Raw genomic sequence first — 140,774 nt, 5'->3', positions numbered from 1 at the left:
GGTGGCCTCTTGCAATGCTAATTCAGATTCAACAGAAGGCAGCCCATTTCGGTGAAGGGTCAACAAGTACATCATCTCATATGAACCAAGCAGTGGAACAAAAAAATAAAGATCAGAACATGCATGTCACAGAACCTGAGCCGTAAGGTATGGCTGATCAGGTAGGAGAAAAAGAAGATCAGAACGTGCATGTCATTCAACCTGAGCCTCAAGGTTTAGCTGATGAGGGGGAGCGGATACCTGGAATAGTGGAAGCTGTACAGAATGAAGACCAAGAAACTCGAATGATGGAAAAATGTGGGGACTCATCAGAAGATGAGGAGTACCAGTTGCTAGGTGAATGGCGAGACAAGGGTTTTGGAAATCCAGTGATAATGGATATTAGGAGTAATGAGTACGAATACAGAGAGAATGAGGTTGTGCAGGGGGTAAAGTATCCTAGCATTGAAGCTGTGAAAGATGCTGTGAAGCTTTGGGCTATATCGTTGAGGAAGGAATTCAGAGTTGTGAAGTCTAGCAGCAAAGAATATGAGGTGAAGTGTGTCAATGGCGATTGTACATGGCGAGTACATGCCTACAAGGGCAAGTACAAGACACACTGGGAGTGTTCAATTGTTACACCACATATATATTGATTAACTGCTGTTACGCAAACTCACCGTAACATCACATCCACTTTCGTGGCCAAGAAGATGTATGGGGTGATTCTGGACAAAATTGATTATGAGCCAAAATTGATAATTAGAGACATCGACGACCGTTTTCAATACAAAATCAGCTATGTAAAGGCTTGGCGGGCAAAACAAAAGGTGTTTGAGATGAGATTCGGCACATATGAGGCATCATATGATAACCTGCCTCACATGCTGTCAGCAATTGTGCAGAGAAATCCTGGAGGCGTGACTGATACCTACATTGTACCGAGTTTATGTGGGGGACCTGGGTTTCTGCTTCGTACTTTCTTCAGCCTTGGTGCATGTGTGAGGACATTTATGTATTGTCTTCCTGTTCTATGTATTGACGGCACATTCTTGACAGGAAGATATAAGGGGACAATACTGACAGCGATTGGAGTTGATTGCAACAAGTGGTTCCCATCGCCTTTACTTTTGTTGAGAATGAGAACACAGAGAGCTGGTACTGGTTCCTTGAAAGTGTGAAGATTCACATTGTTGCTGAAAGGCCTGATGTTTGCCTCATCAGGGACAGACATGCAGGTCTTCTAGCAGCAACAAGACAACTACATGAAGGAAGTCGAGTACAACTTCCTCTATGGCCAGATGTTGTGAGTAGGTGGTGCATAAGGCATATGGGTGCAAACTTTTATGAGCGCTTCAAAAATAAGAAACTTATGAATTTGTTCAAGAGGTTGTGCACTCAGAATCAGCAGCGGAAGTTTGATACATTATGGCAGGTGCTAGATAACATGTGCGCCGAGCTGCTAAAGGAACAGTCCTCAACCTCCAGCCGGAGATGTTTCGGCGGCGGACCTTTCACACAGTGGATTAAGAATGCACCTAAGGAGAAGTGGTCAATTCTATACGACACTGGTGGTCGTCGATATGGGATCGAGACAACCAACCACGCAGAGTGTTACAATATGGTAATGCGTCATGTTCGTGGATTTCCTTTTGTTGGCATAGTTGAGTTCATCATGTACGGATGCACAAGTTACTTCAGATAGCGGTACCAGGCAGCTGTTGTCTTACTTAATGATCCAGGAGTGATTTTTTGTAATAGAATCACTAACTACATGAAAGAAAAGATTGAAAAGCCTCAATATCACAGAGTGGTCTCCATGGGCACAAAGAATCAAAGGTTTGAGGTTTCATGCAAGGACAGAGCAGGGCAGGGTGTCCGCAGACAAAGGGTCGTTCAGGATTGCTTGATAACGCCGGAAGGCAAGGTTTTTTGCAGATGCAAGAAGCCACAGCTTCTTCACTTACCATGCTCCCATGTCATTGCGGCATGTTCAGAATCTGGGTTGGATCCTGGGGTTTTTGTTTCAGAATATTACAGAAAAGAAACCGCTATGCACACTTGGGGCCATGAGATATATGGCATAGGCAGTCTGGGATCATTCACTACACTAAATATCTCTCCAATGTACATTCCCAATCCAGATGCTAGGAGAGGGGTAGGTCGACGGCAGACATTTCGTATCCGTAACGGAATGGATGAGTCTGAGGCAGGAAAGAAGAAAAAACGATGCAACTTGTGTGGAGCAGATGGTCGCACTTACAAGAAGTGCCCTAAAATACAAGAAGATAATGCTGGTGCTGAGGTTGGACCTTCTGGAAATCCCACCGATGGATTGCCACCGAATTTTGGAGCCCGTCGCGTCTAGATTTCGTTATGTGTGCATATGTATTTGAACCGGATGTATGGATATGTATTCCAACCTGTATGTGATAATTACATTTCGTTATGTATGGATATGTATTTGCACCAGATTGTAGCATGTAATATTACGAAAGTATTTATGTAGTAAGATTTTTTGGTTGCAGTTCTAAATGTGTAGGTTGGTTCAATTAGATTGCTCACTGAATGTAGTGTACTGAAAATAGAATGGTAGTTACGAATCATAAATTTTCGGTTTGCAATACAGTTTTGTAAACAATGCTACGATTACAAAGCAGAGGCCTAAGGCGTTCGTACTACTAGGTACTTGAACAATGAAAAACATGGCATGTGCAACACGATAACCTCGTGTTGTGAGTAAACCTAACATGCCTTAGCAAATGTAAAATGCCGGGATTACATGGTGGTGCTTTACTGAGTGCACCGGGGATATTTTCTCTTCCTAATAGCTTCAGACCCTGATTCCTTAGCACGGCGGGCCCTCTCTCGCTTCCTCTCCCTATCAGGTTCACGTTCCTCTGCCTTCTGACGTTCCACTTCTGCAATCCTCTTCTGAATCTCTTTCTGGTTTTTCTTGCGCTTCTCCTCCATCTGTTCTTCATGCAGCATTCGTTGCCACCTTTGTGCAGCCCACCTTGCTTGACGCTCCACGTGGTCCTTATCTTGCTGAGATTGATCGGTGTCTAACCACTGCACGAAATCACATAGAGGCGGTGGAGTCTTTCCCCAAATCATGTTAGAAGTCATTACTAGATCTGAAAGTGACAAACTCTGATAGTGTTTTGTAGTACCTTTGCTCGGTCCTTGCCGTAATGCTTGGGCGGGTCGTACTCGTAATTCTCGCACATGAAGAACCTCTTGCCAAAGTCGTCCCCCAAAATCCTTGATTTCATTAGTTTGCACAAGGATCCGCAAAAACACATAGCCACCTGGACTCCTTGGGGGACTGTTTCCGTTACCTTACTCCATGGAATGTATGTGGATCCTGAGGATGTCATGGTGTTGAGCCCTGACAATCACAAGTGAGCAATCAGATTGCTAATATACTATATCAACGCTAATCATTATCAGTAACTACACCTAAATGTACCACTAATCACTCGTAATAATAATTAAACTGATTGCTAAACTACTGTTTCAACAAAATACTTTCTACAATTTTCTAATATTTTCTAAATTTTTTTAATATTATCTTCCAATTTTTAAGACTTTCTAATACTTCTATAACAATTTGCTAGTACTTTCTAATACTTAATCTAACATTAAATGTACTGTATCAACGCTAATCATTACAAGTTACTGCACCTAAATGTACCTCTAATCACTCCTAACAATAATTAAATTGATTGCTAATCTTCTGTTTCAACAAAAATAATTACAACATAATCTATTTGTAAAGCGTAGAAGAATTTTGGTTACCTGCAGTCGCCGGCTCGAAAATCCGGCAGGGCTTCGCCTCTCTCCCTCCCTCCCTCTTTTTTCTTGGTTTCAGAAATTTTAGTGATGTAAATGAGGGGTGGGGGGACCAGCCAATCCTTATATAAGGGTGGGAGAGCCGGTCGCCCAGCAGCCGGGCGCCCAGGGCCGGCCGTCCCGCTGCCGGGCAATAGGTCCCCAGGGACCTGTGTGCAATTTTCTTTGCGAAATTTTTTTCACAAAAGCCCCTGCCGCCCCAGTGCCGGGCGGCCTGGTCCCGGCCGCCCGGCAGCCAGGCGACCGGGGTATATTCCTGTAAATTTCCAAATCGAAAATATATTTTTTGTAAAAAACAAAAATAAAAAATAAAAAAACCCGCCCGCTGCTAGCGGCCACCTGGGCCGCGCAGCTTGCGGTGCCAATTTTATATATCTTCCGGAAAAAATTTCCCCCCACCTTCCGGCGTTTGAAATTCGTGTAAATAATCACAACTCTTGGATCCACCTCTAACCTTAGTTTGCTCTCTGTCCTCTACCTCTCTCCACAACACTCTCTCCCCCGCCGCCGCCGGCCGCCCGCACTAGGCTGCCCTGCGCATGCGCCCGCGCTGCTCCGCCGCTGCCGCCTACTCCGCGCCCGCACCGCCACCTGCTCCGCTGCCGCTGCCTGCTGTCGGCGCCGAAGAAGGTGAGGCAAAAATATTGGTTTAACATTTTCGAAATGCTGATTCAACATTTTTGAATTGTTGAATCAATAATTTTGAAATTTTAGTTCAATATTTCCGAGATATTGGTTCAACATTTTTCAATAAATAAAATTTTGTGAGCTTTATAAATAAATTGATTAACCATTTTACACAGGACGAGCCCCCCCCCCCCCCCGACCGCGGCTGCTACTGGCCGCTGCTGTGCTGCCCTGCTGCACAGCGCCACCGCCACTTGTCGCGGGCCACGTGCCGCGTTGCCGCAGGAGCGCCTGCTCACACTATTGGCCACGCACGTCTGCTGCTAGGCGCGCGCCTTCGCATGCTGCACACCCAGCGTGCCGAGGAGCTCCCCCACATGAACACAAGGAAGAAAGGTGGAAAACAAGAGGCACCAAACTTCAAATCCAAATTACTCTCTCTAATCTACAATCTACTATCTACTATATTACTTAAAGAGTAAAATGCACTGTAGGTCCTTAAATTAGTTGAGCTGTTCTGTTCAGGTCCATGAACTTTGAAAATGCATTTTTAGGTCCAGAATCTATTTGAGTGAGTCACTTGAGGTTCAAAACTTGCCACGCCATCACCCGCATCCGACGTGGACGTGCCACGGTGGCACCTGGTTCGGTGAGCGCGAGCGCGCCGGGCAGAGCTTGCCTTTGCCTGCACCTGCGGCGGCGGGGGCGCAGCTGCCCTCCACGCGCACCCATGGTGGCTAGGGCGGAGCTCCACCGGAGTGCGCTCGCGCCGGCCGGGCGGAGCTTGCCTGCGCCCACGGCAGACGTGGCGGAGCTCCTCGGCACGCACGCTCGCGGCTGCCGGGCAGAGCTCGTCTGCGCCCGAGCTCGCGGCGGCCGGCCGGAGCTCCCCCGCGCGCACCGGCGGCCGAGCCGAGCTCCCCCACGCCGGCATAATCCAGCCACTCCGTTCACCCTCCATCCAAATAGGCTGTGTCAATGTGTTCGCCTCATCCTTGTGCACCTCTTGCACCGCTCAATTGCACCCCGCAGTACCGGAGCCGCTCACCGGCCCCGTTCTTCCTCGCGGCCGACCGGCGCACTGCCGCGGACCGCCTTGCCGTGGCCAGCTTTCTCCGGCCGCGTTCTCTTCCTCCTTGCTTTTGTCTCATGCTCGCCTTGATGCCGTAGTGCTCTCTGGCTTGACCGTTGGTCGATTTGTGCAGCAGGTTGGCCGGAACACGAAGCTCATCGACGTTCAGCTTTCCGCCCCCGCCTCCGTCGTGGTCGACCGTGCTCCAGTCGATTTGGGGCCCTGCTGTCATGCTGTGCAGCTTTGGGGTGAGCCTCTGAGCATGCACGTGGCGTTTGCGTGGTCAATTTGAGGCCGGCGGGTCCTTGGCGCCGTATGGAGGGGGAGCCGGCGAGGTGCTCGGAGCAGAGCGTCCTCTGTCCCGCCGCACACCAACATGGCTCGCCGGCGCGTGAGCTGGAGCTCCGCCGCCGCAGTCGGAGCCGAGCCGGGGCCGCTGCGAGGGAGGAGGAAGGGGCGGCGCAACGGCCGGAGACGAGCCGGGGCAGCTGCAAGGGAGGAGGAAGGGGGCAGCGCGCGGTCTTCCAGGAGCTCTGTTCCGCCGCGAGGCCCCAGCTCCGCTGCGCTTGGGATCGAACGACCTTGAATTTAGCTGCACGGTGCCTTGCTCGGCTCGCTCGCGGCCGCCCCTGCTCCTTCTCCACCTCCTCCCACTCGCACGCGCGCCGCCGCCACCGCCCGGATGCTGCAGGCCGCGCCACCGCCCACCGCGGAACGACGGAGCCCCGCATGGCGTGGAGCCCGGCTTGCCCCTTACCGTGTGCGCCGCTCCGCCCGTCCCGCCCACGACCGCCGCGCAGCAAGGGAAGGGGGCGAAGGGCGCAGGCAAGCTCTGCCCGGCGGCACGCTCGCATACGCCACGCTCGCGCTCACTGTGCCAGGTGCCAGGTTGACGCACGCCTCGCGTGGACCAGCGAGGGCGCCCTCTAGCTGCCACCGTGGCACGTCCACGTCGGATGCGGGCGATGGCGTGGCAAGTTTTGGGCCTTAAATGACTTACTGAACCTAAAAATATATTTTCAAAGTTCATGGGTCTGCATTTTGCTCTTACTTAAAAGAACGAACCCTTCCATGAGTCTCCGATCCTCCCCCGACACCACGACCTTGAGGCGACGAGGCCGACGGTTCCTCCGCCCCCGCGCGGCCGCGCACTCCAGCCCAGCGACCTCCTCCGCCCCCGCGCGGCCGCGCACTCCAGCCGCCCCCTGATCCCTGACCCTCGCGCCGGCACTCTCGCCTCCCCCGCTCTCTCTCGCCCGCGCGGGAGCTGCTGCCGCCGCTCCGCATCCGTCTCACGCGAGCCGTCGCCGCGACTCCGCGCCGCCATCGGCTCCCTCTCTCGCTTGCCCCCGTCGCCGCGCCACTCCTCCTCCGCCGTTGCGCCAAGAACTGCTCCGCCCGAACCTGCCACTCCTCCGATCCGCCACCTTGCGCGCCCATGCCTCCCCTGCCGCAGCGCCACTCCCCCGCTGCGACGAACTGCTCCGCCCCGATCTCGCTCGCCCGAACTGCTTCGCCCTGATCTGCCCCTGCCCCGATCTGCTCCGTGAAGGAAGGCGACGTCTTCGTGGTGCTGGCCGGGAGACCGGGGTGGTCACCTACCTGGCCAACACCGACGGCCGGAGGAAGCACTGACCTTCGTGCTCCAGTGGCGCGGTGGCGACGTCGACCCGACCGCGCGCTGGCCCCCCACACGCCTTCCCCAGCATGGCCGAGCCCGCCCGCCCGCCCCTCCCTCCCATCGTCCGACTGCAGCGACCGCCCCCCGCGGCGCCACGCCGTCTCTGCGGCGTCACCCCAAGCGCTGCCGCGGTGCCACCATCGTGCCGGCCACCTCCATCCAGACACCTGGCCGTCACTCCCTTGGTGATCGGTCGTCGGTGTAGTTGGGCACAGGGGTTCCAGGCATGCTGCTCCATTCAAGAGGGCTCACGCCCATTATCTATTCAACATATGGCTTCAATCGTGCTCTTGAGCTCCTGGTTAGATGCAGTCGACAGTTCCTTGCTACGAAATGCACCTGCCAAGTACGCTGCTCACCAGATGTTTGATGGAATGCCACACTTCCATTGTTCGAGGGAAGATCAGTCCTGGGAAGATCAATTTGGCAAGGTACATACACAGTCCAGCACCATTGTTTTGTTTCTTTACCTCAGGAAGCATTTTGATGGATATTTCAGTACACTATTTAACTAAATCGCATATTGTTCAGCTTTCAAAATTAACCATTGCTGGTATATGTCTAGGACAATGTAGCTGTCACTTGCCTCAAAAGGTACTGATTTGTCATTTGTTTTCTCCAGAGGTGCTGGGGATAGAGAACTGAGAGCAAATCAAATTTTCTGAATAAACAAAAGCAGAATTGCACTGCATATGGTATGCTCCTCTGTACTTGTTTATGTGTTCCAGAACTGTTGAGTTCTTTATTTGAGTGGGCAAGAACAGATGTACCTATATTCATGGGCGGGGTTAATAATTTTCTATATGCAGACTGCCTTAGTTTAAGTCAGCAGTCAGCAACATGTTTAGTTGCACAGGAGATGCGCCTGGCATGTTAATCTCCTTCCTTGAATATTGGGGTCTCTATCCTTTTGATTGTAACCGTATATGACAAAAACTAATGCTAAAGCTACCACATATTTAATTTTTACTGCATCTGGACGTTCCGAGTATTTTCTAATAGTATGTGAGTCGAGAACTTGCTACGGCACTATCTCAAACTGTCTCAACTAGATTTTTTTTTTATTTGCAGGTCATTCAATAGCAACCATTTGGCTTGACAGATAGCAGATATTTTGCAGCACTCATTGGACTTGCATATTTGTAAGAGCACTTTGACATGTCTAAACAATGTTATCCTGGACTACCATTAACTGATAATTTCAGAACTTGCTATGATAGTATCTAAAACTGTTTCAACTAGATTCTTTTATCTCCATAGCCAATCATGAGTGATTGGTTGTATGAGTTTTCACCATTTATTTAATACTTACTGCCTTACAAGTTTTGTTTTTTAGCTGGCTAGAAGGTTTTTTAATATCAGCTTGCCATGTTTGAGATGAGAGATAGTGAGGTAGAACTTATATACCTCCATGCTCCGATGGCTAATTGGAGAGGTAGTTTTCAAAGTTTTCTTATTTGTTTTCCACATTTTATCCTGTGAACCGAAATTCATTTTCTTTATTTTTCCAAGTTCTCTAACAAATTGCTGCTGTGTTTTTTTTTGTTACCGTGCATAATGTTAAGAACTCAGAACATAACTTTAATCTCATCTGATGGCCTGCTCTTAAGATTTAGTAGTGATATGGTTCTATGCTACCACTTAAGAAAGAATATGGTTGCTTGATTTATTTGTATTATTCAATCTGATTTATTTTTCTTAAGCTCTTATCTCCCGTAGCAACGCACGGGCATTCAACTAGTAAACAATTCAAAATGGAACTCGAGCCATAGATACGCATCCTTAAGAATTAAATAAAACTTGAGCCATAGATGAGCATCCTTAAGAACTAAATGAAACTTATGCCATAGATGCGCAACCTTAAGAACTAACATATAAAAAAGAAGTTTGTGAAAAGATCGAGTATAGTTCGAGAATTGAAAATCGTAGTAAAAGAAAAATGCTCAGGAGCACAAGATTGAACACGAATTTGATCTTTCGATTACTCCAAGAGGTCCGGTTACCTGCCATTCTTTAGCACACACAAAGCTAAGATGGCAACAAAATCTCTCTCCCTCTCAAACTATAACCCAAACTCTCGCAAACCAAATGAGAGGACCTCCACCAAGGGGATGCAAAGAAGTATGCTCGGAGGTGGGCCGCCCCCACAACCACTCCGCATGTATATGGGCACATGGCGAATGATCAAAATACCCTTACATGAAGCACACAACTCAAATACCCTTTACGGATAAAATCATCCAACTTTTTATCGGACTAGACGGACATGCCGTCTTCACGATTTCGCTTCGTCTCGACACAAACTTCGCGATGACGCCACGTGCCCTCCACAACCGCAATCCGGCCGCACAGGACGCGCCCCTAGTTTTGAGACCAAAACCGGTAAACCTGCCTACGCCTAGTTTTGAGGCCCAAACCGGAAAAACTGCCACCTCCGATGTCGACACATGTCTGAACTCCCGCCAAGTGCCACGACGCCTTCAAGATCTTTCGCGCTCCCGTCACACAGACAGCCTGCTCAAACTCGCCATCGCCTTCCTCCTTGACTTGGCCGACATCGTCTTTATTATGTCCATATGCTCTTGCTCTTCTGTGCACCACGTGGACTGCCATGACTCCCCCTGGACTCCTCGAGACCCTCAGTCCAAGCCTATTCGTGTTTACCCTTCATCGTCCTTGGTCCATTGGCATGAACCTTTCGCTTGACCTTCACCACATGCCGTCGACCGTCACGTCACATCCTACGTCTACATATCACGAGCTAAGACAAATCCACTCAACGTTGTCAATCACTCATTATCTAAGTGTGACCAATCTAACTCTTGTTGCAGTCATTTGTTTGAATCATCACCATCAGCAATGGTGTTTGAGATGTTGACATTATGATGAAGGGCACGTTGAGGCTTCATATAGACGATATGGTTGTGTCACTACTTAGTACCGATACATGCTGACTTATCTATGATATTTATTCTTCAATTATTTGTTAGTAGTGATTTATATTTTATTTCATATGCTTTTATTTTCAACTAGAGTTGTTTGATGTTACATATGTTGGTGAATGTCAGATCTTTGGCTTGCTGCTTCCAGTCCACATGTTGGGCATCCCTATCTGGTATTGTAAAGATGACACCTTTTATGATATGTAGTTGCAATTTTTCACGGCACCACACAACTGCTGAAGCAATACCTACTTATATGGTTAACTGGATATGAAAGCGGCAAAAGAAGGTGCACCAGTAGTGGCTATGCCTGAAGATGTTGAAGTGCCAGTAGGGTGAGGTGGGTGCCCTATTCTTTAAGCCCTGCTTATGCCATTGTCATATCTCTCTATCTTGCTATTTTGCTGGATCGCCGGTACCACCGTATCCTAGACCCATATTACTCCTTTCGTTCCAATTATAGGTACTTATTTTGTCGGTAATTCTATAAAACTAGATAGGGACATACAAATTACATATAACAACATTTGGTCGGTAAAAAAAAACTGTTAAGAAACACTGAATGTGGTATGACATATGGTACAAGAAATATACTGAACCTTTCCCTAAAAATAAGAAATAATGCATGGATTCGCAAGCTTCAGGGGAAATAAAATAACAGATGCCACACAACTTGAGGAGTTCACCTCCCTATGGATACGCATCCAAGATGTCCAACTGCAACCACAGATGCAAAGACTCCAACAGATGGCGATGGAGGCTGGACACAAACCCGCGAGTACTACTCCATAAAGTCGGCTTGGAAAACAACTTATTCTGGAAAGCAATAAGTCTGAGAAGGTAACAACTTGATTTGGAAAAGCAAAGGCTGAGAAGGTAACAAGTGCAGCTTTTTTTTGCTTGGACTCTAGTCCAAGACGAAATTCCAACAGCTGACAACCTTGCTAATCAAGAATGGCCGCACCAAACGTCTTGCGCGCTGTGTTATGGGCCACACAAGAAACCTGGTTGCTATTATATATAAAAAAAAAACTGGATGCACCTTTGCCTGCAAAGGCCCTTTCCCTTTCTCCAACACAGTCTGGATGCTTGTCCTTGGCTGGGAACATTTCACCATCTATCCCATTCCCCACAAATCCACACAACTACTCAAGGTAGCTTTCAGTCCGGAGGACCACCACCGGGCTTTCTACGCTGTTTGCATCTGGATCATGCGGAATCTTTAAAAGGAACAATAGCTAGGATGAGTTTTCAGAACGATTCTCAGCCACCACTCCATGCTGCCCCCAGCGTGCCAAGGAAGATCTGCTAGAAGCCTAGAACTGAGAAAGAGAGCTTAGAGAGCAGATCTCCTATAAGTTTTAGGGTGCCATGAATTCCTTTGTGTTTGTCTTGTCTTTCTTCACAAAAGATTCAGCTATTGGGGTTAAGTTTTTTTTTTTGAGCAGGCTATTGGGGTTAAGTTAACCCCTTTGTTTTCTCTGTACATAAACCTTCTCTCCTCCTATAAATGAAAGGCAGAGCTCCTGCCAGTTTGCCAAACAAAAAAAGAGGATCTAATTCTCGCAAGATCCTGGAGCAGGAACTAGGGTTCGTGCCCAAAGAGTTTCTAGCATGCCAATGCTAGTGACGATGCAGCCGATCAGAGCCAAGGCCGCCGCTATGCCATCAAGCTCAGGCACAGCCACCGGTGACGCCAGGACCGGCAAGGTGAGCGGCGAGGCCGGTGGAGGCGGCGCTGTCGCCGACCTCCCTTTCCACCTCACCGAGAAGATCATCTACAGCATCAGCCCGCTCGCGTCGGCGCGCCTCGCCACCGTCTGCAAGTCCTGGGCGGCCGCCGTCACCGAGCGGCTCGCGAGGCCTGTCCCCCACCTGTTCGTGTACCTGCCGCCGGACAACAAGTCCGACCGCCGCGGGGTCGTCGTCTCCGTCCCGATCGACTCCGGCGGTCCGCCGGCGGAAGTGATCCCGAACCGCGTGCGCTTGGCGGACACGAACGGCCTCCGGTGCGTCGGCGCCACGCCGAGTGGCTGCCTGGCCTTCGCCAACTGGTGCTGGTGGGACACGGGCGTGCTCCTCGTCAACCCGATCACCGGCGCGCGGCAGAGACTCGACGGCGAAAGGCTATGCCGGGACCCGGTTATTGCCTCCGGCGGTGCTGCTGACTCCTTCATCTCCATTGGCACCGATAAGCTCGTGCTCTGGTGGCGGGCCGCTGGCGGCGGCGAGGAGTGGTCGAAGTGGACCGTGGCGGCGCCGGTGGCCGCGCGTCGGACCGACGGCATCATGTCAGTGGTCAACTGTAACGGCCGCTTCTACATATTGGACAGGGACGGGCAGGTGTCCTTGATCGACGCCACTGCGCCGCCGCCGCTTCTCATAGAGAACCTCCCGGTGGTGGGCCTGTGTGAGCAGTTCCCCACTCTCGCGACGGCGACGGCGACGGGCCACTTGCTCGAGTCCGACGGGGAGGTCCTCTTCGTCCGGCGAGTGCTCGCCTCCGTGGAACACACCGGGGTCCCGTTCTGCCATCACGAAATCACTGATGAGAACCTCTCCATCGTTGGCTTCGAGGTGTACCGGCTGGACGTGGAGGGCCGGCGCTGGACGGAGGTGAAGAAGCTGGCTGGCGACCGGGCGCTCTTCGTGAGCCCCGTGTCGTCGTTCTCGGTGCGCTCGTCGGAGACGGAGGGCTGCAGGAGCAACTGCATCTACTTCGTCGACAAGAAGCGGTACTGTTCCTCGTGCCTCCGGGACGACGGCAACACCTGGGGCATGTACTCCATGGAAGACCGGGAGGTCTTGTTTAGGCACACTGTCACAGGACCGGGGCCATGCTCTTCGGCGACGTGGTTCTTACCTAGGGTAGTATGAGACTCTGGGTTATTTTGATCCCTTTTCCGTAAGCCTAAGGTTTAGGATGTGCCTAAACCATGAAAATAATGATTTCTTTAATATAAGGTATGGTTATGCCGATTATCGCACCGGCCAGTTGAATTTATAGTTCAGAAAACACATAGGCCTTTGCAGGAAAGAAACAAAAATTTTATAGGTGAACTATCGGGGTGTTTAGATCTAAGTGAGCATCAACAAAAGTCTAGTCAAATCTCACTCTATATTCACACTTAGCTAAGATTCCCTCTCTACATTGGGCTACACTCCAACAGACTGGTCAAATCACACTCTTCATATCCAACTCTCCTCTTTGCTCTCATCTCCCCAACTCACTGACCCATGGACCCTACCACATCATCCTCTCCCCTCCTCCTCCTGCTCCCCGTTCTATGGCGGCAGCAGCACCTAGCCGCCACCGAGGGGTGCTGCCGAGGGCCGCTGCAACAGTCGAGCAGCAGCTTGCACCATCTCCAGATCCAGCGGCAACGCGGCCACCAAGATCCACTACTGGAAACACGAAATTCGCCGTGTGCCAAAGTTTTCGCCGTGAGCGAAAACACGGACACATAGCGAAACATGTGTCTACTGTGTGTCGCCCCAACAACACACATCGCATAATAGCCACACGGCGAAAGATGGATTTGCCGTGAGCCGCCCCGAGGGCACACGGCAAAATCCATCTTTGCCGTGCGCAACAAGCAGTCTCACGTCGATGTTGGCGCCACGTGCGCCATCCGGCCACGGACGTTAACGGCCGCACGACGCCGTCATCTCTTTGCCGTGTCGCCTTGACCAGGCACACGGTGAACACGTGTTCGCCGTGAGCCTTAGATCTGGCACACGGCGAACTGCGGATAGGGTTTAGGGCTAAACCCCACGCCATGCCACCCCACCACCGACACGCGCCACCCACACCCACACGCCCACCACCGCCCCCGTCCCCGGCGTTCGCCTCGCCCGCCGTACCACTACCCCATGCCGCCACCCCCACGCCACGCCATGCCGCCACCTGCCGTGCTCCACCCCAAGCCACCCCGCCACCCCGCGCGCGCCTCCACCCCGCGCGCGCCGCCACCCGCCGTGCTCCACCCAAGCCGCCCCGCATCCCCGCACGCCGCCACCGCAAGCCGGCATCCCGCGCGCGCTGTCACCCCACGCCGCCACCTCACTACGCCGCGCTGCCGCACCCACGCCGCGGCCACCCACCTCGCCGCATGTTGTCCCCGCCACCGGATCCGCCCCGCCAGGGACTCCGCCGGCCCCGGCGCTCTACCTCGCCGCTTGCCCTCCGCTGCCATGCGACCCCTCCTGGCTACCAACACTGTGCCGCCACGCCGCGCCGCCACCCCACCCCTAGGTGAGCAACCGATGGCGCATTTCCACCATGAGCACATAACAATAATTAACGAACGAGAAGTCAGGTACTATAGTGATCACTTTGCCGGCCTGTTAGTACTTGCCAACATAGCTCCATCTCCTGCAATTCCTGCAGATGCCCCCATTGACATTGATATTGGTGAACTACATGATGCCCTACTAAACAGCACTGGGGTTAACCTTCCGATACACAATATCGCACGTTTTCTTCATAGTTATGTGCTTGTAGCCCATACAAAAGAAGAAGGCACGACCATCTTGGATGTACCACTCATCCATGTTGGGGACTATGACCTTGCGATCACCCCATGGACGTCCACTTATGGTTCCCACAGAATGGACGTGGATGACATTTTACCACCCCTGCCCCTGACACCAACTAGACACCCACGTTCACCAGAAAATCTCCAAGCACTCGGTCTTGTCATATCTGGAACGCCACCGCATCTTTTTGCCATGTACTGGATGTTATTACCTAGAATCTTCACGAACATATGTCAATTTCACGACGTCTATGAGGACAGAAGTGATTACTCACTCAGGGCGAACACATTCGCTCCACCGGGTGCTATACCAAGGGTTGCATATGTGGCCATCCGCAAACAAGTGGCAGGTCGTAACGTATTGTATATGTGGGCACTTTGGATTCAAGTAATTCCATATCCACCGAGTCACCCAGTTGCATTCCAATACAACGAGGACGGTAAACACAATTACAACAGAATCTTGCTCTGTTTATGTTACACTATTCCATCTAACAATTGTCACTCTTACTACAGTGCCGAGTGTCTGATACACAGTATACCCACGACCCCGAGCACGCCGGGCTACGGGGCCTTCTGGACATGGAGGTGGACAAGGAGGACGTCGTCTGCAATTATGTAAGGTTCAACTTGTCGATACATCACCCCTAACTACATACTTGAGCACTAAAACAATCCATAAATTGTAATACCTCATGGGGATTCTCATGCAGGTCTCTTGAATGAATCATCCGACGATTCGGAACAAGGTTCGCCTCGAGTCGAACGGGAAATGATATCCACCACTCCATCGGAGTCAACATTGGATGAAACCCTAGGTGTTTCCACATCCGACGACGACGAAGAAGTTTCCAGCGACTACAAAGGTTCCACCCCAATAGATTCCACAGAAGGGTACATTTAGCTGAACTCCAATCCTTATATATTCAATTATCCAACTAAAACAAAAGAAGTTGTCCAGCCGTCTGTTTGCTAACAAAACTCCTTTACATGCATGATGAATAAGGATTCCACGACTACGTGCCCATCCTCAGTCTTGCCCAACGGAGCCTCGACGTACAACGCCCTGCGTACCTATCCATTCAGCCCATCGGAGCATCCCCGTCGCCGCCGTTAGTTGCTCATTGCACTATGTGTGTTTCTATCATTTCCCTTGTGTTCTGTATGGACTTGTGGTAATTTGAACTAGTAGCTAGTTGTATGGATTGCACATGTGTGCTTCTATCATTTCCCTTGCGTGATGTATGGACTTGTGGTAATATGGACTACTAGCTAGTTGTATGGAATGCATGTGATGTTTATTGGAATGTATGGACTTGTATCATTTCTCTTGTGTTTTGTATGGACTTGCATTCTAAATCATGAAATGGTAGTAATGTTTAATGCGTTTGTTGGCAGTTAAGCCATATCATGTCATATACACTTGCTACTCTCAAATGGATGAAATCTTCAAGTTTATCACAAAAACTTGATCTAGATCTTCATCGCATGGCTCAAAACGATTTCTCTTCTTCTCTTGGGTAGCCTTAGGCTTTCAGAGTGTCAAAGGCAGTCTATGTTGATGCTCACTAACGATCATTTCCAGGCGTCAACTTGATCAGAAAATCATGAGAGTTTGCATTTCTTACACGCATCTTTATCCAATAAAGTCCCTAAACCACATTTCGTCTTCTAGAAAATGCAAGTTATGTTTTTGAGCTAAAATGCAGGTTGCAAGCACACTTTGGCCCGACATAAAATCACAAAAAATATCAGAGCGATGATTCAAGCTCAATTGGACCAAGTGTAGCCCAAGAACCACACAAAATCCACTCAAGTCAGGCCAGGACCAATGTGGACCAGACAAGGCAGCCCAGGACAACCCACCAGAGGAGATTAGGGACGGTTGGCGCCACTGGCAGGCCAGCCGACTAGCCTGGTCGGCCGACCGGCCCATGGGCCCCACCGCCTTAAGCTTGCTACGTGGCGACGTCTCATTGGCTCACAACGTCGGTTTGCTGAGGATTGGCAGCTTCTCACCCGTGGCTCCCTGCTATAAATACAAGGGGGGTAGAGAATGAGAACACACACACACACCACACTTCCTCTCCTCTCTTGCACTTCTTGCATAGTCTTTAGGCTTAGTGCAGTTTAGGAGAATTCTAGGAGTCTTCGAGTCGCCGGATCTGTTCGAGAGTCTGGTATGGGTTCATCTCTAGCTCTCTCTTGTAATATTCGGTTGTTTGTAATAGAATTAGACTATGGTTACCAATATCTGCTCAAAGTATGTTCTGAGTTATCGGGTATATACTTCTTGTCATGGTTGTGTTATTATTCAATGCTTGCATTGCATGATCGCCCTGTGCTTGAGATGGTTATCGTATCGTTCTTAGAACTCTATCAACTACTCCAGTATTCGTATGTTTGCTCTAGTGTGATGTCTGTCCATCCGGAGGGTGGGGGCTCCGCGCGAGACAATAGAGTATCCCTTACTAGTATAGACATGGTGTCTAGATTAGCTAAGAGTTGCTGGATGTCAACTATACCCACGGTTTGTAGAGGTAGCCGGCAGGTGGTGACAGCCCTGTCCGAGCCTGAGTAATCCTCCACATTCGGTATGGGGGGTAGGAGGTACATAAAGTTGCCGGGGTGTAAGGGCTCCTCCCGTTGCTTCGATTGCGATCTCCCTGTTGTGTAGTTTAATCTCTGATGATCTAACCAATGAGATAATATAGATATAGCTAGCCTAGCATAGTTGACTCGAGCTCTAACTTCTGTCTTGCTCCCGGCCTAGAGCATCTTTTATCTTTCTTTTATTTATTTATTTATTTATTTATCCAGAGGTTAGTTTGTGTGTGTGTCACACTACCTCCTACCAGGTTATATCTTACCCATGTTTATGCATGAGAATATCCAATCTAGTTAAAGTTCATCAACAAGTCTATATCTCTTCACCCACCGCCTTCCCTGCGAAAATATAAGCGGTATTCCGTGTGCTTGCGGATTTATTCGTGGTTCATGAAATACCTGCCACCCCAATTGGCGTCTGCGGGCGTCGTCGCTGTTTCCCGGTGGTGACGCTGGTAGGCGCCAATAGTCTAAATGTGCCAGGTGGTCAATTTATATAGAGTGGAAAAGCTCCTATAGCCGTTGCAACCTCACTATATAGAGTGGAAAAGCTCCTATAGCCAGGTGGTCAACTTTAGGTAAGTAGCTTGACCAAAATTCATATGAAATGCGACAAATGTTGCACACTCGCTCAAACTCAGTCCAAAACAGCTCAAAGAAGTCAAAACAACACTTGGAAGTAGAAACAATCGAAGAAAGAAACAACTCCACGTCAATTCTGTAGAAAAACACAAAACAAGCAGCACAGGTTTAACCGGTGGCTTGGGTGAGAGGCATCAGTGTATTCACCGTATCATTACTCAGAGACGATGTTTTGGTGGAAGCAAAATGTCATAGATCAAAGGTTTAACCGATGCTATGCTTCTTTAGAGCATCGGTTGAACCGGTGCTGAACTCGTGTGCAGCAGCTCCTGCAGCATCTCTGGGGATTGGTACGGCCTATACACCGATGACCCGTCGGTGCATCCGCTGGTTGGCGGATGAACCGATGCTCGCCAAAAGTTTCTTCCGGTGCTGCTGCGAGCAAACTGGGGGTGAACATCATCTCTGGGCAATACACCGGTGATTGAACCGATGAAAAACTCTTCACCGATGCCCTGGTGAAGTTCAACCGATGACCTTTTATTGACCGAGTTTGACACGTTCAGATCTGGTAACCGTAGCTCCATCGCATTGAACTGATGCCTGTTTTTCTCAAGCATCGGTCGTTCCTGTACTTGTAGGGTTTGCGGGCCCTCACATTCAGACTCTCTTAAACACTCTACGGGCCCCGCGCATCAGCCTCTTCTCCTCACAACTGCGCCGCCGCCCGTACACCACGCCTCCACCTGCCGTTGTGCGCGCGCGTCTTGCCGCCGTCGTGCTGCTCCGCCAGCGAGCCGCCGCCGTGTCCTATGCCGTGTGCCACTCGCCCTAGCCCTGCACCACCGCAACCCAAGTGCCGCCCTCGCCGCGGCTCGCCCTAGCCCTCCACCGCTCGCCCTAGCCCTGTGCCACCGCTCGCCGTTGCTCTGCACCGCCACAGCCTTCTCCATGCGCATCCGAGCCCGAGCTCTACTCTTCCCAGCTCTTGCCCTGGTGCCCTGCAGGTGTTGGACAGATTGCCCCCAAGGCGATTTTTGTTGATTTCTTCTCGAACCTCTCGCTAATCTTCCAGGGTATGATCATGGCACTCTTTCGCATGTGTTGTACTGTCAATTCATTATCTTCATCACACATGCACTCACACTTGTATCTTGGACTCACTCTTGCACCTCTCACACACTTGCACCTCATATCACTCAATGCTTTGCGTAGGATCTTATTTCCTCTAGTACATAATCTCATATATTCTTAATTCCCTGTGTTAATTCTATTATCTTCCACCAAATCTTTATGGCAGATGGCAGGTGACAAAAAGGGGAAGGGCAAGCAAGTTGTGCAGAAAAAGAAGAGGTGTCGAGACGACCAAGAATGGGAGCGTGCTTTAGCGGCCGCAGACGCTGCTGATATGGCCCTGCACTCAGTTCGGATCAGAGGAGATGGTGAGGGGGAACCAGATTCAGAACAATCGCTACGCCGCTCAGGGCGTATGCATCAGACAGAGGTAGCACAACCGCCACAAACTACTCATTCTGGTCCACGGACCCGAGGTGGTGGCACACAGAGAGCGGAAAGTCGTGCTCACCAGCGACGGTAGTCTGACAGTGACACCGAGACAGGGGCTCAGCCCAGAGGTGGCGCACCTTCAGTTCCTCCGACTGTAGAGCTATTCGATCTCAGGGGACTGAAAGGACCTAGGGTCAAGTAGCTACGGTATGTGACTGAGGAGACTTGGTTTCTTGAGCGGAGGGATGAAAGGGCCGACCGTCGCTTCTACACTATAATGCAGGAGTCCTTTTATCATGCCTACAACCAAATGTATGTCCCAATCAGCGAGCACCGCACGCTGCACTGGAACGCTCTTCGTATTGCAGCAGGGGGAGTTTCTATAGTTATATACTTCGAGAGGTACCCCGGATTGGTTGCTGTGCTCAGCAAGAGGGATTGGTATATCCGCGAGTGGGTCCAGGTGTTCTATGCCACTCTGTTTGTCGAGCAGGACCGGCAGTACATTGGGTTTATGTTCCAGGAGAGGAGTTGGAGACTGGATCGACAGAGCTTGGCTCGGTACTAAGGTGTGAGGATATCTGAGGAGCCACGCTATCTCCACCACTTGGCGTATGGTTACACCGAGCCTCCTCCTCACCCCTGCGACACACACTTTTCGTCCGACCAGGAGGTTAGTGTTCTGTTTCAGCAGCCCTTTCTACCAGGAACACCGAGGACACCAGACATGCTCACTCCTGTGGCACACACTGTACACCTTGCTTATAGGAGGAGTCTGCTCTACCGCCAGGGATACAATGAGGGGATTACGGCCTTGCAGCAGTGGATGCTACTTCATATCATGACATGCCAGGATTTCGACATAGTTGATCTATTCATTTGCGAGATTGAGGATGTGATCCTTTAGGGCATGCACCGAAAGCAGCCATTTGCTCACTGGATCAGCTGGATCCTTGCTCAGCTCGCACAGGGGTCATGTATGAGTCAGCTGGAGCAGTCGAGGACAAGATTCAAGGTGTATTCACCTACTGATCCTCGCGATGGTCGACGTGGGCCGAGAGGCCAGCGCAGAGCTCAGCAGATTCTTGATGAGAGAGCTTTGGCAGAGTTTAGAGTGGCAGATGATACTAAGGCAGTCGAGGATGCTTCACTTGCAGCAGCAGAGGCTCAGTTCCCTCACTACTTGACCACAGACTCTGAGGACTCGGAGGACGATGACAACTTCATTCCGACCATTCCTGTCCACTGAGCCGCTAATGACGATGAGACGGGATCGCAGGCACAGCCGCTAGAGCTCCACCTCCACCTGCCACAGCTGCATAGGTCACCCAGCCCGATAGACTTGCTGCTATTCTTGAGAGACTCACAAACCAACATAATTCTTACGCTGAGGAGCAACGACAGCACCGTGAGACTCAGAATAGATTGATGATTGCACAGCAATGACAGGATGAAGCCCAGAGGTTCATGTTTCAGGAGATGAGGCAGCACCAAGAGGTCGTGAGGCAGCAGATGCTCCAGCAGTGTCAAATACAGCAGCAGATGTTCACCTATTTATCTGGCTGCATTGGGACACTCTACCGTCACTCTGGACTGCCTGAGCCTGAGTTACCTACCACTCAGCAGCTCCAGTACGACCCTTCTGCTCCTCCTCCACCTATTGGCGGCTACGTACGGACACCTTTGGCCTCATTCCCGATGTCTCCACTTCTTCAGACCAGGGTGTTTGCAGCTGCTGCTCCTGATCGAGTTCCTGATCAAGCTCAGCAGCAGAGTGTAATGACTGAGGATCAGCGTGCCCTATTCCTTGGACAACAGGACATTCTTCAGGAGCTGCAGCAGCAGTCTCTACCGGTCACCACGGTTATGTTGGATCTGATCCACCAGTTGGTCATTCGTCCTTACTCGTCCGTGCTCATTACTTCTGCACCTCTGACATTGTCCGCGAGCGTTGTTTCAGAGCTAGTCGCGTCTTCAGTGCCTGCTACCTCCACCGCTCCGATGACGTCTCTCGTCAATCCCGCTACTACAACCGACGACAGTTCCGACGACGATGACGACATCGACCGCTTCACCACCGCTTCTTATTCTACAGAACTGGTTCCAGGTAATGGTTTCTGGTTCTTTGTTGAGTTGTTTTTTTCTGTATGAAAAAGATCTCAATTTAGATACAATGATGCTTACGAGACCTTGATGACAATGATAATTGTGTGCCAGGTGCTGCATCACCGAGACACTTGCTTAGAGCATTGCAGAAGAAGAAGCTTCATATATTAGATCTTAATGGTGTGCTTGCGGATATTACCAATGTTAAAAAAACTAGTATCAGGGCTGATGGCCACGTTCGAGGGAAGTCAAGTAAATAAATTGTATTACCCATCGCTACTATTTGCATGGATGCTCATGTATATGGCCTATAATGAAAGGTGTTAATATACATTGATGCACCTTTTACCAGTGTTTTGAAGGCCTTACTGTGATGAGTTTCTCAACTTCTGCGCCTAGAATTTTGAGGTAGCTATATGGTCCTCAAGAAACAAGTACGATCTCTTAACTGTTGTGGGCTTACAGTCTCGATGTTTCCAATTTTGTTTTACGCTGTTCTAATTGTGCCTTTCTAATTTGTCCAGAGATAATGTGGAATTGGTGGTTGATATCGTTATGAAAGATTTCAAACCGCGCCTGTAATTTTGTTGGGTTAGTCAATTGTACACACGTATATTCCAATTTCTGAGCATATTAATACTAATATCACGGTTGTAATATTTGCAGGACATGTCTAAATGCACAGATACTGGGCATAAAACACTGGAGAATAGTGACAAACCTTTAGTGCTGAAGGAGTTGAAAAAACTGTGGCAGAAGGAAGACCCTGATCTTCCATGGGAAGAGGGGGATTACTCGCCTTCAAATACATTGCTTGTGGATGACTCTCCTTACAAAGCTCTTCGCAATCCTGTATTTGTCTAAACACCTCCCTATGTCGATCTTTATAAAATGATCACGTATACTGAAATGACACACTGTTTTCATCTTGTGCAGCCACACACTGGAATTTTTGCTCACCCCTACAGTTATCAGGATCATTCAGATGATTCATTGGGTATGTGTCTAGACACATTAATGTTCTGTACAATTATCTAGCTTATTAATACAACCAATTTTATTCCTAACAAGCAGGGCCCGGTGGAGACCTTCGCGTCTATCTGCAGAAACTAGCTGATGCGGATGATGTTCAAACTTATGTTCGCAATAATCCATTCGGTCAACCCTTCATTACTGATAGTGATCCACATTGGGACTTCTATTCACAAATTGTTGTTTAAGGGAGCGCTCCCTTGACGTTGGGGGAGTAGAGATAGGGGGAGCTTGGTGGTTTGTGGCATGTTTTGGATTTTCATGGATTTGTGTACCGACATGTCTTTTGGATATACCAAATGCTTTGTGTTGACAAGTCTGTACATGTGCTTTATCTTCACTAATGCTTGCTTGTTTAGTGCTTTCTTTTTGTTGATAAGTCATTGTATCTCTACTTTGTGTTGTCAACAATCACCGAAAAGGGGGAGATTGAAGCGCTTCTAGTCCGATAGATGAATATGGTAAGTTTCGGTGATAAACAACAACCGTATGCGAGTAACGTGCGTTTTGAAGGAAAAATCATAGATTAGTTTAGTCTCATTTGAAATGTCAAAAGACATTGAGTTTAGGTTAGTAGCTTGAGCAAAATTCATATGAAATGCGACAAATCTTGCACACTCGCTCAAACTCAGTCCAAAACAGCTCAAAGAAGTTAAAACAACACTTGGAAGAAGAAATAATCGAAGAAAGAAACAACTCCAAGTCAATTCTGCAGAAAAACAAAAAAAACCAGCAACACCAGATTAACCGGTTGCCTCGGTGAGAGGCATCGGTGCATTGTCCGTACCATTACTCAGAGACGATGTTTGTAGAAGCAAAACGCCCCGAACCACCGGTTTAAGTGATGGTCAAGAATCTAGGGCATCGGTTCAACCTGTGCTGTGTTGCAGCTGGTGTGGGGGTTGGTACAGTGGATACACCGATGACCCATCGGCCCAAGCGATGGTTGGCGGATGAAATGATGGATTAGCATTGTTTCTTCTGGTGCTGCTGCGAGGAAACTGGTGTTAGGCATCGTCTCTGGGCAATACACCTATGATTGAGCCGATGCAAACGTTTACACCGATGATCATGTGTGGTTCAACTGATGACTGTGCCTTGACCGAGCGTGAATCTAGTGAACATTGCCCCTACCGGTTGAACCGATGCCATTGTTTCTGGATCATTGGTCTTTCCGGTGCTTCTAGGTTTTGTGCTTTAATGCTCCGCCTCTTGATTTTTTGGCGCAAGGTTGCTTACTGCCGGAGGGATTCAGGGTGGCTGTTGGTCTTCTTGGTGCATTGGCGTTAATGTTCCATCTCTTGATTTTCGTGCCTTCTTTCCCCTCTTTCACCGCCCTCTCTTTATTTCTAGCGGCTTCTCCTCTTCTTCTTTCATTCTCTCATTTCTTTCTTTCTTTTCTTGGAGCTATCGACAAGCACAAGAACATAGTGACAAGGGGTTTACGACGAGTAGATCTTATCCTAGAAAAGAAGTCATTGACTAGGTATTTCTTCTCACCCTTTGTGCTTGGTTAGTTTGATTTTGCATTTCTTATCAATTCTTCTTGTATATGAACTTCTCCTCTTGTCTGTGTCTTTCTTACTTTTCTTTCTTTCTTTCTTTCTTTCTGAAAGGTTCGGGTGTTCTAGCCTAAGAGGGGGAGGGGGTGAATTAGGCACTAATATAAACTTAGACCTATGGCTCCAACTAGTTTGCACAAAACTTAAACTAAAACATGCTATCTAGATGTGCAACTAGGTTATTCTAGTGTGAAAACCCTATCCCAAAAGAGTTTAGCAACCTATAGCCTTTCCTATCAATAAACTATTCTATGAAAGTAAAGGCACACAAATTGCTAGTATGAAATGCGGAAGCTTAATGAGCGGGATAGGAGATAGCAAACTCTTGACGCGGGTGTTTATCCCGTGGTTCGGTTAGCCACAAAGGCACCCCTACATCCACGTTGTTGTAGCACTCACTAAGAGTATTGCTACTCGGCCACCAAGTCTCTTCCGTGAACACAATCAAGGTCACCTTGGCCCCGGGTTCCACTAAGGAGCTTCTCCACAAAGGATGGGGGTCTCCACGTCCCCCGCACAAAGTGTCGTCGCCGCTCCACACCAAGTCGGAGGGTCGATGACGTTGCCGGCGAGCTTCCCGCTCCAAGGTGCCGGTGCACCAAGCTCTTGTTTTGGTTCGCTAATGAACCACAGCACAAAGGCTCAAGGCCTTGCAATCTCACTCACTAAGAGCTAATCCTTTACACAACACTCTCAAAGTGTGCTAAGGGCTAAGGATATGAACACTAAGCTCTTGGATGGCTTGGAGTGGTTCTTGGGTGTGTATGTGACTTCATTGGACTCCAGCAATCTTCAAATGGCCGGGGTGAGGCATATATATAGGCCACCAAGTCTTGTAGCCGTTGCTCCAACGGTCAGCAAAAAATCTGCGTATCATCGGATGAACCGATGCCTCTGGCTGGGTAGCGTCGGTTCATCCGGTCACTTATAACCTGAAGTAGCCATTGAACTCCTGACAGCTGACATAGTGACCACCGATTCAACCGATGCTTAGCCGTCGGTTAATCCGGTCACTCATAGCACTCAACTCTTCTGCTGACGTCATTACACCGATGGTATGCACCTATGCTTCACCGGTTCAACCGGTGCTGAAGACTTGACTCTTGCGCGACTTGCATCGTCTCTGGAACACAGTACGCCCAATGCACCGATGCCCCTTTTTGAACCATCGGTTCATCCGGTGCCTATAAGCTGACTTGGCTTCGATTCCCTTCTGCACCAAAATACCATGGCGTCGGTTCTTCCGACAACCATGCTACGCCTATCTTCTCTTTGTCATCACTTGAACCTAAAAGCCTGAGAATGGTCATCTTAACAATCATATTAGTCCCATTGATTGCGTTGTCAATCGATCACCAAAATCACTCGAAATGGCATAAATGGTGCCATGTTCGTTTCACTTTCCCTGGAGTTCTCGAGGAGCACAAGAACAGAGCCACAAGGGGATTTCGACGAGTTGATCTTATTAGAAAAAGGCAACCATCCACCAGGTATTTTTTTCTTCTCAGTCTTTGTGCATGTTTACTTTGGTCTGCTTTTTCTGATCTATTGTTCTTGTATATGACTTCTCCTCTTCTCTGTGTCATTGTCACTTTTCTTTCTTTCTTTTCCTGGAGTTCCCGAGAAGCACAAACACACAGTGACTAGGAATCCCAGAGTCTCATTTTTGGTTCATTACTTTGTGATTATGTGTTTCACCTCTGAAATTCAACCTTTCGTGTGCTTCTCTGTGTGTAAGAGGCACCAGCTCGAACTTATTATGTGTGCTGCACTGTGTGTTAGATGGATGCAAACTGCGTGTAAGATACCTGCTGGAAGGGAAATGGATGCAAACTGAATTAGGGATTAGTTAATGTATGTGTCTTCAATTATTTTTTGCTCAATTATCCAACTACTTGCCATGGCTAACAGGTCATCAAACCACATAATCAAACAACATTAAGATCATGTTACATACCATAATCATCATGTTCCGAATTCAGATCCAAAATAATACCAAAGGAGCTACTGAAATTCATTACTTTGCAATCTAACTGATATATGTCATTTTTTAAAAGTTCATACAAGTAAGATATAAATTTCTGAATATTTCATAGTGAATTAATCATGATTTGACAGTATAGTTGCTACTGTCTTTTATACATTTCTCAAATATGACTTTATTAAATTAGGTGTTGTTCTTTAAAAGCTTGTGGACATTATATATTAGTTTTTACAGTGAATTAAGGAACATTTGACAGTATATTTGCTTCTGTCATTTATACATTTTTAGCTGTCAGTTTATTATAATTGTTATGGATTATACAATATTGTTCTTGGGTTTATTAGTTTTTATATCATTCTTATTGAAATCTGCAATTTGTCTCTGTCTCATTTGCATATGATGGGGTTCCACAGGAACCATTAATAATCTGAATTTTACTTACTATAGATAAAATTTGTGTACTTTGATTTTGCATATATGTCTATGATTCATTTGCATATGATGGGGTTCCTCAAGCACCATTAATAATTTGTATTTTACTAACTATAGATAAATTTTGTTAATTTTATATTTTAATATGCACTTTTTCTTTGCTTTATGGCTATGTTTCATTTGCATATATTGAGTTCCTCAGTCACCATAAATTATTTGTAATTTACTGACTATAGATTAAGTTTGTTTATTTTAAATTTGAATACGTAATCTTTCTTTGCTTTTATCACTGGTATTATTAATTTTTTGTTTCTGATTTTTTTTTCTATCTGCATTGTCTTTCAGTTTAGAGATGCCGCCTCGCAATTTTCAGCCCAACGCTTTTGTCCGTGAGGACTTGCCAACGGGCCGTGACATTTTGACCTATCTGGGTATTGAAGCAGGACCTCAGTCTAATCTGGTACTTGCGTGGTCTCCTTCTGGGGATCTATGCAACATTTGGATGCTTGCTATTCGTGCTTTGGAACATTTAGTTGGATCTCGCAATGTTCAAGATTACAAGGTTGCTGTTGACCCAGATAGGAGCTTTGCATACATTCTGTGCCCCGATCATGTTGATGTTCAGAACTTGAGGGCAAGATATGTCACGGTTGGAGACATCAAGTTCTTTTTTGAATTGGTCAGGAGTGTTCAAGTGCTGCCGTTCTATGATGACACTAACCAGCATCCTAGAGCTACCAGTTGGGTTTGATATCTTGGAGCTCAGTTTGGCTGGTATAGATAAGAGTTGCAACTATATATGTCTTATTTTGGATAGTAGTTTGATTGGTTTGTTAGGCTTATCTTGGTCTGTAATGACTCCCCTTTAATGTACTTTATCCTATGAACTTGCTCTGATCTTTTTAATGCATTTTATCTTATGAACACTATTGTGTCAAACTTTATGAGTGGAATATAAGTAAATGTTCCCAAATCTGTGTTTTTGTGTATTAATATTTAAGCATTCATTGCTTGATTCATTTCTTGTTTTCATATTGGCTCTATATCTGACATATTAACTTGATGGAAATTACATCACATGATTCTTATAATTACAGTTCTAATTGCAGTGTTATTTTTATATAATTTCAGTGTAAATATGTTGTATTTGACATATTCATATTTTTGCATCTATATCTGATATATTAATATGTTTTGTTATGTGCAATGCATTAATTTTTGCTAACCATTGGATCTAAATCTGATGTCTACAAATTGATGTGTTGGTAAGTTTGAGATTGAAGCGCATCTAGGCCGATAGATGAATATGGTAAGTTTCGGTGATTAACGATAACCGTATGCGAGTTACGTGTGTTTTGAAGGAAAAATCATAGATTAGTTAAGGCTCATATGAAATGTCAAAAGACATTGAGTTTAGGTTAGTAGCTTGACCGAAATTCATATGAAATGCGACAAATCTTGCACACTCGCTCAAACTCAGTCCAAAACAGCTCAAAGAAGTTAAAACAATACTTGGAAGAAGAAACAATCGAAGAAAGAAACAACTCCAAGTTAATTCTGCAGAAAAACACAAAAACGAGCATCACCGGTTTAACCGATTGGCTAGGTGAGAGGCATCGGTGCATTGTCCGTATCATTACTCAGAGACAATGTTTGGTAGAAGCAAAACGCCCAAAACCACTGGTTTAAACTATGGTCAAGAATCTAGGGCATCGGTTCAACCTGTGCTGTGTTGCAGCTTGTGTGGGGGTTGGTACAGTGGATCCACCGATGACCCATCGGCCCGAGCGATTGTTGGCGGATGAAACAATGGATCAGCATTGTTTCTTCCAGTGTTGCTGCGAGGAAATAGGGGTGGACATCGTCTCTGGGCAATACACCGGTGATTGAGCTGATGCCAAAGATTACATTGATGCTCCCTGACCGATGACTCTGCCTTGACCGAGTTCCAACACGTTCAGATCTGGTCAACATTGCTCCGGAGGTTGAACCGTTGCCTAGATGCTTGACCATCGGTCTTTCTAGTGCTTCTGGGGTTTGCATAAAAAATAATAAAAAATTTGGAGCTTACAAGATTCGAACCGCGACCGACTCGATCCATAATAAAAAGCCCTTCTGTTGTGCTACGCGAGTATGTTTGCTTAGGGCCTATTTACAATGTTATTTATCTACTGCGTGGCCGGTTTAACCGATTGTGTGCTTCTTTAGCGCGTCGGTTCAACCGGTGCTGTGCAGTAACTCCTACATCGTCCCTAGGGTTTGGTATGGTGGATACACCGATGATCTTTCGGGGCATCCGATGGTTGGCGGATGAACCGAAGTTGCATCAATGGTGCTTCCGGTGCTGTGAGCAACTGGGTTCCACCATCGTCTCTGGGCAATACACCAGCGAGTTAAACCAATGCACTTGTTTCTTGACCATCGGTCGTTCCTATACTTTACTCTGCATGCCCCACGCGTCAGCCAGGTGTTGGTACTTTGCAACGTCACGAATAAAATCCGCAAGCGCACGGATACCGTTGTAGCTTTCACCCAAGATTATTCCTGGGTATCGTATCCATTGAGGAACGTGAGTACACTATCTATGGGTTCAGGCTCATCCAAGGACACACACACTGGTGTGGAGAAGATAGAAGAGAGGACTTCCTAGATCTAGAATATATGCCTAGAAGAAGAGATCACATCGCCATTATACTTCGAGCTACCGATTTCGACCGGCTTATACAAGCCGATAGCTCCGGTAATAGTGCTCTATCCAATATCCGAACGTGGAGGATTACTCGGGCTCAAATAGGGCTGTCACCACCTACCGGCTATCTCTACAAACTATGGGACTATTGGACAACTGAGTGGTATAGTCCAGCCTAGACACCACGTTTACGCCTTTCCCTACTAACCTTAGCCCTGGCCAGGACTACCTTTTCTATCCGGGGTCTTAAGCTAAGATCAAATGCTACTCGCTAAGCATACACATCAACTAATATAAGGCAGATATGATAACTTGCTATCTAAACTCTAATTCTAAATAAACAAAGGAAGTCTCGAACACTTACAACAGAATAAGCATCCGTCGAGGTACAAGAGGAGAAGAGTGCCGACAGACCCGGCACTTCCCCCGACTCCTCCTCACTCTCCTCCTCTTCTTCTACACCTCCTAGTCTACCTAAGCATCTAGGATGAAGGCCTCAAGCTCCCAGGGAGAAGGGTGAGTTGAGAGGGTGTGTTGTGTGTGTGTGTTCCATTTCTCTTCCCCCCTTTGTATTTATAGGAGGGAGCCACGGGGTGAGCTGCAGCCGAGCCTCATCAAACCAACATCAGCAACCAATCATCGACCTCCACGTGGAACCTGAAGGCGGTGGGGCCTACGGACTGTTCGGCCAACCAGGTGGGTCGACCGAACTCCTAGTGGGCCCACCGGCCTTCTCTTCTGGTCTGTTGGTTACTTCCTGGGCCCACTTGTCTATGGCACGGGGATTGGCTTCTGTTGTGTTGGTTTCTTGCTCTGGTGGGCCCTCTAATCCATGTTTTGACACGTGACACGTCCTGATTTGCTGGAACTTCGTGTCTTGGATCATTCCTCACCATTATACTGCAAAATTGGCTCAAAATCACCTGCACACATTCTAGAACATCATCTGTGGAATTCGTTAGTAAATAGGTCTAGCCTAGCATTTATTCCACATTTTGGTTCCTTTTTGTGTAGGAGTTGACGTCAAAATTGGTCATTAGTGACCGTCAACACTAGGCCTCCTTCTTTCTGCTCATTACTCAGAGAGCATGTCTTGGAAGGACTTCGGTTTATCATAGTTTTAACCGGTGGCATTGTTGAGAAGCATCGGTGCATTGAACCTATCACAGAGTTAACCGATGGTATGCTTCTTGAGAGCATCGGTTGAACCGGTACGTAACTCACGTAACCGAGGAGGACCGTGATTTGGTGGTCCCGTTTCTTTGCCGTGCGGCCTAGATCTGGCACACGACGAATCTTACTAGTTTGCCGTGTGCCTGATCTAGGGGACACGGCAAACACGGATTTCCTACACTTAGCATTTTCCAGACCGCCGCGCCCTCTCTCCCTCTGTAAGGATCACCGGGGTGTCCTGACCCTAGAGGGGGAGGGGGTGAATAGGGTCACTAATCGCTTTCTATCCTAGGGCTCAATCTATTTACATAAGATAAACCTAATATGTCCTACACATGCTTATTATGACTAAGGCTTATCTATGCTACTCTCTACTTACCCCTAAAAGACTTGCAACCTAGCCAAACGTAATCAAACCAACTAGGAAAGTAAAGGTACACAAGATAGAGTAAATGCGGAAACGTAATATGGTAAGTAAAGAGATAAGTGCAAGAGGGATGCAAACTCCCGAGTAGACACGGTCATGTAACGTGGTTCGGCACAAACGCCTACGTCCATGGGACATTGAGGCTCTTCTGATCACCGTCTTGCACTACGCCACCAAGGCGATGCCGGCAAGCAAAGGAAAGTGCCCACAAGACACCGAGTCTCGTGCACCGCCACCGTCTCTCTCGGTCACCTGGCCGAAAATCCACTACGGAGCTTCTCCACCAAGGAGGGGGTCTCCTCTTCCCCCGCACAAAGTGTCGTTGCCACTCCACACCAAGACGGAGGGTCACACGATGGATCACAAGGATTGCTTGCCGCAGCAAGACTTCTCTCAAGCTTGCTCTCTCAAGAACTAAGCCTAAATAAGCACTAAGCACTCTCACTAGTGTGCTTAAGCCTATATGATGTACAATGAAGTTCTATGGTGGTTGGAGATGATCTTTGGCTCTTGTATACTTCCTTGGTCTCCAGCAACCTCAAATGAGCCGTGGGGTGGCATATATATAGCCCACACACCCCAAACTAGCCGTTGGAAAAAGGCTGACAAAAAGCGCTATCACCGGTTAAATCGATGCTCCCGTTTTTGTCATCACCGGTTTAACCGGTGAGTGCATTTTCCAACTAGCCGTTATGCTTCAATGGCTACCTAAATTGACTGACGTAATCAACCGATGCAGCATCGGTTTAACTGGTGAGTGTAGTTGCTGAAAAACTAACTCTCTGGACAACTGCACCGACGTTCACCAATATCTAATCATCGGTTTAACCAGTGTAAAGAATTTCTTCTGTCTTCATCTGTCAATGAACCGACGTATGCAATTTCTTTAGCGTCGGTTCAACCGGTGTAAAACCCTAGCCTGGTGTACTCCAAGTCAATGCACCGACGAGTGTAAAACACCCAACGCCGGTTAATCCGGTGCCAAACCCTAGCCCACAGGCCTTCTCTGTGATTGCACCGGTGAGTTCATTTTGCCCTACGTCGGTTTAACCGGCGATAGCAAAATGCCTCTATCTTGATTGTTTTGACTTGGTTTCTTCACGGTCTCTTCGATTCTTGTCCCTTGGACCTAGCTACGCCTATCTTCTCTTTGTCATCACTTGAACCTAAAAGCCTGGCAATGTTCATCTTAACAATCATATTAGTCCAAGTGTTGTGTGTGTCATCAATCGCCAAAACATTATATTGAAATATGGCATGAGAGGCCATTTTCACTACAATCTCCCTCTTTTTGGTGATTGATGACAACACAACCAAAGCAAGCAAGATGAATTGCAAGAATATGAAATTGATACCAATTTGAAAAGTTAGAAACTACTTAGCTTGCGTGGATGACATTTCAATGCTCATTTTAAAAGCCCTTAATACCAATTGAAGAAAAAATTGTAGAACAATGGCTTGTGTGAGGTTTGAACCATATGAGCAATGAAAAATTTTTGTACCTTAGTCCATGGGATAATCAAATTGCACTTCTCCCCCACATTGACTAAGTACCTCCCCCTATCATCATGCATCCTTTTGCATTGCATTTTCCATTCCTCCCCCTTGCTAATGGCATCATTTACTCCAAACTATTTGCTTGCTTTTAGGGTACATTTCTCCCCCTTTGTCATCAAACACCTAAAAGCTTCATCACCACTAGCAACAAAGAGCATTAGTAGCAAAAAGAAATTCACTAGTGATAGAGTGTTGTACCAACTAAATTCGGCATATCTCCCTTTGTTTGAACAAGCTCCCCCTTTTTTCAAAGCTTGTAGCACCTCCTATCTTGACATCCATTGTAATACCAATTGTGACTTGTAGGGGTAGTGTTCAAAAGAAATTGAACTCATGGAGATAGCTCTAGGTGACTAGCCATGCCTCCCTATATCATTTATCTCTTTAACCTTTGGGAGTTATGGCTTGGTCTTCTTCCCTTGTCCAATCTTTCTCGATCAATTGATACCAATTGTGAGATTAATTGCAATGTGCATAATGTTGATATCGAAGGATTGAGTGCATTACCATGTGGACTAAGGGAGTGCGACTACAACAAATATCACTTTGAAAGCATGTTAGTCACAAAAACACAAGCTATAGAGTTAGCTCCCCCTAAATGTGTGCATTAGTGTTTGAATCACTTTAAACAAATGTATGCACTTGTATTTCACATAATGGGGATCAAACTCTAGAACTTGAAAATATAACACCAAATGAATACCAAAAAATAGGATTGATACCAATTGTAGACTTTGGTATTTTCTTTCAAAAATATGTGTCATGGTGAAGCAACGGTTTTTGCCCATGTAGGTTGCACTAGATAAGAAGTTAGTACTAAAGCAACCTACCATATGATAGTCTAGGAAGACATGTCAAATGAAAAGATACCAATAGTAAAGATAAGAACATGCAATCCTAGAGAGGCATTGAGCTACAATGATGCATGAAGGATATCAAATGAATTGAGATCATCCTTTTACCTTGCTCATTACCTCATATGTAGGGGAGGGGAATTTGGGTCACTAATATTTAATCCACAACTTGGCTTTACTTCATCTTTGTATGATGCATCCCTACTCATGCATCCCAAACCTTTTCAAGCCTCCAAATTCCCCGTCACTTGGATGCTCACCACCATCCAATGATGGCTTGGCCTCCCCCTAAAACCATGATTCCCCCTTTGATTCTCCCTCATGACTTGATTCACTTAGGTATTTCTCCCCCTTTGGGATATGCTTCTTCTCCTTGAGAAAATATCTTTCTTTGATCCACATTTCTCCCCCTTTGGAATCAAATCACTTAAAAGGTTTTGCTCCTAAAAAGGTCTTGCAAAACAATATAGCTCAAAAGAAGATTAGTATCCTAGGGAGTTAGTTCCATGACTCATGATCCAATTGTATGATATCAATGAAGATACCAATTGAGAATTTACTATGGTGGATCACAAAATCACGAAACTAACATGACATGAGCTAAGCTTTCCACAAGTATGTGCACAAAAAGATAATGTGAAAAACAAGTGCCCACAAGACTACGCCACCAAGGTGATGCCGGCAAGCAAAGGCAAGTGCCCACAAGACACCGAGTCTCGTGCACCGCCACCGTCTCTCTCGGTCACCCGGCCGAAATCCACTACGGAGCTTCTCCACCAAGGAGGGGCTCTCCTCTTCCCCCGCACAAAGTGTCGTTGCCACTCCACACCAAGACGGAGGGTCACACGACGGATCACAAGGATTGCTTGCCACAGCAAGACTTCTCTCAAGCTTGCTCTCTCAAGAACTAAGCCTAAACAAGCACTAAGCACTCTCACAAGTGTACTTAAGCCTATATGATGTACAATGAAGTTCTATGATGGTTGGAGATGATCTTTGGCTCTTGTATACTTCCTTGGTCTCCAGCAACCTCAAATGAGCCGTGGGGTGGCATATATATAGCCCACACACCCCAAACTAGCCGTTGGAAAAAGACTGACAAAAAGCGCTATCACCGGTTAAACCGATGCTCCCGTTTTTGTCATCACCGGTTTAACCGGTGAGTGCATTTTCCAACTAGCCGTTATGCTTCAACGGCTACCTCAATCGACCGATGTAATCAACCGATGCAGCGTCAGTTTAACCGGTGAGTGTAGTTGCTGAAAAACTAACTCTCTAGACAACTGCACCGACGTTCACCAATATCTAATCGTCGGTTTAACCGGTGTATAGAATTTCTTCTGTCTTCATCTGTCAATGAACCGACGTATGCAATTTCTTTAGCGTCGGTTCAACCGGTGTAAAACCCTAGCCTGGTGTACTCCAAGTCAACGCACCGACGAGTGTAAAACACCCAACGCCGGTTAATCCGGTGCCAAACCCTAGCCCACAGGCCTTCTCTGTGATTGCATCGGTGAGTTCATTTTGCCCTACGTCGGTTTAACCGGCGATAGCAAAATGCCTCTGTCTTGATTGTTTTGACTTGGTTTCTTCACGGTCTCTTCGATTCTTGTCCCTTGGACCTAGCTACGCCTATCTTCTCTTTGTCATCACTTGAACCTAAAAGCCTGGCAATGTTCATCTTAACAATCATATTAGTCCAAGTGTTGTGTGTGTCATCAATCGCCAAAACATTATATTGAAATATGGCATGAGAGGCCATTTTCGCTACAATCTCCCCCTTTTTGGTGATTGATGACAACACAACCAAAGCAAGCAAGATGAATTGCAAGAATATGAAATCGATACCAATTTGAAAAGTTAGAAACTATTTAGCTTGCTTGGATGACATTTCAATGCTCATTTTAAAAGCCCTTGATACCAATTGTAGAAAAAATTGTAGAACAATGGCTTGTGTGAGGTTTGAACCATATGAGCAATGAAAATTTTTTGTACCTTAGTCCATGGGATCCTCAAATTGCACTTCTCCCCCACATTGACTAAGTACCTCCCCCTATCATCATGCATCCTTTTGCATTGCATTTTCCATCCCCCCCCTTGCTAATGGCATCATTTACTCCAAACTATTTGCTTGCTTTTAGGGTACATTTCTCCCCCTTTGTCATCAAACACCTAAAAGCTTCATCACCACTAGCAACAAAGAGCATTAGTAGCAAAAAGAAATTCACTAGTGATAGAGTGTTGTACCAACTAAATTCGGCATATCTCCCTTTGTTTGAACAAGCTCCCCCTTTTTTCAAAGCTTGTAGCACCTCCTATCTTGACATCCATTGTAATACCAATTGTGACTTGTAGGGGTAGTGTTCAAAAGAAATTGAACTCATGGAGATAGCTCTAGGTGACTAGCCATGCCTCCCTATATCATTTATCTCTTTAACCTTTGGGAGTTATGGCTTGGTCTTCTTCCCTTGTCCAATCTTTCTTGATCAATTGATACCAATTGTGAGATTAATTGCAATGTGCATCATGTTGATATCGAAGGATTGAGTGCATTACCATGTGGACTAAGGGAGTGTGACTACAACAAATATTACTTTGAAAGCATGTTAGTCAAAAAAATACAAGCTATAGAGTTAGCTCCCCCTAAATGTGTGCATTAGTGTTTGAATCACTTTAAACAAATGTATGCACTTATATTTCACATAATGGGGATCAAACTCTAGAACTTGAAAACATAACACCAAATGAATACCAAAAAATAGGATTGATACCAATTGTAGACTTTGGTATTTTCTTTCAAAAATATGTGTCATGGTGAAGCAACGGTTTTCGCCCATGTAGGTTGCACTAGATAAGAAGTTAGTACTAAAGCAACTTACCATATGATAGTCTAGGAAGGCATGTCAAATGAAAAGATACCAATAGTAAAGATAAGAACATGCAATCCTAGAGAGGCATTTTGCCCTACGTCGGTTTAACCGGTGATAGCAAAATACCTCTGTCTTGATTGTTTTGACTTGGTTTCTTCACGGTCTCTTCGATTCTTGTCCCTTGGACCTAGCTACGCCTATCTTCTCTTTGTCATCACTAGAACCTAAAAGCCTGGGAATGTTCATCTTAACAATCATATTAGTCCAAGTGTTGTGTGTGTCATCAATCGCCGAAACATTATATTGAAATATGGCATGAGAGGCCATTTTCGCTACACCCTCACACTCTCACTCTCGCTCTCGCTCTCACTCTCACTCTCTCACTAGCTCACCGGAGTCGCCTCTCCGCCCCTGCCCCAATGCGGCACCGCAGCCCCGCCCCACCACGTCCCCTGCTGCCCTGCCCTGCCCGGCCCTGATGCGTGCCGCCCCAACGGACCGCAGCGGTCCCACCCCGACACCGCCGCGGCCCCGCTCCAACGCAGCAGCGCGCAGGCGCCCCCCCCTGTGCCTTGCCCTGCCCCGTCCCGGCCGGCCCTCTGCGTCCTCTTCTGAGAGTGCATTCTCAACCCCCTCACTCATTGTTCTTTTAAATTAGAAATTAGTTATAAATTTGTGATATTATATGTATTAGGAATTAGTGATTTACTGAAGTAATTTGTAATTTTATTTGTATGCGAGTTATTTAGGTTGGGACGAGGAGGGGAGAGGAGGACGAGGAGAAGGAGGCCACACCGCGCACGCCGTCGAGCCCATAGGTGAGCGGCATAAGCAACCCCGCTTTCCGTATTATGTTCGTACGTGACGTAACGTAGGCGTCTCCCGTTCGAAAGGGAAACGGTTGGGAATATGCAAATCTTTGCATATCTGTATCCGTATCTGCTTCGAATTGTCCACATTTTTTGGATAGCCCAAGGATGCATAGATGTGGTTAGTTTTCATGGTCTACTCCGATCCGTGCTAGTGTTTCGGCATCACCTCCCTATTGTTCTCCGGATACACAATCTCCTTGCCAGGATGTGTATTTGGAGAGCAGCGGGGAGGTGCTGCCGAAATTCTGTCTCGGACAGGAGTGCATCATGGAAACCAACCACATCTATGCATCCTGGGTGGGATTAGGACCTATCTTCACCTAGTAGAGATTGTTACACATCCTGTAGATGCAATCGATTTTAAATTACTTGCTCGTGTGTTAAAGGATGGATGATCGTGAGTAGATGTACAAGGGCTGGCAGAGCGACCAAGAGTATCTTGAGTTTGATCTAAAGGTCACTGACTTCTTGAAAAAGGCATTTGATAGAGGACAGAGTAGAATGTCGTGTCCATGCAGCAAGTGTGAAAACAGGATATATCAAGGACAACTCACTATGGGTAAACACATTATCACAAATGGGTTTGTGAAAAACTATACCCGGTGGATCTGCCATGGTGAAGCCCATCGTGCGAGAGAAGAGGTCGTCAGACAACGCATCGATGATTGATGCTGATGCCAGGTGTGGAGACATGTTAGCTGACTTTCATGAAGCACACTTCGAAGAATGACCTAGAGAGGAACCGGCAGAACCAACTGCAAAGCAGTATTATGACATGTTGTCTGCGGCACATAAACCACTTCACGAGCATACTAATGTTTCTCAATTCAATGCCATTGCACGCGTACTGGCCCTAAAGTCGGAGTGTGGCATTAGTCGGGACGACTTCGACAAAATGTTGACAGTTTTTGGCAGTCTGCTTCCGAAAGGTCACATTCTTCCTAAGAGCATGTACGAGGCTCAAGAACTTCTTCGTAGTCTTAAGATACCATATGAGAAGATACATGCTAGTTCGAATGGATGCATGTTGTTTAGGAAACAATATGCAGACACAAACTACTGTACAAAATGTAAATCGTCTAGGTGGCTGGAGGTAGACTCTGGTGATGGTCAAAAGAGACAGCTCAAAATTCCGGTGAAAATCGTATGGTACCTTCCGTTCATACCGAGAATTCAACGATTGTACATGGCCAAGGAGTCAGCCCAACAGATGACATAGCACAAAAACGGCAAACACTACTGTTGACAGCCATTATTTCACATTCTGACCATCAACTTCTCGGAAATAAATCGAGCTTTACACCATGTTCCATTCATATTTTATTTAATTCTAATAAGTTCCACAAGTTTTGGATGAGTTTTTATTTCAGGAGAACACATGCCAAAAGGGGACGAAACTGGGCAAAATCCCAGGCCGACCGGCCTCTCCTAGGCCGGCCGGCCTGGCACCTCTACAAACCCTGCCACGTCTTCGATCCAGGGGCATTATCATGTACTTAAGTGTATCTGAGCTGAGGATTGGACGTCGGTTTGATCGAATGGACCGAAAGGCTTGCACAAGGATCAAAGGACCCACCATTCAGTGCAAAGACATGTCCATGTCATCGATCTACTTCCCTGGAAGATCACAAGCGTTCACTCGCAACGTCGTTGCAACGGAGGGCCAAGGAGAGCCAGAGGGAGGCCGGCCAGCCTCCCCTAGGCCGGCCGGCCTGGCACGTGCAGGCGTTGAGGCTACGCAACTGTCACCGACTCCAAGAAACAATTAGGGACGTCCACGCAAAGGCGGTGGCCAGATGGCCACACTCCTAGGCCGGCCAGCCTAGGAGAGGCTGGCCGGCCCCACCTTGCAGCCACTCAGGCTCTGGCTTCGCGTGGAAGTTAAGCTCAACTGTCACAACCGCCTCCAACCGACGCCACGTGCCTCACCTACTCAGAACTGACCTTGGAAGGCTATAAATAGAACACCCATCCATCACTTGTAACACACACCTTGGAGCTCATTTCTCACTTCACTTTCTAGAGTAGGTTTAGTAGTTTGGGAGTTAGAGTCGAGTCGAGCTTGCTCGGGATTTCGGAGTCCTCGGAAGTCTGGTATAGCTCTTGTATCCTTCTTTCGAATTTATCAATATAAGTTATCTTCTCTACTTTTCTGAGTTAGCTTTAATTTCCGCTTTCCTTTATCTTCTCGAGTCTGAGTGTTTAGCTCGAGCGCGGAAGTTGTATCCTTAAGCTTAGGCTAAGTTATCTCTCTGATAGTCAGGAATTTATCTTACGGGTTTTCTCGCCCGGACTAGAGTATCTCAAGTTAGTGCTCTAGGTTGGGGGGGATTTCTCTCGAAGGCCTCGAGAGAAATCCTAACACCGAGTGCAGACGTGGTGTCTGAGCTTAGTGTTAACTAGAAAGTGTGTTCCACCCTACAGTACCGTTGTGGTAGGCCGTAGGTGGTGACAGCCCTGTCCATCCCTCGTAGTCCACCACGTTCAGGTGCTTTCATAGCAGTAGTGCCGACTGCCATTGGACTCCCTTCTCATCCCATTCTGAGTCCTTCCCTGAGGCCGCCGAAGTAAGCTCTACCTTCCCGAAGATTAGTTGGATAGCTAGTCTGATCTAGAGAGGCTAGCTCGATAGTTCAGAAGTGTATTAGGTGTCTTATCTCGCTCGTTGTCCTCCTAGCTGCTACCTCTCTAAGGAGTCGAGCCTCCGTGTGTCACTCGGTCATAGACTGGCCACTTATCTTATCTTGTTAGTCGGTTGATTAAGCTAGTACGGTTATCATTCGATTTATGATACTCTTTACCATAGTGCTTCCCTGAGGAAAAATACGATACCCTGGAATACTCCATGGTGAAGTTCTACAGCGGTGATTCTATGCCCTTGCGGAATTAACATTCTTTTGGGGCATAAGAAACGCCAACAAGCATTTCTAGCGCCATTGCCGGGGAAGCAATTGGCTAAAGATATCGTAAATAGTCTGATAGACTTTACTAGTTTGTCCCCGCTAATCTTAGCGGGCTTACCATTGTTCTATCTTTTTGATTGTTGCAGAGCAGTGCATGACCGGTTTCCACCTACCAAGTAACTTCAATCCGAATCCAGAAAGAATTGGGAGAATTGTGAGACGCCGCGTCGTCCCACCTTAGAAAAGACTCAGTTTGCCCATCAGTTTGCCTTCCAGTTCAGCCGCATCACCCATGGCTCAGAAGTCTCTTTGTCAGTTCTCAGCCCCGTCCAATAGCCACATGCCCGCTGGATTGAACCAAGAACAAGCCGGCAATGACAGCTTTGAGCTGAAAATTGGATTGGTGAACATAGTTCAAACAAGTCCGTTCTGTGGAAAGGCATACGAGGATGCCAATGCCCATCTCCAGAACTTCCTGGAGGTGAGTAACAACATCAACCCCAAGGGTACTACGATGGATGTCGTCCGCCTTCGGCTATTCCCGTTCTCACTACTCGGGAAGGCCAAGATGTGGTTTTACTCCAATAAAGAGGCTTTCAACACATGGGAAGCTTGTTCAAATGCATTCCTGACCAAGTATTTTTCGGTGGACAAGACCAATGCCCTCCGGAACAAAATCTCCGGTATCCAGCAATTACCGGATGAGACCATCCCAGAGGCCTGGGAGCGTCTACAGGAATACATTCAAGCATGCCCACACCACGGCATGGAGGAAAGGCTGATCATCTAGAACTACTTCCATGGCCTGAATCAGCAAGCCAAGGACCACGTAGATGCAGCAGCGGGTTGTTCCTTCCTCTCTCTCGATGTTGCGGGAGCGAAGACGCTTATTGACAAGATAGCCTCCAATCAGAGTTGGAGAGGTGACAAGCAGCCAGCCCATCCAAGGGGCGTGCATCAGATCGACAGCGTCGATATGCTGGCTGTCGAGATGGATCTTCTCACGAAGAAACTGGAATCTCCGCACATGGAGGCTAACCAGGTTTCGGAGTCTCGGATGACATGTGAAACATGTGGCGAGACTGGGCACTCGGGCACGTTGTGCCCCTTAACTCAAGAGGATGCGAACTTCGTTGGCACCAACAACAACAATCCCAACTCGGGATTCCGTCCTCAGCAAGGTTGGAACTCAAAGCCCAACCTCCCCTTTGGAAATCAGCAAGGTATGAACTTTAATAACTTTCGGCCTTCATTAAAAGACCTAGTTTATGGCAACCAGAAGTTCCCTCAAAAGAGAACGTTAATGCGGTGACTACGCATGGTGGTAGGTCCACACAGGAGCCACCTTTCCCACAGGATGCAGGAACCCGGCGGAAAGCCGTATCCGCCAGCCATGCCGATGCTGAAGAAGAAGAGCAGGAGGAGGCTGTCGACTCCAACACCATTGCAGCCCAGGAAGACCCCGTGGAACCCCCTAGAACTTCACGGGATTACCACGACACAACTGCCTTACCGTTTTCGGAACGGATAAGGAAGCCGGTGGCTGACGAACAATTCGGCAAGTTCGTCGAGGTAATAAATAAGCTATATGTCAATATACCGCTTCTTGATGCTATGCAGGTGCCTACGTATGCCAAGTATATCAACGATATTCTTGGAAACAAGAGAGCGCTGCCCACCACCGAGGTCGTGCAGTTAATAGAGGAGTGTAGCGCCTCTATACTCAACCCTCTCCTGGTGAAGAAGGACCCAGGCTGCCCAGCCATCACATGCTCAATCGGGACTCCGCATTTCTCAAACGTTCTATGCGACTTGGGAGCAATTGTTTGCGTCATGCCCAAGGTATTCTATGACCGCCTTAATCATCATGCGCTTGCCCCTACTGCCATGTGTTTGCAGCTAGCGGACCAATCGGTTCGCTACCCCGCGGGAGTAGCGGAGAACATTCCGGTGAAAATCCGGAACTTCCTCATTCCCGTAGACTTCATCGTCCTCGACATGGAAGTTGACACCAAGACACCTCTCATCCTTGGGAGGCTGTTCTTGAGTACTGCAAATGCAAGTATTGATGTGGGAGCCGGAGAAATCTAGCTCAACATCAATGGTCAGAAGAAGACATTCGCCTTCAAGCCGAAGGTCGAACAATGTTCTCAAGTCAAGGCAATCAACCGGAAAAAGAAATCCGAGAAAGAGCCAGAGAAGCCGTCCATCCCACCTATCGAAGCCCTCAATGAGTACGTAGAAAGTCTATGAATTCAAGAGGAGGCGAAGCAAATTAAGCTTCACAACTATAGAAATGCGAGATGAAGGATCCAACGTAAGAAATTTCTAGAATCGGAAAAGAAAGACGTCGAATCAAAACCCACACCCAAGAAGGTGTGGCGGAAGAAAGGGTCGTCGTCGGAAACTCCACCCAGCGATGACAAACGAACCAAAGAGAAGGAGAGTCCAGCTACGGACTCAAAACCCGAGCCCGCGCCATGAGGTTCATGGTACGTATCCATCATTGCATTGCATATAGGATAGTTTTTTTTCTTGCATACACTTTAGTCTATTTCTGCATAAGCATATTTGATTTTGAACCAAAGCATGTTTGATTTCCGAAAATCTGCATTCAAAAGAACTTCACAAAAATTTTCAAAAAAATTCGGCCACATGCTAGGCCGGCAGGCCCCACTTTGTCTCGTGTCAGCCAGGAGCAGCAGGGAATGGGAAGAATTGCTTGCACATGGAGCAAGGGACAAAGCGCGGGCACTGAATGTGCACGTGCAGGCCGGCCGGCCCTATTCAGGCCGCCCGGCTCTCCTCCCCCGTTCACATCCCATCACCACCGAAAGGGAGCACAAGCACCTACAGAGCTACGCCGTAGACCTTCGCCGTGGCACATTCGCCACCGTGGGAGGCCGGCCGGCCTCACCTAGGCCGGCCAGCCTGGCCTCTGCGCGCCGCTATAAAACCCGGTCATGGCGACGTTCCTCGATGCACCCCATGCTCAGGTTTGCATGCTCCAGCCTGATCACGAGCATCTCCTCTCCCTTTCCTGAGTTCCTTTGCTTAATCAAGCTCTTTTGAGCTAATCAAGTGGAGAACTCAAGTGCTAGCTCAACCAAAAACAAATAAAATTCAGTAGTGTTTAGTGAAGCTCATAAATCTGAAAAACACCAAAAATATTTCCCTTGAATAAAGTCATGGAATGCTGAACGACAAACATTGTGGTGGTTTAACGCCCCGTAAGAACGACTAACCTTCCTCTTAATTGTCATATCCTTCAGGTATTGTGCGCTAACATTTTGCAGGAACCATGTTCGAGAAGACCAAGGAAAAGATCAAGAGGACATTTTCAAAGAGCTCAAGGAGTTCACGGAGTTCGTCTTCCTCACGGGATAGTAAGTCGGTCGACTCCGGTCGCCATACAAATGTGTCCCGGGAGGAAGAGGAGCCTCCAGCAGTCCTGAAGCCCCGACTTCGCATTAGGATTCTGACGATGGTCAAGCAGATTGCCGTCAAGAACGACTACGAATGGGAGGCCCTGGAGCTGCTGAAGAACCAGAATTTCGACCATGCCAAGAGGTTCGAATCTCGCTTCCTCATGAAGACAGGACTCGAGCAGGACATGAACAACGCCCTCACCACCGTAGGATGGGAAAACTTCGCCGACATTGTTGAGCCAGGTTCGCAACTCTTAACCATGGAGTTTCTGATTTCTCTTGCCGTTGAAGAAAGCGGTGCTGAAACTAAAGTTTATTTCCGTCTCTTCAATGAACAATTTGAAATGAAACTAAAAGACTTTAGTATCGCATTGGGCTTTCATAAAAGATGCATCCTTGACCCCAACGAGCTTGCTAAGAAACATCGTTATGACCAAAACTCATGGTGGAGTGCAATATCAAATGAACCTGTGAGTAGCAAAAACAGCATAGTGTCCATCCATAATCCTACCCTGAGGTTCCTAGCCAAGTGGCTCGCCATGGTCGTGCACCCTCGTGCAGACCTTTGCCTCTGCAGCTTGCCCGAGTTGCAATATTTGTACGCCATGGCGAAGCAAATCCGCTGCTCTCCAGTCAGAACCATGCTCGCTCACCGGCAGAAGATGATCTCCACAAAAGTCCCATCGATATGACCTCCCTGGTCACTCGCATTGCGAGGTACATCGGTGTGATGAACAATTCTGAGGTCACTTTCATGCCAGAGACCGAGGCATTCAGGTATGAGGTTGGCCTCAAGCACTTCGTGCAGGGACACATGATGCGCGAAGGGCCCGGAAACTCTATCTTTATGTGTTACCTCGGGTACGATAGAGAGATCGAGCTTCCATGCCCGAGACTCTCTCTCTCTCTACGCGGTGAAAAGCCTAACCTTGCAGATGGAGAAGAAGGAGCCCGCACGACGGAGTGTTGCAGGTCCATAGACGAGAAGCAGAATCCGGCTGGACCAACAAGCCGGAGCAGGACCATCACGTCAAGCACCCCCGGCCTCCACTACTACGTAGCCCGGACCGTCTACTCAGAACATGAGCTTCGAGCAAGCATATGGATACTATGCCTATGGCGACCCGAGCTCATTCCAAGCCGGCAGCAGTGGGTATGCCGGTGATCAGGGGCCCTACTACCCCCCAGGTATGCATTCGTCTTATGGTCCACAGGTGGGTCCGTTGGCATTAGCACACTTCAACTATGAGGACTCGATCATGCGGAGCATCTCCGACCTCTCGAGCCAGATCACCACACTTGGCACACAGCAGCAGCAGATGCAGGACACCATAGCACACAACACCGAGCTGACTCAATAGAGCTGGGGGCTGAAGTCGGCCATGCATTACGACGTCTCCAACATGTTCATCCACATGGGGATGGACCATCAACCATCCCAGCCGTACTATCAGCACCAGCAGTACTAGCAGCCTGAACAAGAGGACAATGATGATGAAGACGAGGAGGAGGACCCAAACGAGGAGGATCAGGACTCCGATGAGGAGGACTGAGCTCCTTCGAAGCTTGGGGGGTCATACCGCCAGGTAAGTCACCACATCCCGACCGTTTTTCAGTAGCCATGCCATAATAATTACGTATATAAAAAAATATGATAATAATGATAATATCATATGAGTAGAAATCCGTGTAAGCTCTTGCTTTGGAAATGATGAATAGTTGCTCTGTTCATGCCTCGTATGTGCCTCGTTTACAGCTTTTTACTCTCATAGTACATGAGCTAGTTGGCACATTTTAGTTCAACTAAAAAATGGTTGAGTGAAGGCATGAGTGTAATTTCCGAAATCTAAGTTGTTGCGGGATTCGAGATAGCACAAACTGGATTTAAAACTGCTTGCTCTAGTAGGGAACCTCTCGGAATCTTTTGAAAATTAAAATTGTGGTGAAGGTTTCCCACATGGCTATAATGACCCATCCAGAGCCTTTCATATTATATAAACCGAAATGAGCTATCTTGAGTTATCATGAGCTCTGCCGAGCGGTGTGTTCGTCAAGGAAATGGAACATGCCATCTGCTGATCAATTTCCTTCATATACCCATCGCCTGCTAGCTTCAAATGTCTGGTCTGTCAACCACCCTTTCCGGGATTGACATCCACCGCCAAGCATCTTTTTCCCCCCGCAGTCATACACCCAAAGTCTCCACCATATACCCAATCATCCCATACAAGGTCTTCTCATCATGAAACTCCAAAGTATTAGAATCATTTCAGCAAAAGAGAGAGCGGATTCTTCTAAAAAAAGGAAAAGTTGAAAATGAGAGAAGAAAATCCCACTCTCCCAAAGAGTTACAAATAAAAGACCAAATTCCTTTCCTAAACCTAAGTTCATCTCCCTCCATCTCTTTGACATCCCATAAGATCGGAATTTGGTTAAGTTCCAATCCTTCAGGGATCACCATTCGGCTCGGCAATATAGGTAACCAAGGTATGCAGCACTCTCCCTACCTATAAACTCCACATATCAGCCTTAGAAGTAGGGAAAAGAGGGTCAAAACTCCGACCTCATGTGAGGATCATACACCTTGAGTGACTCGAGAGGACCATTGGGAAACCTGAACTTCTTTTGAAAAAAATCTTGCAAAAATCCGAGCTAGGAACCTGAACAAGCAGCAGAAAACATTCCGGTGAAGGTTGTTCAGTCCTTCAACCACTCAAGACCAAGGGATGAAAACGAATACGCCCCATCCTCCAGAACCTTAGGTATGAACTAACTTACTCATAGTACATACTGGACGAGTAATATGCTGTGCACAAGGTATCTGCAGGGTGTGAACATTGATGCAACTCCTGATCTACCGAGCCTCAGTTTGAGCTTTGCTCGAGGACGAGCAAAAGTTTAAGCTGGGGGGTGTTGACGGCCATTATTTCACGTTCCTACTGTCAACTTCTCAGAAATAAATCGAGCTTTAGACCATGTTTCATTCATATTTTATTTAATTCTAATAAGTTCCACAAGTTTTGGATGAGTTTTGATTTCAGGAGAACACATGCCAAAAGGGGATGAAACTGGGCAAAATCCTAGACCGACCGGCCTCTCCTAGGCCGGCCGGCCTGGCACCTCTACAAACCCTACCACATTTTCGATCCAAGGGCATTATCATGTACTCAAGTGTATCTAAGCCGAGGATTGGACGTCGGTTTGATCGAATGGACCGAAAGGCTTGCACAAGGATCAAAGGACCCACCATTCAGTGCAAAGACATGTCCATGTCATCGATCCACTTCCCTGGAAGATCACAAGCGTTCACTCGCAATGTCAGTGCAACTGAGGGCCAAGGAGAGCCAGAGGGAGGCCAGCCGGCCTAGCACGTGCAGGCGTTGAGTCTACGCAACTGTCACCGACTCCAGAAAGCAATCAGGGATGTCCACGCAAAGGCGGTGGCAATATGGCCACACTCCTAGGCCGGCCGGCCCCACCTTGCAGCCACTCAGGCTCCGGCTTCGCGTGGAAGTTAAGCTCAACTGTCACAACCGCCTCCAACCGACGCCACATGCTTCACCTGCTAAGAACGGATCTTGGAAGGCTATAAATAGAACCCCCATCCATCACTTGTAACACACACCTTGGAGCTCAATTCTCTCTTCACTTTCTAGAGTAGGATTAGTAGTTTGGGAGTTAGAGTCGAGTCGAGCTTGCTCGGGATTTCGGAGTCTTCGGAAGTCTGGTATAGGTCTTGTATCCTTCTTTCGAATTTATCAATATAAGTTATCTTCTCTACTTTTCAGAGTTAGCTTTAATTTCCACTTTCCTTTATCTTCTCCAGTCTGAGTGTTCAACTCAAGTGCTGAAGTTGTATCCTTTAGCTTAGGCTAAGTTATCTCTGATAGTCGGGAATTTATCTTATGGGTTTTCTCGCCTGGACTAGAGTATCTCAAGTTAGTGCTCTAGGTTGAGGGGGATTTCTCTCGAAGGCCTCGAGAGAAATCCTAACACCGAGTGCAGATGTGGTGTTTGAGCTTAGTGTTAGCTAAAAAGTGTGTTCCACCCCCACGATACCGTTGTGGTAGGTGGCAGGTGGTGACAGCCCTGTCAGTCCCTCGTAGTCCACCACGTTCGGGTGCTTTCATAGCAGTAGTGCCGACTGCCGTTGGACTCCCTTCTCATCCCATTCTAAGTCCTTCCCTGAGGCCGCCGAAGTAAGCTCTACCTTCCCGAAGATTAGTTGGATAGCTAGTCTGATTTAGAGAGGCTAGCTCGATAGTTCAGAAGTGTATCAGGTGTCTTATCTCGCTCGTTGTCCTCCCAGCTGCTACCTCTCTAAGGAGTCGAGCCTCTGTGTGTCACTCGGTCATAGACTGGCCACTTATCTTATCTTATCTTGTATCTGGCTTACCCCCATCTAGTTAGTCGGTTGATTAAGCTAGTACAGTTATCATTCGATTTACGATACTGTTTACCATAGTGCTTCCCTGAGGAAAAATACGATACCCTAGAATACTCCATGGTGAAGTGCTACAGCGGTGATTCTATGCGCTTGCGGAATTAACATTCTTTTGGGGCATAAGAAACGCCAACAGCTACTGTCCTGAGAAGATGGTACATCCATCCAATGCTGAAGCATGGAAATATTTTGACGGGTGCCACACAATGAAAGCTATGGAGGCTCGAAATGTACGTGTTGAATTGGCAACAGATGGGTTCAATCCTTATGGTATGACGGTTGCCCCGTACAGTTGCGTGTGTTCGTTATCCCCCTCAATCTCCCCCCGCCCCTCCCCCCCCTCCCCCGGTGTCATCTTTCAATGGTAGAACATATTCTTGTTGTTGATAATTCCTGGTTACCCGAGGGATAATATGAGTGTGTACATGGAGCCTCTGATTGATGATTTGCTTCATGCTTGGGAGGAAGGTGTATGGACATATGACCGAGCCACAAAGACAAACTTCAAAATGCGAGTGTGGTACATGTACTCCCTGCATGACTTGACAGCGTATGTGATATTCTGCGGCTGGTGTGTCCACGGAAAGTTCCCCTGCCCAGTATGCAAGGCAGCTTTGAGGTTCATCTGGTTGACGAAGGGTCGCAAGTATTCTTCATTTGACAAACATCGACAATTCCTCCCTATTAACCATCCATTCCGACGGGACACCAAGAACTTTACAAAAGGTGTCATGGTTGATGACCATCCATCACAGATGATGACAGGTGCCGCAATACGTGAGTGGTTACAATCGCTGCGAGTCAAAGAAGATGGTGGTTTTGTGGGTTATGGTGACGAACATGCCTGGACTCAGAAGTCCGGCCTGTGGAGACTCCCCTAAATGGATGATCTTCTTCTTCCTCATAGCATTGATATGATGCACTCTGAGAAGAATATCGTCGAGGTACTTTTTGGAACACTCATGGACATTTTAGAGAAGACAAAGGACAACGTTTAGGCCAGATTGGATCAAGCAACGTTATGCGACAGACCAAATCTACACATGAGGCCCCCCGGAGCAAGCAACTCATGGAAAAAGCCTAGGGCCGATTTCGTCCTAACGAGGCCACAAAGGCGGGAAGTACTAGAATGGTTCCAAACATTAATGTTTCCTGATGGGTATGCAGCGAATTTGAGGAGGGGGTTAACTTAGCTACTTTGCAAATCAATGGGCTGAAGAGTCATGACTACCACATATGGATTGAGCGGCTTCTTCCAGTGATGGTTCGAGGCTATCTCCCTGACCATGTCTGGCAAGTACTAGCAGAGTTAAGCCATTTCTTCTGCCAGCTATATGCTAAGGAGTTGACTCGGACAGTTGTTGAACAAATGGAAAAATTGGCCCCTGTGTTGCTTTGTAAGTTGGAAAAGATCTTCCCACCCGGTTTCTTCAATCCGATGCAGCATATGATTTTGCAACTCCCGTAGGAGGCACGGATGCGGGGTCCTATGCAGGGCCGTTGGTGCTACTCAATTGAGAGACAACAAAAGATCCTTCGAACCAAATGTAAAAATAAATGCAAAATTGAAGCTTCCATTGCAGAGGCATACATTCTAGAGGAGGTATATGTCGACACCCTTCCTAGTGCGCATAATCCACCCACACGTTACAATGAAGGCGAAAATGAAATGAACCTCAGCCTCTTCAAAGGGCAACTCGGAAGTGCAAGCGGTGCGACTCCTAAGACCTTGCTCAATGAAGAGTTGCGCAATATCATGATGTATGTGTTGACCAACCTATCCGAAATCGAGTCGTACATACAGTAAGTTCTCAACAAACTAGTTCCTCTAGTAATAGCTAATAACTACTCTGCATCCAAACTCCTTTACTTCTCGTTCGTATAGGGAATTTACTCAACAATTCTGGCATCGACAGAGGGTCCCAACCCTGCAGCAAGTTGACATGCTTCTTAAGTACGGTGCGGGACAGAGAGCCCCCGATTTCATTTCTTGGTTCAAACACAATGTACTTTCAGTTAGACATTTGAAATACAAGGCCCCCGATTTCATTTCGTTTCATTGTTCGTGCGAATAATATAACGAACCATCCTGCTTCTACTTGCAGGCCCTAAACGATGCGTCTATGTGTCCCGAGTTGAGATAGGTGGCCAATGGTTGTGCCTTAAGGGTCTTGTCGTACTCCGGTTATGACGTGAATGGATATCGCTTTCACACAAAAAGGCACGAGCAGAGTCGGCCCAATCGAAGAACCATAAATTCCGGAGTTTGTACGACAGCTCTTGATGGGCTCGAGTATTATGGCATAATTGAAGAAATCTACGAACTCACATTTCATGGTTGCAAACCTCTTAAGCCTGTCATATTCAAATGTCATTGGTTTGGTCCTAACGAAGTGCGACGGACCCCTCATCTTGGCCTCGTCGAAATTCGACAGTCATCAGTGTATCCAGGAGACGATGTCTATATCGTAGCTCAACAAGCCACACAAGTTTATTATCTCTCATACCCGTGCAAAACCGATGAACGCCTTACGGGTTGGGACATTGTGTACAAGGTATCGCCACACGGTAAAGTACCTATCCCAAACAATGAGGATTACAACATAGACACAAACACATATGATGGAGAATTTTTCCAACAAGACAGGCTAGAAGGGCATTTTGAGATAGACTTAATTGGAGTGATCGAAACGGAAGTACACGATGATGAAATGGTTGATGACGAGGATGCTGGTGAGGAGGTTCATAATGCGAATGACCTAGAATTACTTGAGCGAATACAATTAGGCAATGACAATGAGGATGAAATTCCTCCTTTGGAGCACGGTCTTGAACTTGTCGACTTGCGTGATAGTAATGAAGATGATTATTTCTAATATACGTATGATTCATACTAATTGATTTGTTATTTATAATATCATGTTACTTTATAATTATGTCTTGTTTATTTTCCTTCTTTTTATAAGAATGATTTGTTTATATGTGCTGATTGGTTTACTGTTTTTAATTGCAGGTGATTGAAGAAAAATGGTGGGTGGCGGACTTCAACGATCGATCACCTCACCTTCCGAAGGAGTCATGCCTCACTCGGATGCTGGTGAGGGGTCCCAGAGGACGTCCGGGTTGAGGCGAGGCAGGGGTCGAGGGAAGGGTGGACCCAAGAGTCGAGAGAATGGTGGAGGCAGGGGTCGAGGGAAGGGTGGACCCAAGCGTCGCGCGCATTTGACTGTAGTGCCGTCTAAGGAGGAGGAGGAGGAGGAGGAGGAGGAGGAGGAAGAGGAAGAGGAGGTGGAGCATCCACGTGGCCAGGAGTAGGAGCAGGAAGAGGAGTGGCAGGCAGGGGGCGCAAGAGAAGGGCGAGTTGTCTAGTGCTGAGGAGGAGGAGGAGGAGGACACGACAGGGGATACCTCTACGCCCGCTGATTCGACCGTGCGGCGATATGCAAGTAATTTTACTTGTTATTACTACCTTTTCATTTCATAACTGTAAAATCACAACAGAAACTAATATTCTATCTTAATCACTTTGGTAGGGGTTGGACCGTCCTCAGTGGAGGTGCTCACAGACGCAAGGTCAACGGCATCCTAGGTCTTCTATGCAGGGACCACTTCCCAGGCCTGGTCCACTATCAAGGAAGGTACGAGCCGGTATGGACATGGGACCACTACATCGCCGCCACCAACGATCAGTTGGATCGGAAAGGCAGGGCCTTTGAGAACAAGGCGGAGCGGGTAAAGGCAGAGCTCTGGGTAAGTTATCCCCAAGAAAAACTGGTGAATACATCGCATTCATTGAACATTTTTGTAATGATGACTTGATCCATTGTCTTTATATGCAGGATTTTTACAGGTGCGAGGAGGGGTAAGAGGAGCGGGCGGCGATTGTGGCCCACAATCGATGCCACAAACTCATGAAGGACATGCACTATGAGGCGCAAGTCCAGTGCGTCATCAACTTCAGCGCACTTTTCCTTAAGCAGAAGATCGAAAAGGCTGACGCAAGAGATTTGAAGCTAACCCAAGAGCAATACTTGCAGGTAACTTTAAATTTATTATGAGATTAAATACATCGCTAAATATCTCTCTTCTTACATGTCATGCATTTGATCACGTGTAGGTGCCTACGTGGTGGTGCCGTAACGATACCGTGTGCTGGGAACGCATAGTGGATAAGTGGTTCGACCCCGAGTGGCAGGAGAAGCACGACGCTAGCCGGCAGTGTCGACTACTGATGCCAGGTCCAGCACACCATCAAGGCAACCTCAACAATGACGAGTACAGGGCTAGATGGGTACACAGATTCATTTCGTTGTTCTAACATTCAATTCAATATAATTTGTAATCAACTTGTTCCTGTTTCGCAGTCGTCATCACATGAAGGCCAGGAGTGCACCCGTTCATGTGATGGGTTATGGCCCGCAAGGGCAAGGCGACATCCAACATCACCTACAACCCAAATGACCCACCCTCGGCGTACAGCAACCCGACCATCCATGGTCGTATCCAGTCATACACAGAGATGGGAAGGCAGGTATATGGGCCAGACTGGGATCCGAGGACCCAGCCCCTAGATGGAGAAGTCGTTATGAGGGCGAGAGGAGGCAAGAAGCATGACAGCCAGCACTCCCACTCTCTCCCAGATTCGAGTGAGGAGCACGAGCAGTAGCATGGCCATATCCTCACGGTTGTCTGTGTCACAGCTCCAAGTGCAGCAACTTCAGGTTATTTCTGATTTATTCATCGTTCGTTCAGTTTGTACATATGTTTGCTTTGCATTGTAGCATTATGATGAAATATTGTAGGCCCAAATGCAAGCGCAACAGTAGGCATATGAGGCGGCACTGGCTGAAGAGAGGAGGATATGACAAGAGAACGAGGCAAAGCAGGCGTCCGAGATGGCCCAGATGTACAACTTCATTCGTGGTCTCTGTGTCCAAATGGGTAATCCAATCCCACCGGTGCCATTCCCTGTGGCTCTTGCTCCTAATACTACTCCTTCGGTGAGAAAATCGACAAACTTGTAGTTTCATTTGAAGTCTAAGATACTTAGAAACTTTAGACTTAGAGATTATAACTTAGATTATAAGTTGAGAACTTAATTTGCATCTCCCATGCAATCTACTCTCTTTTGTTGCAGAATCAATCGGTGGCATCGAATATGCCAGAAATGTCGCAGGCCATCTCACCGACGTTCCCGCAGATCCAGCTGTTGCCACCTCACCCCAGTGGCCTACCTTCGTTCGACGACCCACCTCAGCAATAAACTTGTTTATTTCAGCATTTATGGACTTGTGATCTTCTGGATATGTATTTGCAGTACTTCTGGATATGTATTTGTGAACTTTATGGACTTCTTGATGTGTTTGATGTTATTTGTGGCTAGTTAATTGTGATATATATATTGTGATATATAATGCATGTGACGTTTGTTGTGATATATATGTGATATATGTAATGCGTGTGATATACATGTTGTGATATGGGGTCATTTATACGTGAAAAACAAAAAAAGGATTTCTTTGGTCAATTTGCCGTGTGCCAGGGACTAGACACACGGCAAAATGACAATTTGGCCATCCCTGGAAACCGAGTTTGCCGTGTGCCAGATGGACGGCGCACGGAGAAATATCCATTGTTTGCCGTGCGCCTGACGTGTGGCGCACGACAAATTATCCATTGTTTGCCATGTGCCTGATGCAAGGCGCACGGTGAACTGTCCACTGTTTGCCATGTGCCAGATGCAAAGCGCACGACGAATTATCCACTGTTTGCCGTGTGCCAGATGCAAGGCGCACGACGAACTCTACATTGTTTGCCGTGTGGCAGACGTGTGGCACACGGCGAACTATACAAACATTTCACCGTGTGCCTACTGAAGGGTGCACGGCGAACTCCTCCGTCACGCCGTCAGCCCATTGCGGCGCTGTCTTCGCCTTTTTTTCGTCGTGCACCCTTGGAAACACATGGCGAAAATGTTTGCCGTGTGCCCGATGGATGGCACACCGCAAACTAGGTCTTTGCCGTGCCAAGCGTTGCCGTCGAGGGTTCGCCATCGGTGGCCAATGGCGAACCCTTCGCCGTGTGCTTTGAGCACACGGCGATAAGCCGAAATCCGGTAGTGATCTCCTTTCTCGCCGAGCACCGCAGAGGGGCGGCGCCGCCGAGCAGCAGCTCGCCCCCTCTCTAATCCAGCGGCGGCGCGGCCATCATCAGGATCTACTTCCACGCCGAAGAAGGGCGCCTCCACGTAGTCGCAGCAGGTTGAGCGAGCGAGGCGGAGGAAGCGACGCAGGAGGGCGGGAGCGAGAGAATGGTGAGCGGGAGCGGCTCGGGAAAGATAGCTAGTGCGGAGGGTGGGATGCCGAGTGGGATACCGAGACGAGGTAGATATAGCGAGCCTGTTGGATTATAGTTTTAAGGGAGTTTATCTATTTTTACCAATCCCATATAATTTAGAGGGGCCTTTGGAGATGCTCTAAGAGCATCTCAAAGAGATTAGCCAAATCATTTTGTAAAGATCAATTTAGCTATTGTTAAAAAAATATCTCCAACAGACTTTGTAAATGACTCTCCAAATTTAGTGGCTCTCCGCCATCCCAACTAGCCCTGGGCGTTCAGGTAAATCGGGTAGGGTAATTCGGGTAATGGAAAATTCGGGTATCTAGAAATGCTACCCCAAATAGACCCAAAAAGGAATACCCGAAATTTTGGGTTTGGGTGTCGGCACTGTTTGCCTAAACGGTCATTTAGCCCATTTACACACTGTTTAAACACAACACAGTGGTACACCATTTCCGTTTAATCTGTTGTTTTGACTATTTAAACAGCTGTTTTTCCCGCTTAAACACCTGTTTTGCCCAAATAATGGGCTAAATGGTAGGTGACCGACTGTTTACTGTTTAATGCTTAGGATAACACTGGTGTCGGGTAATCCCGATTACCCAAAATTTCATCAGCTCAAAGGCACACCCAATCAACATTCAACAGAACACCGCACGCACACACAATGATTCAAGTGGGGCAGCAGGAGGTGGTGGACTGGTGGGTGGCGGCGAGCCGGCGACTGGTGAGCGCGGGCGGGGGCGGCGGCGGCGCATGGGCGACAGGGCCACAAGGGCAGTTGGCGACGGCGCACGCAGGGCTGGGGCTGAGGGGCGCAGGACAGGGGTGGTTGGTGGCCGGGGCCGCCGGCGCACGCAGCCAAGCGCAGGGGCAGGGAGTGCACCGGCGCCTACACGGCTGGGCGGTCGGTAGCGCTGGCGCCTAGCGGCCAGCGGCCTGGCGGGATTGATATCGGGAGGTCGGTCAGCTGCGACGGTTGGAGGTGGTGCATTGGCGCTGAGTCTGGGAGGTGGGGGATGGGGAATTGGGGATCGATCGAATCGGGATGGTTAGGGTTAGCTGTTCAGTTGTGGGCTAGTGGGCCTCGATGCTAGATGTTGCTGGACCCTGTTATATTTCGGGTAATTCGGGTACCGGGGGTGTATACCCGAATTACCCGAAATAAATCTTGATTTCTCGAAGTCCTACCCGAAATAGGGTTCGGGTATTTCGAGTTCGGGTAGATCGGGATCAAGTTTGGGTATTTCAGGTTTGGGTATCGGCTTCGGAAAATTGTGCCCAAGGTTAATCCCACCTCATTTGCTCTCTATTTTTAGATAGCATACCTCACTAGTCATCCAGCCTCTTAGGTATATAGGGTTTGTTGGACTAATTCTTGTCAAATCTATTTTAGAGAGTAAATCAGTAAATTTGGCTAGTCTTTTTGGCTAATCTCTTGGAGATGCTCTACTGCCCCAAAATACTAAACCAACACTAGTGTATGTAAACAGTAGTGCTAATAATGGGGTGAGCTAAGTTTATTTGATGAAACAGGAGGGGTTTGCACCCCTACTGGTTATATATTAATATATTAAAGAAACTGAACAAGGTCCAAAAAGCTCACAAGACAAAAAAAAGTGAAGTTACAAGAGGGTGTCTATCCATTCTTTCATCAAAGCTTGCAAGGAACCTTTTGCTCTTTGAATAACCAAGGCAAACTCTTCCTTGAAGATGAACAAAGCATGCTGCTGTGTCGGTGGAATATGAAATCATTTTGTGTCATCCAAATGCTCCAACTAATGAGAATGACAATTTCCATTAAGAAGGGTAATCTGACCTGATCACCAAAGATCTCCTCCACAAGGCTCCTTTCGGTGGAAAGATATTCTCAGATTGCATGTCCAATTCAGAGGTATGGCTAGTTGTATCCCTAGTAAGGGTGATACTATCAGTTTTTGGGAAGATCTCATAGATGAAAAATCCATTCTCAGGAATTTTCTAGGTTGTATGAATTGGTAAAGGATCCAAACATCTCTTTATTGACTATTTCAGAATACCCATGACCAGGGAAGCTTATAATAATTTTCTAGCTCTGCAGAATAGTCTGTCTCAGATGCAACCTATTCCCTCCAATGGAAAGGATGGCTGGGCATACATTTGGGGGCATTAGAAATATGTTTCAAACAGATTCTATCAGTATTAGTTTAGCTCCATACAGCCTCACAAAACCAAAAGTTGAATCTGGAAGACCAAATGTACCCCAAAGATAAAATTCTTTTCCTGGCTGCTATTAAATGACAGAATGAACACCAGAAACATGCTAAGAAGAAGAAACAAGTATCTGGAAGAAGGATATAACTGTGCCTTATGTCAGGATGATTGCCCCTCAGCGGTGAGCAGATGGTTTGCCTTGTGAATCACTTGGGAAGAAAATGCTAACGTTCATCATAAGCTTTTAATTGCTAAATAGGGTTTCAGTCAGCCTTTTTTCATGGAGATTTTCATGATCAGAGCCTAGTGCTTATGGAATGAGAGAAATGACTTTATCTTCAATGCGAAGGTGCCAAGTTGCTCTTCCTGGAAATCTGCTTTCAAGAATGAAGTCACTGCTCACTTAGAATCAAACAAAGTTTACATCAATCCATACTGTTGTGGCTCAATGCTTTGTAATTAGTTTTCTGTTACTCTCTTCAGCTAGGTCCCCTCCCCCTTTTTTTCTTGTTTTTTGTTGCGTGTCTAACTTCTAGTTTGACACCTTGTTGTTCTTACTGATTTGTACACTTCTTGCTCTTTCATTTATTACACCCATGGTTTCGGCTAAAAAAAAGGCTAGGCCTAACATATCATTGGGGGGTGATTAGGCCAAAACGGTGCCAAAAGCTTCTTGCAAAGGAACAATGAAGAAAGAGGTGATTAGAAGTCTCTTCAAAGCATCCTCCACAGAGAACACAGGTATACGATTGTAGCACCATGTTTTTCCTTTCAGAATATTTCTAGTGTTGAGCCTATCTTTTAACATGAGCAAAAAGAAAACCTTATGCTTAATCTGGCATGCATTTTTCCATAACCATTTAAAGACTGGGTCAACTGTAGCAGAACCTGTTAACCATTTGTAAGCTTTGGGAAGCTGAGAAAAGATGGGAACCCCAAATGTATGACCAAAGGTCTGAGTCAGTATTCAAGTTTAGGGCATCAAGTCATTCTAGGAAGGTCCCCAGCTGAGTGTAAGCTTGGGAGGAAAGGGTAGGTGCAAAATTTGATCCAAGAATGAACAAGAGAGGGCATCTTTCATTGTACTTGTGGCCTTTCTAGCAAAATAGAAGAGTTTAGGGAAAGTGTGGCAGTTTACTTGTCCATTCCAGAGGTCAAGGGGACTCACCCGCTGATGTCACCACTAGATTGTGTCCCTAGCAATGGCGACAGGAAATGTCGTGCGATATGTCTTAACGTTTATAGAATGATTCGCAAGTGCACAGTCATACCGTTGTGTCATTTCACCTAGTATTCGGGTATTGTTATTTATATTTTCCCAAAGGATGGCATATGTAAAGATGGTTTACTTAGTACATAATCAGGACAATATGCTTAAGCTATAGACCACATTTCATACAGAGGTAAGTCATAACAAATGAATATTAGGGTAATGTGACACACGCACTTAGTTGATCTCAAGGATGATAAAGAATAAAAGAATAACACTACGGTTAGCGGGAGCATAGGCATAGAACAAGGGTTCTAAAGAAGTTATCTAGGTCTGCAGAGGTTATACAAACATATGGTTAGGACTAGACTTAAGCCTCAAGCAAACGGGGAGACTACCCTACACTGTTCTGCCAGAAAGCGTAGGTAGAAATTTAAGACTCCTACACCTTACCATACCCGAACATGAGGGAATTCGCAAGACCCGCCGAAGCGTGACAGGCGGATAGGGCTATCACCACCTGCTGCCTAACCCTACTACTCCATGGGGCACAATCTTATCCAATGGGTCCGTGATACCTGAGAACCACGTTCGTGTAGACGAAACCTACACTAGCTCCCCCAAAACCCCACCCTCATGTGGATGGATGAGCAAAGAACTAGAGAAAGCCCAGAGCGCACACCGAACCCATACTTTAGCATGGATTTCTAGTCTAAACATATGAATTGCATAACTTAAGTAGGCACTCAACATGGCATGACAACTATAGAGATAACTTGCAGACAAGTCAAATACAAAGCCATTACTAAGGCCGAGGGTTGGTCACCGATCCCGAGGACACCTTGTATTCGCTAAGAAGAACTTCTAGCCTGGCTTCAATAGCCTAAGGTTAAAAGTGACAAGAGTGAAGGAAGGGAGAAAGGATTGGATGTGGTGTGTGTGGAATGAGTGCTCCTTTTTCTACTTTTATAGCTTGAGGTCGGTTCCCTCCATCTCTTCATAAGGAAACTTGGAAAACTGACCTTGGAAGGATAAGATCAAATCACCAGCCAAGATACACCTAAACGGGAGGCCGTCCAGGTTCGGCTAACCTAGGGGGTCGGTCGACCCCTGGTGGGCCCCTGGCTACCATCTTTTACCCAGTGACTAACATGTGGGTCTTGATCTTATCCATTGGGTGTTGCCACCTTGGAACATCGGTTTGCTCTAACATATGGGTTCTTTTTTTAAGTGTGACGTAGGATGGGATCTTCTATGTATTTATGTTGCGTCTTCTACGTGTTTTTCTTTTCCAGACACGCGAGCCTGAAATGGCAACATGAACAAAATAACTGTGGAGCTAGGTTAGTGATACAAATATGCGAGTAAGGTGTATAGTTTTTCTTTATTTATCAGTATAGTTGACAGTCAGATTTTGCACTTAAGTATTGGTAACAGTCACCACTAGTGTTGTTAGTCCTTAGCAACAACACCAAAATGCCTAGGGTATTTCTTACGCCACCAATGAATCTGCAAGCACATGGAATGTTATTGTAGCATTTTACCCATTAGTATTCCAGAGTGGTCGATTTATATATCCGCAGGGAAGGTGATGGTTAATGAGTAGCTAAGTTGATGAATAATTCTTGATTGGATATTCAATTGTGTAAACACGGGTAAGATAATACATGGATAATGAGGTAGTATGACACACAGGTCAATCAAGCTCAAAGTCATCAAAAGGCTAAGGCAGGGAGAAAGGAAGAAGAAAGCTATTTGGATTTTTATGTACTTGTAGTTAATTATACAGCTCATACTATACATTTACACCACACACATGATTTTCCTCAGCTCTAGGCTCCCAGGCACAGTTGGGAGAACTGCACATAGACATAGCTAGCAGACGAGCCAACTCGGCTACTTTATGGACCTCCTACCCCCTAACTGAACGTGGATGATTATAGTAACCAGACAAGGTTGTCACTACTTGCTGGTTACCTCTACAAACCGTGGGAAAATGGCGACATCCAACAATACATTATTAACCTAGTCACCATGCCTACATTAATAAGTGATACTCAAGTATTCCGTGTGGAGCCCCCATCCTCCGAATGGATATACATCATACTAGAGCAAACATTCGAATATTGGAAATGGTGCTGTGGCACTAGATTTACTCTTCTAATCAGATAAAAATATAAATTAATCATGAAATACATACCTGACACCGCAGATTATAAATCATGCAAATATAAATATCTAAAAGATATGTTTATTACAGATAAATGAGAATTGCAAAAGAAAGTAAGAGCTAAACCCATACTGGAACTCCTAAGCAACCTCGGGGACCTGTAGATGAGCTACTTCAACCTAAACTCCACTAGCCTATGGACTAAGCAAGAGAGAATGAGCAACTTGCTGTGTGTCTTCATTTGAGCCCCCCTCTCATGAGTTAAGCATGATCCGAAGGTGCACCACCTATTCACAAATATAACTCAGCACCAACACAAAAATGCTCCAAAATAAAGACATTGAGTAAAGCAATTCTACGCCTGAATCGAACGTCCTCACGTCAACATATGCTAATCTACTGAAAACAGCAGCACTGTTGCTTCTTTTTTTAGAAGCTTTAATTTGGATGGACAAAAATTCTCATATTTTTCCACTTGAAAGATAACAGCAGAATCTACAACTTTATAGTTAATGTAGAGGAAAAATCATCAACATTGGGTAAATTCAAGGTGAACCTTAATCTAACAATCTGACAAATTCCGCAGAACAGTCCTACTAAAATAGTCATAACTAAAGCTCCAAAATTTGGATGAATATGAACTTTATCAATTTGGAAAGCTTGTGAAATTCTCTACAACTCTTGTAACTACCAAAAAGTCCAAATATGCCATTAAGGTTTCCTAAACTTCATGTTAACCGACATTGCCCAGAATTACAGGACTGAAAAATAATCAGATTCCAACCTTAGTTTCTCCCTCATCTTAAATCCGATTAAGTCGCAGCCATGGAAAGATCTCTAATTCTTCTCCAGCTCATATAAAATTTTAATATTTTTTGAGATAATCATGAGCACGAAAAATTATTATGTATATAAATTGCACAGATTGATGGCGCGATGAGAATAGCAACACGTGTAAAACCTTAACCGTAGTCCAAACAGCGACCAATACTACTACTCCCATGAGCTAAAAACCTCTAAAATCAGAGGGAGAACATATTCTAGAGCAAGGGCAAGTCTCACCTAAACAACAAAGGCGATGGTGACGACGACGTCACCTATGGCGATTCCGCTCCGTTTCCCCTTCTTCATTGCACTTAACCTCGCTGCACTACACCACACAAGGCGGCACCACCATAAATAGCGAGGAAAAACCATGGAGGCGGCACCACCATAAACAGCGAGGAAAAACCATGGAGATGGAGAAAACGAAAAGAGAAAAGGAATCCCAACCGGTTTTTGGAGAGGAGCCACGAGGATCAACGATGATGTGCCCTAATTTCCCTTCTCTTCTCTTTCTCTCCCTCTCCCTCTCCCTCTCCCCTCTTTGTTCTTGGGTGCATGGCAAAAGGGTGGGTGGCGGCACAAGTAGGGGCGAGGAGATTAGGGTTAGGAAAGAGTGTCGGGTACACACAGGTACTGTAGCACTGGCCTGCTCGCCTAACAGCTTATAAAACTATAACTTTTTATCCAAACTAACAGAAAGTACTCGACGAGCTCTACGCAACCACATCGTTCATCCATTTGAGCAACAGATAAAAAATTAATTTTATCCATTAATTTTATGCATTCCCATGCAAAAAGCATATTTTGTCCTTTATTCATTTTGAGTATTTCAAAACAATCTTCGGTGTCCAGATGGGCCTTCGATCACCCTTCACCTTTGGAGTCTACGAACTGAAGGTGGCATTCCCGACACCATACTCCATACAATTTTTTTTTAGAAACACAGTAGACGCAGGCGCTCACAAACACGCACGCACACTCATCCCTATGAATACACGCACGCAACCCTACCCCTATGAGCACCTCCGAGAGACTGAGCCGGCAAATCCTCGAGATTGACGAAGTCACCACATGCGCTCCGCTGTCGGCGGGAACGTCGCTTACCACTAAAAACACAAACGCCGTTAAATCCTAGAAAATTCGCTCCCATAGGGAGTTGAGCCCAGGACCTCAGGTGTTACTGAGGCTCTTTTAACCACTAGGCTACAAAATTTGCTATTATTCCCTCTTATCATAATTTAATTAGGACATCGACATGGTCCATGACTACGCTTTAATTAACTAATAACAACAGTAATGCTAGGATTAGGGTGTCCGACGCTCAGAAAGAATCCGACGTGCCGACCCATGTTGCAAGAGTCAAGTACCAATGTAACAATTATTATTTCTTTATATTATGCAGTTGATGTTGCATGGAATATGATGTTACATCATGTTGCAATGAGAATTTTAATTATGGAAATGGATATCAAAGTTATTTGTATATATAGGACCTGCTCGCTTTAGCTTATTGCGGCTACGGCTGCATTAGCCAGCAAGCAAGAATTAGCTATTGCTGGTGTCGCAGTTGCAGTAAAATAAGCACAAGCGAGCACACCTATATTATTTTAATATTGCAAGTGTTGATTTCTAATGTTATTTATCAATGTTGCGATGTGGCGTCTGATGAAAAATTATGATCGGACATTCGGGCGCTAGTAGTGCTATATCTAACAATTTGCACAAGCTTACACCATATAAAATGAAAGGGGTCATATGTTACAAAAATATTTGTTATAATCAAAATCATGGTTGGAAATAGCCTGCTATAGCTTCGCTATAGCCCGCTAATAGCTTTTTAGGAGATTTACCGCTACGCTATACAACATTTGTTCGCTATATCCGCTTAAGGAGGTTTTATGAGATTTAGCCATGCTAAATGTCCGCTAAATAGGTTTTTGTGAGACTTAGCAGTGCTAAATGTCAATTGGGTACCGTTGGGTAGTTAAGAGACGTGTTAGACTCAAATTTTAGGTGTTAGACCAACAATACTTATAATTTATATGAGATTATTTATTATTTTATTATTCCGCTAAATGATTTAGCTTTCGCTATAGCCCACTATAGCTTCGCTATAACTATTCTATAGCTTTTAGAGAAAGTTACCGCTAAATTTCATAGCCCGCTATTTCCAACCTTGATCAAAATCTAATAATACTAACGTTGCGTGGCCGATCTAAAAAAGTTATGAACTTTTTATATATCGTGTGGTTAAATGTTTATGTTCGAGCAAGTACAACGCTAAATGTATTTATATTATTTTTTTGTGCAGAATTCAAATTATTTTCGATGCGTAGGTAAAATATGACGCCGCAGGAAACATAACCCGTCTTTCGACGCCACCGAGTCTCGAACGGCCGACGACCGTCGTCTGCGATTAATTGCGAGGGAACTCTCTGTCTCTGGCTCTATGCGGCCATGACTGTGCTAATCAATGGTCCATGTGCCGCTGCTTTGCTGCGCCTCCTCGGATTAATCAGCCTAATCAAATCCCGTTGGCCTCCTAAGCAAAACAACGAGGCCACCACAATCACCCAGCTAGAAACCATACGGAAGCAGGAAGCGGCCGCTGCTGCTGAGAGCCTCGGAGAGAGAGAGAGAGCGAGGGGAAGAAGGGCCGGATCCCCCGAATGGCGATGGGCGAGGCGAAACCGTCGGTGCTTATCCCGATGCCCAGCCGCGACCGGGACCGGGACCGGGACCTGCTCGTGCCGCCCGCCGCCGTCGCCACCCACGCGTCCCCGTCCACCCGCGCCGGCGCCAGCACCGACGACGACGACGACGAGTCCAAGCCCTCCTCCGCCTCCGCCGCCGCCGCCGCCGCGCAGACCGGCCGCGAGGTCGCCGCCCTTCCCTTTCCCCCTATTAACCCCTTCCAGCTTGGCTCGCCTCGCATCGGCGGCGGCTTCTTTAGCCAGATTTGATCTGCCCGAGAAGTGGCAATGCGCGAATTGCTCTGGGATATTAAATGTGGCTTCTTTTCTCTGCTTCTTGTTTCAGGCGTTCCATAAGGTAGTGCACAGCTGGGCGTCCAAGAAGTTCATGACCGGATGGTATGCTTGCTCGCTGGATTCTGAATCTCTCCTCCTCCTCGCTAGTTTCATTTGTTGCGCAATCCAAATATTTGTAGGGACTTTATTTTTGCTACTTTGAACTCGATGGGTCTTTTGCTGCTCTAGCTGCATAGTGTGGAAAGGTGGCATTTTTAAGCTTTTGTAGTTCGTTTGTGGGGGACAATACCGTTTAAACATGAAAATTGCAGCAGGTTTCGTTGTTCTGCTGTTGGATTTACATCCTTTGGACTGAATACAGATGCTTGCTGAACCTTTTTGTGTGTGTGTGTGTGAATTGTAATGTCAATGCGTTTTCCTGCTGCCAGTTAAAAAATGTTGTGATGAACTATAAACTGAGTGCAGACTGCACCTGAACCTATTAATGCAAGGGAATTGATCATTTGCCACTGAAAGATTGACGCTTGAAGATCTACCTATCCACGTCTTACTGATACCTGAGTCCTAGGCCCTGTCATTGAGATTATGGAGTAGTAAACCATCAAGTGTGCCTCAATTTTAACCACAAGCTTAGAGCCTAGTAAAACTTTTGAGTTTTGAATAGATGTGTCGTGGTTTTCCAATTATTTTAAATGTGGACACTGGTTTAATGTGAATATGTGATCTTCAAATCTAATGTACAGCACCATATATGCAAACATCACCTATACTTATTTACTTTTACTTTTGCCCTTGTATGATTTGTACTGTGCTAGTTGAACTGCTAGCTATGTTTTCCGATCATTTTGCTGAATAGTATTGTCAGAAAATATCTTTTTGCTGGGTACAAATTGATCAATTTAATAATTATATATTCCTTGAGTTCTTTTGAAGTGTTTCGTTTTGGAAAACTGACAACTGGGACTTAATATCACCAGAGTGGATAGCTCCATTTCTGTATGCACATGTTTATGTTGAAGATGGTTATGTATGACGTGCATAAATTGAATAGGATACAGAATCTAACAATTATTAGTGAAGCACAGAATGAGCTATAACTTTTTGTATGTGGATATGAATGAAACAACTTTTTATAAAGATGAGTCAAGAATCTTCTCACTGTATCTTCTTTTCTTTTTCTCAAAAACATCTTGTGCAATATACGTGGTTCGTCGACTGGCAGCATTTCTTTTTCAGTTTCATCATTATATCTATTGTTATTAATTGTTAGCATAAAATTTATATGAATATGGTTGGCTTGGCTAAGGAAATGAATGTAGGGGTGCAAATTGGTGACCCTTAGGTGCACCTCCGATCCTCTTTAGTTCAAACATTTGTACTACTTCTCCAAAATGAGTTCCTATTTTAGAAAAGTAGTACAAATATTTGAACTAAAGAGGGTTGGAGGTGCACCTAAGGGTCACCAATTTACACCCCTAAATGAATGGCAGGGAAAGAAATGAAAAGTTGAGCTTTTTTTTGAGTTTTGACTTCATCCAATTTTTGGAAAAATTACTAATTTTATTGTAAATGATGAAAATCGGTACTGGGAAATTGATTCTTCACTACCCATAGGTGTACATGGATTAGAATCATACAGAATTAATCTTAATTTGAACGTTTCTCTTCATCTAGTTGGGCTCAACCATGGTATTGTAGATTCCTTGGTTTCTCTACTTCTGTCAGTAAAGGGGCAGCATAGAATGAAATTTGAGATTGAATAATATTTGGATCATATTCTCTTCACTATAATTTGCCATATTAATAAGCTACTGTAGTGCTGCGTACTTAAGTAGAGAAATTTAATATTAGTACTGGCTGCATTCTTTTGAGATTGTCCCTTTATTACTCGGTACTGATGGGGTTTCCCCAATTTTGTTGCAGTGTAATCCTCTTCCCAATCGCAGTTACATTTTATGTGACATGGTGGTTCTTTCGCTTTGTGGATGGGTTTTTCTCTCCAATATATGCTCATATAGGAATCAATATATTTGGTATGTATGGGAGACCAACTAATTGTTGCTGTGGTTTACTTTCTAGATGACTCATCAGAGATCATCAGACTTGTATATACTTCCTCCATTCACAGATGATAGTTTTATTTAGGATGTGCACAATGACCAGTGCAAAAAATGTTGCTTATCAATCCTACTTATCCCGTCATTATTTACCTAGTGAAACGAAGCGATCTTTAATGCTTAAACCTTGTGAAAACAAACAGTCTTTAATGCCCCTCCTGCATGCAGCCGGTTTTAATCCACAGGCACGCGAAGTTGAAACATTGCGTTGTTTCCCAAGGCACGAATTTACTACTACGCAGTTAATGGGCATTGGGCCCGAGAGGAAATGGGTGTGTGGGCTCAAATAAGACTATCAATCTTGAAATTGTCAGATTTTGAAATAAGACTACCATCTGTGAATAGTCATTTAAAAAAAATTAATAGTTTTTGCCTATGTAGCTTACTAGTACCAAAAATATTGCCTCACTGGAGATTTATAGATTCATTAAGACTTACAAATTACATTTGTCTATTTTATGTACAACGAGCATTATAGACAATATAGAATTGTACTTTGTATTGTAGTAATGATGATTACCATTGACATGTTGGGCAATCTTGAAACCTAGTCATCCAACCACATTTCGGTATGTGGTAAAATGTAACATAAACTGGAGCCTGTAAACACAACATGTTCTTTTAGCTGTTTGTTTTACAATGGGGAAATTTGGATCTGTACCATTAAAAGATCCCAAAGTTAGATATATACCATCGTTATCTCACTGACATGTGGGGCTCACATGAGTCAATGACATGTGGGATCTTTTAATGGTAAAATGTTAGTACATGAAACAGTTAATTCACATGTTATCCCATGAGCCTACCTTGTCCTATTGTACTTAAGATTCGTGCACTGCTATGCCAGTGCATTTGAGACATTAGGATGTTGTTATTTTAATCTAGTGATTGTTTCAAGATTTTTCTTCAATATGATTCCCAAACTCCATCCTCTTGGTTTACTAGCAGTTTACCCCCTTTCTACTGTCTTGTTGATCAAATTTGTTCAAGTACATTTTAGCAAATTCATGGGCCTAGGTGGAATGCATACTAAGGAAAATTACAGGATTTTTCTATGAATTTACACTACATTATGAAATTTGATGTCTTTTTCATCTTCTTGCAGGACTTGGTTTTGTAACTTCAATAGCTTTCATTTTTGTGGTTGGTGTGTTCATGTCATCTTGGGTTGGGGCGTCTATTCTTGGTCTTGGAGAGTGGTTCATAAAGCGAATGCCATTTGTTCGCCATATTTACAATGCGTCTAAGCAAATCAGTGCTGCCATTTCACCTGGTTAGGTTCATTGTCATTTTATGATTCTAAAACAATAATTCAAATGGTGCTCATTCATACAATTTTATGCAGATCAAAACAAGCATGCATTCAAAGAAGTGGTCATCATTAGGCACCCAAGAATTGGCGAATATGCATTTGGATTTATCACTTCAGAAGTTCTGCTTCAGGTTTGTTTGGTTTCACTGTTAGATTCGGTTATGGGCCTTTATGTCATATTATCATGATTATTTTTTGTGTATTTATTTGTGCAACCTCATTTTTCTGGTAATATTATTAACATATTGTTTGAAAATGATGCTACTGAAATATATGGTGCAGTCAGTTTCATCATATACTAATTCTTGTTGTCCTGCAGATTTTTTTTGTTATAGATTATCCCTGTTAAACAAGAAAACCATGAATTCCTTAAATTGGTACATGGTATCAATTGGTGTTGTGGACTGGGAGATTCCAATTCATCTAATTGTTTGCTTTTGTGCAAAGTATTACATGGTTGAAGCGGGTGTAGGTGTGAATTATTGGAACAACTAAAAGCTTTGGCGTTTCTAAAATTGGATATTGATGTTTTAATTTTACTGGGTTTGCTAGCCCTGATGTGTGGTACCTGCAGAATTTTTTTCCTATGAACACCACTAAGTTACAGGATCTTGGACAAGTGCCATGTGTTGTGCTGGTACTATCTATTCATCTAAAGTGCAATCAGGAGCTTTCTGAATCAGGAAATTGACAGTGTCCTTAGCAATCTCTGAGTTAAACATGTAGATTCACTTGATGCTTTTGATTCCTGAAAACGTGCATCTGTATTAGTTTTATATGGATTTGATGTTGTCCAAGGATATTGCCATTGTTATGCATATAGCGGTGTTCTATTTCACAGGCTATATAAAAGTTTATGTTGTTAATTGCAGTCTCGACTGTAAGCTCATGTAAAAAAATATTGCTGATGTATTACTTTGTTTCTACTCAGGATTATTCTAGTGAGGAACATATGTGCTGTGTTTATGTTCCGACCAACCATCTCTATATTGGTGACATATTTCTGGTCAGCTCAAACGACGTGATTAGACCAAACATATCTGTCCGTGAAGGCATTGGTATGCCCATCCTCTGTTTTCCCCTGTCATATATTCTGTTAAGTATGCTTTTGAATGGCTTTGATATAAACAAAATATCTTTTTGCAGAAATTGTTGTCTCAGGGGGCATGTCAATGCCTCAAGTATTATCGATCCTGGAAAGTGAGCCGAACCAGTTGAGCAGGATTAGGTCCACTCGAAGTTGAGATGACTTTACATTTGTAATTCATGTCCAGAGTCGTTGCTTGTTTCTGTAAGTACAAGAGTAGGTTGTGCTAGAATGTACAGTTTTCCTGGGTGCAATGCAAAATCTGTCTAGAGCACACAAGCGGTTGCTCACCTTACTGCACCCACTTTATGATAGTCTCGGCTTCTCAGAAATCTAACTTAGCAGCCCCATTTGAAGTAGAGTTGACCTGTGTTGAGTGGTCAGGTTTGGCTGTGGAAGAATTTGTCTTACTGCTTGGGCAGGAGGATTTGGATTCATCTTTTTGTGGCCTAGTTCAAACATTATCTGAGTGCGAAAAACTTCTATGCGCCATCTACTCTAAACACTCTTTAGTTGTCATCTTTTATTTTTTGGTTTGTTTCTTATATTATTTCGTGATGTGCTATTCGTACGTTATACTACCTCTAATTATTTTAGTTCGTGGGGTGTGTGGAAGTCCTCCAGTTCCCCTTGTCAAGGAAAGCATGCTGCCCGTTCCTTCAATTGTACTGATGACTGCTGAGAATGCTTTGGATTTGTAGTCTCAAGATCTATGGCCTCCATTGGCCAAGCTTGTGATTTTCCTGGAACTTGCAAGATCACGGGGATCTGTTGCCAGTTCTTCAGATTTTGTTTGATTATCCCTTTGCCGTTCCAACTGGACTGCTCCTTTGCTACTTTGTCTATTGTTCTCAACATCTCCTTGGAATCAGCCACTGTGTGAAAATGGTAATCTTTTGGAAGTATGCTAGATTAATTGAATTTAACACCTCACATGGGATACATTATGTGACCTTTGTAAGGTCTTAGCAGCGTCTGTAGGTTACTAACCCAGCTTTATACAAACTATGAATGCTACTTTAAATATTAAATATATGGAAACATATCAGGTGCAAATCAACCTCTCCGTAGAAACTATACAAACTTCAATATGGTAGCATGACTGCTGAATAGGTATCCACATACAAGTATTACACATTTTATACAATATAAGCAACTCCAGATATTCTGACCATGCTGCATTCGTAGTTCATACTAGCTCCCACAAATCAACCACAGGAAATCCCACATGGACCCTCGCATCACTTGAACTGTATCTTGCTTGCGAATGTTTGGCCAAACTTCCATCCTTTGGGCACCACGTCCGTGAATTCAAGAGTCTGTCCATCAGTGTCGGTGACTCTAAACGAGAGATTTTGCCCCGTAAGGTATGCCAAGGAGTGCCATTGGGCACCCCAGTTGCGCGCCATGGGCATCCAGTTATCCGAACCGGAGCTCTTGACATCCATGGACCTGATGGAGCCGGCTGCCGCGACATTGGCTATGAGCACAAGATTGAAGTAGTCGTGCCCGTTGATCGTGAACCGCACCCCACCTCGCCTCACGCAAGGAACTCTGCAAGCAAGAAGTTCTATTAGCAATGGTGTCTAGCAAGGCGTGATTTGTTTCTTGGACTTGGACAATTCCTGCTTAGGAGAGACCAATAAGTTCATTTATCTGCACACACCTTTTGTACATGGCGGCGGGGATGATGCCGGCGCAGTTGACGCCAATCTTCTCCCAGGCCGGCTGCGCCATGTCGAAGTGCACCCGCGGCGGGTTGCACCAGCCGCCGCGGTCGCCGGGCAGCGTGTAGTTGGGCGGGCAGAAGTTGGTGGCGGTGACGGTGACCGTGATGCTGGGCCTGCAGAACACCGGATCCGCTCTCTTGCGGTCGCAGGCGACGCACCGTGCTCAGCACCGCCATCCGCGTGTCGTACCCCTGCGAATACAGATTGTCGTACCTGTAGGAATATGGGGCAGAAAAACAAAAAATTTGTACCACATAAAACAGGATTACTGCAGTTATAGATCACGGGATTACCACTAGACGCGCGGTTGCAGAACTTCTGTAGTGCGTCAGTGTAGTGCAGATGGAAGCCAGCAGTGCAGTTGCGTGAACCTCTTCACAAACGGCTCGTCTTTGTACAGCAAGCGTAGCACCTCCACGAAGTCCACACGTACAGGAAGAAACTTCGCACTCCGAATTGCTAGATCCGCGAGAACGAACTAGGGCTAGATGCACAAGAAAGCGTAGCAGGGAGGAGGGGGCGGCTAGGGTTATTGTACCGGCAGTGGTACTGTTCACGTGAATAGCACCCGCCCCCCTTTCTGTATTTATAGCTCCTTTGGGCGCCCCTTAGGTGGGCTTCCATGGGCCCCACCTTAGGCATCCCCTAATGGGCCCACTGAAGCACATTAGTGCATCTAAGTCCAGTCTAATTTGGATCTCATCCTCATTAGGCTTCTGGTCCTTAAGTGTGTGACCCTATCGGCTCACGTGTGAATAGACATGGCCCAGTACTCCTACTGGCCAATAGTTGATAGCGGTCTCTAGCAAGACGTGTCAACTCCTAAGCACGCGCGAATCATATATGTCGAGCCGTCACAATCTTATACATGTTGTTCCCTTTGCCTCACGATATTTGGTCTTGGTTGAAGCCGACCACTCTTTCTCGATCATGTGATTCGGAATACTTGGTTAACTCTTAACCCCAGCATGGCCATGCGTTTCCTGATTCGAATCACTCGAGGGGCCCAGAGATATCTCTCTCTTGTAGAGAGGGGCAAATCCCATCTTGACCGACTATGTCTCACGGCATGCTTCTTGACAGACCCGAAAGCCACCTTTATGACTACCCTATTACGATGCAGCGTTTGATGGCTCCTAAGTAAGTCGGTTCACATTTTGAGTACATACGACGATCTCAGGTCTTAGGACACAGTGTACATATTGTGTAATAAGAAGTCATCATCTCGTGTTGGGTTAGTTCAGTCTCATGTCTCACATGAGCCCACATTATTAGTTTGACATCCCCATGTCCATGACTTGTCAAACGTAGTCAATCAACTAATACATGTGCTAGTCTAATATTCATGTGTGTCCTCACATGAACTCCGACTAGGAACATTTTAGAATATTCATACAAGTATAGAGTTTCACAAATACTTCACATAAGCATTAATCAATACAAGTTGTCATCCATGAATATTCAAGGTACACTTTATTAACCATGAATATAAGGAAATATGATTGCCTCTAGGGCGTATTTCCAACAGTCTTCCACTTGCACTAGAGTTAATCCAGAATGTATCTAATACCCATTGCTCTTGTGTGCCTCTCATGTTTGGGCTGTGGAAGGGGTTTTGTCAACGGATCTGAAATGTTCAGGTCCGTGTGTATTTTGCATATCTTGATCTCACCCCGATCGATGAACTCTCGAATGAGATGAAATCGCCGCATAATGTGTTTGCTCTTCTGGTGATTCCTTGGATCCTTGGCTTGCGCAATGGCTCCACTGTTGTCACAGTAGAGATTCAGCGGGCTAGAGGCATTAGGGTACACACCAAGCTCAATAAGGAACTTCCTTATCCAAAAACCTTCCTTCGCAGCTTCTGAAGCTGCGATGTACTCGGCATCTGTCGTAGAATCGGTCACCGTCTCCTGCTTGGAACTCTTCCAGCTAACAGCACCACAATTTATTGTGAACACGTAACCTGATTGGGACTTTGAATCATCTTTGTCAGTTTGGAAGCTAGCGTCGGTGTAATCCGTTACAACGAGCTCTTCCTCACCTCCATAGACCAAAAACACATTCTTAGTTCTTCTTAAGTACTTAAGAATGTTCTTCACAGCTGTCCAGTGACTCTCACCCAGATCAGACTGGTATCTGCTTATAACGCTTAGAGCATAAGAAACATCTAGACGGGGTACTTATCATTGCATACATAATAGATCCAATTGCCGAAGCATATGGAACTTTGCTCATGCGATCCCACTCATCACTTGTCGTAGGACACTGACTCTTGCTAAGATGTATGCCATGTGACATAGGCAAAAACCCTTTCTTCGCCTCTTCCATGTTGAACCGTTTCAACACTTTGTCAATATAAGTATCCTGGCTTAATCCTATAAGCCTCCTTGATCTATCTCTATAGATCTTGATGCCCAGTATGTATGCTGCTTCTCCTAAATCCTTCATCGAAAAACTATTTTTCAATGAAGTCTTTACGGACTCAAGCATAGGAATATTATTTCTAATCAGCAGTATCTCATCTACATACAAGATTAGAAATGCAACATAGCTCCCACTTTCCTTCTTATAAACACAAGCTTCTTCTTCGTTTTTAATGAAGCCAAACCCTTTGACTACTTCATCAAAATGAATATTCCAACTCCGAGATGCTTGTTTTAATCCATAAATGGATTTTTGAAGCTTGCATATCTTTCCAGCATTGGTCAGATCGACAAAACCCTCGGGCTGCATCATATACACGACCTTGGTCAGATTTCCATTAAGGAAAGCTGTTTTGACATCTATATGCCATATTTCATAATCGAAATATGCAGCAATAGCTATAATAATCCGAACAGATTTAAGCATCGCCAAGGGCGAGAAAGTCTCGTCGTAGTCAACTTCTTGAACTTGTCGAAAACCTTTTGCGACAAGTCGAGCTTTATAGATGTGAGCATTTCCATCTATATCTTTTTTCTTCTTATAGATCCATTTGCACTCGATGGTTCTCACACCATCAGGCGGGTCTATCAAGTCCCAAACTTGATTTTCCTTCATGGATTCTATTTCGGATTTCATGGCATCTTGCCATTTCTCAGAGTTAGGGTCTGCCATCGCCTCTGCATATGTTGCAGGCTCATCATTGTCTAACAATAATAATTCCCGCATTGCGCGGAGCCTTGCTGACATTCGTGGTTGCGGAGGTGCTTCTGTTGCCATAGGCATCTCAACTTGTTCAGCTACATTAGCGTCACTTGTAGAGTCTTGTCCTATTGGCTCATCTCGAACTTTTTCGAGTTGCACCGTTCTTCCACTTTTCTTTCCTTTGAGAAACTCTTTCTCTAGGAAAACTCCGTTCCGAGCGACAAACACTTTGCCCTTAGATCGATTGTAGAAGTAATACCCTAAGGTCTCATTTGGGTATCCCACGAATATGCACTTATCCGATTTGGGTGCAAGCTTGTCAGACTGGAGTCGTTTGACAAATGCTTCACAACCCCAAATCTTTAGAAAAGACAAACTGAGAGTCTTGCCAGTCCATATCTCATATGGTGTCTTATCTACGGATTTTGATGGCACCCTATTTAATGTGAAACATGTTGTTTCTAGAGTGTAACCCCAAAACAATAATGATAGGTCCGACTGGCTCATCATTGATCGAATCATGTCCAACAGAGTTCGATTACGTCGCTCAGACACACCGTTTCTCTGAGGTGTTCCAGGCAGCGTAAGTTGTGGAACAATTCCACAACTATTTAAATGATTGCTAAACTCGTGGCTCAGATATTCACCTCTACGATCAGATCGTAAAGCTTTAATTTTCTTGCCACACTGATTTTCAACTTCACTCTGAAATTCTTTGAACTTTTCAAAAGTTTCACTTCATCAAGTAGATATAGCCATATCTACTCAAGTCATCAGTGAAAGTTATGAAGTATTGGAATCCACCTCTAGCAATCGAGCTCATTGGTCCACATACATCAGTATGTATGAGTTCTAGTAAGTCCGATGCTCTCTCTGGAAAACCTGTGAATGGCGTCTTGGTCATCTTGCCTAGCAAACAAGCTTCGCATGTCTCGTATGACTCAAAATCAAATAAAGTTAGAAGTCCATCCGAATGGAGCTTCTTCATGCGTTTCTCGCTTATATGACCGAGACGACAATGCCACATGTAGGTAGGATTCAAATCAGCAAGCTGTGGCCTTTTAGCATTAATATTACAGATAGGTGAATCATCAAGATTTTAAACAAATAGCCCATTCACAATGGACGCAAAAGCCACAAACATATTATTCTTAGAGATAGCACAACCATTATTTTCACTCGCAAAAGAATAACCATCCTTCATCAAACATGAAGGAGACAGAATGTTTCGACTCAAACTAGGAACAAAATAACAATTACTAAGCTCCAAGACAAATCCTGACGGTAGGTGAAGTTGCATCGTCCCGACGGCCACAGCAGCAACTCTTGCATTATTGCCGACGCAGAAGTCAACTTCTCCTCTTTCAACGCTTCTACTCTTTGTCATTCCTTGCATCGAATTGCATATATGAGCAACCAATCTGGTATCAAATACCCAAGAATTAACATAAGAGTCAGCGAGAAATATTTCTGTAATATGAACAACAAGCGTACCCGAGGTGGAAGAACGGTTCTTCAACGAGGCGAGGTACAGCTTGCAATTCCTCTTCCAGTGTCCCTTCTCGTGACAATGAAAGCACTCATTATCTGCAGCTGGTCCAGGTTTAGCCTTGGGTGCAGAGTTTGGCTTAGGGTTTGCAACCTTAGCCTTGCCATTCTTCTTCCAAGAAGAACCTTTCTTCTTGAAAGCAGACTTGTTCTGGATAGCCATCACATGGCTGCCGCTTGTGCTCTTCTTGATGTCACTCTCTGTTGTCTTGAGCATTTCACACAGTTCAGTCAGGCCCTTTTCAGCCCCATGCATATGGTAGTTCGAGATGAAGTTCTCATAGCTTGGCGGTAAAGAACCGAGAATGAAATCAGTGGCCAACTCTTGGCCAAGTGGGAAGCCCAGCTTCTCCAACCTCTGTGTGTAACCAACCATCTTGATTACATGCGGACCCACTGCAGCGCCTTCTGCCAGCTTGCTCTCGACAAAGGCCTTGGACACATTGAACCTTTCAGTCCTAGACTGAGTTTGAAACATGTCCTGAAGCGCCACGATCATATCGTGTGCCTCATGGTTTGTCTTGAACTGCATCTGTATGTCAGGTTCCATGCAAGCGAGCATAAGACAGCTTATTTCAAGGTTGTTGTCACAAGCTTTTCTGTAAGCAGTCTTTTTCTCAGCAGGTGCATCATCAGCAGGCTCTTCTGGTAATGGGGTTTCTAGAACATCTTCCTTTTGCTCTGCCCTGAGAACAATTCTCAGGTTTCGGATCCAATCCGCATAGTTAGTCTCATTCAGTTTGTCCTTCTCAAGGACCGAACGCAATGAAAAGGATTGGGTGTTATTGCGGACCATGATCTACAACAAAATAATAATGTAAAATACTAAGACAAACGTATTCATGATGGAGTAAACGATATTAAGCAATTAATAGAATTTACTCCCACTAAAATCAATATCCCTCTATTGATTCTTAGCGATTTATGACCCACAACTATCAAGTCAACTAGTGAGCTTTAGCATCACCGCTAGAAGACTAGATAGATCGGTAAGCAACTCTTTGCTAATCATATCACATATGACTCTTGTTGTTGGGTGACATCTCCATGTCTCGCTCCCAACCTTTATGCCCCTAGGTCCTTAACCGTTAAGATGACATTGTCAAGCTAACCAACCCTTTATGCGTGCATGTATCCGATATAGCCTGTCTAGTCAAGGAAAACCAGTGGCGCCCTAATTTCATAGACCCACCACCAATCGTACAAGACATGTGACAGTGCAAGGTTTAGTTGGTAGGGCATGATAGCTCAAAATTTGTGAGGGATCATTCTACTTCTACTCTGACGCACGTAGTAGTAAAACGTCAAGAACGGCAAGCACATAATTGTGAATCAGTATGGCCCTTGTTCTTCTGGTGATCTCCATCTCCATAGAACTTGTTCGCCATGTAGATCTCCATCTTCATAGAACTTGTTCACCATGTTGATCTCCATCTCCATGTACATGTGCACCATCCTTCATGTGATGAAAACTCCAAGAACTAGAACTTGCTATTACACCTAATAGCTAATAAATAAAATTACATTCACGACTTGGATCATCACAGGTTGGCACGCAGGCCATTACATCAAATGCAAAAATTCATATGGCTCCAGCCGAATTGTCATAATCATGACACGCAGGTCATGGAACAATTACACACATGCATCACATACACATAGGGGCCATACCGATCACAAAACCTGCAAAACAGAGTTATGCGATTCCGACGCCCGAACTTAAAACACCGAAAACTCTATCTTCCGTACCGAATTTCGCAAATCTAAATTTCCCTAAAACAGAAGTGCTATTCTGAACCAAGTCTAACTTTTTCTGTAGATACAAATCGATATAAAATTCGCCTAAATCCGAGTTCGTATGCAAAAGTTATGACTATTTTACTGTAAAACATGCTTTTGCAACAAAACGGAATTCGCAGTAGATTCAATCTACTGCCCTATGCATCTCATGCATCTGGCTTATGCCCTAAGTTTCGATTCGACCAATCACATTGATCTCCAACCGCAGCGATCGGGTTTATGTGCATCACTTAACTTCGATGGCGGAAAACCGACCGGTAGGAGTATGTCGTTGCACAACATTCGCAGCTAGTTTACGAAACTAGATCATAGATCGATCTGAAACTACGCATATCTCCATATGCACATATCCGAATCTATAACGAGAAAGCACTGGCTCTTGATACCGCTGTAGGAATATGGTGTAGCAAAAAAAATTTTATACCACATAAACCAGGATTACTGCAGTTATAGATCATGGGATTACCACTAGACGCGCGGTTGCGGAACTTCTGTAGCGCGTCGGTGTAATGCATATGGAAGCCGGCAGTGCAGTTGCGTGAACCTCCTCACGAACGGCTCGTCCTTGTGCAGCAAGCGCAGCACCTCCACGAAGTCCACACGTACGGGAAGAAGCTTCGCACTCCGGATTGCTAGATCCGCGAGAACGAACTAGGGCTAGATGCACAAGAAAGCGTAGCAGAGAGGAGGGGGCGGCTAGGGTTACTGTAGCGGCGGCGGTACTGTTCACGTGAACAGCACCCGCCCTCCCCCCTTCTATATTTATAGCTCCTTTGGGCGCCCCTTAGGTGGGCTTCCATGGGCCCCACCTTAGGCATCCCCTAATGGGCCAACTGAAGCCCATTAGTGCATGTAATTGCAGTCTAATTTGGATCTCATCCTCATTAGGCTTCTGGCCCTTAAGTGTGTGATCATATGGGCTCACGTGTGAATAGACATGGCCCAGTACTCCTACTGGCCAATAGTTGATAGCGGTTTCTAGCAAGACGTGTCAACTCCTAAGCACGCGCAAATCATATCTGTCGAGCCGTCACAATCTTATACATGTTGTTCCCTTTGCCTCACGATATTTGGTCTTGCTTGAAGCCGACCACTCTTTCTCGATCCTGTGATTCGGAATACTTGGTTAACTCTTAACCCCAGCATGGCCATGCATTTCCTGATCCGAATCACTCGAGGGGCCCAGAGATATCTCTCTCTTGTAGAGAGGGGCAAATCTCATCTTGACCGACTATGTCTCACGGCATGCTTCTTGACAGACCCGAAAGCCACATTTATGACTACCCTGTTACGGTGCAGCGTTTGATGGCTCCTAAGTAAGTCGGTTCACATTTTGAGTACATACGACGATCTCAGGTCTTAGGACACAGCGTACATATTGTGTAATGAGAAGTCATCATCTCGTGTTGGGTCAGTTCAGTCTCATGTCTCACATGAGCCCACATTATTAGTTTGACATCCACATGTCCATGACTTGTCAAACGTAGTCAATCAACTAATACATGTGCTAGTCTAATATTCATGTGTGTCCTCACATGAACTCCGACAAGGAACATTTTAGAATATTCATAAGTATAGAGTTTCACAAATACTTCACATAAGCATTAATCAATACAAGTTGTCATCCATGAATATTCAAAGTACACTTTATTAGCCATGAATACAAGGAAATATAATTGCCTCTATGGCATATTTCCAACAGTACCTGCACGTACCACCTGCAAGAAACCGTATGATGATGCGGACACCACAATAAAAGAAATAATATTTTATATACACTTTTAAAAATAAAATGAGTGGTCAAACTTTTTAGGTAAAAAAATCAAACGACCTAATTTGAAATGGAGGGACGTACACTACCGGAAACCGTACACCTGTATTGCCGAGTGCATAAATAATATACGGCATAAGGCAAACACTCGGCGAACACCTGTTTTGCCGCGTGCCAAGGGTGTGGCACTCGGCAAGTAAAATTTTTTCTGCATGCTCGATTTTAAACACTCGGCAAACAGGGACACGTGGACGGCCCCGTTCCAAATTTGTGCCGGACACCATTTTGCCAAGTGCCAAACGTACAACACTCGGCAAAGACACCTATTTTCCAAGTGTCCTATGTGGCACTCGGCAAAAATTTAAAAAAACTTCTACTACAAGTTTTCAAAAAAAAATTTGGTTCTCATACGATACGAATCACTACATATTAAAACTTGGTATATTTATCGTTATGTTTTCTATATTTAGTCAATTTCTTTCAGTAAAAGGATATTTTGGGGAAAATTCAAATTTGTACTGCAAGTGTTTGGAATAATGTACTATAATGAATGGAAAAATTGATATTCATGTTATTGAGTCCAATTTGAGTCATTGTTGAAGATTTCAAAGGAAAATTCGAATATCTTCTTCACAAAACATGACCATGAACGTGTGACCGAATAGGTTTTAAATTCTATAAAAAGCAAATGAACTCTAAAAATCATGAGATTTGTCATGATATAATATGTGGAGGTTGTGATAAGAAATTGAGAAGATTTTGCAAAAGTTATGAAGTATGTTGGTTACGAAACGAAGTATCTCCGAAGAAGTTTCAGAGAGTTCAGAAGGATTCATTAAGCTTTTGAGTCAAAGTGACGATCGAATTGAGATTTGACTTCAAAAATTTTTGTATAGGTAACAGTCATGATGGGTTGTTTCATGTTAAATTTTGGTTATTTTTTAAAATCCGTTTCGTAATTTTAAATTTTTTTTGCAACTATTGTATTTAAATTGATCTATTTGGAAATTGAACTAAAACTGCATGAAATATTGGAATGTTTTATTGAAGCATCAAATATGAACTATTGAGTGAATTTGGCAATGTATTTTCAAAGTACATTTGAACAAATTTAGAAAAACAGGTAATGAATAAGATTAATTAGTCAATATAAATTTTGTTTGAGCTAAAATTGCATGTAATAACGAACTTTTTCTGTAGAAGCATGGATTATGAATTAGTGATTGATTTGGCAAGGTATTTTCAAATTACATTTGAAAAAAAATTAGTAAAACACGTTTGAAAAAAAATATTTGCCGAGTGTTTTGGATCTAGCAGTCAGCAAAGCTGCTATTGTGTTTGCCGAGTGCTATAGATCCAGCACTCGGCAAACTCTGGGCGCCACCACTTATCAGCAAGGCCACTCACGGCCGCACACTGTTCCACACACATATCGGCAAACGCTGGGCGCCAACTCCTTCCAGGCCGCCGCGTCCACGCCGGTGTCGTTGTCTCCACGCCGCCGCCGGCCCGCCACGTCCACGCCGCCACCGCCCACCGCGCCGACTCCGTCCAGGCCGCGCGCGCAAGGCTCCGCAGGCCGCCTTGGCCGGCGGGTGAGCTCGGCTCCGCAGCCCGCCCTGCCACCCGGCGCCGCCGCGTTCCGTCCAGGCCGCGCGCGCTCGGCTCCGCAGGCCGCCATGGCCGCCGGGTGAGCTCGGCTCCGCCGCCCGCCCCGCCACCCGGCGCCGCCGCATGAGGTCGCCACGCCACTCCGCGCCGCGCCGTCAGCTCCCCGCCTCCACGCGCCGCCGCGTGAGGTCGCCGCCACCCCTCGCCGCCGGCACTGCCGGACACCCCGAGCCGACGCCACTGCCGGCCCCGGAACGCCGAGACGCTGCGGCGGCTCGCGCAGAACAGGGAGGCCGCGAGGAAGAGCCGGCTGAGGAAGAAGGTAAGCTACGACTTTGCCCCTCTCTTACATTGCTTCTTTAATGAACACTGTTAATGATAACTATATCGTGTCTCCGATAACTTCCGGTGAGGTTGATGGGGTGCAGTCACTGCATTATATATGTTCATCAGTTTATAAGTTTATTTAGATAGGAAAACAGTTCTTGGTGTCTGTGGAGGTGGAGCCATCTCTACTACTTGTGTGCTTGCTGAAAAGAGCAGCTAGCCGGCCGTATCAGTCATGCATAGCCCTGCGCCGCAGAGAGTTCAGAAATCAGATCATAGTTTTGTGTATACTACAGTGGATGAGAAGCTCTTCGCTTTGTGCTTGCTGAACTATTTTGAAATTTGAATTAAGGGCAGCTAGCCATCATTCTACTGTCATATATATGCATCTCTATATCTGTCACTGCACAAAGTGTATCGAGTGTGCACACTGTGAGGATTGAGGACCATGTACTCTACTGTCATTGCCATTGCTAGAACATTGTGCTTCAAATATACACAACAGCCAGCATTATCCAATTGCCTATGTCGATATGTATATAGGAGCATCAGCCACGTCCAGCTATGTTTATTTTTGAGATCTTCAAATAAGTTCTCTTATGAACTATACAAGCTTGTATCATGCTTATGAAATAATTGTGCTGTCCTGCTATTTGAGCTTTTATTTACACTTGAGCTTGTCCTGCTATTTGACCAATATATGTTATGCTCTTTTACAGTTGCATCGCCGGCCATGAGGCACAATACTGCGAGCCGTAGCTTGACCTCGACGACCCTGCCAAGTTGCCACCCACATGGGCGAAAAGACGGAGCGGACCAGAATCGCGAGTCCACAACACACCAGCCACGCCTACACCTCCGACCCACGGTAAGCACCGCCCGCCGGCCACCTCCAATATCATGTTCGTAGTTCACATAACCCGATTAGGCGTCTCCTGTTCAAAACAGATACGATTGGAAATATACAAATCTTTGCATATCTATAGCTGTATCTGTTTCGAATTGTCCATGTTATTTGGACAGCCTGAGGATGCGTAGATGAGGTTAGTTTCCATAGTCCGCTCCCATCCGAGACAGAATCTCGGCATCATCTCCTTGTTGTTCTCTGGATACACAAGCGGGAAGGTGCTGCCGAAATTCTGTCTCGGATAGGAGTAGATCATGGAAACTAACCACATGTACGTATCCTCAGGTGGGATTAGGACTTATCTTTACCTATTAGAATGTAGAACACCATGTAGATTCATTTAATTTTGATAGTATTCGCTGGCATCTTAGAGGATGGATGACCGTCAGTGGATGTACACGGGCCGGCCAAGTCAGGCTGCCATGACCGATGAATGGATTCAAAAGACCAACGATTTCTTGGAAGGGGCATGGGATCAGGCTGAAGGAGTGAGTGTCATGTGGTGTCCCTATAGCAGTTGTGCAAACAAGAAACGAAAAACAAAGAAGGTTATGGGCCAACATCTGTGCAAGTATGGATTTACGCCAGACTATACCCGGTGGACCTTGCATGGTGAAGCCCATCGTACGGGGGACGAAGTCGTGAGGGCGGGAGGAGGGAAGAAGCACGGCCGGTTCTGGCTCGGTGACAGCGTAGTTTACACGGCCAGTACACGCACTCTCTCCCAGCTTCGGGCAAGGACCACCGACTCGACCCCGCCCATACACCCACGGCCCGAGACTTCAGTGGCCAGCATGCATGCAATTCAGGTTATTTCTGTTTCATTCGTCGGTTGTTGTTGTTTACGTACCGTTGTTTTGCATTGTGACATTCGGGTGAAATCTTGTAGGCCCAGTTGGATGAAGAGAAGAGAAAGCGGCAGGAGATCGAGGAGAGGTTGGAGCAGGAGAGGAAGCTAAGGGAGGAGCAGGAGCAGATGGTTGCAGAGGAGCAGCAGAGGATGATGAATGCTGAGCGGCAGAGGTATGAGGCCTGGCAACAACAGATGTAGACCATGTTCGCCTACATTCAAGGTCTTGGCGCATCTGTAAACTATCAATCGCCTCCAACGGTGTTGCGGCCTCCGCCAGCTCCACCTCCACCACAGATGCCCTTTACACCGATGGTATTTCTTCATGCAGTCACTCCCGTTCGTACGAATGTATTTGTTTGCAACTGCCTATATTAAATATTGACTCGGAAATGTAATCTTGTCTCTCCTCCTTTTTGCAGAATCAATCGGGGGTGGCATTGAATGAGCCTCCGGACGAGCACTCGTCGGCATAGAAGTGGCCAGCTAGGGGATCTGACTAGAGATGATTAAGGTATTGTTCAGTTGTTAGACTTGTGCGTGTTGGACTATGGACTATTGGATGTTAGATTTGTGGTTGTTAGACTTGTGGATGTTGGACTTGTCGATGTTAGACTTGTGGATGTTGGACTTGTGCTTGTGGATGTTCGACATGGATTTGTGGACTAAATTAGAACATTATGAGATATTTGTGCTATATGTGTGATGGATGTTAATTGCCTATGATGTATATATCATGCTATGTTTGATTTTGAAGAGTGGGGCTCATATACATAAGAAAACAAGAAAAGTAAAAAAATGGAAACTTTAGCGAATGCATTTACTCTGACACTTGGAAAAATCACCATTCACAGATTCTTGGGACAAGACTTTGCCGAGTGCCAAAGTAAATGCATTCGGTAAAGTGCCCAGTTTTGCCGAGTGTAAAAGCCACAGCATTCGGCAAACACAAAGACTTTGCCGAGTGCCAGATTTTTGGCACTCGGCAAAGACACCTACTTTGCCAAGTGTCTTCCGTCTAGCACTCGACAAAGCATCCGTTAACGACGGCTTTGCCAGCGTTTTTACTTTACTTTGCCGAGAGCGGTTTGACACACGGCAAAATTTTGCTGAGTACCCGAGAAAAGACATTCCACAAAAATAGTTTCGCCATCACTTTTTTTGCCGTGTGCTGTTTGCCGAGTGCCACACTCAGCAAAGCCTTTGTTGAGAGCAAAAGGGGCTTTGCCGAGTATTTTGGGCACTCGGCAAAGCGCCTGTGTCCCGTAGCGGTAGAACGTGGCATGCGCCTTCAGCCATCCCGCCGGCGCAGGAGACAAAGAACAGAATGATGAAGGGAAAGTTAACTTTAGAACTTTGGGCAAAAATGGGCCGATAAGCATAGCTCAACATGAGCCCACTCGACAACACCACAAGGCCCTCAGGCTCACAATCAGCCACCGGTGGCCCAGGAAGTATGATTGTGTACATATAGGAACTGGAGAACAAATTGTATGAATGAAGAGCATGTAGAGCAAAACACACATAGATAAGGAAACCAACCACTCTGTGCAAATTATGAAAACTGCAATCTGTACCATCAGATCAACATCTAAGGGGAGGGGCATAGAGAGGTGGGAGGGGGGATTTCCAACAGTGTGATTACCCAATTCAAGGACGGGTCCAGATTGTAAAATTATTCAATCCCCCGTACAACTTGAATGTTGATCCAATGACTCAGATTGAAATTTTCATAGTTTGCACGGAGAGATTGGTTTGCACCAAATACGTTCCTTATAGATAATTTACACATCTTTAATTATGTACAATAAAAGAATAAGAGTTACAAGCCATATCTGATTAAGAATCGGTACACACACAAGCAACAAATATAATGTACAATGCAAGCAACTCCATCAGTGCTTTGACTGTCCCCACAAATCAAATCACGGGAAGAAATCCCAGGTGCACGGAGCTCTCACTTGAACTGCATCTTGCTTGCAAATGTTTGGCCAAACTTCCATCCTTTCGGCACCACGTCCGTGAATTCAAGAGTCTGTCCATCAGTGTCGGTGACTCTAAACGAGAGACTTTGCCCCGTAAGGTATGCCAGGGAGTGCCATTGGGCACCCCAGTTGCGCGCCATGGGCATCCAGTTATCCGAACCGGAGCTCTTGACATCCATGGACCTGATGGAGCCGGCTGCCGCGACATTGGCTATGAGCACAAGATTGAAGTAGTCGTGCCCGTTGATCGTGAACCGCACCCCACCTCGCCTCACGCAAGGAACTCTGCGAGCAAGAGGTTCTATTAGCAATGGTGTCTAGCAAGGCGTGATTTGTTTCTTGGACTTGGACAATTCCTGCTTAGGAGAGACCAAGTTAATTTATCTGCACACACCTTTTGTACATGACGGGGATGATGCCACCGCGGTAGACGCCGATCTTCTCCCAGGCCGGCTGCGCCATGTCGAAGTGCGCCCGCGGCGGGTTGCACCAGCCGCCGTTGTCGCCGGGCAGCGCGTAGTTGGGCGGGCAGAAGTTGGTGGCCGTGACGGTCACCGTGACGCCGGGCTTGCAGAACGCCGGGTCCGCCCTCTTGCGGTCGCAGGCGATCTTGAAGCACTGCCCGCACGCCGCGCCGTCGTTGAAGAGCGCCGTGCTCAGCGCCGCCGTCCGCGTCCCGAACCCCTGCGAGTACAGGTTGCCGTACCCGCACGCCCCTCCTGCAAAACACGATGATGCGCGCGGACACCGCGTTAGAGAGCAATGCAATAATCTCTCGATCCGCCGCCGTTCTGCCTTGTAGCTAAGAAAGAATGGCTGCTCACCCATGGTGCCGGAGGCGTCGGCGCCGCCGTAGAACGTTGCGTGCGCCTTCAGCCACCCAACCGGCGCCGAAGACGATGAAGCAGCGCTGGGGGCTGCGTCACCGGCGGCGGCCGCGGCCGAAACCCAGGCAGCCGCTGCGACGAGCAACACGAGTGTGAGAACTCGAGCTGGAGCCATACCGTTCGCTCGCAGTTTCGTGTGTCTCTGAAATTAAAGCTGGAAAAGAAGCAGCTGCTGTTTGTAGCTCAGGCTCAGAAGGTGGAGCTGCCTGCAACAACTGCAATAAGTGTTCCGTCCTCAGATCAATCTGTTGGTGTGTATGCATGTATGGATGGATGGATTCCGTTGCCCTGATTGGTTGTGTATATATACACACAGAGACACAGCCAGGCCTCGGCCTTTGTAACTACGATTGATGGGTTGCTAGAGAGGATATGCTAAACAAATTAAGGGTTCTGAACGAAGAGCTAGGTAACGTGCACATTGGTGTGGCACAGCAGCCGCGGCGTGCATGGCTTAAGGTCTACGCGGCAGACGCGTTAAATTATTGCCATTTTCTATGTGTATAAATTATATAGAGTACGATTAGTCAATCTTTGCTTTGCCTAATCTCTGACACGGAGAGGATCGTTGCTTGACTTGCGAAGGTGGGATGAACGGCTCCCCTTGTAGAAGCAACGAGATGTCGTTTGTTTCTTCAGAGGTACTGTAAGTACGAGAGCTGATGATGAGGGTCCTGCAATGCACCTGGACCCGAACATCAGCAGCGCCCGTCGGCGTGTAAGTGACCCAATGAGCTACGTAAGCTATGTGAATTAGAAACCTGTCATGCAATGTTGTTCCAAATTGTAAGTTATTCCAATTTTTTTAGGAGTCAAAACATTACGAATTTGACTTTATATAATAAATTACTATAACATTTATGATAAATTACTATCATTAGATTATTCATTAAATATACTTTTATAGTATATCTATTTGGTGCTATAAATTTTTTAATCCTTGAAAAAAAATTAATGAATCCATAAAAAAATAATCAAGTTTTAGTTAAGGAAAAAATAATGTACTCATCTATCCATAATATAGAGTACCCCATATACGTTCGGGATCAGTAGTATATCTCCTGAGCACCTGTTGAGGGTCTATTTTGACCCATTGTGACTGTAAAATCCTGTACAAATTTCAAACATATCATGGAATAAATGCTAGCATAGGAATAAATATTAATGAATTCCATTGATGCTAGTTTGAAAATGTGTGCAGGTGATGTTTATTAGCTAAATTCGCAACTAGATGGTGAGGCATGATCCAAGGTTTAAAGTTTCGATGAACCAGAGCGCAACATGTATCGTCACATGGATCAAAGGGCCTGCCAGAGCAAGAAACTGACAAGACAAAAGGCCAACTCATCTGTTTAGGACATGAGGGCATACGTGTCCCTCTGGCCCAAAGGAGAGGTTGGTTGGGGCCCACGGGCCGTCGTCCTACCAGCCCATGTCTCCACTGCCTTTGGCCTTCCAAGTGGAGCTTCCCCCATTGGTGCACAGGGTTGGTTTGGGTAGGCTTCAGCTCATCCTCCCGGCAGAAGACCCCCTGGCTCCCTCCTATAATATATATGAGGGGGGAGGGGGTTGAAAAATGAAGACAACCACACTTGAGTTTCATCCTCTTCTTCTTCATTTGGATCTTGAGAGCTCATCCTTGGTGTAGGAAAATAGGGAGAGAGTGAGGAGGAGTCGGAAAAGTGTCAAGTTTGTCGGTACTCTTCTCCGCTTGTATCTCGATGGATGCTTATCAATTATAGTTAGTGTTAGTGATTTCTTATGTTTTTCAGTAATTTACTTTAAGCTTAGTTCTAGTTCCTAGCTGTTTACTAGATTGAGTGTTCACTAGTTTAGTGGATAACCCTAGCCTAAGACTCCTGATAGAGAAGGACATTCTTGGCCAATGCTAGTATTAGTAAAGGACATCATAGACGTGGTGTCTAGGCTAGATCTTACCTCTTAATTGGTGTATCACCCCATGATTTGTAGAGGTAGCCTGCAAGTGGTGATAGCCCTGTTAGTGCCATCAAAATCCTCCACATTTGGGTATATAGCAGTAGCCTTATTATCAGAGCTCGCTGGTTTTATCCAGGGGAAACTGATAGCCCAAAGTAAACAGTTAAGCTAGATCTTTCTTATCTTAAATTCTGGACTTTAGGAAATCTTTTATAACCTCTTGATCCTATCATAGTGTGTGTCCTTGGATGAACATGAACCGTAGATAGTGTACTCACATTCCTCTATCGATACGATATCTTGAAATACTCATGGGTAAAAGCTACAATGGTATCCGTGTGCTTACAGATTTATTTGTGACATTACAAAATACAAACAACACCCTTATGTGTTGCACATGTAGTACCCACAGTTCAACATCCTTTGGTTCAAGAAGAAACGCCACAAATGATTAGAAACTGGGAGGTACCACATAACCATGGTAGGAATTTGCCCTGTTTCTCAGAAATGCCTAAACTAGTGTCTGATGGCTCAACAGAGGCAACACTATTCCTCACACCCTTTACCTTTCATTTATTCCCATTGGCTGGACCTTCACACCCTTTACCTTTCATTTATTCCCATTGGCTGGACCTTCACAGTAACTTGCATTATTTTTTATGACTTATAAAATATATAGGAATTTTGTCCAAGTCTTTGAAATTATCCCCATGATACAAAATACAATGATTTAGACAGGCATGAATTCTTTCCACACATATCATGAAACGGACTGACAAGCTTCTTGGCTCAATATGTGTTGGCTGGCACTTTATTTGGCTTTGGAAGCACGCAAGCCAAGATACACAGTAGATCATTCAAACTATCGTCTGACAAACTGTGCTTAGTCTTTAGAGTCAACAGCTCAAGTATGAAACAAAACATGATCCAGTGTTTCGAATATTCCTTTGATTACATGTATACATTTTCATCCGCTAATTTTTTTTCACCATCTCGATGTTTGCTACCCCTAGGTACTACCAACTAATAGCTTCACTTTGATGTGATGCAACAACTAGCTCAGAAAATCACTGTCATAAATTTTGTCATCACTACTATCGCCAGCGATGGGAACCTCATCGACAACATCACAATGGAACGCATCAACACCATCATCATCATCCCCAACATCATCAAAATCATCATAAGAATCAAACAATCCATCAAATTGGATGTCTTGTATGATTTCCTCAAGTGTATAATCTGTCGGAGAGAGAGCATTCTCGTCATGATACATTCAAATCGTGTAGTTCTCACAAAATCACCCACTACACATGCGATCTGATTATAGTTATCTCTTCGAATACTCTTATATTCTTGCAGATTTTGCATGGGCAAGGTGTCCTCTGTATCTTCTTATTTCTTGTGTGGTACTCCGCAGCTTAAATGAATTTATCGAGTTCTCCATAAAAGTAGACATCTATCCTTCGTTCTTTGTACATCCATGTCCTATCCGGCTCTTGTTGGGATCGTTTGTATGATTGCCGAACAGGGAAAGGAAAGCAAAGGTTAAAACTAAGGGACACAGGAGAAATCAAATGCACGATCGCAATTGCACTATCAATCTCTTAATGTCCAACCCCGTACAATGTCTAGGTATGGGGCTATTTATACCCCCAACCTTATTACAATATTCCAAGAATGCCCCTTCGATTTTCCCGGAGGTCAAGTGATTACAACAGAGGTATTTAGTAATTTCTAGTTGGACAATTCGATTTGCCCACTTCTACTTAAGTCACATGCTTCACGATGTCGTGTAACCTTCGGTGGCGTTCTTCGAGTTGCCTTTTGGAGCTTTTCACCGAAGGCCTTGTTGCTGAACCTTCAGATTGAAGTCCGAAGGTTCGCTTTGCCGTCTTCAAGAGCGTGGGCCAAGATGACCTCTTCGACCTTCAGGAGCTTTTCTCTTCGATGGTTCCTTATTTCTTCCTGACCTTTGTACTCAGGGAGGATGGGAATGTTCAATGCGTTAGTGTTAATCCACTATTTTCGGGCATACCTTCGGCCACTTGCGAGCTTTGCGAGGGGGCAATCCCCAACAGCTCTAAACAGCAGCAAAAGAAATTAAATGAACTAAAATAATATATTCCTTCAATAAGTTTGTAAATAAACGGTATATAAATATTTACTTATATATATATATTGAAAAGTCATTTTAGCATGTAAGCACTAAAAAATCAAAACCTAACCTGCGCACCCCCTTGGATGTTGATCCGGTGGCCCAGATTGAAGTTTGCACGGAGGAGTTCCCAAAAAAAACGTGTGTTCTCCAAATCATTTTTAGCTGTATAATAACATACAATTCTCCTGCGTGTTAAGATAAAAATAGCATGATGATTGTTAATATGGGGACCCTAGTCTCGATTGTATTGACACTAGTGTGACAAAAATCTTATCAAGATCTAAGGTAGATCTTACGAAGAATCGTATATATGTATCTAGTAGGGTGATGGTAGAAAATCGTATGCCTCATCTTATCAAATTTTGGTCGTTGGATCATACTCCCTCCGTCCCAAAATACTAGTCATCCTAGGATTCAAAATCTCTCCCAAAAAACAAGTCACCCTACTCTATTTAGAAAGTGCATGTGCATGCAAGAATCAATTAGTGCCAAATATGAATAATATATAGGGTCAAACATAGTCATTTTACCTTCTTGTTAATTTGTCTTAAAATTTCTAGGATGACTAGTTTTATGGGACGGAGGGAGTAGTACACTACTACAAAACTTCATTTACCGAGGCACTTTAAAATTGCCTTGGAGGCGGGCACATTTTCTAACCGAGGCGGGCACATTTTCTAACCGAGGTGAGGCGGTCACTTTTTATTAACCGAGGCGGTTAATAAAACTATCTCACAAAATGTGTTAACCGAGGCGGTCTAACTTAAAATAACCGCCTCGGATAATATTGATTAATCGAGACGGTTATTGTAAAGAAAACGCCTCGGTTAATAGATTAACCGAGGCGGACGCACAATGAAGCCCGTCTTCGAAAATGCTAAGGCCCAAACAGGCCCAAAAAGCCCAATAAGAGACTTCCATATATATTGCGGAGTTAGGGTTCACAGGCAACCTCCTCTCTCTCCAGTCTTCAAACACCGCCGCCTCCCCTCACTCTCCTTTCCACCTCCCCTCTCCCCTGGATTCCTCCTCGACGCCGCCCCATGCTGCCACGTCGGGCCTCCGAGCCGCCGCCCGGAGCCGCGGCATCAGGCCTTCCTCGCGGCCACCGCATCGGGCCTCCTCGCTGCTTCCTGGAGCCGCCAGCCCCGCCACCGGCTCCTCCGCCTGCCCCGCCATCGGATCCCGAGCGGGGGTGGCCAGATCCGGGCGAAACCAGTGGCTAGCAGCGGCGGGGCGAAGCGGGCGCGGCGGACGCAGGGGGCAGCGGCCTGCAGCGGCGGCGGGCGAGGCGAGGCGAGGCCGCCGCCGCCGGCGGCAGCGGGACGAGGCGGGCGTGGGCCCAGCATGGCGTGCGGCGGTCGGCGTGGTGCGCACGCGGGCAGGGGCCTGCCGCGGCAGCGGGCGAGGCGAAGCGGCGGCGGGACGAGGCGGCGCCCGATGGGCTCGGCGGGCTCGTGATGGGCTTGGCGGGCTTTTCCATTTTTTTATTTCATTTACCACGGCGGGCAACAAATCGCCTCGGTTAATGTCACATTAAGCGCGACGGTGCCTTCGAGGTGGTTGCAAAAACCGCCTCGGTTAATGCTTTTTGCTCACCTCGGTTAATGTTTTTTGTAGTAGTGGTAGAATCATAGCAATCATAAACATTATTCTCACACTACTACAAAAATGATTTGTAGGAACATCCTGAAACGGGTCAAAAGGTAACCTATTCCTACAAATAGAGCAGAGCTACTATAGCAGTTGACACACTTTATATTTCTAGGGGCGGGTGACGTCACCCACCCTTAAAAATGATTTTTAGGGACATGTGATGGCATGACCCGCCCTACAAATATTCTCACGGCGCCCCTGACACTCTCGCTTGCTGCCGATCACACGGCCAAGGTGAGGTAAATAAAGGAGCGAGAGAGAAGAGAGACGGGGGAGTGGAGGAAGATGGGGATAGCATGTGGGCCCCATATGCTATGCCCATATCATTGCTCAATTAACTTGCCACTTAGACACATTTATTGTAAAGCTTTGGAGATATGGATCTCATATATATATATATATATATATATATATATATATATATATATATATATATATATATATATATATATATATATATGAAACAATTACCATGTTTAGTGACCTGAATGTGCATTTTAGAAGTTTGGGTACCGCCGTACCGGTACGACACTCTGAGCTAAGTTCGGGGACCAAAGGTGCATTTTACTTCTTTAAACATCTTTATATACCATAAAAGAATAAGAGTTACAACTTACAAGCTATATCTGTTTAAGAATCGGTACACACACAAGCAACAAATATAATGTACAACGCAAGCAACTCCATCATTGCTTTGACCATCCCACAAATCAATCACGGAAAGAAATCCCTGCACGGAGCTCTCACTTGAACTGTAACTTGGATGCAAATGTTTGGCCAAACTTCCATCCTTTCGGCACCACGTCCGTGAATTCAAGAGTCTGTCCATCAGTGTCGGTGACTCTAAACGAGAGACTTTGCCCCGTAAGGTATGCTAGGGAGTGCCATTGGGCACCCCAGTTGTGCGCCATGGGCATCCAGTTATCCGAACCGGAGCTCTTGACATCCATGGACTTGATGGAGCCGGCTGCTGCGACATTGGCTATGAGCACAAGATTGAAGTAGTCGTGCCCGTTGATCGTGAACCGCACCCCACCTCGCTTCACGCAAGGAACTCTGCACGAAAGAGGTCCTATTAACAATGGTGGCAAGGTGATTTGTTTCTTGGACAATTCCTGCTTAGGAGAGACCAATAAGTTCATTTGTCTCTGCACACACCTTCTGTACATGACAGGGATGATGCCGCCGCGGTAGACGCCGATCTTCTCCCAGGCCGGCTGTGCCATGTCGAAGTGCGCCCGCGGCGGGTTGCACCAGCCGCCGTTGTCGCCGGGCAGCGCGTAGTTGGGCGGGCAGAAGTTGGTGGCCGTGACGGTCACCGTGACGCCGGGCTTGCAGAACGCTGGGTCCGCCCTCTTGCGGTCGCAGGCGATCTTGAAGCACTGCCCGCACGCCGCGCCGTCGTTGAAGAGCGCCGTGCTCAGCGCCGCCGTCCGCGTCCCGTACCCCTGCGAGTACAGGTTGCCGTACCCGCACGCCCCTCCTGCAAAACACGATGATCATGCGGACACCGCGTTAGAGAGCAATACAATAATCTCCGCCGTTCTTCCTTGTAGCTAGGAGGAATGGCTGCTCACCCATGGTGCCGGAGGCATCGGCGCCGCCGTAGAATGTGGCATGCGCCTTCAGCCATCCCGCCGGTGCAGGAGACGATGAAGCAGCGGTGGCGGCAGCGTCATCAGCAGCGGCTGCGGCCAGCAGCCAGGCGACTGCTAGCATCATGACTGCCGCAACTCGTGCTGGAGCCATACCAATCACTAAGACACTAAGGAATTGAAACTGCTGGTCTCTGAAAAAAAAAGGCTGATGTGCTGCAGCAGGCTGTAACAACTGGTTTGTTCTGGTTCTGTTTTGGATGGATTTTTGCTGTGATGATTTGTGCGATGATCTGGTGAGTATATATAGACGGCCTTGCCACCCTTGTAGCATTAGCAATGCACTAATAACCGAATCAAGCAAGCCGGACGACATTGGTACCCGTGCACATGGTACGCGTTACTTACGGCGCAATCCGGAGATAGAAAAATGCAGGCGCAGACACGCATGGCGTGGCGGGCTATACATTTCGTCCGGTTCTATCTTGGCTGACCTTCTCGTTTGCCTTTTGGAGAGAAGAAGATCGCTGCCTGAACTTTACAATGGTGAAGTGAACGGCGGCTCTGGTCTTGGTTGCAGTTTCACGGAACATACCTTTGTCCAAGTAAAGGATGGATGTCGTCGTGTGTTTCTTCAGTGGCACGATAGTGGACGGCAGCGTCTGCAGCGCCCATCGGCGTGCGAGTGAATTAACCATTAGTCGTTACTAGCTACCACCAAATTACGGCAGGTCGGCAAGGAAATATATATGCATAAACTTTACAAAGAAAAGTAAAGAAAAAGGGAAATAATCCTTATCCGTGTCCCTATGATGATCCCGATGGCATGGGTACGGTGTTACTGCGAAGGTTTGTTCTTCCCTCTCGAATCTGAATTCACATGATTGAAAGTGCAGCATGAGCATCTCTACCAGATTACCCATCTCTCATATCTTATATATTTTCTCTCTCCACCTCCAATAATATTTTTTATTTATTTAATAGTCCGTGATGTAGCATCTGTTTGTTTGCTGGAGACGCTCTGAGATGTACAATGTCACTCAACCTCTATTATCACTGTCACTCACATTGCCATCGGATCTTGGACCTCCCCCACTCGTTCACGGTCCTCTCCATCGGTTCGTCGATCGCTTGTGTCGATGTTGCGTGGATTATAACTTCGAGCCCCGTTCGAGTTTGAGGTTAGCAAATGTCTTTCAGTTTGGTAACATCGTTCACATGTTAGGAAGGAAATAATGACGGCTTTGTTTGGAGGTCGGGCCGGCCATTTTATTGATACAACATTGATATTTTTAGCAAGTAGTGGTATCTAGTTTGCTCGCGGATCGACTATCGTGATAGAATTCTTATGTAATCCTTGACTTGATGCTTGGTGGGACATAGCCTTTGCTAAAGCTTTGTAATTCCTTTTCTTCATTTGATACGGAAACATGATATGGCGCGGTAAAAAGGATGGCTAAGTGCTTTTTATAAAAGAAAAAGTCCGATTTACATTCTTGAACCATTACAAAACTCCGATTTTCAACCTGCAATTACGAAATTGGATAACAAATGGTGTCCAGCTATTGTAACCGGAAACATTTGGCCCCTTAGTTGGTTTCGAAGATGGTTTTTTCATTTTGTGAGAATTAAAATATTCAATTTTAAACTAAAAAATTATAAGTAATTCATTTTAAGTTAGAAAAATATAAAATAGGTATAAATGTTTTTCTAAAAATATAACCTATCCATTTGCACAATACTGGTCAGTTATTCAGATATAATATTTTTTATGTTAATAATTTTGGTTGTTTGTAGTAGTTATGCCTATTATTTTTGAATAACTAAGATTCAAATAGAGCAATAATAGATTTTATATTTTTCTAAAAACATTTGTACTAGTTTCATATTTTTCTGACTCAAAATAAATTAGTTTTTATTTTTAGATCTAATTAATTTTTTAAAAAAAATACAAAACCATCTTCAAAACCATCTAAAGGGTCAAATCTACACGGCTGAACAGTTGAATGACCTATATTATCTAGTTTGGAGTTGAATATTGAAAATCAAATTTTTGCCATAGTTCGAGAATGTAAATCGGATTTTTTCCATTTCATGGAAATATGAACATATTGCCCTTACTTGGTTTCCCCTATTCTCAGAGTTCAGTAATCATTTCATTTGAAGGGCAAAGGATGAAAACAAGAGTGGAAAACAAGGAATGCCAAGCTAAAACAGCATCCTTAGACTGTCTCCAACAGTCCGGACCTAAATGCGAGACGCATTTAAAGGTATGGGTTGCGCATCACGGATGGGTCGAAACCCAAATCTCTCCCTTCTCCGGCAGAGAACGCAAAAGAGCAACCCAAATCTTCCCTTCCCCAGCATCGCCTCTCTCTCCACAGCAGCTCCCCCGCATGCCTCCCGGCCAGCCCGCCGCCACGGCCGGTCCCGCCCGGCACTGGCCGTCCGTGGCCGCGCCCTCTCGCCCCGACTCGCGCCGCCGCCCAGGCCGGTCTTGTCCCGCGCTTGCCGCGCGCCGACCCTGCGGCAGCCGCGCCCCATACCTGTGCGTGCTCTAGCCGGCCCTGCGCCGGGTGTGCGCGGCCATCCGGGTCGAAGCCGGGTGGCAGCATCACTGCTGCTGCGTTGCCGAGTGCCCGAGTGGGCAGGCCGGCGAGCAGGGCGGGTGCGGGCCGGCAAGCAGGGGCGGACGCAGACCGGCGAACAAGGGCAACCTCCACCGGGTGCGGACTCCCCGCCCCAGATCCGAGCTCCGTGTCGGCGACCGCGTCCGCACGAGCGAGTCCGCGCCGGCGAGCTCCCACCAGCCGCGCGCAGCAGCTCCATGCCGGTGGCTGCGCCAGCCACTCGGCGTCCACGCCGGTGGCCGCCCGAGCAGCTCCGCGCCGACGCCAGGCCAAGCACAAGCTAGGCAAGGATTTGGGTCAAGGAGAGAGACGACGAGAGTCTCCTTCTACGCAAAATGCGTCCTTCCTTTGCCTGCTCTGTTGGAGACCGGTTTTTCACTGTGTATGACCCATTTTGGGTTTGGGTAGCCTTATGGGTATGGGGGGCTGGAGTGAATTACCCCTTATGGGTAGGCTGTTGGAGACAGCCTTAGATCGGCGGCGCATCGCAGCCACGCGTCCAGGCAGCACAAGCCCTAGAACTTACAACGGATATTTTCTCCTCCTCCTCCGATCCCCGTTGGGCGTCGGCGCAACCAGCAGTAGCCGTTGCTGTGCGGCGGCGTTCCCCCTCGCATCCTCCTCCTCCTACAAATAGTCGCCGGCGGCCGAACCCTAAACCCCACAGCGCAATCGCGCATCTCCTTTCTCTCTCCCGGCCCTCCTCGATCTCCGCCTCCCCACACCGATCTCTAGCGATCGGGGAGACCACGAGATCGAGAACCGCACGCCCTTCTCTCGCCCTCTTCTTTGCGTTTCCGTTCGTATTCAATTAACGTGCGATTAATCCGTGTGTTTTTTTCCAGTTCCATTAATTCCTCTGTTTGCTGCTATTATTACTGTATTTTCTTGTTGTTGTTCTGTTTCTGCTAACCATGGACGCAGGCTCCCGCTCGATCTCATCTGAGAATAGCCGCGCGGCGGCGGCGGCGCGGCTGCCGCTCCAGGAGGCCGGCTCCCGGCCCTACATGCCGCCGCTGAGCTCGGGGTCGCGCAACCCGTCGGCCAAGTGCTACGTGAGTCCCCTCTGCCCGTGCTCCAGCTCCCCGAGATCCTTAACGTTCCGTGCTCGCGCGTAGAAGGTGTTCGACGACTTGCCTGACCGAGCTGGTTTGTTTTCCTTTGGTCTGCGTGCGCGCTGCAGGGCGACAGGTTCATCCCGGACAGGTCGGCGATGGACATGGACGTGGCGCACTACCTGCTAACGGAGCCCAGGAAGGACAAGGAGAACGCGGCGGCGTCACCGTCCAAGGAGGCGTACCGGAGGCTGCTCGCCGAGAAGCTGCTCAACAACCGGACGCGGATCCTCGCCTTCAGGAACAAACCGCCGGAACCGGAGAACGTCGCGGCTGCCGACGCGGCTTCCTCCCACAACGCCAGGCCGGCCAAGCAGCGGCGCCACATTCCCCAGGTAATTAAGTTCGTGCGCTGAACTACTGATTGATGTCCGTCTTGCTTCTCGGTCGATGAATCAATTGGGTGGTGGTTCCTGATTTGGCCTGAAATGATACGCAGTCTGCGGAGAGGACTCTGGACGCACCGGAACTCGTTGATGACTACTACCTCAACCTGCTCGACTGGGGGAGCAATAACGTGCTGTCCATTGCTCTGGGCGACACGGTGTACCTGTGGGACGCCTCGAGCGGATCCACTTCTGAGCTGGTGACCGTCAACGAGGACAGCGGCCCCATCACCAGTGTCAGCTGGGCTCCTGACGGCCGGCACATTGCCGTTGGCCTCAACTCGTCTGACGTCCAGCTCTGGGACACCAGCTCTAACCGACTGGTATGTAGAGTATCTTGCTTCATCACACAATGCTGGGGTAATCATTATTGTTCTCTGTTCCTGAACTCAGATCGTTCTTTCTCTGCAGTTGAGAACACTCAGAGGTGTGCATGAGGCAAGAGTTGGATCATTGGCATGGAACAACAGCATCCTGACGACCGGTAGCATGGATGGCAAGATCGTGAACAATGACGTGAGGATTAGGAACCATGTCGTGCAGACATACGAGGGGCACAGCCAGGAGGTGTGCGGGCTCAAGTGGTCTGGATCAGGGCAGCAGCTGGCCAGCGGGGGGAACGACAACCTTCTGCACATTTGGGATGTGTCGATGGCATCCTCGATGCCTTCGGCCGGCCGCAACCGGTGGCTGCACAGGCTCGGCGATCACATGGCCGCTGTGATGGCATCCTCGATGCCTTCGGCCGGCCGCAACCGGTGGCTGCACAGGCTCGGCGATCACATGGCCGCTGTGAAGGCACTGGCGTGGTGCCCATTCCAGAGCAACTTGCTGGCAACTGGTGGTGGTGGCAGCGATCGGTGCATCAAGTTCTGGAACACGCACACCGGTGCATGTCTGAACTCTGTTGACACTGGTTCACAGGTTTGCTCCCTTCTCTGGAACAAGAATGAGAGAGAGCTGCTGAGTTCACACGGATTCACACAGAACCAACTAACCTTGTGGAAGTACCCATCAATGGTGAAGATGGCCGAACTCACTGGCCATACCTCTCGTGTCCTTTTCATGGCTCAGGTGAATTCCTCAAACTAACTTCTGCATTTAGTACCTGCATTGAGTTATATGTTAGTGTGAACATTGCTGATGGTTCTAGTGTGGTGAAACTGCAGAGCCCTGATGGTTGCACAGTAGCCTCAGCAGCTGCGGACGAGACCCTCCGGTTCTGGAATGTGTTTGGAACCCCTGAAGCGCCCAAGCCTGCAGCCAAGGCTTCCCACACTGGCATGTTCAACAGCTTCAACCATATCCGATAGGATGAGTTCTGAGAACAAGCTCTTCTATTGGACATGGTCTTGCATCATATGCTAGATCGACTCTTATTGGTATGTTTGAGAAATCGATACTGCATACCTCCTAGATTCATCAAAATGAGCCCCAACATTCTTATTGAACGAGAACATTCTGAGTTCATTTTGCTTATTATTTTCCTGCTGAATGTTCCAGATGAGATCTACCCACCTTGGCTAAGCAGGTAGCGTGAAGGAGAAAATTTCTAATCCATCATTACGGCAGTGCCCAATTTCTCAGTTGTTAACACAAAAGTTGAGGTCATCTTAGGTAAGAGACTGAACCTAGAACTTTTGTTTGGTTATCTTTCAGTAGGAAGGTCAATGTCAATGACAGAGTTGGCTTCATCATCAACTAGATGATATCTGCAACGTCACCAAAACATGGAAACCAGAGCAGCCTCTGCGATTGAATTGTACAGGATTATGAGTATACCGGTCATTAGTACTGTTCCATGTACATCAAAGTACGTGTGTTCTTTCCATTTGGATGCAGCGCATCAAAGCCTGTTTGATGCGGCAGTTTTTTTTTTGGGGGGGGGGGGGGGGGGGGGGGAATATTTGATGCGGCAGTTTGTAAACTAAGAGATACCCATTCTTTTCGAATTTATAATGGAATACTAGCTTGTTCTGTTTTTCCTTAAATCTCCTGAAATTTATTCTCTTATTAACCATGTAACTGGAAGTTCAGCCAGAGGCAGCACAGGCATATCCGCATATATAGCCCGCGGTAGTAGGCACGGACCTAAAGCCAGTCGGGCTGAACAACTGCGGCGATGAAAGCTTGCAAAGTGGTTAGATTTAAACAAAGTATTGTTTCGTAAATTTGTAAAATTCTGTACTAGTTTTAATTTAAAAAAAGATACGAAAAGGTATTTGCAATTTTGTTGTGAAAAGCTGATCGTCAAATTCTCCACATGTTGAACATCATCCCTGCTTAGGCATTCAACTTAAAATATACCATAAAATATAATTAAATTGGGGATATGTACAAGGCATAGATGTTGGGTAGTAGTCCGTATCTATATATACACACAAACAGTTTGCTTGCTGAACTCTGACGCCCACAAATGAAACACAATTTGCTCAGCTGAACTGCAGTGTGCTTGCGAACGTCTGGCCAAACTTCCATCCTTGTGGCACCACGTTTGCGAATTCAAGAGTCTGTCCGTCGGTGTTGGTCACCCTGAACGAGAGCATTTTGCCGGTGAGGAAGGCCATGGAGTGCCAGTTGGCGCCCCAGTTGCGCGCCATCGGCACCCAATCCGTCGAGTCGGCGGCCTTGACTTCCATGGATCTGATGGAGCCCGCCGCCGCGACATTGGTCACCAGCACAAGGTTGAAGTAGTCGTGCCCGTTGATCATGAACCTCACGCCGCCCCGTCGCGCGCATGGAACTCTGCAAGCGATCAATATATTTTTTTCTGTTAAGACACTAGTAGCGTCCACTGAAAGTGATCTCTTTCACATTCATTCCTTAAGAGAGTGTGAGAGTAGCAAAGACAAGTCGCTATGCACACACCTTCTGTACACGACTGGGATGATGCCGGCGCGGTAGACGCCGATCTTCTCCCAGGCCGGCTGCGCCATGTCGAAGTGCGCCCGCGGCGGGTTGCACCAGCCGCCGTTGTCGCCGGGCAGCGCGTAGTTGGGCGGGCAGAAGTTGGTGGCGGTGACGGTCACCGTAGCGCCGGGCCGCTTGCACCACGTCGGGTCCGTCTCGTGGTCGCAGGCGATCTCGTAGCACTGGCCGCAGGAGGCGCCATCGTCGAAGAGCGCCGTGCTCAGCGCCGCCGTGCGCGTGCCGTACCCCTGCGAGTAGAGGTCCCCGTACCCGCACGCGCCGCCTGCCACAAGGCACAACACATCACACACCGCACGGTGAACAACTGCCCGGCCTGTGTGCGCACTTGCATTTCTTGGAATGACTAGTAATAATAAGCTAGGAGTATGTTAGTTGTTACCCATGGTGTCGGAGGCGTCGGCGCCGCCGTAGAACGTGGCGTGCGCCTTGAGCCACCCGGTCGTCGACGCCGGAGCCGGCGCGTCGGTGGTGGCGACGCCGTCTGCGGCCACGGCCAGCGCCCAGCAGAGTGCGGCCAACACGGCTGCGAGAACCGGAGCTGGAGCCATGCCGATCATCATCGATCGATTCACGACAGACAGATTACTGCGAAAGCGCTGAAAGATTGAGCTGCACTGCAGGATGCGCCCTGTACAAGTGTGTGTCCTTGTGTTTATGTAGCTCGATCTGGTTCTGCTGATGATTGTGTAAGCTCTGAATGTGATGTATGTGTATATATAGGCTGCCATTAGAGCCTAAACCCTTGCGATGGATCGGGCGGCTGCAGGATTAAAAATTAGTAGTTGTGAACAAGTAAAGGGAGGCGTGAGATGAGGCAGCAGCAGCAGCCAGGTGAAGGAGACGAAGCGATCGAGCCAGCAAGGACATGTGCATGGTCATCATTTCATCCGCCGCACTGTGTGCATGGCTTACGGGGTAATCCAGAGTGGAAAATCCCGTAGCTGCAGACACGTATCGGCACGGTGCAAATTCCGTCGACCCAACTCTGCTTCAGTTTCCCTCTTTTTTGCAGAGGTGAAATGAACTGATCTGCACTCCTGCGCTTGATGTGTCCAGGGTACTCCTCTCATCTGTCCAAAAATTTAGGGATGTCAATCGTGTGTTCCTTAATTGACTCGTAAGTTGAGTGCGATTCTGCACCTGGACCGCAACATCAACGGCGCCCATCTATCAGCTAGTTTGATTGGTTTCTCAAGAAACGTCAAGTTAAAAGATGTAAATGAAGCACATGATGTCAGAGGGTGGAAAATCTTGATTTTGCAAACGAAGCATTCGGATATTATTCAGTTAAAACCAAATGAGGTGTCTGTACTGTACAAATGCATACTATAATTGCAACTTAAAGGGAAGTAGATCAAGGGGAAGTTTTAAAAAATGAAAAAAAAAACAGAGACTGTTCGTACATAGGTGCCAGATTGAACATAGATGATGCACGCAGTCATACATGAGCCCAAAAATCACCACGTTATTTTCACATTTATCAGCCTTATCCATGTAGGGCCCCTGCTTATATGATAATAACAAGCTTATAAGCTTATCAGTTGAGTTATTAATTGAATCCCAAATTCTGATCACTTTCACTTTAATGCTCCATTAGTCCTAGTTTGTATTAGTTGAAAAGACATTCTATTTTAATAATTAAATATCTTTTTTCTAGTTTGATACTCTGCCCTTAGCTTGTCAACTAACATGCTAGTAAGTATAGTTTTCAGAAGAGCATGGTGCAGGAATTTCGACATGCTAGTATAATTTTCAGAAGACCATCATACAGGGAGTTCGACGTGCAAAGATGTAGCATGCCATAGCTGGAAGCCTAGAAATCAAGGTCAGGTGAGAGAAGCCAGCTTACGTATATGGTGAAGACACCGGCGGAGTTGCCCTCGGGGGGCTTGATGTCGTTGCCAATAGTGCCATAGAGGTACGTGTCTTGATGCACGTCCAGGGACTGCGCCAGCACCTCCATGTCTAGATTAATTAATCTGCAATACCAAGAAGTCAATGAGTCGTTCTAAAGACGGGAAGACGCTGAGGAGATTAATCAACCAATGATTGCAAGATGCCGACACCGAAGAGAAATCAATCTATGACTTCAAGACACCAGAATCAAGCACCTGAGAAGCTGTGTGGTTGAAACAACTTCGAGGAATCACGACCGATCAAATAGCGGTGGTTCGGACGGCAGTCGCCGGCAGCGGCCGTGGATGCCCTACTTGGTTCCGCATGACTGGGGACAGAACTGCGCCGGCGAGACTCGCCTGTTGATGTCACCTATATATTTAAAATAAGTAAATATATCTCCTATATATATGGACACGTGATGATACAACGTTGTCTCCTAGCTAGGTGACTCACACAATCAATACAAAATCTCTTAGCTACGGTGGGTATTTTTATTTTAATTATTCAATAATGGCAATGGTGGATATTATTTAATAGACATAGAGGTATTTTGGACTAGACCTGGGCATCCTCCGGGCCAGGTCGGGTTCGGGTCGGGCCAAAAAAAGCCCGGTGTTTTTTCTAGCGGCCCGTGCCCGACCCGACCCGGTGGCCGGGCCGTAAAATTGAGCCCGCACCCGACCCGACAGCCAGTCGGGTCGGGTCGGGTTCGGGTCGGGTCGGGCCGGGCCTATGTAAAATATCGGGTTCCTTCGGGTTTTTCGGGTTTCGGGTCAAAAATTTTAGCCCGTGCCCGGCCCGTCAGTCATACCGGGTAAAAAATTTTGACCCGAGCCCACCCATCAAACTCTTCGGGTCGGGTCGGGTCGGGCTATTTTCGGGCGGGTTGGGTCGGGTCCGTCGGGTCGGGCAGCCCATGCCCAGGTCTATTTTGGACCAGTTTTTATCGTAATGGCAGTGGTGGGTAATTTTTATTTTTTATTTTTTTGTTCAATTAATGTGGTAATTTCTAGACCTTTAGAGCGAACGCGAAGGCTCCTTTTGTTGGCCAAATAATAAGATAATAGATGCTATTCAAATAGGAAGTTTGATAGGATTTCATTTTCATTAATTAGCATGCCACATAAGGATGTCTTGATGACATGACATCATATTTAGGAATAGAGAGAGGAAACAAGTTTTATCATGAAACTATGTGTACAAGGACACCAACTCTTGTTGACTCTTAAGATTAAATGCTATTTGAAGCCTATGAAACTATACTATGAAATTATGCATTGTAGAGGTGGTTTCAAACACCATTTCATTTCTTTGTTGCTTATGTAGCTACTTTAGACATCAATATGAAACACTCCATTGGGAATTGGGATTAGCTTGATATTCTTATGAGTGTCCTCTTATTGAAGATTTTGTATTCTTATTTTCGTTTTGTTTGCTGTTTTTATAGTTATACGTTATGATGTTTGGCGACATGTTTCTTATTTTCTTGTAACATGTGCCTACTTCATCTAACGATCGTGGTCTTAAGGGATATACAACGCACGTCTGTATGCCATCTACAAGAGGTAGATTTTGCAAAAAAAAAACACCCCAGCGCAAGGAGACGATGACGCCCTCGAGGCGACGGCATGGGCTCGTTGCCCAACGCGAGCAGACGACAACGCTGCCCCGTTGTGCATTGTGCTGTGGCTCGTCGACGGCAGCCAAGGATCGGTGCAGATGACCATGAAGTACAAGCTCTCACTACGGGACACAGGCGCTTTGCCGAGTGTCCGAAACACTCACTCGGCAAAGCCCGAAATACACTCTGCAAAAACTTTGCCGAGTGCGACACTCAGTATCTTGCACACAGCAACCGTCGATTCGGCGATGCCGAATTTGCCGAGTGGCTTTTTTCGAGCACTCGGCAAAGCTTTGCCGTATGCCACAGCACACTCGGCGAAATAAAGTATGCACTCGCCAAAATAATGTAGAGACGTCGGTGGAACAGCCGTGAACGGAGGCTTTGCCGAGTGCCGGACGGAAATCACTCGGCAAACTTTAAAACTGTGCCGAGTGTCCGACCGACTGGCACTCGGCATAGCTTCAGTCTTTGCCGAGTGTCAGCGTTTCGGCACTCGGCAAACCTGCCCACTTTACCGAGTGTATTTACCATGACACTCGCAAAGTTTTTCACTTTGCCGAGTGTCATAGTAAATACTCACAAAGTTTTTTTTTTGTTTTTGCTGTAACCTCACGTATACCTGCCCATGCGGCCGTCAGCGCGAGCCAGGTCTCCTGCACGGAGCACGCGCAACTGCCGACGCGAGCTCCGGGCAGGGGAGATCTTGCGCGCACGGCCCCACCGTAGCGGCCACCGGCGCTGGCCCCGAGCTACGGGGACCTTCGGCGTGCGGTCTCCGACGCTCGGTGTGCATGGCCCCGCGGCGGCCACCGGCGCTACTCGCTAACCCTGGCGAGCGGCATGTACGGCCGAGTCGAAGAAGGCGGCGGTGGAAGCAAGCGAGAGAACCTGAACGAGAGTTCTAGTTCTAATGGAGAGGGGCCGAGTACTACTTTCTAACTTGCGGTGGACGACGGTCGACGGTGGACTTGTACTCATCATATTTGATCCAACATGAGCACACAATAGTCAGTCCTCTAATTTTAGGCAACAAAATAGTACACAATGATCTATTGCATGATTGATCCATCATGTTTTATATGCTCATACATACATTAATTAGTTAATAGACACACTAACAGACAGTCTACTGTACTACCGTATGTATGCTGTCTACTAGAGTTTTATAGACAGCAAGCCGTCTGTGGATTGTACATGCCCTTATGCGTCAATGAAAAGGATGTGTGAAACCCGAAATGTATTTATTATCTATACCGAGAGCTCAATAGTCTCCACACTATTATCTTAGATTCTTTCCAATGGAAAAAGTACTACTACATATTGGGTTATTGCAAATCTGGCGGTGATTGTCCATCACCGCCGGCTGTGATAGGTACGACAAGCATCACCAGCGGTGATACGAGCCCGTACCACTATCTAAATTTAATTTACATTATGGATGTCATGACAATAGTGTGAATAATATACAAGGCATGCAAACATTAGTAAATTATCCAATAATATTGACCTGCTCCCACCTCCTCAATCACCTAGCACACACAAAATCTTAACATGTAAAATAATATTATAAAATAATATTTGATTAAATTAGGGATATGTACAAGGCATAGATCTTGCATGGGTTGGTATCTATACACACACAAACAGCATACTCAGTGTATTTACATTGCAAACATCTAGTCATTTCGACATTTGTACAAATCTCTAACACCCACAAGGCCACAAATGGATCACAAGGGAGGTTCCCCGCGTATGTGGCGCTCAGCTGAATTGCAGCTTGCTTGCGAATGTCTGGCCAAACTTCCATCCTTGGGGCACCACGTTTGCGAGTTCAAGAGTCTGTCCATCGGTGTTGGTCACCCTGAAAGAGAGCATTTTGCCGGTGAGGAAGGCCATGGAGTGCCAGTTGCGTGCCATCGGCATGCAATCAGTCGAATCATCACCGGCCTTGACTTCCATGGATTTGATGGAGCCTGCCATGGCGACGTTGCTCACGAGCACAAGGTTGAAGTAGTCGTGCCCGTTGATCATGAACCTTACGCCGCCCCGTCGCACGCACGGAACTCTGCAAGAGGAGAGAGTTTTCTGTCAAGGCTGCCGCCATACTCTGCAAGAAGTAAGAGAGTAGCAGAGGCGAATCAATATGCACACACCTTCTGTACACGACGGGGATGATGCCGGCGCGGTAGACGCCGATCTTCTCCCACGCCGGCTGCGCCATGTCGAAGTGGGGGCGCGGCGGGTTGCACCAGCCGCCGTTGTCGCCGGGCAGCCCATAGTTCGGCGGGCAGAAGTTGGTGGCGGTGACGGTCACGGTCACGCCGGGCTTGCACCACGTCGGGTCCACTGCCCGCAGGCGGCGCCGTCGTTGAAGAGCGCCGTGCTCAGCGCCGCCGTGCGCGAGCCATAGCCCTGCGAGTACAGGTTCCCGTACCCGCACGCGCCGCCTGCCATTTGATATGTGCATCCCACATGTAAATGAAAATTTTTAGTAGGCAATGCCGGAATGCTATACACTTACCCATGGTGCCGGAGGCGTCAGCGCCGCCGTAGAACGTCGCGTGCGCCCTCAGCCATCCGGTCGGTGCCGGAGCTGACGACGACGCGCTCGCGACGTCAGCCGTTGCCATGGCCAGCACCCATCCTGCTGCGACCAACAAGAGAGGGAAAACTGGAGCTGGAGCCATGACGATCGGTCTCTCTGTTCTGTGTTTGTTCGGTCGTGTGTATGATATTATTGTTTGTATATGGATGGATTTGGTTCTAGTTCAGTGATTGGGTCCTTCATCCTTGTATGGTTTATATAGCATTAACCTTACCATCAAATCACGATTAGTTGGCTGCTATAGACTGTCAGTTCAAGAAAAATAAACCGTGTGGCGTGCACATGCGCATGGTTGTGCAGCCGCACCATGCTTACTTTTAGGGGCCGATCCATGCTTACTTAGGGGCTGATCCCAAGAGAATCAACGCGTTCGCGCAGACACGTGTATGGCTACTGCACATCTCATCGATTTTTTGCTTGACTTGCCCCCCATCCTACGAGGATGTTTGCTTAACTTTGAGAAGTCAACGTGAACGCCGGTTTGCACTTTCCATGTTCAGATTCAGGGTAACCTGCTTATCCAAGCAAGGAAGAAGGATGTTTCTTGTGTTGCGTCAGACTTCAGTCGTCGTCAAATTCAGGGTACCAAGCAGCGCCCTCCAGCGTGAAATCGTTATTAGTTGGTAGGCGCAAAGCAGAGACGAGGAAGATGACAGTGGTGGAGACGTGTGATTAAGGAATGGAGGTTTATCTACACATGTATATTTCTCTTACTCTTAGCATTCATTTATGTTCGTGGCTTTGAATTGAATACAAGGAATTGGAGGAGCATTTCAGTTTCTGGTTGCATTACAATTGAGCCATGTTTTCAATTCAGCCATTTCAAACACAGCAGAATTTTCTTTTGAGAACCCAACCCATGCCATGTTTGGATGAACTAATTTCAAAATTTTGTGTGCATTGTTTATTAAGGGTATAAGAATCTGGTCTACTATTCTCGCTGCAGTTTTCAAAACATTCTAAGTAAAAGGATCGAGGCCCAAGAAGAGGGGGTTGAATTGGGACTTTTTCAAATTTCTAACGAGTCCTTAACCTAAACTAGTATTGCCCAATCTAAAAGTTTGAAACCTATCAACTAGAGCATACTAGCAAAAGATTCTTAGGTTGGAAAACACACTATCATGATCATCTTGTCTAGACAAAAGCACACTAGCAAGATCAAATCCTAAACAAGAGATTACACTATCAAGCAAGTTGTCCTAGTCAAACTACAAGCAATCAAGAGTAAGACCAAAAACAAACAAAATTAATTGTTTGAAGTAATGCAAGAGACACGAGACAACCAGATTAATTCCTGTGGTATCGAGGAGTTGACGCTCCCCCCTAATCCACGTTGGAGCACCCACACAAGGGTATTGCTCCCTTGCTTCACCAAGGAGCAAGTGATTACTAAGAATACTCCTTTTCCATCTCCGAAACGGCGAGCTTCACACCGTGTACAAGATTTTCTTCTTGGAGCTCCCACAAACTCCAAGAGCTCACCAAGAACCTCCCGATCACCAAGACCGTCGAGGTGCCGTCAAACACCAAGAGTAACAAGCTCCTAAGCCTTCACTTGACCTACACTCAGTTGGCCCTAGCTTAAGCACACTTGCTACACTTGCAAAGGTTGAATTCTTCAAAGTTGGAACACAATTAAGCTCTAGATCTTCATCTCATGGCTCAAAGCACTCTCTCTTCTTCTCAAGGGTGGCCTCAGGTATTCAATGTGTCAAAGGCAACATAAATGAGCAAGGGGTGGCCTTATATAGAGTGGAGAGGGCCACATAGCCGTTGGAAGTCCACTGCAGAAAAATCGGGACCATCGGAAGAACCGACGGGTTTGAATTTGATTGCATCGGTTCAACCGGTCTCTCTGTGTCCAAATAGTAGTCGTTGGAACCCTGACACAGTGTGCAGGCTTGCGTCATTGCACCGGTGCATGCTCTGATGGGGCATCGGTTCAACCGGTGCTGATCTGGTTCACTCCAACAAGCTCTTTGGGCAATAGTATGCCAATTACACCGGTGCTTGTTTCTGGTGTGTCGGTTCAACCGGTACTGAAGGCAAATCACAGCCACCCAAACATGCTCTCTGGAACATATGACATCTATTACACCGGTGCTTAGCTTGGGACCGTCGGTTCATCCGGTGATATGGAGTGACTTGACTTGATCCCTGCTTGCATGCAAAAGAGATAGGCCGACAGGGTCATCGGTTCTTCCGCCAAGCGTCGGATGCGCCGATGCTAAGACATCGGTTAAACCGGTGCTACGGTTTTTCTTTGTTTTCAGCTGAATTGACTTGGATTTGATTTCAACTTCGATTGTTTCTTTTTCCAAGAGTTGTATTGACTTCTTTTGACTATCTTGAGCTGTTTTTAAGCGAGTGTGCAAGATTTCTAAGGCCAACTTAATTTTGGTCAAGCTACTAACTCAAGAACCCCTCTTAATAGTACAGTCAAGAACTAAAAACTATAAACCCTAGCTAAATCAAGTATCCTTCAACTCCTTGTGACACTTGAAACTAGAAAGGTCCTTAACCTTTTAAATTGAGTCCTTGGCACGCATGATTGTTTCGAATTGAGGGGTCTCCTTTCACATTTCATATGAGACTAGACCAATCATTGATTTTTCCTTCAAAACACACGTTAGTCGCATACGGTTGTCATTAATCACCGAAACTTACTATTAGCATCTATCGCCCTAGATGCGCTTCACTAAGAAATACTAATCCAGACTACCCTACTCAAAGTGCCAGAATTTAAAGTATTGTCTAATTTAAATTCTAGCACTTTGAGTAGGGTAGTCTGGATTAGTATTTCTAAGAATTTCTCTAAAACTGCAGTGAAAATAGCAGATCAGATTCTTATACTATTGAACAGAACAAGATCGAATTGAGGAAACTGATGTCCAAGTACATTTCTAAAACTGCTGCGAGAAGAGTAGATCATATTCTTTATACTTTTGATCGGCATTAATATAGATTGGTAGACCGCATGACCTTTAAGGAATGGAACTTGTATGTTATATATAGTGTACAGTACATTACATTTACTTCTATTTTACTCCGATGTCAATGACGGAGGCAGATGTGGATTTTTTTTTTTGGGGGGGGGGGGGGCTCCTTCATCCATCTCCACTCGATTTTTCTATTTTCTTCTTTTTTTTCTCTCTCCTCTTCTCCTCCTTCCCCTTTGCCTCCAATGGAGTCTTGGAAAGTAGGAGGGCTGGAGCCGCCCCTCCCTACCCCCCCCCCCCCCCCCCTAAATCCACCGCTGTCTGATGTGTATGTGCTTGGTAGTTTTTGCCTATAAACGTGATAACAATAGACATGAGTTCTACCTCAGATGTGGAAGGTTGGGTCTCCATGTTGTCCATTGTAGTTGCAAATCCATGATTCTTCTCCTACCCCTCCGTGATCTTGAGTAAATGTTAGTATAAGTATACACCCAAATGATCAATCTAATCTATGCAGGTTGTGATTTCTCGAGCAATAAAGGGCACCTTAGTGCAATGGCTGAGCTGGGCTAGCCCAAGGCCTAGGTCCACTCCATAGGCTGACTGTGTAGCCTTCATTGGACCTTCATGCTACATTGTGGAAAAAATAGGTTGAACCGCCACTACCTTAGTGTGTTGTGTGTGGCCCATAGGACCATGACAAGGATACCACCCGGGGCAAACACACTATAGATCCTAAAGAGCAGTCATCACCACCTCTCCCCCCCTGTCCCAAAATGTAGGGGGTAAATGTACTTCATTGTCTGACCCGCCCGATGGTGTTTGCTATAACTCGCACCGGCTGCGTGCCAGAAATTTTATGGTCATGCCTGTTGTACCCAAGGTCATGTTGCCAAAGGCTGCCTATGAGAGTTGCATGTCTGGGTGCCAACAAATTCTACCGCAGAATCACATTCCACACACAAAATCACGTGTTGAAACGCCTCCTCATTTCTCTTCGGTGTCAAAGAACACTTATAGATTAAATGTTCTTGAACATAAACTTTTTGTTCTAAAGCCACTACGGGACTATGCCTATTTTCCGTGTGCCAAAGGCACACGGCAAGGGCCGGTTTACACTCGGCAAAGTGTTTGCCGAGTGTAACACACGACAAACAGCTCATGGCAAACAACGGCCGGCAAAGAGCTAGTTTGCCGTATGCTACATCTCGGGCACACGGCAAACACTTTGCTGTGTGCATTATTGGGCCCACGGCAAAATAAAGTGCACTGGCGTAACCCCGTTGAACAGCCTGTTTGCCGTGTGCCGTAACGGCTTGGCACACGGCAAACACAGCCCCTTTGCCGTGTGTCCTGTCCTAGGCATACGGCAAACAATGCCACCTTTGCCGTGTGCCACGTGGACAGGCACACGGCAAAGAATGGCAGCTTTGCCGTGTGCCTTGCCATGGCACACGGCAAAATTAATTTTCAGATTCATTTTTTTGTTTAATCACAAATATTTCAGATTCCAATCAAATTAACATCACAGGCAATTCATATATATTGCATCAAATGTCACGATCATTTCATATATCACAATTTGCATCACATTCAATCCATAGAAGTCCAAATGCAAATATAGCAAATATCGCAATGCATACAAGCCCAAATGTAGTCGATACAAGTCCATACAAGCACTGGTAGTTCATACATGTCCATACAAGCACAAGTTCAAACGATAGTCTATACAAAGAGTGCATGTCCATACAAGCACAACTCACGACTACGGCGGCGGTGGCGGCGGGTGCTGCGACCACGAAGGGTTCTGCTGGAACAGCTGCAGGTAAGTCGCCCATTGAGGAGGCGGCCACACATTCTGAGGCATCGGCGAAGGGGACATTTCTGTTGGCCCATCATTTGATGCCGCTGATTGAGGCTGCAAATTCAAAGTCATTAATTTGAAGTCTTTGTTTCTAAGACATTGTTTCTAAGTCTTTGTTTCTAAGGCATTGTTTCTAAGTCATGATAGAGTTGTCTATTAGTCAAATAACGATAAATGAAATTAGAAGGTTGTGAAATCGCTCACAGGAGTAGGGGTAGCTGCACGTGCAGGGATATTAGTCTGAGTGAATTGCGGTGGCGAAAGACCCATTTGCGAGCCCAGAGTCTGCATGAACTGAAAAGCCAGGGCCAGCTGCATCTGATTCTGCTGGGAGGCTTCCTGTGTCTGCCGAAGGTCTTGCTGCATCCTCTCCCGCTCGGCCACCCACGCCTGCTGCTGTGCCTGCTGCTGTGCCGCCCACACCTGCTGTTGTGCTAGGAGCTGTGCTTCAAAGTCCCGTTGCATCTGGGCCTACAAAATTAGATTGCATGGTTAGTGTACCAAGAAACATATGTCAAAATTAATAAACCTTTGCGGTAACAGAAATAACATTCAGTGCCTCCATCTGGATCTCCGTAGTGCTTTGACGTGGGCGTATGGCCGGGCTAGAGCTAGTGCTCCTGGCTCGAATCTGCGCGAGAGTAGGAGTACTGGTGGTGTCAATCAAGCTGTCTCCAATCCAGTACCGGCCATGCTTCTTCCCTCCTCCCACCCTCATCACGACTTCTGCATCAATGGGCTCCATGCTCGGATCAAAGTCCGGCCCATTCACCTCCGTTGCCATCGAGTTGTACTCACTGAGGCGACTGTGGACAGTCGCGTTGCTGTACGCTTCTGGGGGTCCGCCGGGTTGTAGTTGACATCCGATGTCGCCTTCCCTTTGTGGGCCAAAGCCCATGCCTTGATCGGGGGGCAAGGCTCACCTCCATGTGAGGCCGACTGTGAAAAAAGAAAGATGATTACAAATTGTGTACGGTTTAGCGTTAAAATGAAGAAATGAATTCACTTACCCATCTGGCCGCGTACTGTCGTAGGTGACTGTTGCCCTTATGGTGCGGTGCACTTGGCATCATCAAACGCCGCTACCGGCAAGACTCGTGCATCTCCACCCAACCTTTCGCATACCACCTGTCGATTATCATGTCCTAGCACTGTTCATTCCTGGCTAACCACCAAGGAATCACCTGCAGGTCATACATGACATATAAGAAGATCAATTGTAGCGTACTTCATTTTAGTAAAAGTCAATATTAATAATATTGTATATTTACCCTCATATATTGTTCCCGAGTTAGCCTAAGGTTTCGCATAGCCCCTTTGTTGGTCTTCACTTTTTCGATGCAACGTTTGTAATCACAGTTGGCCTGGATGCACGCCTCGTAGAGCATATCTGCCACCAGCTTGTGACAGGCCGTGTTTGCCACCTCGCATGCCATGGTCATCATTCCCTCCTCGCACCTGTAGAAATCCTGCACATGATGATGAACGAGCCATTATATCAAGAATGTCCAATTAATGAGATGTATTGACAATTATAGCGCATACAAGACTTATCCACAGTTCCTGCAACACCCGCTCTGCCTTGCTCGCAAAGCACCTGCCTTCCCGGTCCGGTCTATTGATGGCTTGGATGTAGTGCTCCCAAGCTGACGCCGGCTGAAGACAGCCGTCAATCTCGATGCATCTAGGGTAGTGGTCCTTGCAAAGCAGGCCCAGAATGCCATTGGGGATGCGTTTGTGAACACCTGGAACGACGATTACAAAATTCCTACCAAAAATATTTGTGTAAAATTGGAATTGAAATATATAAGTACGAAACGTAATGAAATAGGCTAAAGTACGATTACGAAACCTTTTACCATCCGGCCGAATAATCGGCCGTTGCTCAAGCGGTATAGGTCGGTTCAGGAGACGAGCGGGGCCTCACATCCAGACGGCAGGTATGTCTCCCGCCACCCCTCCCTGGTCGTCGTCCTCCTCACTAGAGGCCTCCTCCTCCTCCTCCTCCTGGTCCTACTCCTGCTGCTGGTCCTCCTCCTGGTCCTGCTCCTAGTCCTCCTCCTCCTGCTGCTGCGGCGGCTCCTCCTCGTCCTCAAGGGAGGGTGACCTCGCACGAGGCCCCCTCGTCCTCCTTCTACTCCTGCCGCTCCTCATCGTCTGTGACGTGCCGACGTCATCATCCAGTGGAGGCACCGACGAACTCGGCACTCATCGACGCATCGTTTTGTGCCTGCAAGTTCGTCATATTATTCGCACGTACGAGCAACTTGTAATGTCATATACTACAAACGAGTAGAATTGGACATTACCTTCTGTTTGAACCAAGAAATGAAATCAGGACTTCCATTTCCCGCGCCCTGTCTAAGTAGGGTCTCAGTTTCATGGAGGCTAGGCTCCCTTGATCGACGCCAGAATTGCATATTAAATTCTCTATACAAAAGACGAATGATAGGGTTGGATGCAGAAAAGGGAAATGACTTGAGAACTAAATGAATACTGAGAACTTACTCTATGTAGGGAAAAACTTCTGAAAGATTGGTCAACACATATAGCATGATAGTACGCCACTCTTGAATATCCAAGGTCTTGATGGTTGCAGCACTTGCACTTTCGAGTTGGCCTCGGAAAAGACTCAGGGTGGAGTTAGATTCCGCAGTATTATAACGAGGGAGTGGATTGTGGATGCTAGGAAGGTTGTCACCATAGTATTTTGATGTGAAGTTTGATACCTCCTCCAGAATATATGCCTCTGCGATGGAAGCTTCAATTTTGCATTTATTTTTACATTTAGTTCTAAGTATCTTTTGACATCTCTCAATTGAATAGCACCAACGGTGCTACACGGGCCCACCCATTCGTGCCTCGTACAGGAAGTGCAAAATCATATGCTGCATCGGATTGAAGAAGCCGGGTGGAAAAATCTTCTCCAGCTTACAGAGCAACACATGCACCATTCTTTCCATTTCTTCAACTACTTTTGGAGATAACTCCTTAGCACAAAGCTGGCGGAAGAAAAAGCTCAACTCTGCCAGCACTTGCCAGATTTGATCAGGGAGGTAGCCTCTAACCATAACTGGAAGTAGCCGCTCGATCCATATATGGTAGTCATGACTCTTGAGCCCGTTGATTCGCATAGTGGTCAAGTTCACTCCCCTTCTCAGATTTGCCGCATACCCATCAGGGAACATCAAGGTTTGGAACCATTCTAGGACTTGTCTCCTCTGGGGCCTCATCAAAACGAAATCGGCCTTAGGCTTTCTCCACGCCTTGCCTGATCCGGGAGGCCTCATTTCTAGCTTTGGTCTATCGCATAACGTTGCCTGATCCACTCTGGCCTTAACATTATCCTTTGTCTTATCTGAAATGTCCATGATTGTTCCGAACAATGCCTCGCCGACATTCTTTTCGGAGTGCATCATATCAATGTTATGTGGAAGAAGAAGGTCAGCCATATAGGGGAGCCTCCACAAACCCGACTTCTGCGCCCAAGCATGTTGCTCACCATATCCCACAAAAGCCCCACCTTCAGCATTGATCACAAGACCATCTAATTGAGCACGAATGTCGGCACCCGTCATCATCTGCGGTGGATGGTCTTTAACTTCAACACCTTTTGTAAAGTTCTTCTTATCTCGTCTGAATGGATGGTCAGAGGTAGGAATTGTCGATGTTTGTCGAACAAAGAATACTTGCCACCCTTCCGCAACCAAATGAACATCAATGCTGCCTTGCATACTGGACAAGGGAACTTCCCGTGGACACACCAGCCACAGAATATCCCATACGCTGGCAGATCATGCAGGGAATAGTGGTACCAAACATACATTCTGAAGTTTGTCTTTGTAGCTCGATCGTATGTCCAAACCCCATAGTCCCAAGCACGGATTAAATCGTCAATCAGGGGCTCCATGTACACACTCATATTATTTCCAGGGTGTCCAGGAATTATCAACAACAAGAATATGTTCTGTCGTTGAAAAATAACGCCAGGTGGGAGATTCAGTGGGATAACGAACACGGGCCAACAAGTGTAAGGGGCAGCCGACATTCCATAGGGATTGAAGCCATCTGTCGCCAGCGCAACACGTACATTACGAGCCTCCAAAGCTTTGTGATGATGAATCCCGTCGAAATGGGTCCATGATTGAGCATCGGATGGATTCACAAGCTTATCATGATTGTAACGAGTTCCCATTTTGTGCCATGTCATCTTCTTCGCGGATTCCTCGGCCATGAACAGACGTTGGATTCTTGGCATGGGCGTTAGGTACCGTAGGACTTTCATGGGGACTGCGAGCTGCCTCTTCTAACCATCACCATAGTCTACCTCCACGAACCGAGAGGATTCACACTTTGGACAGTACTTTGCTTCAGCGTGTTCTTTCCTAAATAAGATGCATCCCTTGGGACAAGCATGTATCTGTTCATATGACATCTTCAGTGCACGAAGGTGTTTCTGTGCCTCATACATGCTCTTTGGAAGAATGTGCCCTTCTGGAAGCATGCTGCCAATAACTTGTAACATAACATCAAAGGCGTCTCGACTCAAGGTAAATTGGGACTTCACGGCCATTAAACGGCCAATGGCATCCAATTGTGAAACCTTGGTATGACCGTGAAGGGGTTGCTGGGCTACAGCCAACATGTCATAGTACGCCTTCGCGGTTGCCTCTGGCTCCTCCTCCTCCCTACGTCCTTCATCAAAATGTGCTTCATGAAAGTCATCTAACATGTCTGCAGCCCCGGCATCAGCGTCATGTTCTTCGATGTGTTGCCTAACAACTTCATCTCTCATACGATTGGCTTCGCCATGGTAGGTACACCGAGTATAATTTCTCATAAATCCATAATTGCAAAGATGATTTGTCATGACTTAGCGTGTTTGTCGACGCGTGTTTGCACATTTGTTGCACAGACACCAGGTGGTATTGCCTCCTTTGAGCTTTGCAAATGCTCCGTCCAAGAAAGCCTCGGTCTTGTCAATCCACTCCCCGGACAACTGACCCCCACATTTCCATCCAGTATACATCCACGCACGGTCATCCATCCTCTATCATATCAATGAGTAATATAATATAAAAGATCATCTTTGCATCTACACGATGTCTACCATTTCTAATAGGTTAAGATAGGTCCTAATCCCACCCGAGAGGATGCGTAGCTGGGGTTGGTTCTCATGCTCTACACCGATCCGAGGTAGAATTTCGGCAGCACCTCCCCGCTATTCTCCAAATACACGTCCCTAAAAAGGAGATTGTGTATCCGGAGAACAACGAGGAGATGATGCCGAGACTCCGTCTCGGATCGGCGTAGACCATGAGAACTAACTCTATCAACGCACCCTATCGGGCTGTCCAAAAAACATGGACAATTCGAAACAAATATGGTCATACATATGCAAAGATCTGCATATTTCGAACCGTATCTCCTTCGAACGGGAGACGCCTAAACTCGGTTACGTCCTACACGAACATGAAACGGAATGAAGTGTTGTTTGCATCGTCCTCACCTAGGGCTCGACGGTGGCCTAGGCGATGTCGCGCGTGTCGGTGCGGACGGCTCGAGGACGGTGTGCACAATAGTGCCAAAACAGATACAAAATGGTGTCAATTGACAATTTTGGTACCACTTCTCCCCACAAAACTGAAGTTTTCAAACCCTGCAAAAAAAGCATCAATGCACTGGCTCACCTATGGGATGTTGAGCCACAACGGGGCGGCAAAGCGTTGGTGGAGCACCGCGGCAGGGCGCCAGTGCATGGCCGGCGTGGCGCCGGGCTGGGGCAGGGCGCCAGACCTCGGGGCCGGCGTGGCATCGGGGCGGGGCGGGGCAGGGCGCCGGGTCGAGGCAGCCGGCCGGCGTGGTGTCGGGGCGAGGCGTCGGAGCACGGCGTGGCCTGGAGGCGTGGCGGCCGGCGTGGCGACGGGGCATGGCGGGACGGCAGCTCGGCAAGGGCGGCAGAGGGCACGCGCGGCGGCACAGCGGGGCGGCGGCTCGAGGAGGTGGCGGAGGCCCCACGCCGCGGCACGGCGTGGCTGCGGCTCGGCTCGGCTCGGCGAGGTGGCGGAGGCCCCGCGTGGCGGCACAGTGGGGCGGCGGCTCGGCGAGGTGGCGGAGACCCCGCGCGGCGGCACGGTGGGGCGTCGGCTCGGCGTGGTCGCGGAGGCCCCACACGGCGGCACGGCAGGGCGGCGGCTCGGCGAGGTGGGTGGGTGGGGGAGATGGCGTTGTCACGACGGTGTGCGCGGCGGCTCGGCGAGGTGGGCGAGGGCAGCGGAGGGCAGCGGAGGGCGCGCACAGCGGCTGGGCGAGGTGGCGGAGCGGCAGCACGGCGGGGTGGGTGGGGCGCACGCAGCGGCTCGGCCTGGTGGCGAGGGTGTGGCGCCTGTGCGTGTGCGTGTGTGGTGTGGGGGGTGACAAAGCAAACGGCTAAGTGTTGGGCGAGCGTGTTTGCCGTGTGCCAAGATCCATGGCACACGGCAAAGGCACTGTTTGCCGTGTGCCAAGATCCAAGGCACACGACAAACAGTGCCTTTGCCGTGTGTCCTGGGCCCAGGCACACGGCAAACAATTTTCTACAAAACTTTTTTTGACTAAACTAATTACATTTGAAAAATTGTTTCATAACATTTTATCGAATGAACATTGAAAACACATTTCCAAAGACACTGAACAACTCATGGTTTACGATTCTAATCAAAAAATTCTATTATTTCATGCATTTCAAATTGTATAAACCAAATCGTTTCCACTGTGTGTTTAACCAAATTTGATTTAACAAACTTTAGTGTCTTTTTTGCCAAATTGCATAAATATTACATGTTTGATGATTATTTTCAAAAAAACATTATTTCATGTGGTTATAGCTTAATTTTAATGTATATTACAATGATATGGTTTAACAGCCAAAAAAATTAAAATTCATAAATGGATCCGAAAAATGACCAAATTTTTGCATTAAGGAATCTAAGTACGATATTGCATATAGAAATTTTTTGAATGTGAAAACCCATTTCGGCCATCACTTTGACTTGAAATATGAACGATCCCGTCTTAACCACTATGGATCTTCTCTAGATATGCTTCGGTTAGTAAGGAGTGTATGTCAAACATGCGAGAAATCTACTCAATTTTTACCATAGTCTAAGCACACGAAATTATTGTATCATGAAAATTTTTACGATTTCTGGACTTCATATGCTATTTATAAAATTTTAAAACAATTCGGCCTCATGTTACTGGTCATGGTTCGGGATAAGGGTAGTCGATATTGCCTCTGATTTCATGCATATGGCCTCAGATTGGACTCAACAACAAGAATATGATTTTTGGATGAATTTTTCTACATTGCTCAAATCACTAACATCACAAATAAGACTTAAATCTAAGAAATGTGATTAATGAATTTAAATAATTAAATATAGCAAAGAGAATTATAAAAATACCAGATGTTAACATTATGGTCCATACACAATAAGTGTATTCCTGAAAAAAAATTGGGAGCGTTAATTTAACCTTTTTTATCAATACTTTGCCGTGTGCTAGGGCCCAGGCACACGGCAAACATATAAAACACTCGGCAAATGTGGTTGTTTGCCGAGTGCCAAGGGGCGGCACACGGCAATTTTTTTGCCCGTTATGTGTTTGAAGTGTTTGTCGAGTATTTAGAGTTTGCCGTGGGTTCAATCCGTAAGCACACGACAAATAAGAGACATGTGTAACGTGATTCAAAATTTTGCCGTGTGGTTGAAGTTTGCCGTGTGTTTTTTTAGCTACACACGACAAAAGTTTTGTTCGCCGTGTGCCCATTGTTTGCCGTGTGCTTTATATGTGGCACACGGCGAATAGCCCTTTTGCCGTGTGCCCGACATTAGACACACGACAAATAGTATGGCGCACAGCAAATATGGGATTTCCCGTAGTTAGCCTAAAATCAATTGTTTTGTAGATTAAAATGGATGATCGAGACTTGAGTCAATTGTCCTTAAACTAAAATCAATTTTGTGCATCCTAAAAACAAATGTTCTACAATTGAAAATCAAATGTTCTAGAGATTGAAATAATTGTTCTAGAAAAGAAAACTTGAATTGTTCTAGAAAAATACACCCTCTATTTCAATTTGTAAGTCATTCCAACTTTCTTAGAGAGTCAAACTATTATGTTCGACTAAGATTATAGAAAAAGTTACAAAGATTTATTGCACCAAATAGATATACTATAATATTATATTTAATGAAGAATCTAATAATATTTATTTGGTATCATAAATGTTATTACTTTATTGTATAAACTTGGTCAAATTTGAAATATTTTAACTTTCTACGAAAGATGGAATGACTTACAATTTGAAATGGAATGACTTACAATTTGAAACCGAGGGAGTAGGTTTCGTGGCATGGTCTTGCTAGATCAGGCCATGTGTGAATCAACCAAGTGTGCTAATAAGAGGATCACCCCATGTCACAACTCTCGATCTCCTTGAGCTGCCGATCCACGATTGAATCATAGGCTCGTAGCTCGCTGGTGGGCAATATGCCAATGACGAGCAAAATGGAAGAAAAAGAAAAAAAATACAGAAGTGGAGGGGCGACAAAAGTAACTTTTATTGTTGTTGTTGGGCTATCCCTCCACATGCATGGAGGACGATTTGGAGGCCATCAAACTTAGCAAAACAGCTCACAAGCTCAGTGCACAGCTTGTGCACTGTTGATTTGGTGCTTGGTCCAATGGTGAAGAATACTTCAAAGGGAAGTATAATCACAAGAAAACCCTAGCCTCCTCTTAGCCACATCCTTGGACGTCATTTGAAATGGGGAGGAGCTGAACACATGCAACACAACTTGAGAGAAGAGAGGAAGAAGGAGGAGGACTGCCCAGATTTGGTGGCTCTGAACTGATCTACTTCAAGTCAGTGATTAGAGGCTCGAACATGCTTGCATTTGCGCCAAACTTGGTGAGCTCGTTCTACACTTAGAGTACTTCGATCTAGTCAGTCGGTTTGAGGATTGGTGGAGCGGAGCATCAGATCTGAGAGGGGTTTCATCGGTTCAAGTGACTACAGTTTCAACACAGAGCAATTTTGGTAGATGATTTGTTTGGATGGTGAAACGGTATTCGATTGAGCTGAAAATTTGTCAGTGGTCAGGGAACTCGTAGATCTACTTGCCAACCAAAATTTGTGCATAGTGGAGGTCTTGTGGATTTTTACTCCTCACTTTGGTGTACTTTTTGTGCATCTGATTATTATTTTTATTCTACGGCGTATCTATTGGTAGATGTTTTTCTAAATGTTTATCACAATATGAGGAATTAATTGATCCATTGCTACTGCCTTTATCCCAACCGTTGTTAGAGGGGACGCAAGGGATTCTAGTAGCGCGCGATGTATCGCAGTTGCTTGACGTAGCTGAGGTGAAACAACGCTAACCCGGGTCAAGAAAAAAAAAACGTATACAGTGCGTGACGTACGGCACTATGGCACATTGCTTCCGACGTTTAGTTGAGCTACGTACGCACGTAAAGCTGTCATAGCCTTTGGAAGTCCTCAGCGACGTACGTTGCTTTCCAGTGTACATAGCAGAGTCAACACTGTACTCGACTACTTGCTATGCAAGCGAGGTCAAGAAGTCAGAGGCACATAGCTTGTGTACGTGTCAGTTCATGTCCTTTGACTTCACTTCGCACAGGTCCAGTTTGGATCAAAGGAAATATCTTAAAAGTTTCTAGGTCGCGCCGTTTGGAACACAGGAAACATGATATTTATAGGAATTTCAATGGAATTACATAGGCTTTTTTTTCTTTTTGAAAAGCTCAAATCTCATGAAGCACAGTGTATATTGTACTGATCCATTTTGCTATCTAGCATCTACATAAACTCATCTCTTTGCTAATTTCACAAACAAACGACCATTGAACATATATAATTTTCCTATGGAGTGACGGTTTCCGCGTTTCTGATTTTTGCACTTCGTCTACCAACAAGATCATTTTTATCAGCAGGCATGCAGCAAGAATCATTTGAGTCAGGTAATAAAAATTAATTAATCGGAGTAATTAATTTGAACATATAGCTTCGTCATGAAATAAGTAATGAAATCTCTTTATGTACACATCACACAGCATACTCTACAAGCAACAAGCGCAAGCAATCAACAAAAATATCTCTTGATTGAATTCGATTCATTCAAGCAGCAGGTAATAATAAGTTTCTCAGAGGCTGAACTGCAGGTTGCTGGCGAAAGACTGGCCGAACCTCCAGCTGGGCGGCACGACGTTGGCGAAGACGATGGTCTGGCCGTCGGTGACGGTGACCCTGAAGGACAGCCCCTGGCCGTTGAGGTAGGTGAGGGAGTGCCAGTTGGCTCCCCAGTTGCGCGCCATGGACATCCAGTCCGGCGTCCGGGACCCCCTCACGTCCATGGCCCTGATGGACCCCGGCCCGGCGACGTTGGTCACCAGCACCAGGTTGAAGTAGTCGTGCCCGTTGATGGCGAAGCGCACCCCTCCCTTCTTCACGCACGACACCCTGCGCAAAGCAGTAGTTGTATGCAGATTATTTGCAGCTTGGTTTAATTTGGAGATCGATCGAGATCGATGTGTTGCGTAGAATGAAACTAGAAAGACAACAATTTCTGCTACGCCCTTGTCGATCTTGATTACCTTCGGTAGATGACGGGGATGATGCCGCCGCGGTAGACGCCGATCTTCTCCCACGCCGGCTGCGCCATGTCGAAGTGCGGCCGCGGCGGGTTGCACCAGCCGCCGCGGTCGCTGGGGATGCTCCAGTTGGGCGGGCAGAAGTTGGTGGCCGTGACGGTGACCGACACCCCGGGCTTGCACCACGTCGGGTCCGTCTTGCGGTCGCACACCAGCTTGTAGCACTGCCCGCACGCCGCGCCGCCGGCGAACAGCGCCGTGCTCAGCGCCGCCGTCCGCGTGCCGTACCCCTGCGCGTACAGGTTCCCGTACCCGCACGCGCCTCCTGCAAAGATGTTACAAGTCGTCAAGTGATCCAATAGCACGCCGCGCGCGCGCGCGCGTGCGTGCGTGCCTTGTGAGCGGCAGGTAGTAAGTAGGTGGGGCGTAGCTTACCCATGGTGCCGGAGGCGTCGGCGCCGCCGTAGAACGTGGCGTGCGCCCGGAGCCACTGGCCGGTCTGCCCGGCCGCCGCGGCGGCCAGCGCGCACCAGAGCGCGAGCGCGAGCGCCGCGCGGGCGCAGGCTCCGGCCATGCCGTGCTTAGCTACCTTGTTCGTTGGCAAAGAATGGCTTTGTTTCGAACTGAATGAATCCTGAATTCCTGATGGAACGCCGAGGCAGCCGATACGAGTGGAACGACTGCTATATATACACGCACGACGGCCGGGCGGCGCGTCCGTGCAGTACGACCCGGAGATGGAGCGAGAAAAAGGTCGGCGTGTGGCGGCCGGGCACAGCAAGGGGCCATGCCATTGCCAGGCCGGGCCGGCCATCTCCGGCCGGGCATCGCACATGCGCGCGCGTGGCGTGCGGGGGCGCGCGTCGCGGGATCAAGATGAGGATCGGAGGAGACGCGTGCGCTGCTGACACGGCGGGCGCACACGTCACCCAGGTGCAGGTGCTGTGTCGCCGAAGCGAGGAGGAGGAGCGTGACCTCGCACCCGGGCGCCGCGCGCACGGCAGGATCGGCGCCGGGGAGACGGCGACGAGGCGTGCCCAGGCGCAAAAGGGGACGGACCGGGGAGGGGGCGTGCCTTCCTTATCGTGTCCGTGTCCGTGTCCGCTTCCGCACTCTAGCCACCGGAGTCAGTGCCGCGGTGGCGTCCAGGATCGGGGTCGCCGGGAGATCAGGCTGAAAGTGGATCCTGGGTTTTCGTCGCCGTCACAAGCAAGCCGGTGGGCAGTGGCAGATGCGGCGGCAGGTCGTTGAGCGAGTTCTGCATGCAGGTTGGAGATCCTCTACAGACATAGAGGCTGTGACTTTGCCACTAACATGTGGGCCTGATGGCGTCGGGATCCACATGTCGGTGACTTTAAGTCACGTGAAGTCGACTGCCTGTGTCCACACGGGCGTCACCATGAATATCTCCACCTTGGCTAGAGGAAATTTGAGAAACAAGTGGTGCTCTGCACAATTATACTCTTCAAAATCTTGTACATTTGGTTTCATGATGAATTTCTGGTCGAGACTTCAAACTCAAATGTATAATCTGAATATTTAATTTACAGACGAATCAATGACGTGTGAACATTGAGCACACGTGTTCTCCATTTTCAAGATCGACATGCATGCCATGATGATGCGCAACTGTTACTTTACACGATGCTCCCAGCCTCCCAGGATCATGTGTTTCAGCAATATGAAATCATGTGTTTCAGCTTGATTAGGCCAACCACCTTCCCACTGATGGAAGACGGGTATCAAAGTTTCCTAGGAGTATACAACGAGGCAAAGGGAAGCTCAAACCTTGCGACAAAATGGCTTCCGTGCCTTTCGCCCTTCAGCCCCAATCGCTGGGAGAACGAAATGTGTTCCCCTCTCTGATTTCTAGTAGAGGTAGATGCCAGAATAAATCATTCCTCTATGAGATCCTACAAAAAGAGGAATAACCTTAAGGCGCTCACGTGGCGGAGCTCTAGCTTCGCCTACAATAACTAATTGATACCGTCGGCCTATTACTCAAGAAGAACATGAGAGCTCCATCCACCCCGAACCCCGGCGGCGACCGCCCCGGCGCCGCCGGCCACAGCCCTTCCCGGTCCTCCGGATCCAGATCCCACAACCCCAACACCTCCTCGTTCACCCCCTCCCCCGGATCTGGTCCCTCTCGCCCCATTGACGGCTCCCCTGGAGGACTGAGCCTCAGCGTCCCGTCCGAATCTGAGGAAGATGAAGAACAGCTTCTGTGGTCCACCCCGCGCCCATCCTCCAAGGGCAAGGAGGTGGTGGTCGAAGGCCATGCCCCCCCCCCCCCCCCCCCCTCCCGCTCGCCGTAACATTGGGGGATTTATGGCTGATGCGCGGCGTGTGCCGCCGCCCGGGCCGTGTGCATCCCGGGCTCTGTGGGCTCCCTCTGCTTTGGTCGCTGCACGATCGGCGGAGGGGGATGGTGCCCGTTCTCGCGCCCAGGTCGTCCCACTGGTCGACGCCGACGGCTTCCGCCTGGTCGTTAGCAAGCGTCGCCTCCGAGCCGAGTGGCTGTCGCGTCGCCCCACACCAGCTCGGCGTCCTGTCCCGGCGGATCTGGTCGGCCGTTGCTTCAACTTCCTAGCCTTCGACCATGTGGCAGCCCGGTGCCCCTTTCCAACCCGTTGCTACCGCTGCGAGCATTTTGGACACTCCTCCAAGAACTGCTAGCGCCGCCGCAGGGTCGCCCCTCCTCCGCGCGCTTGTGGTCGGCCGGTGCGCCGGGTGGGCGCCAGCCGGGATGCCGCCACCGTCCTCCACACCGGGCGCACGGCTCACTCGGCGGCCTCTGCTTCGACTATGTCTGCCATGTCGAGATCAACAGGCAGGCCAAACTCCGGCCCCCCTCCATCCGTACGCCGCGGCCAGTCGTTCATCGGTCGTCCCTGAGGGTTGATCTTGGTCGCTCTGTTTCCACTGTCGCTCGGTTCGCACTACGCTTCGGCTCTCTCCCATCGCAGAGGCTGCAATCTGCCGATGGGCGGACGCCTGTGGCCAACTGTCTGGGCCAGGATGCGGCAGCTATTCTTGGTGGTGATCTTGGTCGCTCTATTTCCACTATCGTTCAGGCCTTTGATCCCATGCTCTTGGATTTGGTGGAGAGCAGGCCTCCCACACGGGCTCATGAATCTGTTGCTGCCATCACGCTTCTTTCTTCGCAAGATCCATCTGGGCCTCTGCTTCGCGATGACCTCATGCTGCTGGAATTTGAGCTGCATTGTCATTCTGGGACGGTGCTCCATGAGGATCCCATGCGGGTGGAAATGGATCTGCTTTCACGCCCGTCATCACCAGTCACACGCAACGAGAACACCATGATTTCACCACTTGCTGCGGAGCGGCCGATGTCTGCTCCACCGTCGCCTGATTCCAGACCTGCGCAGGACTGCATTTCCCTGGAAGTGGTACGTTTCGAGGTCCAGGGAGACGATAGTGTGTGTTGTGATTCTGCTTTACGGAATGTCACGGTCGCCAGGGGGACGCGGGCGGCTCTTCCCTTGCACATTTTTTTGGAATGTAGCACGCCTGTGGCTGAAGCGGTCATTAATTTTGCTAATAATGTGTGTAAGGAGGCCCCGGAGCCCGTGCTGCAAGCCTCGCCACCAAGGAGGCGATCAAAGCAGCAGGAGCAAGTCTTTACCATCAGGCGCAGCGTGAGGTTGGCAAAGAAATGCCGACATCGCGCCATGAAGCCGGCGGTGCAAGCTCAGAATGTGTTGATGAAGAAGCTTGGCCTCACCTCCGATACGTGTCCGCCGGATGCCACATCATACCAGCGATTTACGGATACGTTCTCCTCCACCCTAACCACATCACACTGTGATGCTCTTGATGCGCTTCTTCCTTCTGGGTTAGGCTCTGTATTTACAGAGCAGGAGGCACCTGTATTGGTGTCCTGAATTCTATGGTCGATTTGGTCGCCAAACTGTTATCTATGTCAAGCGAAAACTGGTATGGAATCTGCGAGGTCTCAATTCGAGGTCTCAGCGTAATGTTGTATGGGAGCTGGTCGCGCAAGAAAATATTTCTTTGTTGTCGTTGCAGGAAACTAAGCTGAACGATTGCTCTGACAGTCTGGTACTAGAAATCTATGGGGCTGGTTTCGATTACTTCTTTCAGTCTGCAGTAAATAGTGTGGTGGCATTCTGCTGGCTTGGAGAACTGATGTTGGGTCGCTGTCAAACCCTATTGTATGGTCATATAGTTTAACGGTTAAAGTAACATTAATTCGGAACAATGAAACATGGTGGTGGACTAGCGTGTATGGTCCGCAGGGGGACCAGGAGAAGATACTCTTCTTGGATGAGTTAAGAGAGGTTCATGCTTCCTGTTTAGGCACTTGGTTAGCCTGGGGCGACTTCAATCTCATTTACCAAGCTGCAGACAAAAATAATCAACGTCTCAACAGGCGGATGATGAGTCGGTTCTGGAGCTTCATGGATGATACTGAACTTCAGGAGATCCATTTACGAGGCCGCCTATACACATGGCCGAATGAGCGGGATAGGCCAACGCTTGAAAGGCTTGATTTAGTATTCACCTCAGAGGATTGGGTCGCTAACTTCCCTGATCATGATCTTTCGGCCCTTGGAACCGAATGTAGTGATCACGCGCCACTACTACTGAAAACTGATTCTTCTCTATCTCATTGCAAACGATTTCATTTTGAGAATTTTTGGCCTAAATGCGAGGGCTTCCTTCAGGTGGTCGAGGAAGCTTGGAATGCTCCATTTCCTTGGTCGCATAGTGAGGTGTATGCTTTTCGTTGTCTGGATTTCAAATTGAGGAATACAGCGAAAGCACTGAAGAGTTGGAGTTCAAAGCATGTTGGGTCGGTGCGCTTACAGCTAGCGATTGCCAAAGAGTTGGTCTACAGGCTAGATTGGGCACAGGACTTCCAAATACTTGCGCCGCATGAGCTTGCGCTCCGACGGAAGGCGAAACTCTGTTCATTGGGCTTGGCATCCTTGCAGCGGACTCTGACTCGACAGCATTCACGCATCACTTACTTGGCCGAAGGCGATGCCAATACTAAATTTTTCTACCTTTAGGCCTGTCATAGAAGCCGTAAGAATTTTATCACTAAGATAAGGGCAAATGAGGTCACCTTGTTCGATAATGACGAAATGGCGGAGGCGGTATATGAACATTTTGACTCAATCTTGGGCTCAAGGGGCAACCAACAAAATCTGATTGCCTTGCATGAACTTCGCTTACCATCAGTATAGGAAGTCCTTCTTGATGAATGTTTTTCAGAGGAGGAAATTTGGCAAGCCGTATTGGACATGCCCATTGACAAGGCACCGGGCCCCGATGGTTTCACTGGAATGTTTTACAGGGCAGCTTGGCCAATCATCAAACCTGATGCGAGACATGTATAGCTAGGCCATGGGCCTTTGGTTAGCCAGCCCTTGTGGCCTTTAGGGTTGGGGCGCCGCACTGTCCAGGTGCGGCCCACCTAGTGTTGATTAGGATAGGCAAGGATCCCCTGATCGGTTACTTCCATATATCGTGGCATCCTTGCCTATATGTACTCATACCTGTGCTTTGCACCTTAATCAATCTATTATTCCCTAGCCATATTGCTCTCATGGTATCAAGAGTTCAGGTTTCACCTGAATTTGCTTCCGCTCCCTAGCGCCGCCTCTCCCCGGCGGCGCCCCTACCCAGCGCGTGCAGCCTACCCTGCTGCGCCGCCCCTTCCCGACGCGTGCAGACTCCCCTGCCGCGCCGTCACCCCCGGCGCGTGCAGACTCCACTGCCGCGCCGCCACCCCCGCCGCGCGGCATCCCCTGCCTCGCCTGCGCCGTCAATCTCATGGCTGGGACTCCTCCCGTCTCCCCCAAGGCCGCCGCCACCGCTGAGGCCGCCGAGGCCAAGCGCAAGAAGCGCCAGGACGCTCGCGACGAGGCCCTGGCCCAGGCCACCGCGGCCGAGAAGGAGGCGTCCGACGCCGCCAAGGAGATCGATGCCCTAGCCGCGCGCCAACGGACGGCGCTGCAGCGTGCCGCCGCGGCTCGCAAGGCCGCCGCCGCCGCCGACGCCCAGGAGCCGTACGGGCAGTCCACTGCCTCCAGCAACGGCGGCAACAATCTCCACGGTGTCATGCTTCAACACGAAGCCGCCGCCGTGATCAATCTGCACGCCCAGGCCGTGGGCGTCCAGAACATCCACAGCCTCGTCCACTCTGTCCTCGACCTTGCCACCGGCAACTACAACCGCTGGTGGGATCAGTTCCTCCTCGCCGTCGGGAAGTACTCCCTCGAGGACCATGTGCTCCATGACACGCCGGCACCGAACTTCCCCGACTGGGTGCGCATGGATTGCGTCGTCAAGTCGTGGATCTCAAGCACCATCTCCACCAACCTCGCCGAGACTATGGTGGAGCATGCGCCATGGCTCGTGACGTCTGGCTCACCCTGGAAACCCAATTCCTGGGGAACCGGGAGACACGCACCCTCCACCTCGACTACCAGTTCCGGAACTTCGTCCAGGGCGAGCTCTCCATCACCGACTACTACCGTCGCTTCAAGACCATAGCAGACGGCCTCGTCGCCCTTGGCTAGTCTGTCTCCGATCGCACGTTGGTCTTGAACGTCATCCGCGGCCTCAACGATCGGTTTAGCGACATCGGTCGTCATCTTCGCCGCGGTCGGCTGTTCCCGCTGTTCAAGGACGTCGTCTCCGAGCTGACCCTCGAGGAGATGACCATGGCGCACAAGGTAGCGGCGCCCCCCACTGCTCTCCTCGCGGCCACAGCGAGACCTTCCAGTACCACTCCCTCCTCGGGCGGCGGTCGGTCATCTGACCAGCGCCCTCCCTCGGGGGGCGGGTCTGGCTCCGGTGGCGCCTCCTCCAAGTCGAAGCTGCGGCGCGGCAAGCAACGCGGCGGCAAGTCCTCCGGCAATCCGCCCGCCACTGGCGGCACGACCACTCCTTCCGGGACGGCAAAGGGTGCCGGCTCGAGTGCTTCCACCGCACCCTGGCCTTCGCTGCACAACCCGTGGGCCGGGTCCATTCAGATGTGGCCCGGCCCGCGCCCCCCGCTGGCCCCTCTGCCTCTCCCCGCCAGTGCACCACAGCAGCAGGCGCTGCATGCCCAGGCGCAGGCATACGCCATGTAGCAGCATGCCCAGCAGCAGGCGCAGCTCCAGGCCCAGGCGCTGCTTAGGCACAGCAAGCGCAGGCCCAGCAGCTCCAGGCGCAGCAAGCCTGGGCGCCTCCAGGGTTTCAGTACCCCTCTGGTGCCCCCCTCCTCCTGGGATCAGCAGTCCTTGGCTTCCTCCTTCAGCACTGTGAGCCTTCAGCAGCCTCCTGCCACCGACTGGTACTTCGACTCAGGTGCCACATCTCATATTACTTCTGACCCCAGCACTCTTTCACATACTTCCTTCTCGCGGTATCCTTCTCCTTCATACATTATTGTCGGTAACGGTTCCCTTTTAACCGTCACTGCCACTGGCTCAACACAGCTTCCTGGTTCTTTTTTACTTAATAGTGTTCTTGTTTCTCCGAACCTTATTAAGAACCTTATATTTGTGCGCCAGTTTACCTCTAACAATAATTGTTTTATTAAGTTTGATCCCACTGGTTGCTCTGTGAAGGACCTTCAAACCTGGAGAATTCTCGCCAGGTGCAATAGCTCGGGGCCCCTCTATCCGTTGTGTCATCCTGCAGCCACAGCTCTTCTCGGCGGCCCCACCTCCTTGCTTTGGCATCGGCGTCTTGGGCATCCTGGTCATGAAGCTTTGTCCAAGCTTACATCTATCCTACCTTTTTGTAACAAAGACAGTAGCAATTCATTGTGTCATGCCTGTCAGTTAGGACGACATGTTCGTCTTCCTTTTCATATGTCATCCTCTCATGCATCTAGAAATTTTGACCTTATACATTGTGATCTTTGGACATCACCTATCATTAGTGTCTCTAGTTACAAGTATTACTTGGTCATTTTGGATGATTGTTCGCATCATTTGTGGACGTTTCCCTTACGTATGAAATCTGACACGATCCCTACACTTGCTAACTTCTTTGCCTATGTAGCAACCCAGTTCGGCGCACACAACAAGGCCGTCCAGTGCGACAACGGCCAGGAGTTTGACAACTCTAGTGCCTGAACTTTCTTCCTCACCCACGGCGTTCACCTTCGCATGTCATGTCCATACACTTCGGCCCAAAACGGTAAAGCTGAGCGCATAATTCGTTCCACCAACAACATTATCCGCTCTCTTTTGTTCCAGGCCAGCATGCCTCCTTCCTACTGGGTCGAAGCTCTCGCCACTGCTACATATCTTCTCAACATCCTACCCACCAAGACGCTCCAGTTCGTTACACTGCACTTTGCTCTCCATGGCAAACTGCCATCCTACGAGCACCTCTGCGTCTTTGGGTGCACTTGCTATCCGAACCTGTCCGCCACCGCTAGCCATAAGCTCGCACCCCGCTCCACCTTGTGCATCTTTCTTGGCTACTCTCCCCACCATAAAGGATACCGCTACCATGACACTGTCTCCAATCGGGTCATCATCTCCCGTCACGTCACATTCGATGAGGCCACGTTTCCTTTCACTCGGGAGACCCCTTCTCCTACCGCGGCAGACTTTGAGTTTTTGGATGAGTTCACTAATGATGCGCCGATTCCCATTGGACCGTCTCAGCGTCTTCTTCCTGCAGGTACCAGCGGCCCCCGCGGCCACTGACGACTTCCAGGCATCCTCTCCCGCACTGCCATGTGCGGCCCCTGGAGCTTCCTCTCCCGCACTGCCACGTGTGGCCCCTGGAGCTTCCTCTTCCGCATTGCCACGTGCGGCCCCTAGAGCTCCCTCTTCCGCACTGCCACATGCGGCCCCGACGGTCCCGCCCGGCTTTGCCCCCCGAAGCCCAGCTCCAGCTGCCGTCTCTCCAGCGCTCGGCTCCCCTAGCGCCGGTGTAGCCCTATGCCCGTGTTTACACACGCCGTGCCAGGGCTGCGCCACGACCGCCGCCTACCGCCGACCTTCCTCCCCTGCCTAAGGGAGCCATGCCGGTGGCCCCTGTCGTCAACGAGCATCGCATGGTCAGTCGTGCGAAGCTCGGCTTCTGACAGCTTGCACTGTTCGCTGCAGCCCCTCTGTCGCCAATCTCGAAGACCTTCCGTAGCGCCCTCGCCGATCCTAATTGGCGGGCTGCAATGGAGGAGGAACATGCTGCACTTCTGAGGAACCACACGTGGGATTTGGTTCCCTGGCCGCCGCGGGCCAATGTGGTCACCGGCAAGTGGATCTTCAAGCATAAACTCCAGGCTGATGGTTCTTTGCAGAGGTACAAGGCTCGCTGGGTTCTTCGCGGGTTCACTCAGCGTCTCGGCGTGGATTTTGATGAGACTTTCAGTCCTGTGGTCAAGCCTGCTACTGTCCGCACTGTGCTATCTCTGGCGCTCTCTCGACATTGGCCCATTCATCAGCTCGACATCAAGAATGCATTCCTCCATGGCATCCTGTCCGAGACAGTATACTGTGCGCAGCCAGATGGGTTTGAGGACTCTGCTCACCCTGACTTCGTCTGTCGGCTCAACAGATCACTATATGGGTTAAAGCAGGCTCCCCGCGCGTGGTATAGTCGTTTCGCCACATATCTACTCAGTCTGGGATTCATTGAAGCCAAGTCAGATACCTCGTTGTTTGTCTATCACTGTAGTCCTGACACCATATACTTGCTCCTCTATGTTGATGACATCGTCCTCACTGCCTCTTCATCAGCTCTCCTTCAGCGGACTATTCAGGCCCTACAGCAGGAGTTCAGCATGAAGGACCTCGGTGAGCTCCATCATTTTTTAGGGATGCATGTTCAGCGTTCTGGCTCAGGCCTTCTCCTCTCCCAGCGGCAATACATGTTGGATATTCTGGATCGTGCTGATATGGCTGACTGCAAGCCCTATTCTACCCAAGTGGACACCAACCCCAAGCTAGTGGCTGATGGTCCACCTGTTCAGGATGCCTCAGATTTCTGGAGTCTCGCCGGTGCTCTCCAGTACCTTACCTTCACCAGGCCGGATATCGCCTATGCAGTTCAGCAGGTTTGCTTGCACAAGCATGATCCTCGCGAGCCACACCTCACTGCCCTGAAGCGTATTCTTCGCTATGTCAAGGGGACTCTACACCTGGGGCTTCTTCTTCGTTCGTCTTCGCAGAGTGAGCTGACAGTATACTCTGATGCTGACTGGGCAGGCTGTCTGGATACACACAAATCCACATTGGGTTATGCAGTTTTTCTGGGGGACAACCTGGTTTCCTGGTCGTCGAAGCGGCAGAATACAGTCTCCAGATCTAGTGCTGAAGCGGAGTATCGTGCAGTGGCCAATGGTGTTGCCGAAGCCACTTGGTTGCACCAGCTTCTCCTTAAGCTTCATGCTGCTCCTCAGCGCGCCTCGTTGGTCTATTGTGACAACATCAGCGCTGTCTACATGTCCTCCAACCCTGTCCAACATCAACGCACCAAGCACATTGAGATCGATCTTCACTTCGTGTGGGAGCGTGTTGCTGTTGGTGATGTCCGTGGCATGCATGTTCCTACTTCGTCACAGTATGCCGACATCTTCACCAAGGGGCTTCCGTCTTCTGTGTTCACAAAGTTCAGGTCCAGTCTGAACGTTCGTGCTGCCGACGATCAGACTGCGGGGGCGTGTTAGCGAGACATGTATAGCTAGGCCATGGGCCTTTGGTTAGCCAGCCCTTGTGGCCTTTAGGGTTGGGGCGCCGCACTGTCCAAGTGCGCCCCCCCTAGCGTTGATTAGGATAGGCAAGGATCCCCTGATCGGTTACTTCCATATACCGTGGCATCCTTGCCTATATGTACTCATACTTGTGCTTTGCACCCTAATCAATCTATTATTCCCTAGCCATATTGCTCTCACTGATATCTTACGTGCCTTCCATGCTTTGTGGTCGCTGGACATTCGGAGCTTTTACTTGGTCAATCAATCCTTCATGGTCCTGCTCCGTAAGAAACATGATGCTGAAACTATTGGCGACTATAGGCCAATTAGTTTGATACATTGTTTTGCCAAGTTGTTCACCAAGGTGCTGGCACGACGCCTTGCTGTCCACATGAACAACTTAGTCAAACCTAACCAAAATGCCTTCATTCGCACACGGCTTATTCATGAAAACTACAAGGCTGTACAGCTCACAGCCAAGTTACTACATCGAAGCAAAGTGCCATGTTCCCTCCTGAAGATTGATATTGCAAAGGCCTTTGACACAGTAAACTGGCAATTCCTACTCGATCTTCTGCAGCATCTTGGTTTTTCTAGGCGCTGGGTGAACTGGATTTCCATCATCTTGTCCACGGCAAGCACGAAGGTGATTCTGAATGGAACCCCAGGTAGGAGAATTTGCCATGCAAGGGGACTCCGTCAGGGGGATCCTCTATCACCGTTACTTTTTGTGCTAGTTATGGAAGTGCTCAATGCTCTCCTCAAACTTGCCGATGATAAAAGCCTTCTCATTACTCTACACCCCAAGGTCAAGGAAAGAGCATTCATGTATGCCGATGATGTGGTGATATTTTCCTCGCCGGAGCAGCAGGACTTGACAGCCATAAGAGCAATTCTTGAAATTTTTGTGGGCGCGTCGGGCCTCAGAACTAACTTGGCCAAATGCCATATCTCACCAATCCAGTGCAACTTGGATGCAACGGCGCAATTACTCAATCATTTCCCAGGGAAGATTGATCCGTTTCCTATCAAATACCTGGGCATTCCACTGGGTTTACGTAAGTTGAGCAAAGGGGATCTCCAGTCGTTGGTCAACAAAATCGCCAATCGCCTACCTACCTGGAAAGCAGGGCTGTTGAATAAGGCGGGGAGAACTGTCCTGGTCAAGACTACTTTGTCTGCTATACCAACTCACACGGCTCTTGCAGTCAACCTTTTGCCATGGTTGATCAAATGTATTGACAGCTACAGAAGGGGATTTCTTTGGAGTGGAAATCAGTCGGCAAAAGGGGGGCATTGTCTTCTGGCAAGGCCAAGAGTTTGTCGCCCACCTGAATTAGGAGGCCTGGGGATAGTTGACTTGCAACGCTTTGGATATGCCTTACGCATGAGATGGCTATGGTAGCGTCGAGCTGATGATGCACGTTCTTGGCATCTACTCCCAGATAAATCAGAAACGATTGTGGAGGCAATGTTCATGGCATCAATATACGTTGAGTTGGGGGATGGCTATAAGGCCTTATTCTGGACAGATCGCTGGCTGTAGGGCAGGTCCATTTCTGAACTTGCACCCTGCCTATGTAATGCTGTTGGATCACGTATTAAGAAGCAGAGAACGGTCGCCCAAGCCTTACAGGGGGACAATTGGACTAGGGATATTTCGGGGGTCCTGACAGTGCAAGTAATCCTGGAATATCTGCGCATTTGGGATTTGACGAGAGGGATACAACTTCAAGACAACCAAAACGATCGGATTTGTTAGTTGTGGACCTCAAACAAGGTCTTCTCAACTTCTTCAGCCTCTAGGTCCTTTTTCATTGGACAACATCCGATTGAAGGGGCCAAAATCCTTCGGAAGGCACGAGCGCCGCCCAAATGCAAGTTTTTTATTTGGTTGGTATTGCATGATCGATGTTGGACGGCAGACCGGCGCAAACGACATGGCTTGCAGGATGAGGATACATGTGCCCTGTGTAACCAAGCACCGGAAACTATCAAGCACCTGTTGCTCGTCTGCCCCTTCTCAAGGGAGGTTTGGTTCGAGTCTTTGCGCAGGATGCATTGGGAGGCAGTTTCCCCCTCTGCCCAAACATACGTTCTTGCTGAATGGTGGTATGGTGCAAGGAAACGTATTCCCAAAGATGATCGCAAGTGCTTTGATTCCCTTGTGGTTCTAGTATGCTGGCTCCTTTGGAAAGAGAGGAATAATAGGACCTTCGATCGCCGAGTCCAAACAATCGATGATTTATTGTCTAGGGTCATAGAGGAGATTATGTCTTGGTACCAAGCCGGGTACAAACAGTTGGAGTTAGCGGTAGCCGCTCTAGGCAGGCTCACAGGTCGCGCAACAATTACGGTGTAATGATCTTTTGTATTTGTGTCAGGCGGGCTCCTTTCCGCAGTCGAGCCCTCTTGTAACACATTCTTCTTCCTCTTAATGAAAAATGTGCTTAGGCACGGTCGCGAAAAAAATAACTAATTGATCAACTTCTACTTGGTCAATTTGACATCAATAAGTGATCCTGGCTTTGTCTCAGGGCTCAGTTCGGGGTTGAGGCAACCCTTGGCTGTACCACCTATGCGACCAGGAGGCCAATACCGGAAAACCGATCTCCCCAATATGTTCTTTGCTGGAAGAGGGCCCCTGAAAAAGGTTGTGCAATTGTGCCCGTCAATTCAGTTGAGCTCTTGAGATGAGATACTTGGCAACATGAGAAATATCAGCAGAAATTTGGCATATTACCACACATGCGAATCATAACTGTTGTTCCGGTTATCTCCCATTACAAAAACTGAGTTTTCAGGTACTTGCTGCAAGGAAAGATAGCATAAACATGGTTAAATAGTACATTCTTATACGTATTGAAACAAAAATCTAGCATGAAGACAACTTTCATCCATACAACAAAATGGTTAAGTAGGTTAAAAAAATAACAAATGAATATATTCTTATACGTATTGGAACAAAAATCTAGCACATAGACAACTTTCATGCATAGACAACAGAAAATGTTCAAGCAACAATATATATGAGTATGGTGGTAGGCACATGCTGCAGTTGAGTATTCTATTGTATAAAAAAAATGCAACTATAAATTCTCATTGGTTTTTTATAGCATTGAACAACTGACAAAATGCTAATCTTTTATAGAATTTGTCAAGATATATTGTCAACTAGGGTCTTATGACATAAATTCTTGTAACAAACAGCAGCAGATACACAGCAACTGCAGGGGGTCCGTAGTCCAACAAAACATTGGTGTGCCATTTATATTACATGCATAAATCTGACTGGGAAAAACATACAAAATGTATGCATTGAGTTCAAGTGTCATTGATTAGCATCTAAAAAAATTACCACTGGATTCATGTCATAAGAAGGTGGCTCAAGAATAAATTCTTCCTTTCTAGCCTCACCATTCACAACAAGTTTTCCTTCATGAACCTGCAATGTACCAAACAATTAAACATCAGTAAATTACACAGTAACTTCTAAATTCTAATGTACATTAGTACTTGAACTTCCCCAGACCCCGCGCAACGCGGGAAGCCTATGTCACTGGGTACATTAGTACTTGAACTTCTCAAAAACAAACTCACATCAAAACTAATACATGCACACGATTTTGGCCAATTGAATGAATGCATAGGATGGTTTTTTGTCCCATTGTTTTCACTGTTATTTCTCTGTCCTTCAAAACTAGAGCACTTCACGACTTCAATGCATTCTAGTATGACACAGAAATTAATTAGCTGTTGCGAGCACATCATGGAAACCAGCAGACAGTAGCCGCAGACACCAACTAGGGACAGTGAGACCTCAGATTTGACATCTACACCAACATCGGCAATGGTATCACAATCCATAGTGGCCTAGTCACTGCCATTGTGACAGGTGTGCACGGTTATGATGGGGCAAAGGCTTGTGTGCATTTGAATTCAACATTCACAAAGTGGTGATAGCCAAGTGATGATGTGTTTAGGATAATGCCATAGGGGTATAGCCAAGTGAGCTTGGAAGGGTCACATTGCTGTAAGATGATTTATTTCAAGATTCAGATCCAAACCTCATCTATTGAAACAGGGTCTCAGTCCCTTTTAACATGATATTTGGGATTGGTTTACAGTAATAAAAACAACGAATTGCATAACAAAAGCAATAGACAAACCAGAAAATCAAACAATGTTAAGAATATGCTATATCCTAACCTTTCAGGTGGAAAAATTTACTTGATCGGCTTTAAGAGAATAGTGCTACAAATTAGTAGTTTGTGGCCAAAAATAAAATTATGCAGTACTAACACTCAAGAGATATAGCATCACACATAAAAGAACAGGCTGTGTTTTTAAACCCAAACCTCAACAACATCGCCCCCCTTCGCAACTACTCTTTTGATGAAAACATCATTATCAGTATATCCAACCTCCTGAAAAAGAATACTAAAAAATTTCAAATCAACAAACATAAATATACCATCAAGAAACATTGTACAAAATACTTAACATGTAAGTACCTGTAGCACTGGCGGGCTTTTGAAAATTACTATGTCATTTACACATGGTTTTCTGAAGTAGTAAGTAACCTGATAAATTTTCACATGGTCAGTTATGGAATCAATTGAACAACTTCTTCTCTTACATAGCAAATAAAACATTTCGAATCCAGAATGAATGAGAACCAATAAACATCTGTAGGTGAACACTGAACAGTAATAGCGTTCCATAGTTTCATCATGAAAAATTCAAGTGGACTAGACAAACCACCCAACTTACAAAATACTGAAGACTAAAGTGAACTGGTCTACAAGCAAGAAAAAAGTTAATAAAGCTAAGCAATATGAGCTTCTAACTGCATTAGGCATTAGCCATCAATTAAGTGCTGCTTGACAGAAGCATAACACCCCGTTCATGATAACTATCACATACTCGGGTCTTAAGGATCATATAACTTAAAGAAAAAAAATGAAGGTCTATAATATGATAACAAATGGCTTCTGAACTTTAGAGCTGCTAACAGGAATATACAGTATTTTTGTGTACTCAATTTTTGCAGTTTAAATTGGTCCCAAATTGAAGAAGCAGTATAATGTGCATTATTCACCCTTAATTGTTGGTCTTTTCCCAAAAATAAAAGGTTGCGTATTCTTAAATATGAAACAATTATTCAGATCTCATATAAACATATTTCCTTCAAATACGTCACAGGCCACTTTCGAGAAAAAAATACATCACAGGCCTAATTCAAGGAAATAGATACCCAGGCACAATGTTATGTGTTATGAACTCAACCAAAACATGACATTCATGCTTGGTTACAGCCAACTAAAGTCTAAAAGGTTACATTGACTGCTTGGTACGATGGCTGGGCAAAACATAATACAAGAAACCATCCAACAACGTCAACTTTCTGATGCGTATATATGTCTAGCCATAGGTGTTCCATCTGATGGTGTAAGGAGAACAAGTAAACTTGTACACAAGAGATTCCCGTTCTACTATGGACGTGAAAGTGTGAAAATTCATGAATATTAATTACAGAAAACTCTTCTGACATTTCAATCACTGCATATTTACCACTACAGCAGAAAACATTTTGTCTTTATACTTTTGAAAAAACAGAGCATCAGTTTTGAGACTGTAATAAGATAATGAGAAGTATGGATGAACATAGGATATAGGATCACATCCTTTATGGTTGCAGTTGATTTCCAGATTTATTTGAACACATGGAGAAAGCATTTTCTTGCTGCAGACTAGCATGCTCTTTTCAATGAAAGATTCTATTAACGAATCAGAAGTCATATTTCAGAATGAAGGTATTGATACGCATACACTCCAGTCCATGAGCTTCTACAAAAGTAAGCCAGCCCAGTTTAAACCTTTAAGTAATTAAATGAGCCTATATCAGGTATCCAAAATACACTGAAATGGAAAATTTAGGTCTTTTGGATATCAATTCCCAAACTAACATGAACCCATGGCAATGGTAGATAAAGCAACCAGATAGTAACTCAGATTGGACCAACTGAACTGATTGTCAAAAAGCAAAATGTGTTTGCAATGAACTTGCACCGCTGATTAATAACAACATGAATGCGTCAGAAAACACAAAATCATTCGAACTACTTAACAATTTCATCAACCATAGTTCCAAGCAGCAACCAGAACTCAGCGCACGACCAAAATTTCGAATGGAAGGGGGGCACAGGACTAGGAAGAGGGAGACTAGGAAGAGGGAGAAAACGCACCTTCTCGGCGACGATGCGGTCGCCGATGTCGAAGGTGGGGAACATGGAGAGCGAGGGGATGAAGCGCGGCTCGGCGACGAAGGAGCGGAAGGCGAGCGAGATGGCCACCGCGGCCAGCACCGTCTTGGCGTCCTCCGTGGTCACGTTCATCCACTCGGGCAGCAGGCCCTTCTCCTTCCTCTCCCCCTCCTCCTCCTCGTCCTCCCCGCCGCCGCCTCCCCCCGCGCCGCCGCCCCCGCTCCCGCCGTCGGGGCCCACGGGCGGCGCTTCGGCGGGAGCCGCGGGGGCGCGTACCACCCGCCGCAGCCAGAGGTGCGGGCGGCGCCACGCATGTGCATTGCCGCCGCCGCCGCCGTGGTGGAAGGCGGCGGTGGACACGACGCGGGGGGACGGGAACGGTGGCTTTGCAGAGGGCTTGAGGAGGCGGGCCGGGACCCGGGTCTGGGAGGCGGCGGGGAAGAAGTGGACGGAGCACATGGCTGCGGCGGCCGGCGGTGTGCTGGGCAGGAGGCGGGGGTCCTCCGGCGGCGCGGCTCGCCGGCGTCCGCGTCAGCCGCTGACTTTGGGTTGGGGATGGAGTTGTGGAGGGGAGGAAGTAGGAATGTAGGATAAGCTAGTGGCGGGGCGGGGAAGATGGTGTTTGATCGATGTGGTAGCACGGGTCTACAAATCCGTGGGGCTCTCTTTTCTTTTTCCTTTCTTCAAAAAGTACTCCTAATAAGTTTTTACCTTGTTCTTCTGCTGGATTGGCAACGGTTAAAAAGTTGGTTTCACTCAAAACAGTATTAATTTACGTAACTTGAGCTGTTGTTCAAGCTCTGTTTGGATCATCTAGGACTAAACTTTAGTAAACATTAAGTGGTTGAATCTATGTTTGTTTTCGCCTAAGGTCGCTAGCTCTGTTGGTCGAGGGTGTGACACCCTCGCGGCCGGAATTCGATTCCCATGTGGAGCGAATTTCCGGTCCATGGGGTACAAGAAAATCTCTTCGTTGTGCTCGCCGCAAGACTTGGTCCTCTCGGGCATAGGCCAAGGTTCGGGGATTTTTCCGCGGCCGGGAGAAACTACAGTCGCTTCCTCTTAATGAAAAATGGTGGGGTCCGTTCACCCCCTCCCGGGCCGCGTTTTTTTTTCTGTGTTTGTTTTCATGACTAAATTTTCAATGGAACTCGTGTAGAAATATATTATATCCTTTTTGCCCTTGAATATGTTTTTGATGTGTCTGCATCACTTAGGGGTAGTTTGGTCTTTTCGCACTTTGCTTGTTGGTTTAATCAAAATTAGGTGGGCTTTAGGACTAAGGCCAGTCTCAGTGGACGTTTCATGGGCACGGTTATCTAGACTGAGAACTAGGTAACTGTGTCAGATGAATTTCATAGTGATGAAACTCTCCTCACATCCCATGAAACTCCATCCTTCTCTCTCAGTGAATTTCTTAGCTGATAAAAAAGTCGTCTTGTGTCTCAAGCATCTTAGGCTCTGTTTAGTTTCCAAAAAATTTCCTACAGTATTTGTCACATCGAATCTTCGAATACATATATGAAGCATTAAATGCAGTTAAAAAAATTAATTATACAATTTAATTGATTAGCATGAGATGGATCTTTTAAGCCTAATTAGTTTATGATGGGATATTATTTGTCAAATAATAATAAAATGTCTACGGTACCAAAATCTAAACTTTTTTCACCAATTAAACACACCCTTGGAGTGTTGTTTTGTGTGCGTGCACGGCCCAAGCGTGTGCCACGTCTGGCCCATGTCCGGCCTAGCCGAGCTTAGATGGTTAGGATAGGTAGTCTCTTCCTAATTGGTTACTGTATGCTCTTTTTTCAGAGCTGCTTTTTATATATTATTAATCAATTTTGTACTATTCTATTGAAGCCAGGAGGGCAACGCCGCTGCACAACGCGTTGATGACGCTCTGGCTCGCACGGCTGGGCAGTGCAAGGCCCCCTCCCGACTCCGACGAAGAGAAAACGATGGCGACCATAAATCTTGCCATCTCCAAGCCTCCCGTCGATGTCAATGCCGCTACGCTTCCCCATGAAGCAGCCGCCGTTCTAAACATACACGTGCAAAGCTGTTGCTGCGCAGAACATTTGGAGCCTCATCCTCGACATCAACTCCGGAAACTACACAAGGGGCAGAGCAAAAGAATAGTTGCTCCGACTGAGGAAAAAACACTACAGTTATGTGATGGGAAAAGTTTGTGAAAAGTGAAACTGAAAAGCACTATAGCACTTTTCATTTATATATAATAAATATTGTCCTACAATGGACTAACTAGGTTCAAAAGATTCATCTTGCAATTTACATCCAAACTGTACAATAAGTTGTTTTGTTTACCCACATTTAGTATTTCATGTATGTGTCATTTGCTATATTTAATATTTTGATGTGACGGAAAATTTAGAAATTTTGGCTGTGTTTAGATCCGTAAAATGGTGGTAAAAAGGATCACATCGGACACTGTAGCACACTGTAGCATTTTTCGTTTGTTTATGGTAATTGTTGTCGTACCATGACCTAAATAGGCTCAAAAGATCCGTCTCATCGTGTACATTAAAATTATGCAATTAGTTTTTTATTTACCTACATTTAATGCTCCATACATGAAATAAAATATTTGATGTGATAAGTAAATAGTGAAGTTTAGAGAGAGAAATTTTGGAACTAAACACGGTTTTTCGAGGAACTAAACACAGCCTACGAGATAAAACCACAAACACTGCATTCTGCACTTACCATCATTTCACACCAGAGGCGACGCACCGGCGCACGCGTCTCCAAGGCCGCAGTTTTTTTTTTGAGAGAAAGGGTTGGATTTTATTATCATAGAACTTTTACATCCATCCCCTTAAACAGGGGCACCCCTGACAAAATAAAGAATTACATAAAAGTCCAAAGCAAGAGCACCAGCGATCCTCGCCGCCGCCGACCGTCGCTGCCGCAAGCCGAGCCTTCTCCATCTCCCGCAATGAAGAAGAACCCAAGATGAAACTCACAACCGGAACCCAAATCGACGAAAAGATCTTCGAAGCCCATCAGTAGCATACTAAAAGCATGCCATTTATCCGTTGAACGTCCCGAGCAGTCCTTCCATTCACTAGGCTCAGTCGCCGGTCACCTCACCGGCACCGCCCAGTCGACAAGCAGCAATCCCGCAAGGGGATGTAAAAACACCAGCTCGAACATACCAGCAGGTGGAGAACAAACCTCACAAAGCAGCCACAGACGATAACAAGACCATCTAAACCACTTCGGAGGGACAAAACAATCCCCCGACCTCCAGCAGCCATGCCGTCAGTTACA

The 140,774-nt window shown here is 47.1% G+C and overlaps 11 protein-coding genes, 1 long non-coding RNA gene, 1 other non-coding gene and 1 pseudogene across 15 annotated transcripts; 6 read left to right on the top strand and 8 right to left on the bottom strand.

Annotated features, from left to right (window-relative positions):
• The first annotated feature begins 6,631 nt into the window (after positions 1 to 6,631).
• Positions 6,632 to 8,734, top strand: LOC120697319. The gene is made up of 3 exons (XR_005684433.1): positions 6,632 to 7,645; positions 7,837 to 7,909; positions 8,286 to 8,734. It is a non-coding gene; the product is annotated as an uncharacterized LOC120697319 (long non-coding RNA).
• A 5,448-nt stretch (positions 8,735 to 14,182) lies between these two features.
• On the top strand, positions 14,183 to 16,018 carry LOC120651601. Of its 2 annotated transcripts, XR_005666255.1 has the most exons (4): positions 14,197 to 15,134; positions 15,211 to 15,312; positions 15,408 to 15,588; positions 15,701 to 16,018. XR_005666255.1 is itself a non-coding variant. In XM_039929154.1 (3 exons), exons 1-2 carry the CDS (start codon positions 14,351 to 14,353, stop codon positions 15,418 to 15,420), a joined length of 975 nt encoding a protein of 324 aa, XP_039785088.1. In that variant the 5' UTR covers positions 14,183 to 14,350; the 3' UTR covers positions 15,421 to 15,588; positions 15,701 to 16,018. The 2 variants fall into 2 exon arrangements, 1 of the variants encoding a protein (XP_039785088.1); XM_039929154.1 differs by having other exon boundaries at positions 14,183 to 15,312.
• A 24,493-nt stretch (positions 16,019 to 40,511) lies between these two features.
• On the bottom strand, positions 40,512 to 40,618 carry LOC120658526. The gene has a single exon (XR_005668724.1). It is a non-coding gene; the product is annotated as a small nucleolar RNA R71 (small nucleolar RNA).
• A 22,290-nt stretch (positions 40,619 to 62,908) lies between these two features.
• LOC120697311 (protein LIKE COV 1-like) lies at positions 62,909 to 68,468 on the top strand. Its single transcript, XM_039980485.1, has 7 exons — positions 62,909 to 63,338; positions 63,499 to 63,551; positions 65,373 to 65,482; positions 66,672 to 66,839; positions 66,912 to 67,009; positions 67,810 to 67,936; positions 68,025 to 68,468. The coding sequence occupies exons 1-7, from the start codon at positions 63,129 to 63,131 to the stop codon at positions 68,120 to 68,122; spliced, it is 864 nt and encodes a 287-aa protein (XP_039836419.1). The 5' UTR covers positions 62,909 to 63,128; the 3' UTR covers positions 68,123 to 68,468.
• Positions 68,469 to 69,133: 665 nt separating this feature from the next.
• Positions 69,134 to 74,628, bottom strand: LOC120653205 (expansin-A23-like). Its single transcript, XM_039931013.1, has 3 exons — positions 74,499 to 74,628; positions 69,632 to 69,857; positions 69,134 to 69,519 (listed from the first exon to the last, which is right to left on the bottom strand). The coding sequence occupies exons 1-3, from the start codon at positions 74,626 to 74,628 to the stop codon at positions 69,207 to 69,209; spliced, it is 669 nt and encodes a 222-aa protein (XP_039786947.1). The 3' UTR covers positions 69,134 to 69,206.
• Positions 74,629 to 79,354: 4,726 nt separating this feature from the next.
• Positions 79,355 to 82,390, top strand: LOC120697304. Its single transcript, XM_039980475.1, has 5 exons — positions 79,355 to 79,876; positions 80,601 to 80,749; positions 81,160 to 81,597; positions 81,678 to 81,953; positions 82,061 to 82,390. The coding sequence occupies exons 1-4, from the start codon at positions 79,678 to 79,680 to the stop codon at positions 81,837 to 81,839; spliced, it is 948 nt and encodes a 315-aa protein (XP_039836409.1). The 5' UTR covers positions 79,355 to 79,677; the 3' UTR covers positions 81,840 to 81,953; positions 82,061 to 82,390.
• A 952-nt stretch (positions 82,391 to 83,342) lies between these two features.
• LOC120651594 (expansin-A23-like) lies at positions 83,343 to 84,763 on the bottom strand. The gene is made up of 3 exons (XM_039929143.1): positions 84,448 to 84,763; positions 84,018 to 84,342; positions 83,343 to 83,908 (listed from the first exon to the last, which is right to left on the bottom strand). The coding sequence occupies exons 1-3, from the start codon at positions 84,623 to 84,625 to the stop codon at positions 83,596 to 83,598; spliced, it is 816 nt and encodes a 271-aa protein (XP_039785077.1). The 5' UTR covers positions 84,626 to 84,763; the 3' UTR covers positions 83,343 to 83,595.
• A 6,091-nt stretch (positions 84,764 to 90,854) lies between these two features.
• Positions 90,855 to 92,203, bottom strand: LOC120651587 (expansin-A23-like). The gene is made up of 3 exons (XM_039929134.1): positions 91,843 to 92,203; positions 91,424 to 91,748; positions 90,855 to 91,321 (listed from the first exon to the last, which is right to left on the bottom strand). The coding sequence occupies exons 1-3, from the start codon at positions 92,192 to 92,194 to the stop codon at positions 91,009 to 91,011; spliced, it is 990 nt and encodes a 329-aa protein (XP_039785068.1). The 5' UTR covers positions 92,195 to 92,203; the 3' UTR covers positions 90,855 to 91,008.
• Positions 92,204 to 95,032: 2,829 nt separating this feature from the next.
• LOC120697293 (cell division cycle 20.2, cofactor of APC complex-like) lies at positions 95,033 to 97,859 on the top strand. 2 transcript variants are annotated; one of them, XM_039980465.1, is made up of 7 exons: positions 95,035 to 95,545; positions 95,674 to 95,940; positions 96,045 to 96,314; positions 96,403 to 96,689; positions 96,762 to 97,065; positions 97,161 to 97,373; positions 97,495 to 97,859. In XM_039980465.1, exons 1-6 carry the CDS (start codon positions 95,405 to 95,407, stop codon positions 97,302 to 97,304), a joined length of 1,413 nt encoding a protein of 470 aa, XP_039836399.1. In that variant the 5' UTR covers positions 95,035 to 95,404; the 3' UTR covers positions 97,305 to 97,373; positions 97,495 to 97,859. The 2 variants fall into 2 exon arrangements, with proteins under 2 accessions (XP_039836393.1, XP_039836399.1); XM_039980459.1 differs by having other exon boundaries at positions 95,033 to 95,545; positions 96,403 to 97,065.
• Positions 97,860 to 98,423: 564 nt separating this feature from the next.
• LOC120651580 (expansin-A23-like) lies at positions 98,424 to 99,479 on the bottom strand. The gene is made up of 3 exons (XM_039929122.1): positions 99,302 to 99,479; positions 98,860 to 99,184; positions 98,424 to 98,736 (listed from the first exon to the last, which is right to left on the bottom strand). The coding sequence occupies exons 1-3, from the start codon at positions 99,477 to 99,479 to the stop codon at positions 98,424 to 98,426; spliced, it is 816 nt and encodes a 271-aa protein (XP_039785056.1).
• A 4,727-nt stretch (positions 99,480 to 104,206) lies between these two features.
• LOC120651572 lies at positions 104,207 to 105,132 on the bottom strand (annotated as a pseudogene).
• Positions 105,133 to 115,782: 10,650 nt separating this feature from the next.
• On the top strand, positions 115,783 to 116,286 carry LOC120653173 (protein argonaute 2-like). Its single transcript, XM_039931012.1, has one exon. It carries the CDS (start codon positions 115,783 to 115,785, stop codon positions 116,284 to 116,286), a length of 504 nt encoding a protein of 167 aa, XP_039786946.1.
• Positions 116,287 to 119,883: 3,597 nt separating this feature from the next.
• On the bottom strand, positions 119,884 to 121,351 carry LOC120697284 (expansin-A13-like). Its single transcript, XM_039980449.1, has 3 exons — positions 120,945 to 121,351; positions 120,513 to 120,834; positions 119,884 to 120,378 (listed from the first exon to the last, which is right to left on the bottom strand). The coding sequence occupies exons 1-3, from the start codon at positions 121,342 to 121,344 to the stop codon at positions 120,063 to 120,065; spliced, it is 1,038 nt and encodes a 345-aa protein (XP_039836383.1). The 5' UTR covers positions 121,345 to 121,351; the 3' UTR covers positions 119,884 to 120,062.
• A 12,065-nt stretch (positions 121,352 to 133,416) lies between these two features.
• On the bottom strand, positions 133,417 to 138,079 carry LOC120697275 (chloroplast processing peptidase-like). The gene is made up of 6 exons (XM_039980439.1): positions 137,460 to 138,079; positions 135,726 to 135,794; positions 135,570 to 135,638; positions 134,570 to 134,656; positions 133,955 to 134,022; positions 133,417 to 133,855 (listed from the first exon to the last, which is right to left on the bottom strand). Exons 1-6 carry the CDS (start codon positions 137,934 to 137,936, stop codon positions 133,702 to 133,704), a joined length of 924 nt encoding a protein of 307 aa, XP_039836373.1. The 5' UTR covers positions 137,937 to 138,079; the 3' UTR covers positions 133,417 to 133,701.
• Positions 138,080 to 140,774: the final 2,695 nt, after the last annotated feature.

This window comes from Panicum virgatum, chromosome 1K (genome assembly GCF_016808335.1).
Source record: "Panicum virgatum strain AP13 chromosome 1K, P.virgatum_v5, whole genome shotgun sequence".
Taxonomy (NCBI): Eukaryota; Viridiplantae; Streptophyta; class Magnoliopsida; order Poales; family Poaceae; genus Panicum; species Panicum virgatum.
This window is presented reverse-complemented; position numbering and strand designations above follow the sequence as displayed.

Bases quoted from the DNA above. Each gene is read 5' to 3' on its own strand.
- LOC120651601 (XM_039929154.1), top strand. From the start codon at position 14,351: ATGCGACCCCTCCTGGCTACCAACACTGTGCCGCCACGCCGCGCCGCC.
- LOC120697311 (XM_039980485.1), top strand. From the start codon at position 63,129: ATGGCGATGGGCGAGGCGAAACCGTCGGTGCTTATCCCGATGCCCAGC. The intron at 63,339-63,498 runs GTCGCCGCCCTT...TTCTTGTTTCAG, and splicing joins CCGCGCAGACCGGCCGCGAG to GCGTTCCATAAGGTAGTGCA. The intron at 67,937-68,024 runs GTATGCCCATCC...ATCTTTTTGCAG, and splicing joins ATCTGTCCGTGAAGGCATTG to AAATTGTTGTCTCAGGGGGC.
- LOC120653205 (XM_039931013.1), bottom strand. From the start codon at position 74,628: ATGCATGGGGCTGAAAAGGGCCTGACTGAACTGTGTGAAATGCTCAAG. The intron at 69,858-74,498 runs GTTCTTCTTGGA...GGCGGTGCTGAG, and splicing joins GTCTGCTTTCAAGAAGAAAG to CACGGTGCGTCGCCTGCGAC. The intron at 69,520-69,631 runs GTGTGTGCAGAT...TCTTGCTTGCAG, and splicing joins CCCGCCGCCATGTACAAAAG to AGTTCCTTGCGTGAGGCGAG.
- LOC120697304 (XM_039980475.1), top strand. From the start codon at position 79,678: ATGAGGTCGCCACGCCACTCCGCGCCGCGCCGTCAGCTCCCCGCCTCC. The intron at 79,877-80,600 runs GTAAGCTACGAC...GCTCTTTTACAG, and splicing joins AGAGCCGGCTGAGGAAGAAG to TTGCATCGCCGGCCATGAGG. The intron at 80,750-81,159 runs GTAAGCACCGCC...CTGGCATCTTAG, and splicing joins GCCTACACCTCCGACCCACG to AGGATGGATGACCGTCAGTG.
- LOC120651594 (XM_039929143.1), bottom strand. From the start codon at position 84,625: ATGGCTCCAGCTCGAGTTCTCACACTCGTGTTGCTCGTCGCAGCGGCT. The intron at 84,343-84,447 runs GTGAGCAGCCAT...CGTGTTTTGCAG, and splicing joins CGACGCCTCCGGCACCATGG to GAGGGGCGTGCGGGTACGGC. The intron at 83,909-84,017 runs GTGTGTGCAGAT...TCTTGCTCGCAG, and splicing joins ATCCCCGTCATGTACAAAAG to AGTTCCTTGCGTGAGGCGAG.
- LOC120651587 (XM_039929134.1), bottom strand. From the start codon at position 92,194: ATGCTACAAGGGTGGCAAGGCCGTCTATATATACTCACCAGATCATCG. The intron at 91,749-91,842 runs GTGAGCAGCCAT...CGTGTTTTGCAG, and splicing joins CGATGCCTCCGGCACCATGG to GAGGGGCGTGCGGGTACGGC. The intron at 91,322-91,423 runs GTGTGTGCAGAG...TCTTTCGTGCAG, and splicing joins ATCCCTGTCATGTACAGAAG to AGTTCCTTGCGTGAAGCGAG.
- LOC120697293 (XM_039980459.1), top strand. From the start codon at position 95,405: ATGGACGCAGGCTCCCGCTCGATCTCATCTGAGAATAGCCGCGCGGCG. The intron at 95,546-95,673 runs GTGAGTCCCCTC...TGCGCGCTGCAG, and splicing joins ACCCGTCGGCCAAGTGCTAC to GGCGACAGGTTCATCCCGGA. The intron at 96,315-96,402 runs GTATGTAGAGTA...CTTTCTCTGCAG, and splicing joins ACACCAGCTCTAACCGACTG to TTGAGAACACTCAGAGGTGT.
- LOC120651580 (XM_039929122.1), bottom strand. From the start codon at position 99,479: ATGATCGGCATGGCTCCAGCTCCGGTTCTCGCAGCCGTGTTGGCCGCA. The intron at 99,185-99,301 runs GTAACAACTAAC...GCCTTGTGGCAG, and splicing joins CGACGCCTCCGACACCATGG to GCGGCGCGTGCGGGTACGGG. The intron at 98,737-98,859 runs GTGTGTGCATAG...GATCGCTTGCAG, and splicing joins ATCCCAGTCGTGTACAGAAG to AGTTCCATGCGCGCGACGGG.
- LOC120653173 (XM_039931012.1), top strand. From the start codon at position 115,783: ATGGCGGGACGGCAGCTCGGCAAGGGCGGCAGAGGGCACGCGCGGCGG.
- LOC120697284 (XM_039980449.1), bottom strand. From the start codon at position 121,344: ATGTGCGATGCCCGGCCGGAGATGGCCGGCCCGGCCTGGCAATGGCAT. The intron at 120,835-120,944 runs GTAAGCTACGCC...ACATCTTTGCAG, and splicing joins CGACGCCTCCGGCACCATGG to GAGGCGCGTGCGGGTACGGG. The intron at 120,379-120,512 runs GTAATCAAGATC...TGCTTTGCGCAG, and splicing joins ATCCCCGTCATCTACCGAAG to GGTGTCGTGCGTGAAGAAGG.
- LOC120697275 (XM_039980439.1), bottom strand. From the start codon at position 137,936: ATGTGCTCCGTCCACTTCTTCCCCGCCGCCTCCCAGACCCGGGTCCCG. The intron at 135,639-135,725 runs GTACTTACATGT...ATTCTTTTTCAG, and splicing joins AAAGCCCGCCAGTGCTACAG to GAGGTTGGATATACTGATAA. The intron at 134,023-134,569 runs GTAATTTTTTTA...CTTTCCTTGCAG, and splicing joins CTTATGACATGAATCCAGTG to CAAGTACCTGAAAACTCAGT.